Genomic DNA, 141,901 nt, shown 5'->3' on the forward strand with positions numbered 1-141,901 from the left:
GTCTTCAACGTATTCACCTTTAATCCAATATTTTCTACATCACGTTTCAGTTTGGTATACTGCTCTGCCACTGCCTGGAACGTTCTTCCAACAATGTCCACGTCGTCAGCGAAGCAGATGAACTGGCTGGATTTGTTATCTTCCATTTAATTCCACTTAAAAAAATTTGGTATCCATAACAGATACGTATTTCGACTACAATGTGTAGTCTTCATCAGTGTCATTCCCACTAAAGACTTATCAAAAGCCTAACCCCCTTAAAAACTCATCCCCTAGGTAAAAATGTCAAGTTCACAGGTATAAAAAATTAAACTACAATATGTAGAATTTTTACCTTTTTTTTTTTTTACAACAAAAATATAATTGAAATCTTCTTTTATTAATAAACATGATTTAAACATTGATGGAGTTAAAAGTATACATTTTACCTTAAAAAAATTATTGAAAAACAGTTTGAAAACGGCCGAAAGGTTGGTAACACCCAGGGGACTGGCAACCCCATATCAATCCTATACGTTTGACAGTAGGCAAGATCACGGGCCTTATTTAAATACGGCCCACCTGACGTATACATGAAGGAAAGGGACGCAAAATCGTGTTGAAAGCAGAAAGACAAGAGCAGATGAAAGCATCAAAAACATGGCCGCCAGCCAGGCCACTGGTAACACCCCCTTAAGCATCACTATTAATAATTAATTGAAACAGTAATAACAAAAAAATAGGAAAATATTTTCTTTAATTGGTCAAAAATCAAATAATTGGTCAAATCTATCTCCACTACCCCTAAATTTTCGAATAAAATTATATAAAAATGTCAAAGAAAAATCTTCGTTGTGCATTCGGTAAACTTGTTTTCACCAAATTTGACAGAATAAGCTACACAAAATATCACCAACATTAGTTTTCATTTGTTTTCATTGGTAAATATTGTTTATTTGTTATGTATTGAATAATATTGTAAAATTCAGTGCATTAGTTTAATTGGGTACGCAATAACAGCTGTTGCTAGCATGATTAATAATCAAAAGGCTATGTTTATACACAAGCATTAATTTACATCACTCCATTTTAGATGCATGGCCCTTTTGCCCCATAGGGGTTGGCACATGGGAGTTTCAAAACAAAATTTGAGATGACATTTTTAAACAATCATAACAAGTTTTGACGGGATTTAATTGGCATTACATTGCTGATTTATGAAGTCAATGTTATGAACTTGCAATACGATGTACAAGCAACTATAAATATCCACTATTTGGTATATATAGAACGAACAATTATTAGGGTGACACTCTCGCCCCACCAGACCCTACCTATTTTCATTGCATGTGTGCTAGAATTATAAAATGCATATCAAATCATATGGGCCCGCGATAAAAAAATAGGGGCCCGTACAGAAGGCCGCAATACAAAAGGTCGAAAACCAAAAAGGCCGAAAGCCAGAAAGGCGAAAACCAAAAAGGCAGAAAATTTTCAATGAATTTGTAGAAAACCGCACCCAAGCAATCTGTTAGCCTTTCTTCTCGCACAACTGACTCGGCTCGTTAAATGATTTGCATGCACAAAAAATGAAGCCAAGATGAAATTAGATATAGAGGTGTTCTCACTTGCTGACTTTTTGGGAGAAACCAGTAAGTGGTAAGCTGCGGGTAAGAGAAGGGTAAGAAATTGAGAGATGCGATAGAGGTGAACGGTTTATTTACGCATTAACAACATTCTGATTGGGTAGCGAGTTGCGCAAGCAGTTGAATGTGTGTAACTAGAACGTTCATTAAAACGGACCAAGAGCAATATTGCTGTTAATGACGATTTTCGATTTTAGAATACCTCCCATATTGAATTTCATCTTGAACGAAGCCATCATCGTCATTGAATACTCAACATCTGGAAAAAAAATAAAGCTAACTACCTATCACTTTCTCTCTCATTCAGCATCTGAAGACTTTCTGCTCTTACAACTGAGTCACCTTGCAAACCGCATTCACAAAAAACGAAGCCATCTTGTAATTGAATCGTCGTTAAACACTCAAACAAACATAAAAATAAAGCTACCCAAATTTTAAGTTTATTTTTTTATTTTCATTACTGACATCGAATGGCTATTAAGTAGCTTCCATTATATTTTATTTCGAAGATGCAGAATAATAATTATTGTAACTTTACTTTAATAAATTTAATTTGTTAAAATCAAATTAACAAAAGCCCGAATCGGGATAGCAACCGGTCCACTTTGTCGCTTTCCCGACCTTTTTCGGTTTTTCGTGATTCGGCCTTTTTTTATTCGGCCTTTTGTGTACTTCGGCCTTCTGCGTATTTCGGCCTTTTGTGATTCGGCCTTCTGTGATTCGGCCTTTCGTAATACTTCCAAAAATAGACCAGAAACCCCATCAAGAATGGTTAAGACGACCCTGCGTATATGAGAGCAGCGAGCTTGCAATTCGGGTTGAAAAACACTGCTCTTAACTACAATAACATTCCCTGTTTCGCTGAATTTCATAAACATCTTAGAAATCTACTGATCTTCTTTGATACTCAGAATTTCTCTGGAGATCACAAAACTGCTCTGAGAACCAACGAGCGAATGAAAATATATGAAGCTTGGAGGACTTCTGATGGGTTCGACGAACTCAGCGAATTTATAATACAGTCAACTCTCCACAAATCGATGTCCATTAACTCGATTTTGAGTTATAGAACCATAATAAAAATTAATGTCATGGCTACTGTGACAGTGATTTTGTATAACAGAGTGCGAACTTCAGACTTTGGAGAGCTTATTCAGATATTTCCAACGAATTTCGGACCAATACATACATCTTGATATTATTATTATTATTATTATTATTATTATAATTATTTATTAGCGACACTTTACCATCATCGTGGCATTCGTGTCGGGACATCTTGATAGGTGTAAAAGTTCTGAGAAGTTTTAGAGCGTTTATAGTTTTGAAGGTTTCAATTACGATCTGCGAACTACAGAAACGTCCTGAAAATACCTATTTAAAATCTTATACATAATGTAACACGGTTGCAAAACATTGGGGAAACAATACAACTTTTTACATATGTGTTATAGTTGAATTTGAATTCAAGCTGGAAAAAGTTTACCAAAACAAAGTAGATTTTGCTCAGGTTTGCATCCCTCGATGGCTCGATGTAAACAAGTTTAATGGAGTTTCTTTTATTTTTATTATTCAAACTAGGTTAAATAATTTTTCACTTTTATTTTTATTATATACTTTATAAAATAAACAATTCAATACAGTGTTTGTTTTTTTTTCTCGTTTTTTCTTCTTTGATCAATTTTTGCTTCAATATGAAAACAAAACTGAATTTCAATATTTTCATTCCTTTTTAAGCGTTTCGCGTATATCAGCATATTTGTTTTTGTCTGCAATATTTAATTTTAAGTGTACTATGCTTATACTTCTAAACAGTTATTTTTCAAACCTAGGGTCCCCCCTAAATGTACTACATTCCACTCGTTACAATTTTCAGTGCCACAATCCTATTCCTGTTGTTACTACCTAGTCCAATATTTATATATTTACAACCGACTACTTAGATCAGCATTAGTACGTATCGGTGCTTCGTCAACTGAGATTTTCTGCACTATTTCCCTTCGTTATGGCAGCCAAAAACGAAAACAAAAGTCGAGGCCATCGACATGTCGCGCCCGAGAACGACGTTCATAGCTTTGGCTGCCCGTCAATAACATAGACACTTGGGATAGGTCAGACGATTGTTTTCCCCCTGTGTTGCTAATTGGATGGCGTGACATTTGCATTTCAAAAGGTTTAAAACGTTCATTGGCACAACTTGTTCGTTAATTTTTTTTTCAAATTGTAATATTAATAGTTTGTGTTTGTGGCGTTGTACTTTTTTTTTAATTACAGTGTGTTGGTTTACCGACCGGTAGTTGTGCTCGCTAATATAGGCAATAATTAGATTTGAGCGCTCTCGAAATAACAAGTAGGAGTTGCTATGTTCATAAACGTCTGATATTTCTCAGTGTTCCGAAGAATAAAGTACTTCTCGACAACAAATCACCTAATGCTGTTTTAGTGCTGGGTAGTTATTTATATGCTCATTTGTTTACTTAGCAGAACCCACGAATATTACGCTAAAAGTCAATAGTAATATAAATCACAGCATCTAAAAGTCATCTAATCGATGAAAACTGGTCGCTTTTGTAAACGAGTTTCCTCTGTAAGGTAAGGTCGATGAATAAGACTCCAGCCACGATATGGATTATCTCAAATGAGTGAAGGCATTTTTGTTTTGCTAGTTTGATCCTATTGATTCATAATAAAGGAAACGGCTTTCAACATCGGAAAAACGACCGATTTTCGCTCGATTAAATCACTTTGACTAAATATATCGTTTGCAGTAAGTGCGATCAGCCCATCGACTCGTTTCACCATATTGTCTATCAAATACCAATAAGTGAGCCTTTCGGTAGACTAATTTACTAAGGATGATGAAACCAAACAAATGCCTCAGCTAAGGGCTAGGAGGAGGGAAATACAATTACTTTTTGTAATTAATTTTGCCATCCCCTTTCGCGTGGCATCCAGTTCAAATATTGTGCGTGCGTGTAGCTCTCAATCAAATCGGAAACCTTAGAAATTCCTAAAGTTCATCAAAACACGTATGCTCATGACGTAATTATCATGTTATTGCTAGTGGAAGATGATGTTCCCTATTCAAATTTATTCCCTAGATTCTAGATTTGGTTGAGTTTGGCTTAACGGGGGCCCATAAAATAGGCTCCACGATTGGACTACACCTATATTTGTACTAGAAGCTGTTTAAAGCATGGTAAATTAGGATACATTAGGGGAGAAGTTTAAATAAAAAATTAATATAATTTTTTACTAACTTCATTTTTTTTAAATCTAAAACAGCTTACAAATAAAACAAATTTTGCCAAAAGGATTATCAGTATTGAAGTTTTGTATTCTTCTTTTTGTTGAAACCAATTGTAGACTAATAAAAACAAATTGGCAATTCAAAGAATAATAACAAAACCAAAAACAAAAGCTTTCTTCCGTAGAACCGAAAAATAATAACGAAAAAACGATTACCAAAAACAAACGGTCAGTCTCACGGTCATTCAAGATTTGTAATCTTCGTAGGAAAATTTCCAAAGCACTCAAAATCGCATTCTCTATCCTCGCATGGAATCACTCTTCCGTTCATAAAGCAATTATCCAGTGCTTCCAAAGGTTCTTAAAGTCTAATTGTGTTCGCCTTGAAAAAATATAATCAATGTTCTCTCTGTATAAATATCCCCTAACAGTGTGTGGGTGTGTATATAAACAACGGTGTACAGTAAAAAAAAAAAAAGAAAAATCATTACTCTCCTGACTTTTACACCCCCCGAGTTGACTGCTCGCCCGTTTCCAAACCGCAGATATAGACCTTAGAGGTCTACGTAAAAATCACAAATACAATGTACAACGAAGGCAGGTTGTTCCAACTTGAGGAAGTCGAAGGCTCCTGCTTCGACACTTTCTCCAACGGCTCCGTCACTACTGCCACTGCTGCTGGTATTGCTGCTGTTCTCCCGAAATAGTAACGCTGCCAGGGCTGGAAAACAGTGACCATCGTTGTTGACTTGCACTGCTTCCGTCGCCAACCGGCAGAACTCCTGCTCTCAGTTGCCGACGATCATATCTGCCGGATTGATCTGGTTCGTTAGGACGTACACAACCGCCTCGTAGGTGGCCATCATGATGGCCGTGTTCGGGATTTGGCGGACTAGCTGCGTTCCAAGGCCACTGCAAATGAATGGTGAAAAATTCGTATTGCACGTTAGAATTGATGTGATTCGGAAGAAAATCATGATGATAGGGTGTGGCCGGTCGGTTGATTCTTGCTTTGAGAGGTCAGATTTTTTTTCGTAGATTTTTTCCTAGCAGTTAAACAGTTTTTCTTTCTAGCAGTGTAAGGGCAGTAACATATTTTTCAATACAAAATTGTGGAAAAACAAAATTAATACAACCCGGCAAACTGCAGCGGACTTCGCAATACTAGAGGATGCCGAAAAAAATTAGTCGGATTTAGTTTCCAAGAATTCATAGATGGAAGCAAGTAAGAAGATTATACCTATACTAAGGAATGTAGGTCAAAACTGATAAAAAATACATCGAGCTCCAATTTCCATTCAGAAATCTGTGACAAGCAATGTATAAGGTATAGGAAAAACGTGACGAAAGTGGAGAGGGGGGTTGATTTAAATGTATGCTTCTTGCGAATGAGGGTGATGGTCTCGGTGACCTGAGAGCGACCGTTTTTGCTTATTGAGCAGAAGATCGTTTAATCTCAGGCCCCTTCACATTCAAGAGTCGTTAGTCGCTTTCTTTCATAACATTATTACATCACTTCAATACCGCTTACTTAAACGAACCCATCTGCAAACCCAACCCTTTTATCTAACATTCCAATGATTGCTCGTTAGAATTTGCAGGACGTTGAACCATAGAGAAATGTAGTAAAGCTAATGCACAAGTCTTGTCTTCCCGACTGAATGGCCACACCCTTTCGACGATGATGATTATTTCAACTTACCGGTATAATCCGGCCTTGCCTTCCTCCTTCCACACGGTGAGGATCGTCTGCCAGAAGCTGCGATACTTGTTGCCCTCCTCGCGCAACCTTGTACGGGCTACTTCGTGCGGGTAGGCCACAATCGAGGCAATGGTCTTGGAAGTAGCGCCCGCTGCCATAAATTCGAGGAAATCTCGGGACGTCTTGTTGTCCGTTGGGTGGGCTTGACGTAGCTCATTCTATATATGCACGATTCGCATAGGGGGGAGCAAGCAGAACCAGAGAATGGCGCATTAGTACGTTCCGATGATCCGAGTGATACCCGGTGTTGTTTCTAGCATTCGCCCAAGTGACGACACACGCAACAAGGGACAAACCGCTCCCACCTGCCTACCGCCCAGTGAGCGAGAGGTTGTGGCGTTTGTCCGATGTCGACGAAGGATGATTTGTTTCGATTCGAATGGAATAGAAAAAGCAGATGATTGTATCGATATTGGGACTCTAGAAAATGAACTTAGTGTAAGAATTATAAAATGGTTTCTCATACTATGTAGTTTTTTGCTTGCTTTTTTTTTCGGACAACTCCCCCTACACATAACACATACTTATGGAGAAGGGCGAGAGGGCACGAGCGAGCGAGCGATGCACGGTAGTAGTAGTAGTGGTAGTAGATTTCGTGTGAAATGCGTGTGTCTTAGACTAAAATATACGGAGAAAAAAATACACAAACGAGAAATTTAGCGATTCAGATTGCGGCATGTGCAGTTTCGTTTGGGACATAGAAGGGTTTCGGTGTTTGGCCTTTTTCCTTCGAATTGGGTTGTAAGAGTGTTATCAAAATGCGTGTAATCTTTTGCCAAAATTGGTTAAGTAAGGTTCGATCAATTTATGGAACAATTTTTTATATCATTTGAAGTTCTGTTATTGAAATGAAACCGCGATTGGTATGAACAACTTTTAAAGGAAAAAGGCCAAGCCAAACACAACGATTGAACCTCTTCCAGGCTGCTGGTTAACTCACATATAGTAGAGCCTGCCTGTCCAAACGCCTGCAACATGCGTTTCTTTTCAGTTCGTTAGATCAATGTAGGACATACACGGAACACGGGGATGTTGATCCCGAACAGACACATATACATGAGAGTTACACACACACAGATGGACTCGCGTGATTCGTTCGGCAGGGGTACCACAGGAACCACAGGCACAGAACTCCTCCTCCTCCTCAGTTCTCCCGCACTCTCCGCACACGCGCCAGAACACAGAATTCAGCGGCGGGCAGACCGACCGGTGGTGGACATGCAGATATGAGACCTACAAAACTATGACTGTGTATACGAGAATTTTATGTTGAGCAAATTACCATCGTCTCTTACGACTGAATCCATTACGACCAATCGCACAGCGACAGTTGTTGTTGGCACCCTGGACGGCTCAGGAGACCAAGCAAGGAAAAAACAGAGTTCCACGGCTCAGAATTTGCTTTTTTGCGGCAAAAACCCTGATCTTATCAAGCAGTCTTTCGCACTGCTCTCTGAGGTGATCATTTTTGATTGATTGGATGTTGATGTTTCAGAAAGTGGGTGGCGAACGGATGTGATTGTGACGACGGACACAAACCCACCCACACACATAGGTGCAGAACGCACAATGTTAGGATTAGCAAAGAAGCGAACACATACAACTATAAATAAATGAGGGAAGAAAAAGATGTTCGTTAAAATATGCCAGCGCGCTCCGAGGATACATACCAGTTTCTTTTTGAGCGCCTCGTAGATGACGAAATGGATCACCGTTTCCGAAATGCCAAAGTAGCTGGCGGTGATGCCCTTGTAGAATCCTCGGATGCCCTGGTTGGCGTAGATTCGCTTCACACACTCCGAAACGGTCATCTTGCCGGTGGACTGGTAGTCCAACTGAATGCGGGTCTTGACGAACCAGATTGGATTGGTTAGGGTGGCTGATACGAAGCCGGCACACGATGCACTCATGATGTGCACCAGCGGCGAGTTGGCTGGAATGATGCTGTAAGTGGAACCAACGCAATTACAAGTTATTCTTCACTGTTGGAAACCTACACTGGAACGGATTGCACTTACCCAACTGCGTTCAATGTATCCTTCGTCTTAGAGTAAGCACAGAAGTAGAACGCACGGGATGGTGCGACACCGACGATGTTCGGACCGAGACCCTTGAACAGGGCCCGGGAACCCTCGGTTTGACAGATGTGCTTCAGACATTGCCAAATCGAGATCGACTGGACCGATGTCGACAGGCCGCACTGGGGAATCGCGAGGATCTGCCGGGGAGTAAAAAAATGCGATTAATAGCAAATGCAACACCGACGATGCGTGATACATCGATGAATGATGTGGTTTTGAGAAGCCTATCTGCGCGTTGAAACAGTTACCGTTTTTCCATGAAATGAATGAACAATGATGAATGTCGGTCGAGGGTTTGGTACTTTTCCACCGTGATAACCCGCCGACTCAAGTTCAGCGTGAATCTAATCCGGATTGACGCAAACGTCATCTAATCTATACCGCTAGCTGCGAGCTGTAACTGGATTGAGTTACAAACAACACTGCGCTGTAACTCGGATTCTAGAACAATGCAACAATCACCGTGAACATCGTGTGCCGATAATCCGGTTCGATCCACGCTCGAACCGGCTTCAGTGACCGGATTAAATCCAACCCAGCACTAAAAGGTTATCGTTGTTTACATGGGTGGGGTATATGTTATTGGTCAAACGTGGGGTATATGTCATAGACGCGCATCGCGGCGCGTGAAACCAGAAATACAAAACAACTTGGTCGTCTTTGTTCCGATTCTCAGTAAATAAATTGCTTCATCATTCTCAACTCTGATTATACTGGGATTTTAATGTGAAAGAAAAAGTCCCGGGACACGGCACGAGTGCTACTTATCAGCAATTGCAGTTACTGTTACTACTAGCAACAGAGCATGATACTTTGAAACCGCTTGAAACCTGCTTTTCCAATCCGGTTCACGTGTTTGTGGTACATTTTTACATCAGAATTAACAACATGAAGGCGTACTTTGCTCGCACCTATTAAATGACCGATGTGTTTTGGAGTTGAAAATCTTACGTCTAGCTTATTTCGAGATTACCAATAGATGAATGCTAAAACTTATGTCGACAATGACCATATGGTATAACATGATATATTTGTAAGGTCGCTGCCATGCTGACGCGGAACGCGAAGCGAAGCATCAAATTGAATGTAAGGAATAATATCAATAATAAAAATTCCCTTGAACGCGCGACGCAACGCGTCAGCATGGCAGTGGCCTAAGAACAGTAACTGTTTCTAGCCCCAACTTTGCCATGCTGGGGCGCAAAGCAACGGTAGGACTTCATCGCAACGAACACGACAAAGACAAACAAATCCCACTCACCGATGGACGCCGTCGACTGAGAAGCGAACTAGGACATACTCGCTGTCTGGAATGGTTATGATGGTGGTCCGAAGTGTTGGAATTGATACTGGTGCGCAGCTGATGGTGATGTTCGTTCTGGCCGATCAATTTACCACGCTCGTCGGATGCGGACGAAGCAATACGGGGTGGTATACTATGAATAAACGATGCGGACGAACTTTGCAAACGCGTTTTTACCACTTCCAGCGGGCATGTTACTACGGCGCCAGCAGTACCTGCGATACTGGGGGGAGAGAGAACAATTGAACGATCAATTAGTTGTCATTGATGCAGTTTTAAAAATAAATTTCAGTTATATTAACATGTGTGTTAGTTCTAATTGCGATGATTGTAAGCTACCTGCCAGTTACTTGTCGTATTATGACGCTGTGAAAAGAACAATTATTATTTTACCATTGTCACGTATGCATATTAAACCTGCTTCCAGTAATTAAAAAAAAAAACACTCAACGAGTGATAAGATATGGCTTCCCGAAGAAAAATACTGAAACATAAAAACTAAAGTCGGTTATCGCTATCGATGTAGCTTAACATTTCGTTACTCTGCCAAAATACATCTTAGTTGAGACGTTTCCCTTATTAATTACCTCAAAATGGCATTGAATTTCAATGCTGTTGTAGACATATAAAAAAAAAACAACTACACACGAATGCAAAGTTTTATTCGGGCTAACGACGAATAGCATTGTCGTTCCGCACCTTCTCGAAAATATCCCCGACTGAACTAATTATAGTTTGCCGGTAATAGCTCGAGTTACACAATCTGGCAAGTCTTTTTTGGGAAATACACGTTCCGCGGACTTCCCCCATGCATACCAGTTGAATGCAATCCCTCCTCATCAGAACCGCTGACTGCCAAGGGTTATCTTCGATGACCTGGTTGTTAGTCTAGTTCATCAACGCAACCGTGAGTGACATGGCGCTTGTTCAGAACAGTAAAGATGACGTTTTGATGAATGACTGGTTAGTTACCGGGTCGACGAATGCCGCAAACATCCCGCACGTCATGTACTCTTATAACTATAGCAAAAAGGGGGAGATAGTTGTTTTGATTTACCACTCGGACCGGTTTAATCCTAGAATAAACTGGTGCCTGCTATCATCACGCTACTACTTACTACTATTGAAATAGTGAAGGATTTTAGTCGGCTCTGTGCGCCAATTTCAAACATGAGTTGATATTTGTTTAGAGTAAACAATCCGCGGTGCAAACGAAAGTTGAAGATGATCAAGTGGATTCGATTTCTTCTGAATTCGCTCGTATTTGATGTTGTTTACCCTACTTATGGCGCTTCATTTTCCGTCGAATGACGCTCACAGTTAATGTCCTTTGAAACGTAAATATGCATAGAAAAATTAAAAGCACCGAGGTATTTCAGAATGATTGACAGCCCGGCCCAAAAATCGTGCAGTGTCAAATTTTGACAAATATCGCTTGGTCATAGTTAGACAAACGCACATTTGCTGACAAGTATGTGACAGCTTGGATTACGTGCCCGAATAAAAACATTTATGTAATTCTATGTCAAGATTTTTACTCGGGCACGACCCACGTAGGCCATTAATGAAATACACGCATATTGCGCCACATACTCGCAACGTACAGTGTAGAAGTGAGCGATTCTCAATCATCCTCCGTCGGCGTCGCGGAGGTCGCGTCTGCTTCTCCTCTCAAGATCCTCGTCGTGTGCTGATCACGCTCCAATCACATGTTGATTCACACTTCTTTTTTTTTCGCCTCGTGTTCGCATCTGCGATCGCATTATTTTGGCGAATGCGACTGTGATCATTGGACTTTGCACTGTCAATAACAACGAACACTGATCCTTCGAGACATTTTGCACCGTTCGGTGCGAGAATTTCGCATTGGATTGCGGACTTGCACAACCCGTTTTGATACCGTGGCTTTCTAAAATTAAACCACAGACAAGTAGAGGTAACCTTCCTTTCCTTAGGCGAGACACGACAAAGAGGACAATTTGCACCTTCTTTCGAAATCTCGCACTTGCATCCGAGCGTACGTGCGTGATCGAATGGTTAAAAACCAAAACCGATGCGCGGCACATTTTTTGTCCCATTATTTTGACATTTAATGCATAAAGCTCGGGTCGTGTTCGGGATTGTTTACGTTTCGCTTCTACTTTTAGCAAATGGAAAAATATTGCGAAGACTGAGATGGTTGTCTGTTTTCATACATCATCTTCGCGGAGGAGGCTCGTTCTCAGGGGAAGATGTCCGCCGCTCATTTGGCTTGTGCGTGGAAGAAATATCTTTCCAAAATCCTTGATGGGGTGCGAAAATAAGTGACAGTTTTTATCATTTAAATTTGAAACTGGTCAGAATTTCAAGAAGTGCAAGCGTCACTTAAACGATAGTAGCACCGTTTCTTATCTGACTGCACAAGCAGTTGAAATGCGAGGCGTAATTTCTTACGATATTGTCTTAGTTAATTGCAAACAGAGAGACCTTAACTGTTAGGATAATGGTGACAAGTTAGATAAAAGGTTGATAAGATTTCATTTCTTTTGCAAGCCATCAGTGCAGTACAATTCAAACAATCAGAGGACATAAAGATAAAGCAATCTCCTTTACTCGGAGGGCGATAAGTAGGTGGGTACCTTTACCTCTGTCTGTCTAGCTGAAGCATTGTTTTCGAATCGTCGGTGCAATGTGGTTTTGATTTTATTATGATCAATGTTTCTTGAAATTTGAATTCATTTCTCTATTGCAGGAACCTTGTAAAATCCAATTTGGAGCAAATTTGATTATTTTTCCAGATTTCCTTCAATTCATGGTACTTTTCCATTGCCACGCACTCTTTGTCTTGTAACCGACGATTAACTGACGTCAATGCACGAGCTCCGGAGATAACCAAAATACTACCACGAGGCAGGCCGGTATTAAGCAGTCTCGGAATCTGCCACGGGTCGCTCGCCTGATCTTTCCCGAATTAAAAATAGGTTGTTTGTTTTCCTTTCATTGGAATCGGGTGATTTCTTTGCGGCAGACTTACAGCAACACTATCTCTCTTTTATTAGCGCGAGAAGAGAAGGCCGGAAAAAACAAGCCTCCATCCATCAATCAGAGTGTTGGGACGAGAATCGAAAGGCAAAAAAATCCAACCCCGGACTTGTTTGTCCGAACTTATCACCGACCGCCATTGCTGGTGCTGCTGCGAGTACACACTCATTATAATGCGAAAATGATGATGAGTGAACCGTGCGGGTCAACCGCGGTGATAGCTCTAGTTCTAACCGGCTTTGCTCGTGATCCGGTGTGGAAGCATCTCATTGGCAATATCATCGAGCGATCGTTCGATAACTGTTTGACTAAACATGTCGCCGAACGGCGCCATTCGATCACCGAAATGTTTGCCCAAGCTTATCCAGTGGGGAAAATAGGTAAAGATGAGCAACTTAAGTTAAACTAGCTGTGATGCGTACACACTAATCCAGGCCTCCGTCGTTCGGTAAATTTTGAACTACAAAACTGTTCGGTAAAAGTTTCAAAATCAGTGAAAAATCCAATTATTAAAAAAAATTATCCCGAACATTTACAGAGTTTGTTCAGTTTACCCCATTTATTGATGAAAAATAAAATTTATAAATGTTCTTGATTTCTCACGTGTAACGGTCATTTGAAAATTTTACCGAATTATTCTGCCGTTCAAAAACCCGGTAAATTCCTACCGACTTCGGTGATCTGAATTAAGTGTGTACCATCGTTAAATAGAAGAAATAGGGTATACGTCCCTAACCTCGGTCTAATATGCAGCCATCGATTACGTTTTTAATCATAACTCATCAATGAATTTACCTGCAAACGATATTCTACTGCTAAATGGTATGCTTAGATATGCTTATCATGTCGTTTGCTATCAGAAACCACGAAAAGTTGAAAAACTTACTTTTTTTAAGACAATAACTCACGAGGGAAATGTATGTAATATGGGTCTATTGTCCCCAAATTGGGTCTATTTATGGATGCAACTTCGTCCTATCTTGTTTGATCCTCAAAAAAACGCTCTTGGTAACGTTTTCTGATGTATTTTTTTTATCACTATCACTGTTAACTTAATGCTCTTCATTCCTCAAAACATTTCTTAGAGAAAATTTTACGAAAACTACATTAAATCACTCAATTTAAAAATTAAAAATTAAAAATTTCGCTTATCGTCTTTTGACCGCAGAATATCTAAATCAGAACATTGTGATGTTCATTATACAGGTTTGGCAGAAAAAATCTCCCTTCCTGTTCGTTCCTTATCATCCAAATGCAAAACAACATTGTTGACGTTACTCTTATTGCTATATGCTGTCAAATGAATTTCATGGGCCATAGTTAGGAACATAGAAAAGAAATGTGTCCCTAAAGTTGGGTCCATGTTTTACTTGTGAAAACGTTGTTAAACAATTAAAATAAACATAAAATATTCAAACAGCAACTGTAAGTTTTACGTCTAGTGTGTATTATCAGGTAATTCCAATCAATAAATGCCATAATCAGGCCATTTGATGATCGTCAGTCAACCTTCCCATCTTAACCTTATAAGTCATGGCGGCTAAAAACTCCGAACATTGTGATATTCTCAACCAGTTTTATTACTTACGAGAGCTGAAAATGTATTGAAATGTTGTGATATAAATTGATTTGTGTGTGGTACACATTTATCAACCATCAGTGATCAATATTTTCCTTATTTTTTGTGTAATATTCCTTAATTAATTATTTATTTGCGTGATAGGCCGAATGAAAGGACTAGACCCACATTACATACCGTAACCCTATAAGCAAAATGTTAATTTAACCGAACATTAATTCAAAACGAAATTTTCCGGCGCTGTTATAATCACTGATATTGATTTCCAGTTCATCATTTGTTAACTAGATTAACCATAACATAACACTTCACACCAACCAAACGGCATTGACAGACGATGTCAGCATGAGTTTCAGATAAAAGATTGCCCTTATTTGAAACATGCAACCGACTGACCTATGGGGCCTCCCTTAGCTCAGTCGGTAAAGGCGCAGCTACAAAGCAAGACCATGCTGGAGGTGGCTGGGTTCGATTCCCGGTTCGGTCTAGGAATTTTTCGGGTTTTAAAATTTCTCGACTTCCCTGGGCATAGACGTATGATTGGACTTGCCACACAATCATATCAATGCAAAAATGGTACAGGCATCGAAAGCTCTCAATTAATAACTGTGGAAGTGCATCTAGAACACTAAGTTGAGAGCACGCAATAAGCTAATATGCGATATGCAATAAGCTTGAAATGCGAAGAAGAAGAAGAAACCGAATGACCTTTAACGAAAATCCTGATGGAAATCTGCACCGGAAGAATCTTTGCTGGATATCTATACTGTCCATAAGCGCATATCAGTCCCACCTTTGCTCGATTTTCACGTGCAATTGTAGGTAGAGTTTCTGGAAACCATGATTCCACCCGAAACGCAAAATGTTTTCCCAGCAAAAAAATTTATGCTACTTAGGGGAAATGGATGTAATGTCGGCCTAAATGCCCCTAATTTGGGTTCATACATAAATTCAGCAATCGACTAAATTTTCAATAGCGACAAAAAATATTCATTAGTGCCGTCCCAATGACGCGTTCATCTCGATAAAATTGATAAATAGCAGATTTTTAGCGATGGGCCCAATCTTAGATCCATAGACCAACATTAGAGCCATTTCCCCGATTTATGAAAAGATATTGGATCAAACAAGCCAAAATATCAGTCAATGTTATTATTCATAAACCTTTCTCTCTCTTACATGATATTGTGTAGTGATGTATGTACACACTAAGATTTTGTTTCCGTGTTCGGTAAATTTTACCGAAATCAGAACTGCTGAACGTTCGGTAAAACTTCGACCTTCATTTTAAAGGCGATTGAATTTGAAAATAATATCAAAACATGTTCAACCTTGTTTAAATGATCAAATCTTGTCATTTTAGTGGAGATTTAGTTTCAAAGTAGCTGAAAAGCAATTGAATTGAATTGCATAAATTTTACCGAAAAGTTCAGCTGTTCAGATTTCGGTAAAAATTACCGAAGTCGGCGATAATTTCTAAGTGTGTATATCTAAATATCGTCTGATCGCTTTTATATAAGTTTTTCGTGCGTTCTTTTGTGTTAACTTCGTGTATTCTTTGTTGACAATTCCATCAGTATTTTTTAGCTTTTTGTACTCTGTACTTGTACTGTACTCTGAAATAAATCGCACATTGTAATAGTTACCAGATTGTCCATCTTTCCCACATTTCCCCTACAGGTTTGAAGATAGCGATAGAAAAAGTGCGCATCAAAATCCCCCAGCAATGTTGCCCTTTCCCATTAGATAACATTCTTTATCAAAACGAGCGCAAGACGACAAAGTACGGTTCATTCTCACATATCCTCTATGTCGACGACCAGACTTTTACAAGAAAGCGGAGGCTAAGAAATTTATCTTGTTCATTCCGTCGGGTTCCTTGTTACCGATGCATTGTATCGGAAGACATAAATCACGAGCTTTTGTGTAACACTACTCGCATAGCACCATACAATGGTGTAATTAGCGCCATGCACCGGGGCTTCATCACTGTTGTTGTCCGCGAAAGTTAACAACAAGGGGCTAACTTTGTCAGCCATTCCGTGTTCCAGCAATGAGATCGATTAGCAGGACATGACTCTCAAGTGATAATTGCAAAAGATGATACATCTGGTGGGTGAGAAGTCGTCGTCTTTTAGCATCGCAATCATGAAATTTGCAGAACCGGTCAAACTTCGGTCAAATATGGAGATTTACACTGCGCACAATTCTTCGGATATTGGTTATGATTTGTGTAAACAGGATTTCCGAACCATCAATGCAGGCACAGTTTACACGAGGTGTAATACAACATGAATCTCAGGCAAAATAGCAAAACATTTTCATTACATCGTAAACATTTAATTAAAGACTGTAATTTTAAAAATATCTTTTAAAAGGTCTACTATAAACTGGAGACAATATTTACCATCATTTACGGTCGGAAATTCCAGAAAGAATCGCCCCCCATTCTGGTTTACTAGTTTGTTTTTCGCAGTCGGCTAAATTTAGATCCAAGCTGATAACAATATTTTCGACACTTTTGCCGAAGAATAAAAACAAGTTCAGCAAACTTATTTTGTAGCGCTCCAACAACACCAATTCATTCCGGGTGAGTCAAAGTAAACAAATGTTGGACTGTCCGGTTACATCCGGAACAATTCCGTCTCATCATTATTGAGGCTTTTATTATTTGCTAAATTTAGTTCGGGAACTGCGTAATGACTTTTCAGATGTTTGACTGTTGTTGTTGGTAAACAAAACTGGAAATAGCGGAAGGGTTCTTACACATCTGTTTACATTCAGATTACTTAATGATATATCATTTCGGAACAGTATTGTATCTCGTACTAGTAAAGATACCTCAAATCTAGGGGACCTAGTGGTAGTGGTTAACGTCCATACATCTCACGCCAAAGTCACTAGTTCAAATCTCGTCCCGGACAAGTCACGAATGACCCAAGAGTGTTAGAAGTGACTATAATAAAAAAAAAACTCAATTCTAGGAATTACTTCCGAAAGTCCCTCTGAATTCTGGCTAAGCGCAAGCCGGAGGCGTGCTCGCTTAATTTCCGGTCTGATCGAGGAAATCTTTCAGGTCGGAAATGTTCTCGAGTTCCCTCGGCACCCATTTCCATACAATATACAAATTCATGCATTAGTGTTCGCATAAAAAACTCAATTAATAACTGCGAAAGTGCATCTAGTACACTAAGTTGAGAGCCGACCATACGCTCGCTACAGTAGTAATACACATCTCGGAAAGCTTTGTTAACCAAGCCGAAATTATACATCTAACACCGCATGCATCTAAATTTAGAGACATCGGCGAAACACTTCCCTGATCTTATAGCAAAAGCAAATGAGGTCAGCGCTCTTCAATCGTTCATAGAGACGCTTAGACACGCGCTTCTTCTCCCGCGAGAGACACAGAAGCCGTTGCAAGGTTCACTGTCCGGTGGTGAAATATCACAAACCAGTTACCTTGAAGAAGAAAATGTTTCCCCATCCTCTTGGCTGCCTCTAACTACACAATGTTTTTCATGTCCCGGCGAGTACACACAGTTGGTACAAGCATTAATTATTATTCCCACACTCTGTGATTGTTTACAACAAAGTGTGATCCACTTTCGAGGCCGGCTTCCCTCAGGGATCCGATGAAAATAGACTGAATCATCAAAATCGCAAGGGATTGCTTCCAATCCGGGGATGATTCAACATTGGATTTAATTTTAAACACCATGCAACGATAACCGAACATTGCACAGGTAGCAGAGATAAAATGGAACCACCAAAAGTGGGACCTTCTCCCGTTTTAATTGGACTTTGATAGCACGCTCTTATCGCAAATGCGAATGCGCTCTCCCGCGCCTAATCTGTCAACACTGCCGCTACTGATGGTGATCGATTGTGACCAGTGGGAAATATACAGCAAAACAAATCGGGAAAAAATTCCATCACAAAACAATAAACCACCTCGGGGCTGAAATTGCAATTTACGGCCAAATCCCGTTGGTCGTGGTTGCACACCGACAAGGTCGTCTGATTGTCATGGAATTTCGCAGCAGAAAGGCGAAGATACATTGAATGTCAACCCGACAAGTTTATTTCATCGGCAGTAGTGCGCCACCCTCGCTATTAGTTATGCAGTTATCGATTCAACAAAGTGGCACTTAGCCCATTTATGAAGAATGGCTTCCGTCGGAAACGTGACAGCATGAGCCAACATTGTTTGTGCGCTTCACGGTTCGATGGATTACCATGGGATGGGCAGGCAAAGAAACAAAGAATCTGATTATTGCAGTTAATTCTGCAAACAATGTAAATTGGATAAAGTCACGAAATGTTTGATCAATAGCCAGTTATTACAACCTCAACCCTAACAAGCTGTCAACAGCCGGGCTTGTTTATCCGATTTCGAGAACTTTGCGTGTACCTAACATGTCAAAAAAGTTATCATGTTTACATCAGTCGGTAGTTAAATAATATTCGAAAACGTCGCAAAAAGGTACTCTTGCGAAGGGAACAACATGTTGACAACTTCCATTTTACCGGTTCCGTAGAACGGGAAATGTGAAATGCAATCCTATTAATAATTCCTAGATGACTGGTGCGGTTAGCCCTGATGCCATTAGGACGAATTACCGTACGTAGGCACCATCGCGTGATCCTTCTCGAATAAGACCAATCAGGAGGAGATACTGGTTTTTTCCACCCATCATCCATGAACAATCGGATTGATAGGGCTGGACTCTTATCAGGCGTTGTTGGATTGGAGCGGATTTTACAACTACCGGGAATAAACTGGTTTTGGGAGGGAAACAAGAACTACCTGCGACTAAATATAACCGCGGGTGAGATTATTTTGAATTTTCCGCTTCAGGTCCCGCTTGATCACCAATACCGAATCAGCTCTGTCAATTTGCGGGTAGCCGCTAAATATGGTTACCATGCACCGAAGGCGTGGTCGGCACAAACTCGATTGCTCTGCCAAAACAATTCGCATCAATTATTGAACCTCGCTCGAGAGAGAAGATAAGATACTCTCTCCGTTGACTGATTGGGGAGACAATTATTTAGAAGAACGCATGGCGAAAGGTTCAAACTTTAACTAAGGTCAATAAGCGCTGATTGGGACTAGAGAGTTTGGACAAACTTATCAAATCATCCGAGGCAAGAGAATTGAGTCTACTGCATCGATGCAACATCGATAACTAATGTAGGCATGTCATGTAAACCAGTTTTCGTTCGCAATCCACGTACTTGTTCCGTTAGTTTTGAACAAGATTTTTTTTTTAATAAAAATTACTAACATCATAGCGATCATATTCCTGCACTGTGTGGATCGGAATGGAAATTTCCATTCACCATAGCCTGGGAGCGATCGTTTGGAATGTGATAACAGACAGTCTTGTTCAACTTATTGCTTTTTAAGGCACGAGCGTATGGACAATCGCTCTGATGACCAGTTTAAGTAGAAGGACATGGCCTCCAGCTTAGCTGGTCAGTTGGCCAGCAACCTGCAGTCTGTACTCTACATAAAATCAGGCATCCACCCACACATACAATTTGACTGATGGATAGAGACAACCGCACCACGCAACACAAACAACAGCTTGCATCACAAGTAGATTGCTCAACCGTTAGAATGACTTCCTCGAACTGTTTGGGCGCCACCCATGAGCACCTAGTCCCGCGCAAATCCAGCCAAAACATCGATGCAACCAAACTGATCGAGTTGAGTACGGTAGTCGTAGACAGGGCCGGTTTTGAGCAGACACATGACGGCGGCGACGACCGACAATAATCGCAAAATACAGAGGAGCTATTTTTAGCTCGCGCTGAGCAAGGCACAGCTTGTTTTTTTGCAATGCAGAAGTGTAAACAGAGTGAATAACATTAACGTGCTCAATATGTTAATGGTGAAATTATAACTTGTACGAAGGGAGTACTATCAACAGCCATTATTTCGTTTCGTTTGGTTGCTGCTCACAGGAAGCGAGATGACAGGGCAGCCGGCAAGCTCTTGAGCCAGATCATTGTGAAATTGAGATGTGAATAACAACTTCGCTAGCTATCAGTAGCCGAAAACTGGTTTGAACAAGTTCTAGTTAAATTTGAGTATTGGCTAGTCTTATCACCGGGAACGAGATTTGCGTTGCACGTGGTGTGTGTCAGGATTAGGAACTTCGATCGTGACTGACTGCTGGCTTGGGTGGGAATAACCATACTAGTTGTTGAAACAGCTGCAATTTTAACTTCACTAAAACTACTAATCCGTTGTCATGACTATGAAATTATCAAAGTTTTAAATAAAATTGTGTAGTGAGTTTTCTTCAATCATCCCTAGAGTTTTAAGAAGTCCTTTAAAGTTATCTAAAGATTCCTAAACGTCTCCGAAGTGTTTGTCTGAGATAACAAAGCTTCACTGAAGTTCATCTAAACTTGTTTAGGTGTCCCGAGTGTTTCTGAAGTTTCTTAGACTACAGAATTTCTCTGGAATCTACTAATCTTCTTTGAAATGTAGGAAGTATTTTCTAAAATGTGTTGGAATTCTCAGAAGTTCGCTAAACTGCTCAGAAAAATTCTGAGAGAATCGAGGATTTAACGCAATTTAAGAATAGTTTTTACAATCTAGACAATATTTTGCAGACATTTCCACAAGCAACAAGCTTGCTGAGATACATTAAACTATTTTTTTGGATCGTAAGTGTAATTTTTGCTGATTTGTTTGCCGAAAGCTCGGTTGTGCAAATTTTGGCAAACAAAACTATGTGTGTGATAATTCGTCGTACTACAGGTAAGTTCAGCGGACTTTGGAAGATCGCTCAAAATAGGATCTGCGAACATCAACGCTGTAAAGAAGACTTCGGAGGAGCTCAAAGCGATTCGGAGGTGTTTAGTGAGTTCCGGACGAGTACATACATCTTAAGTGGTGGTCACGATAAGGTCGTGGTAGATCTGAATGGTCTTAGCGATTTCAGAGTTTTAGAGGGCTTCAAATATGTTGTGGGAATCCGTTTCTGTAGTTAACTTTAGGGACCTATCAAATAACATCATGGATAAATAGGTACAGTCAAAATTCGCTAGTTGGGGTTTTAATACTTGGCCTGCGCTGGTTGGGCCATGGCCCAATTAAAAAGCAATTGGATGTCAAAATCTCATGTCAAATTGGATTTGACATACATAATTTTTCCGTTAAGACTGCGAATCAAATGTATGAATGTTTATATTTTATAGCTCAAAATATTTGAAATTCTAGAAGAAAACGAAAACAAAATTTGAGCTTTTTCCACTCAGCTTGAAGCAATTTGCTTCAATCCGCTGTAATTGAATCCCCTTTTTGTAAAATCATCTCAACCACAACAAAGGATGAGCACACCCCCAACAAATGTTAGCCTTCTGTCAGTTGACCCAACGAATCAAATCCGTTAGTTGAACCGAGGGGTGATTTCATGCCATGTTGCCAAAATTGAGATCTCACTGTATTTTCTTTACATTCTCTGAAACTCACTAAGACTTCGTTAAAGTTATTCAAAACATTCTGATCTCCCCTTAACTACTCTGAATTTCCCGGTGGATGATGAAGTTAAACTTCTCTAGATGTTCTCTGAACTTTTCTATTGAACTCCATTAGATATGTTCTGAACATCTACAGCTGTTTCCTAAATTTAACTAGAGTAATTTCGAGTAATTTCCCAGTACTTTTTTTTAATCCGCCTAAAATGTTTCCTAAATTTCTTTAGATGAAACGTATATATGAATACGCTAAATTTCTCTATATGTGCCTTGTACTTGAATAGAAATTCGTTGAACTTCTCTAGATTTTCCCTGAATATCTTTAGAGATTCTTTGAATTTGTCTATATGTTCCCTGAACTTTTCTAGATGTCAGCTGAATTTCTCTAAAAATTCTTTGAGCTTTTCTAGATGTTTCTGAACCTCTCTATATGTTCTCCGAATTATTCTTGATGTTTCCTAGTTTAATAAACTTGTATAGATATTCTCTGCATTGCTCTTGATAGTCTCTGAATTTATGTAAGTAATTAATAAAAAAAAATGCTGAACTTTTCAACAAATGCGCTGAACTTTTCTAGATGCTCCCTGAGCATCTGTAGAAGTTCCCTGAGCTTATCTAGATGTTATCTGAACTTCTCTAGAAATTTACTGAGCTTCTAAAGATGTTACCTGAATTACTCTATGTGTTCTCTGAAATTCTCCAAAACTTAATTTATCTAGGTGTTCACTGAAAAAATGCTGAACTACAATGAAAATCTCTAAAAAAAATCCTGAGCTTACCTACATGTTATCTGAATTTCTCTAGAAATTTACTGAGCTTCTCAAGATGTTCCCTCAGCACTCTAGATGTTTTCTGAATTTCTCTAATCTCCCGAATTTGTCTAGTTGAATACTGAAAAATTTGCTGAACTTCGTTAGATTCTCCCTCTCTAGAAACTTCCTGAGCTTATTTAGATGTAATCTGAACTTATTTAGAAATTTTCCGAGCTTCTCAATTTTGCTGAACTACTCTAGAAATTAACTGAACTCATCTAGATGTTTTCTGAATGTATCTAGAGGGTTTCTGACAAATTCGCTGAACTCATTTTAAAATGCACTGAACTTCTCTAGATGCTTCCTGAACGTTTCTAGAAATTTCTGTAGTAGCGTCGCGTAACCTCAATTTTTAACACCCTGCTTTCAAAGCCAGATTCAATGCCATATGTATACTCTAATCGGTTGAGATATGCACATAATCTTCTGGTTTACTCAATGTCTATCCATTTCAAGCAATATTTTGATAGTTGCTTATGTTTCAGAGTCTGTACACAGGTATATTGAGATTTAGGCAACGCCACTGAATTTCTGAGCATCTAAGATTCAGATTATCTTCATATTAGCCCTGTAAAGCTATGTTCGAAAAGTTCAAGAATTATCAGACATGTTCAGAGATCTTCAGGGAAGTTCAGATTTTGAAGAAATTTTCAAACCTTAGAAATGTTACGCAAGATACGTTCTTCAAAGGCTTTCGGTTAGATTAAGTTTGTTTATTAGAGAGACTTCAGTCATTATCCGAAGCCTTTCGGATTATTTAACCAAAAATCTAGAGTTTACAGGTATGTTCGGAGTTATGATGTAATTTGTGAATCTTTCCGATAGGTCATGAGACTTTGAAAGAAAAACCTCTGAATTGTGATCAACTAAAGTTCAAGGAATTCGTTTGAGTTCTTATGCATTATCAATTATTGGTGTGGACGATTTTCTTCGTCATGACAAAATTCTTAAGACACTTAGTTTTTATAAGTTGATCCTCCTTAAACATTAACACTTTTTAAAACATGTGCTAAATTAAATATTTTATAAAAAAAAGGTTTAAAAAATTCCTAAAGTCGAGCTCTTAGATTTTAACGAACGTTTCAACTTTTATAAGAGAGTTATTTGGTTTTACATTAATGTACTAAAAATTGCAAAATAGTAATATTTTTTTATGCAATCATGCTTCTAATAAAAAAGGTGTCTGCATCAAAATTTATGATTTTTTAAATTTGTGGCACAACTATTATTAAAGATTTTGAAACCAACTGCTGACTGTGTACTAGCTTCCAAAACGTTAACAAATATCAATATATTGCTGGCAATGGATAGATTTCAGCATTCAGCGAACTAAGGTATTTACCCGATATAAGATTTCCCAACAAACCCTTAGCCTGTTCTTCAGGTCTTCCCTGTTTGTTGGCTGGCATTTACAAGTTCGAGCAAATTCTAATATACTAGCACATGTCATAAGTATATGCAAGATACCAATGCAGTATCGATTAAACATTCCAATAAGGGCTTACATTTACATTTCCTGAACCGAGCAAGGACACTAATCCACCTCTGCACCTAATTTCTCCTAACCTCCACCTAAGAGAATCTCGTTTCCGGTCCGATCAATGCAACCCGCAAAAACTACAACCAAGAGACGCCAAATAGACCCCTCCCTACCCTGTCCTGCCTGTAAGAATCGCAAACAAAACAAAAAACCGACGCCGCCGTTGGTTTTCGATATTCGGAAACGCCATCGAGTCAAGTTCAAGGTCATCATTACATGGATCGAAAAACTACGTCGCAAATTTTATCTTCCCACTGGGCTGTCGCTGTTATTCCAGCAGAGGGTTTCACTTATACGAACTACCTCCATGAAAGTTGCATACGCGATGTGATATTGTTATGCGTGTATTGTATAGAACAACGGTGAGATGGGGCTGTGATATACACCCTGTCCAGCGGTTAGACTATGTTTGTGAGCCTGATCTCATGGAGCCAACTCCCAACTGCAGAGGAAGGTGCATATTCTACTGGGCCGTTGGAATGCTGGAAGTATCAACCGGGTATCGCACCTTAACTACGACGATAGGCAGCTGGTGGTGCGATGAGTGGCAATTAGATATGCACAGTTAGAAAAGTGGCGGTAGGTATGCGTATAAAAAATTCAAAACAAGTTTCTAAAAATAGCTCTACCCCGCATAGCACAATAGTGTTCGCTTTGAGTGAAGCAGTATCGACTACTTCTCCGCTATGTGTGGTATGACAAGTCTCGGTCACGGTTCACGTGTCCATGCAAGTTGTACTTAACTAGGTACCTATAAATAGTTGTTATGCGATAAAATAATGTAGATCCCACCAAATAGAATATTCGATTCCAGAATTGCGTTTCGATACCGTCAACAACGCAGTGCTTGTCCTTGAAGAAGACATGGCAAGAGAAGCAGTGGGATGAGGGCATAAACAACGCTAAAAATAGCGCGGCCTTCGCAGGTGGAGCCTTTTTCGGAAGGAACTTATATCTCGTAGCCCTCGATTGAATTTTCTTGCGTCAATATTTATCTCCGCCTTGTGAGGGTGAAGGGACCGAAGGTGTGCGTACGAGTGGTTCGACACGTACGCACTGTGACTTCTTGGTTGTGTCTGTTTGAGTACTTATGTAGGACGAGTTTCGTTCGACTCGGTGGTGTGTTGTTGTGTTGAGTGAGTTCGGATATTTTCAGCAGAGCTGGGAAATCGTACACTGTTAATTAAGATGTGTTTAGCACTTTTGAATCTTAATTGGACAACGGTCACGTAGTCTGAAACGTCTAGCAGTGCGGTCATTAACCAGTGAGAAAACTGTTTGGTTTGATTATTAGTATCATTAGCAAACTTTGATTGCTCAAAAAAGCTACAGTGTCTAGAAAAATGTTATCGTGAACCCTCTCTAATAAATACTAATTATTTTTAGTTATTTCATCATTAATTTACGAATCTTAAATCACTAAACAAATTGTTGTAAATTAACACACCTATATTCATGCTTTTTTAGAACATGATAATTATTACCAATATACTTGGCTATCCTTCGAAGAAGTCCTGGTCTTTCGTGTTTCGCGACGATTACTCATAGATAGATCAATCAATTTAATCATCATCACAAAATAGCATTAAAAATCCAAATGTTTCCAAATGTTGGAAGACACGTACTGGCAGGATGTCATCTAAATCATTAGTAAAGTCTTTTGAACAAACTTACCCTCCAGCGAATAGATGAATAAATGTATCTCGTTCACGTTGGGACATACTTTTTCCGAAAGCGTCTTGTCGGTCAGTTTTGCTTCACCGTGTATCGTCACAAATAATAGTAGTACACAGTCCTCTCACACAGAGGAAAAACTTGTAACCAGAGTGTTCTTTCTTTAACTTCTCTTATCAAACACACAAGCGTATGTGTTTTGCTCTGTTCGATACCAACCACACAATTGCACCGTGTTACTACCACAATAACAATCCAATCTTTTTTTTTTGTTTCCTTTTATTAGCAGACTGTTATCCTTCTGCAGCGTAGTAGAATCCTGATCGAAAATCCTCGTTCAGAATTTTCAGACTGTTTGTTTACTTTTTGCACTTTTTGATTCCGTCGATGGAAATCTTTCAGTCACATTATTATCCAACTCTCCTAACACGATGAAAGCAACTTTCACAAAACACCCCCGGATCAGAGCTATCTGCGAGTCTTGGGTTGCCGTTCCATAAAAGGGCGAAGCACTAGCGCTCCGGTGGAGCGAACTCTCGCGGACTGCTGTGATGTAATCACACACAGAAGAGCGACGACGATTTTCCCCCCACACACGTTGATTCGATTGAACCGGTTTTCCTGAATTCTACCAGGTTCTATGATGCAAGTCAAATGAAAATAAAAAACGCACCCAAACGAGGACAAATCCGAAAAACCGAAATCCTTGTGCTGTTTTCTTCTCTTCTGTGAGTTGAGGTTTCTTCTTGGAAGGGGAAAAAAGTGAGGTTAAGTCCTCCGAGTAGTTCCAAGTGCAGACTATTTGTTGTAACTGAGATCACTTTTTCGCTGAACAGTAGAATTTATATCAACGGGATGTAAGAACTGTGACGCAGTGACGCCACACACAAGACGATCAATGTTCTGATTAGCTAATATTCTTCAATCACTTTCAATTTTGTGAATCTTCCTCTCTTTACTCTTCTGCTCACTAACACAATGACGATTATTTTATTTTTTTGATTCCACTGAATCACGAAAGCGCACTCCAAATTTCTACGTCAAAACGTTATGGTGGTTGGTCGATGACTGAAAACACGAAGCGACCGCACGAAGGTTTTGATCTTCGTTTCCTCCACGCACGGACGTTTCAAAGCACGAAGTAGGTAACAAAAGAGGAAAGAAAAATGCATCGCATGGCCAGGGTTGCCAGATTCTAAGCGACTAGTGCGATGTTTTCACTTTATTATATCAGTCCCAACATATCAAAATGGAGAAATTGCTATTCTAAACAGAGGTTGTCGACTTCTCACGAATAAAAGCTCACACATTCAAAACAACGACACCAACAGGAGGGGAATGTTTCCTCTACTAGAGTCGGTGTATAATGAGTCACGCCAAGAGAAAAACAGTTGAACTCGCATCACGGTTTCCGAAGGATTCCCTTTCTTTTCACTTGGCAACAGAGGACTTCTACATCAACTTTAAATGACTTCTAGCGAGAACCAAAAATAACAGCTGTAGTGAATCATAATATCAGTGATTTTGTCAAATTATCTTATCAAAAAATAGTAGAAATTCTCATCACTGATCAAAACCAAACGTATCCCATGACCATTTAATGCTCGCTGCGTGTTTATGATGATTTCTTCAATTTTATTTTATATTTCATTGCAATACCTTTCGTAGACCTTTCATAGCATCGTAATGTTTATTTACTTTGCACGATAGGTAGCCGATTTGACAGTTCAATAGGTAGACTTGGCTTCACTCTTGGCGTGACTCATTATACACCGACTCTATCCTCTACCAGCTGCAGTTGTTAATGTGCAGGAGTGAGCTTTTATTTGCGAGAAATCGGTGGTTTAAGATATATGCTTACAATCACGCAGCACACACAAAATAATCATTGATAAAATTAAAAATAACATTGGTAGAATTGAAAGTTTGCGTTGGTTCTTTTTGGTAGAAAGCGGATAGCTTTCAAATGGAAAGTCTGCCAACTGTCAATTCAAAAGTTGCCCGCGCCCTACTTTTAAAAGCTGATACTTTCAAAATAAATTGTAGAACAGTCAGATGAAAAACGGGGCAGTGTTGAAATTGAAAGCGGATTATTTTAAATTCAAAATTAATATTTTCAAAACAACATCGTAGTTTTATTTTAAATTTAAAAAAAAAATATTTAATTTAAAGTTTCTATTTTTAAATAAAAAGGTTCAAAAATATGTTTAATATTATTATTATATTTTTTACTATAATGATCGAACTGAAAAGGAAAATAAGCAGTCAAGTTGCGCGCAGTTCACCGTTTAACGTTGCAACTGAATAATCTTGGAGTTTAGTTAGAAGTTGACCTCTTTCGCCCGGAGGTAATATTCGCTTGGCAAAAGCGTGTGGAACAATGGTGCCGTCTTCTCCTGTGACCAGATTCTTGCAGTAGTTCTCTGCTCCAAACAGGGGAAGCAACACCCCAAGAAACCGACTTCCAGGGACATCATTCACGGATAATCTCGCAGTTTCCGAGGACAAATTGTTCATTCCTAATCGGAGCTCACTTTTCTCGTGTACTATTCGCCAGTGGAATTTTCCTTTCTCGTTACCTCGACGTGAAAGGTTGAAGCATTTTGTGTGACAATTCTACCGAAATCTCCTTGTTTCCCGTGGTTACCATCACCCTACTTCCGTAATTTTGTATATTGAACAGCATAATCGTAGTCGATGAAGTGGTAGGCGGTGGTAGGTACATAACATCAGCGATTCCGGCAGGGGATCATCTTCGATGTGAATGCCAGAGTATCACCCATAATCACCTGTCCGCTGGTGTATGATCTACTGGAATGAAATGAAAGTTAGTTATGATATTTATTGTCGAAGTGAGATAAGAAAGCACATACCAATGTAAAGATTAACGCCAATTTTTTTTTTGAACAGAACGGTGCTTTCTTGCATTGAAGAATTCATAGCGTTGCTGTTTTTTTGCCAGCAAGGCTAAGGTGATAGCTATGGTATCCTGTGAGTAATGACGGCCGCTCAAACGGGTAACTGAAAATGGATTTAGAAGCATTCCTTGCCGGTCAGTGGACGGCCCCCACTTACCTATCTGTGACTGTATTTATCTTTGTGAGGATGGTGAGTTATTTACGGGCGTGGGAATATCATCTCTTCCTCCGGAAGTTTGCTCATGCATTCAGTGCAAATTGCCGGTAATCGAAGCCACTGGAATGATGGACGGGTGTTATAGCTTATCTAATTCATTTGTTATTTTCAATACTTACATCGATTTCTCAATCATCTGGACACAAAGATTTTCCACTGCTATTGAGATTATTCAACTTGATTTATTTTTTCAAAAAAAGCGGCAAAAGAGGGTTCCGTGCTGCCAGTAAAAACATCGATATTTTGACAGTTGTACAACTTTTCAGTTAAAAGAAACACTTTTATTTATTTATTTATTTATTTATTTAATTACATCAACAGGCTGGATGAAGCCCCAATGATTTAAACCTTATCAACTATGGTAAAAAAAAAATACATTCAAGCATGGTCATAACATAAAAAACATTAAAAAACGTATATCTTATAGTCAATATCTTAACTCCTGCCGGCGAAAAACAGAAGAAAACTTTCGACGAAGCGCATCACGGGAGAGATGAAAGTCGAAAACGGATGCAACTCTGTTGAATGTTCTCTGCAGTCCGCAAATCGCACCGTACGCTCCATAATTTGTGCGACGTAGAGGCAGTCTTAGCATAAGGTTATTACGAAGCGGTCGGGGTTGAACATTCAGGTCAATTTGCCTCAGGATAGCCTCACAATCTGTCCTTCCTTGTAGAATATCGGCCACGGTAAGGGCTCTGTTTGTGTCTCTTCTAGTCCGGAGAAGTTCTAGGTCGATAAGTTGACAACGGCTTTCGTAGCTTGGTAATCGAAACGGATCGTTCCAAGGCAATCTACGCAACGCAAAACGAAGAAAGCGACGTTGAACAGATTCAATTCTCTCGGCACCGTTGTTGTAGTTTGGGTTCCAAACCGCTGAACAATACTCAAGCGTCGATCGAACAAGCGAACAATAGAGAGATTTTAAACAGTAGATATCAGTGAAGTTTTTAGATTTACGAATCGAAAGTGAAAGAAACACTTTCAATAAAAAAAAAATAATTTAATTTTGAATGTTTTCGTAGTTGAAACTATGAGTTTTGGGAAACTTTTAATTTAAAAATGCTTTATTTTTGTTAATACAATTTTAGTTTTTTGTGTGGACAAATTTATCGTTGGAACAAAAACATTTGAGGTAAATTTAAACGTAAACTCAGTTTGTTCTGACCACAAAAATAAACAAGGTTTATTTCAAACGCATTTCATGCTCGAACCCGAATAGAAATTTACATTAGCCCAACGTTTGATTCTGATGTCTACATCAGCATCGAAATCAAATGTATGCCTGATGTCAAACATTAGAAAACATTATGATTTAGTTGTATTTAAGCAACGTAACATGGTGTATACATCAGAAATTTTGGAACAAAATTTTGCCATTCTAATGTCGGTCTGACGTCAAAAATTTCAATCTATTGACATTAGAACCAAACGTTTTAAGGATGTTTTCGGATGTACAAAACGTTAGAACTAAACGTTGTTCGGATGTTTTTAAATGTAAACGTTTTCTGATGTTTTCTAATGTAGATGTTTCCTGATGTTAGAAACAAACGTTTTTGGATGTTTTCAGATGTAAAAAACGTTAGAACTAAACGTTTTTCGGATGTTTTTATATGTAAACGTTTTCTGATGTTTTCTAATGTAGAGGTTTCCTGATGTTAGAATCAAACGTTTTTCGGTTGTTTTCGGATGTAAAAAACGTTAGAACTAAACGTTGTTCGAATGTTTTTATATGTAAATGTATTCTGATGTTTTCTAACGTAGATGCCTCCCGATGCTGGAACCAAACTTTTTTTTGGATGTTTTCGGATGTACACAACGTTAGAACTAAACGTTGTTCGGATGTTTTTAATTGTACTTCGTGTTTGTTGTTCTCTGATGTTTTCAGATGTACAAAACGTTTAAAGTAAACGTTGTTTGAATGTTTTCAAATGTTGATGTTTACTAATGTTTTTAGATATACAAAACACTAGAATCTTACTTTTCAAATGCTTTCAATTATATTTACAACACATTAGAATTAGAAACATGATCGTGTAAACACTACACACCATTGTTGTTAGATAACATAATAAAAATGCGTACATAACTGTCAATGCTGAAGCTCCCGTTTCCCACCAGTCAGTTAACTGACCTTAGCTAACCTAATATCATTGCGGCAACTCTCTATGCGGCAGGGGAACTATGCCATTAGCGCGCTAAGAGTTATTAGACCACTGAAATAGGCGCCAATTTGTAGGTGACGAGGCACTTGGTGACATTACAGCGAGCTTGACGATTGTTGCAGCATTTTTTTTAGCAAACTACCAGTTAAGGTGTGTAGTGTTTACAAGATCATGTTTCTAGCTCTAATGCTTTGTACAATTGAAAGCATTGGAAAAGTTAAAACTCATGTTTTGCAACCAAAACCATCAGAAAACATAAAATTGTACAAAAAAAAGTCATCCATTCTGGTAGACTATCTCTTAAATGCATAAAGAATAGCCATTGCTTAAGCTCCCGTTTCCCACCAGTCAGTTAACTGACCTTAGCTAACCTAATATCATTGTGGCAACTCTCTATGCGGCAGGGGAACTATGCCATTAGCGCGCTAAGAGTTGTTAGACCACTGACATAGGCGCCTATTCATGGGTGACGAGGCACTTGGTGACATTACAGCAAGCTTGGCGATTGTTATAGCATTTTTGAGTGAACTACCAGACAATCATGACAATGTGATCGCTGCGCCTCCAGATCTCTGCCTGTTCTACAGATGATCCAAAAATGCGGAAAGTTTTGGGCTGCCAGTCTTCTACCTTATTGACGAACTGCAAATACCTATATAATAAACAAAATTATTGTGCATGAAAAATATGACAATGGACAATGCTTGAGGAGCACTGGGAGTTTTCGAACGATGCGTGCTTAGGACCATCTTTGGCAGGGTATATGAAAATGGTGTGTAGAGGAGAAGAATGAACCACGAACTGGCGTAACTTTATGGCGAACCCAATATCAAGAAAGTCGCTAAAGGTGGAAGGGTACAATGGGCGGGACACGTTGTAAGAATGCCGGACAACAATACCGCAAAAATGGTGTTTTTCCTCAAATCCGGCCGGTACAAGACGCAGAGAAGCACAGCGTGCTAGGTGGTTAGACCAAGTGGAGCAAGATGTAGGAAGTGTGGGACGCTCGAGAAATTGGAGATAAGCAGCCAGGGACCGAGTTAGTTGGCGCAACTTTGTTATACAAAACCAGATTTAATGCTTATTCATACTCGAATCGGTTGAAAAATACACTTAATCTTCTCGATACTTACGGATACGGTTACTCGATATCCATCCATTGCAAACAATATTTTGATAATTGTTTTTTTTGAGAGCTGGTGCGCAGGTAGATTGAGGTTAAGGAAACGCCACTGCTTGTGGCCAATCTTGGGTACCATCATAAGGCTTGATGAAACTTATTCCACCCGGAAACATGTTTTTTTTCGGAATTATGAAGTCATTATACGTTATGATGACATTTTGTATTTTTAAGTTACAAGAGGACGTTGCAAAGGATGAGTTTGACGTATAAAACCTGTGGATTTAATTTTCAGAGAGTCGCAATCAGCGTATTCATTAAATCACTTATGGCTAAGCTCCAATCGGTATTATCCTCGGATTAAATAACGATCAAGAATGTCCGGCTGCTTTGATGTCGACATCAGTTATTCGCTATACAAACAATTCTCAGATCATCCAAATAGGGGCGGTATTAAAAGTTAATCCGAGTTGGAGCTTACCGCCGCTTACTCTCTGAATCCAATATTGATAGGCTGAAAAAATGGTTTAAAAATGGAACCTAAATCCAAAATTTCATAAATTTTGGTTCACATGAACCACAGAGAACAGACATGGAGGCTCGAACAAAATTTCTCTAAAAACTTGTGTAAAGATTCCTATTCGACTTAAGCGCCACTAACAGCGACTTCCCCACTTAAAAAAATCTCTTTGAAAACATGATGGCGCATGCGTTGCACAAATTACACTAGACACTAAGTGCTAGTAGCGCCAAGTGGCTATTTTCAACAGAAAATTTATAGATACTAGCGCCAAATTGGTCGAAAGTGGAAAATTTATAGAGAAAATCAGGAGATGCTAACACCACGTAACGGCGTCCGACACATAGATATAATTTGTATTGCAAAAGTAGGACATATAGAAACAATCTTTGAAATTCTATCAGTGTACAGGAATCCCCATCAAGACCCGTATTCGGTTTCCCCATCGGGACCCGTATTCGGTTTTCCCATCGGGATCCGTCTACGGAATCCCCATCAAGACCCGTATTCGGTTTCCCCATCGGGATCCGTACTCGGTTTCCCCATCGGGATCCGTCTACGGAATCCCCATCAAGACCCGTATTCGGTTTCCCTATCAAGACCCGTATTCGGTTTCCCCATCGGGATACGTATTCGGTTTCCCCATCGGGATCCGTCTACGGTATCCCAATCGGAATCCGTATTCGGTTTCCCCATTGGGACCCGTATTCGGTTTCCCCATCGGGATCCGTATTCGGTTTCCCCATCGGGATCTGTCTACAAAATCCCCATCAAGACCCGTATTCGGTTTCCCCATCAAGACCCGTATTCGGTTTCCCCATCGGGATCCGTATTTGGTTTCTCATCAGGATACGTATTCGGTTTCCCCATCGGGATCCATCTACAGAATCCCAATCGGGATCCATATTCGGTTTCCCCATCAGGATACGTATTCAGTTTCCCCATCGGGATCCGTCTACGGAATCCCCATCAAGACCCGTATTCGGTTTCCCTATCAGGATACGTATTCAGTTTCCCCATCAAGATCGGTATTCGGTTTCCCCATCGGGATCCGTATTCGGTTTCCCCATCGGGATCCGTCTACAGAATCCCCATCGGGATCCGTATTTGGTTTCCCCATCGGGATCCGTATTCGGTTTCCCCATCGGGATTCATATTCGGTTTCCCCATAGGGATCCGACTACGGAATACCCATCAAGACCCGTATTAGGTTTCCCCATCGGGATCCGTATTCGGTTTCCCCATCGGGATCCGTCTACAGAATCCCCATCGGGATCCGTATTTGGTTTCCCCATCGGGATCCGTATTTGGTTTCCCCATCGGGATTCATATTCGGTTTCCCCATAGGGATCCGACTACGGAATACCCATCAAGACCCGTATTAGGTTTCCCCATCGGGATCCGTATTCGGTTTCCCCATCGGGATCCGTCTACGGAATCCCCATCAAGACCCGTATTCGGTTTCCCCATCAGGATACGTATTCAGTTTCCCAATCAAGATCCGTATTCGGTTTCCCCAACGGGATTCGTATTCGGTTTCCCCATCGGGATCCGTCTACGGAATCCCCATCGGGATCCGTCTACGGAATCCCCATCGGGATCCGTCTACGGAATCCCCATCGGGATCCGTCTACGGAATCCCCATCGGGATCCGTCTACGGAATCCCCATCGGGATCCGTCTACGGAATCCCCATCGGGATCCGTATGCGGTTTCCCCATTGGGACCCGTATTCGGTTTTCTTATTGGGATCCGTATTCGGTTTCCCCATCAGGATACGTATTCGGTTTCCCCATCGGGATCCGTATTCGGTTTCCCCATCGGGATCCGTATTCGGTTTCCCCATTGGGACCCGTATTCGGTTTTCCCATTGGGATCCGTATTCGGTTTCCCCATCGGGATCCGTCTACGGAATCCCCATCGGGATCCGTATTCGGTTTTCCCATTGGGACCCATATTCGGTTTTCCTATTGGGATCCGTATTCGGTTTCCCCATCAGGATACGTATTCGGTTTCCCCATCGGTATACGTATTCGGTTTCCCCATTGGGACCCGTATTCGGTTTTCCCATTGGGATTAGTATTCGGTTTCCCCATCAGGATCCGTATTCAGTTTCCCCATCAGGATACGTATTCGGTTTCCCCATCGGGATCCGTATTCGGTTTCCCCATCGGGATCCGTATTCGGTTTCCCCATCGGGATCCGCCTACGAAATCCCCATCGGGATCCGTATTCGGTTTCCCCATTGGGACCCGTATTCGGTTTTCCTATTGGGATCCGTATTCGGTTTCCCCATCAGGATCCGTATTCGGTTTCCCCATCAGGATACGTATTCGGTTTCCCCATCGGGATACGTATTCGGTTTCCCCATAGGGATCCGTATGCCGTTTCCCCATTGGGACCCGTATTCGGTTTTCCCATCGGGATCCGTATTCGGTTTCCCCATCAGGATACGTATTCGGTTTCCCCATCGGGATACGTATTCGGTTTCCCCATAGGGATCCGTATGCCGTTTCCCCATTGGGACCCGTATTCGGTTTTCCCATCGGGATCCGTATTCGGTTTCCCCATCGGGATCCGTATGCGGTTTCCCCATTGGGACCCGTATTCGGTTTTCCCATCGGGATCCGTCTACGGAATCCCCATCGGGATCCGTATGCGGTTATCCCATTGGGACCCGTATTCGGTTTTCCCATCGGGATCCGTATTCGGTTTCCCCATCGGGATCCGTATGCGGTTTCCCCATTGGGACCCGTATTCGGTTTTCCCATCGGGATCCGTCTACGGAATCCCCATCGGGATCCGTATGCGGTTATCCCATTGGGACCCGTATTCGGTTTTCCCATCGGGATCCGTATTCGGTTTCCCCATCGGGATCCGTATGCGGTTTCCCCATTGGGACCCGTATTCGGTTTTCCCATCGGGATCCGTCTACGGAATCCCCATCGGGATCCGTATGCGGTTATCCCATTGGGACCCGTATTCGGTTTTCCCATCGGGATCCGTATTCGGTTTCCCCATCGGGATCCGTATGCGGTTTCCCCATTGGGACCCGTATTCGGTTTTCCCATCGGGATCCGTATTCGGTTTCCCCATCAGGATACGTATTCGGTTTCCCCATCGGGATCCGTCTACGGAATCCCCATCGGGATCCGTCTACGGAATCCCCATCGGGATCCGTCTACGGAATCCCCATCGGGATCCGTATGCGGTTATCCCATTGGGACCCGTATTCGGTTTTCCCATCGGGATCCGTATTCGGTTTCCCCATCGGGATCCGTATGCGGTTTCCCCATTGGGACCCGTATTCGGTTTTCCCATCGGGATCCGTCTACGGAATCCCCATCGGGATCCGTATGCGGTTATCCCATTGGGACCCATATTCGGTTTTCCCATCGGGATCCGTATTCGGTTTCCCCATCGGGATCCGTATGCGGTTTCCCCATTGGGACCCGTATTCGGTTTTCCCATCGGGATCCGTATTCGGTTTCCCCATCGGGATCCGTATTCGGTTTCCCCATCGGGAGGATCCGTATTCGGTTTCCCCATCGGGATCCCTTTACGGAATCCCGTCATCAGGATCCGTCAACGGAACCCGTCATCGGGATCTGTCTACGAAACCCGTCATCGGGATCCGTCTACGGAACCCGTCACCGGGATCCGTCTACGGAACCCGTCATCGGGATCCGTCTACGGAACCCGTCATCGGGATCCGTCTACGGAACCCTTCATCGGGCTCCGTTTATGGAATCCGTCATCGGATTTCCATCGGGGTCCACTTATATTTAATTGTAGCTTTTAGTAAAAACACTCACTAACCTGCAAAAGAGATCCGGCTGCAAACTTCCCGCCGGGATCCAGCTTCAGACTCCCTACCGGGAGTCGGCTTGGGACTGGTACACTTTCCTAAAAAATAAAACAAAATTATATTACATTACATTAATAAGTTCACATTTACTTACCAGAAAAACATTGAAACTCGCGACGGACACATTATCGGCACCATGGTGGGTATATAAATGGTGATACAGCTTTGTCACTATATTAGCGTGGAGGTCGCGGGGGGAAAAGTGCGGTTTTAGAGCAAATTGTAAACAAACTCGGTAGCTCCCTTTTTATGGCACAGAAACAAACTCGGTAGCTGTTCCATACAAAAATCCAACATAGCTGAATCGTGAATTTGACACATTAGAACACCTATATGTAGTCACCTTGATCGGCACTTTCCCGCGGGCTAATTTATTCGTCGAAAAACCAAACTTCTGGATCAACAATAGAAAAAGGCCCATCAGCATTTGCAAACAAACCGTTCCAAAGCCCATTCCTCACAAAGCGAAGGCCACCCACGCAAACCAGCACCATCATCGGATAGGGGAAACTTCCACCTACACGATGATGGTGTTGGTTTGTGTGGGCGGCCTTCGATTTGTGAGGAATGGGCTTTGGAACGGTTTGTTTACAAATGCTGATGGGCCCTTTTCTATTGTTGATCCAGATTTTTCCCACTGATGCGAAAACAAACTGTACACGGCTAATGAGATCAACGCAAATTTGAGGACAGTGTACTCAATATCGAAAAAAGTGCAGGATGAGTAAATTTGCCGCATGTTTTCCTGTGGAAAACCTCAAAAATCTGCCCTAAAATTAGGAAAATTGACGAGAATCCAGAGAATCCAATCTTTGCTTTTCTCATATTCGGAAAAATTTTCCTGGAAAAAAATCAAAACTGAGTTCCTGCACTTTTTGCAATTTATGAGTGAACTAAACTCAAATTTGGGTCGTTCTCATTCGCCGTGTGGTGCTGACTCAGGACAAAACAAACCTCGAAACAAACTTTGCATGCGGCGAGGGACCGAGGGACAACAATTTACATCGTGATGAACTTTGATTCTAATGTAACGTTTGGTTCTGTTGTAATTGGATGTATTCTGATGCTTTATGCGTGCAACAAATTACATCGTGATGAAGTTTGATTCTAATGTAACGTTTGGTTATGCTGTCATTGGATGTATTCTGATGCTTTATGCGTGCAACAAATTACATCGTGATGAAGTTTGATTCTAATGTAACGTTAGGTTCTGTTGTCATTGGATGTATTCTGATGTCAAATTTGACATCGTCAAGACGTTTGATTCTGATGTAACGTTTGAGGCTAATGTATTTTTATGTACTTGGACGTCACACTGAAGTCTGAATACATTAAGGGTACAGCAATACACGTTAAAATTTAATGTATTGAAGATGTCTGCTGATGTTTCCTACATTACAATTTCTATTCGGGAAGTCATGTGATATTAATGTTTAAAATAAAAATAATGTTACGTTTATTTTAAAAATATTCGCGTTGAAAATAAACATGAATATTTTTGGTTGGTTTGACTGCTATTCGAACTAAAATAAATATGTTTATTTTAAACATGCTTTTTATGTTTGAAAAAAAAACAAACTTAATTTTAAATTATATTAGCATTTGAATAAAACCAGTGAAACTTTGTGATATTAGCGGCGTTTTGTCGTTTCTAACACTGGTCCTAATACCGGCCTCTTTCTACGTTCAGTGTTGTAGGAGGGGGGGGGGCTGGAGGATCCGGAATAGATTCAAAATCCATTTCGGATTTTCGTTTTTCTTCCGACGTCACTTGTGGAGGAGGATGATACAGGGATCGGCATCAGAAACGACAGAGTGGGTTCAGGGTATCTTCAAAAAACTGTCGCATTAATGGCCCTTCGCTCATTTTCAACTTCTATTCAATTTTCATACTGCCGTACTCTAACGGAACTATCCACCTACCCTCTTCTAAAGATCATTCTCTAGCTAATAAATCATCACACTAAACCTTCATGTTAGCATTTCCAACCAACTCTGAAAATCGCTAACTTCACGTATGAAGTAACATAAAAACACTTTGAATGCTTTCAATTATATTTACAACACATTAGAATTAGAAACATGATCGTGTAAACACTACACATTATTGTTGTTAGATAACATCTTAAATATGTGTACATAATAGTCAATGCTGAAGCTCCCGTTTCCCACCAGTCAGTTACTGACCTTAGCTAACCTAATATCATTGCGGCAACTCTCTATGCGGCAGGGGAACTATACCATCCCTAATAAAAATTGTATGGTTAATTTGCTTAACGACGTGTTCTGGGTATCATCCAAACCATTTGTGGAATAGTTCAATGATTTGGGTTATCGTTCGTTTATGGTTATTTTTTATTAGGGATTATGTACTTGGACGTCACACTGAAGTCTGAATACATTAAGGGTACAGCAATACACGTTAAAATTTAATGTATTGAAGATGTCTGCTGATGTTTCCTACATTACAATTTCTATTCGGGAAGACACTTACCTCACAAAGAAAAGTCGTTGCCAAAATTAATAAAACCATTGGTAGAATTAAAAGTTTGCATTGGTTCTTTTTGGTAGAAAGCGGTTGGCTTTCAAAACAAAAGTCAGCCAACTGTTAAAGCAAAAGTTGAGCGCTCACTACTTTCAAAAGTTAAAACTTTCAAAATAAATTGTACTACTGTCAAATTAAAAGCTCGGGAGTGGTGGAATTAAAATTGGCATCTTTTCAATTCAAAACAAAGTTTCGGTTTGAAAATGTGATATAGTTGAAACAATAAATAACATTTTAAATAGAAAAACAAAATTTTGAAATTAAAAACATGCATTTTCATTGTAATATCATCTTTTTTTCATTTTAAATTCTAAATAATATTTAATTTATGCAAAACAGATCAAAAATGTATTTATTTTCATTTCCTTTTCAACTAATTAACAATTATGTAACGAAATTCACAGAGAGACACAGATAGACATCTTGGTAAGTGAGGGTTGATACGAGGAACACAGAATCCAGACACTGACAAGGCAAGCTTGGTATTGTTTTCCATTTGCAGAAAGTACCAACTGGTGACGGATTCTACGGGCAGCTGGTTTTCGTCCTTCTCCCAATCAAAGCTGAATTTTCGTTTTTCCGAGGCTTGTAGTAGGGTTTGATCCTTCTCCGACAGGAATTTTATAAGGTCGATACCGAAAACTGGCGTGATGTCGTCCTGGCAGATTTCATAATCTGATATAAAAAAGAATCCAAAATCCAATAACAATGAAAATAGTTTACTTACCATTTGGAATGTCAATTTCACATGAGTCTCCACGAGGGTCTCTAGCAGCGAATAATTTCGGAATATCTAACTAATAACAGTTCAGTTTCTGGTATCCCACAAAAGAACATCCCGAAAAGAAATTGTAATGTAGGAAACATCAGCAGACATCTTCAATACATTAAATTTTAACGTGTATTGCTGTACCCTTAATGTATTCAGACTTCAGTGTGACGTCCAAGTACATAAAAATACATTAGCCTCAAACGTTACATCAGAATCAAACGTCTTGACGATGTAAAATTTGACATCAGAATACATCCAATGACAACAGAACCTAACGTTACATTAGAATCAAAGTTCATCACGATGTAATTTGTTGCACGCATAAAGCATCAGAATACATCCAATGACAACAGAACCAAACGTTACATTAGAATCAAAGTTCATCACGATGTAAATTGTTGTCCCTCGGTCCCTCGCCGCATGCAAAGTTTGTTTCGAGGTTTGTTTTGTCCTGAGTCAGCACCACGCGGCGAATGAGAACGACCCAAATTTGAGTTTAGTTCACTCATAAATTGCAAAAAGTGCAGGAACTCAGTTTTGAATTAATTTCCCTCATGTTTTCAAGGTTTTTTTCCAGGAAACTTTTTCCGAATATGAGAAAAGCAAAGATTGGATTCTCTGGATTCTCGTCAATTTTCCTAATTTTAGGGCAGATTTTTGAGGTTTTCCACAGGAAAACATGCGGCAAATTTACTCATCCTGCACTTTTTTCGATATTGAGTACACTGTACTCAAATTTGCGTTGATCTCATTAGCCGTGTACAGTTTGTTTTCGCATCAGTGGGAAAAGTCTGGATCAACAATAGAAAAGGGCCCATCAGCATTTGTAAACAAACCGTTCCAAAGCCCATTCCTCACAAATCGAAGGCCGCCCACACAAACCAACACCATCATCGTGTAGGTGGAAGTTTCCCCTATCCGATGATGGTGCTGGTTTGCGTGGGTGGCCTTCGCTTTGTGAGGAATGGGCTTTGGAACGGTTTGCTTGCAAATGCTGATGGGCCCTTTTCTATTGTGCAAACATCCAGCTTTCCATGCTCGGTAATGGCGGCCTGTTGGTTTGAATAAATGTATCCTTCACTGTGCGTTTTGACACTATCTGGATGTTCGGATTTTGACCCCTCCCTTTCCCTCTCCCAGGAACAGAAGAAAATGGAACAACATACGCCCTCCAGTTAGCGTTAGCGTTAGCGTTAGCGTTGTTATGATATACTTCGTAGATTGGATACTAGCGACACTCACGTCTCTTCTAAACAACATACGCCCTACAGTTAGTGTCAAAAAGCACAGTGAAGGATACATTTATTCAAACAAACAGACCGCCATTACCGAGCATGGAAAGCTGGATATATGAAAAATCTAAATTTGGCCAATATCCACCAAGCTCCAATGATGTTAACCTTATCATCTATAGTAAGAAAAAAAAGCTATCATTTGGACACAGACAAACAGACATAACACATTGAATATTTCTCAATGTAAAACATTACTGCCATCTGTTGAGTACACTGTGGTGGGTAGTTCGCTGATTAGATGGCGGTAGTGTGTACACGCAGAGAAATGGTTTTTAAGTTCAAATGGATATATTTTTGACTCAGGGCCTAATATATTTTAGACATTGTTTCAAATATATTATTCGGTTAGTTCAAAGAAAAATATTTTTGAATCAACAAACCGGTTGTAGAGTCAATAATCTGTTTGTTGATTCTAAAAACCATTTTGTTGATTCAAAAACATGTTTTGTTGAAATAGTGATACAATATGTTTGAATCAATAACAAAATACATTAGGCCCTGAAACAAACCTGCGTGTAAACATCAAACGCAAGGAAATTGACTATGTGCGCCACAGGTGACGGTACTACCACCTACGATACTTTTAAATTGATCGTTAAATGCTTATTCGATGAACAACTTTCGAGTGTTATGTCTGTTTGTCTGTGACTTGGGTATGGCATTTTTTACTAGCGACCCTCATTCTATGCAGCGCTTTGGCGATGTTGAATGTGTATGTGTATGTATGTATGTGTGTTACATCATTTTGGGCGACGTGATTCTCAGCAACCACTGGACCGAAGTACACTCAACAACCACTAAATGAAAGGTATTGTGGTCCCACAGAACCGGTCAATATTGTCGGAACATGTTCCTTCATAAAGGTGATTTTTAGCCAAAGGCTATAGTTCATCACATCCGGACATCATGTGACACCTCAAATCACATGAGAATTTAAAAAAAAAAAGTGGCCAGATTCTGACTTGTGCCAAACTCCATCATACGACATCTCAAATCACATGAGAATTCAAAAACAAGTGCAATGGTGTTTATATCAATTACCCAGCATCCTCGTCAGCATCACAGTAGACACATCCGAAAATGTTCCGGGTACACATGAAGTCAATACGTAAGAAGGGTCATTAGTGGGTGGAATAATTCAGCTATTTTTTATAGATGAAATTGGAATTGTAACCTTTAAGAATTGGACATACATCAGTTTCCCAGGAAGTGTACTATTTCTCACCCATTTCGGATTAACTAAGAGTCTATCGCATTAGGGGGCGTGTGAACTACATATATTTCAAATGATGATTTTTGTTTCGCGTTCGTTACATATGAATCTAGTTTGTTTGTCACCACCTATACGATTATTTGTAGTAGCTTACTGCTAATATGTTTTTTATCCTTCAATAGACGAACAGTGCTGTCCGTTTTTTTATCTGCAATATTCACTAAAAAAAATAACGTAAAAACAAAACAATATTTACCAATTTACATTAATGTACTCCGAAGCAGAAAAGGGCTTTTTTCGGCTAGGACAATGTTTTATACAGAAAATATAATACAACGGCTTCATAGATGTTGAGTGTAGTCTTTGCATACAGAGATATTAAGTTGATTTGGAATGGCCCTTGATTAATCTGTTTTGGTACTTAGACAACTGACTGTATCTGCTCGTTCTTGTTTGCAAGTAATACTTTCCTGAAAAGGAGGAGGAACATCAAATTGAAGTTTGAGTGCGATGGTGTGCAGGAAGACTTACTAATGTTGGATCGAACATCTTGTTAAGTCCAAATGTTTGAATGAATCTGCTTTCCAGCTTACTCCTTGTCTCCCATCTTAACCTTCGAGGTCATGTAGATGCCAACAATCAGTCCAAACAAACCGATGGCCGAGCCGAAGATTTCCACGATCAGGATCTTGACGAACAAAGCCGAGTTGGCAGCATCGGCCAGGGCCGCACCGGATCCGACGATGCCGACAGCGATACCGCAGAACAGATTAACCAAGCCGACGGCCAGACCAGCGCCGAACATTACATAACCGGAGAACCAGTTGTTGTACCGGATGTTATCGTTGGCCACAACCATGCTCCAGGAAAAGCTCTCCAACATACCGGACAAAACGATGGCCGTAATTAGACCGTAGATGGCGACCGCTTCGCAGAAGATAACCGAGATCAAGTTCTTGGTCTTAATCCTGGGAGCCTTGACACCACCGCCGACGATGCTGACTCCGGTCGTGTGGATTCCCATGGCCGCTCCGACGACGGACAACGCTACGGCGAAACCAATGCCCAGGGTGGCCCACATGTAGGGCGACGTTTCCTCCAGGAACCATCCAACGCTGACGCGTTCGCCCTTGCCCGTGAGGACATGGTACAGGATCAACACTGTTGACACCGAGAGCAGAGCGCCCGTGAATGAGTAACCGAGTGTGTAGCGCATCTTGGCTGTTGTTGGCTGCAACGAAAATACCGTTCCGACGTTTTGCTTAGTTAGGGAGGCACTTTTTCGATATTTTTGTGGGCGCAACTTACCTGCTGGTGGAGATTTTCCGAGTTTTTTCCTCGAAGATAACACAGTCAGTCAGTCACTTGATCCCTTGATGTCATATGACCCACAAAGAGAAAACACGAAGAAAAGCAGACTGACAGCTTGGTGGGCTGTCACTGATATTTTTGCAGTTCGATCGATTTTTCTCTCGGGCAGGGGTGTTAAACATAAGAAATTTTTGACGCGGTCGATGAAATTTTATGGCATCACGTTTTCTGGCAGGGCATTACTACTGTGACTAAAAGCTTCTCTTGAATCAATGATTACAGAGAGAGGGAAAGCAGATCGTGAAATATGGTTGTTTAGTAAACCAAAAAATCAGTAAACGCAAGTAGTGGCGTCACTAATTGCTTGTATCGTACAGGGGTTTTACTCACACAACTTAACCGATTGCTTTACCTCGGTAATCTAGCTCATTGCTCTTGAATAACAGACTGGAATGCCAAGCACAGTGCAGATCAGGGTTGCTTCCAATGAGCTGGATTACCGAGGTGAAGCAATCACTCACACAACCACTGTACGATACAGGCAAGTACACGCAAGTAGTGACGTCACTACTTGCGTTTACGTTGATTTTTTGGTTTACTAATACAACCCTATTTCACGATCTGCGCCACCTCTCTCTGTACCTCATTGGGTTGCTTCCACTAACTTCACCATAAAAAACGTTTTCAGGAATTAGATTTATTTGTATGCTATAATGACAGTTTGTACTTCTTGTAAGCTACATCCCGCATAAACAATTACCATAAGAAGCGCCTAACCACCAATTCGGAATATCATCCCAACTTTATGTTGTATGGTCGTACCATCTATGATATAGTTAGTGTATGGTAACGGTTTATTAGGGATACAAGAAGAGGTTGAAAAGAGTATTAAATTTATATATTTTAAGTGCGGAAACGCTAATAAAAACGCGCTATTACGTAAAATCATTTTGGCGCATTTATTCCTTGGCTCATAACTTAAACAAAGGCGCAGACGATACAACTTAAAAACGCACTATTATTAGCGATTCTACACTTTTGAGGAGTCCAGTTATAAATAATGCAAAATAAAATATATGTTTGACAAATATTTAACTTTCAGAGAGTCACAATCAGCAATGTTGTGATTCGTGATCGCTCACTCTGAGTGAACGCTGACGAATCGTAAAATCGGTGATTGTGTCGCTCTAAAAGCTAATAATTGACAGGTTTTATGTTCCAAACACATAAATTACAACCTCTTTTTGTAACTTACAAATACAAAACAACATCTTATGACTTCATAATTCCAAAAAAACATTACCTGATGGTATAGCCTGAATGTTAGCTAATGCCATAATGTTTAGAAAAGCAATTTCGCCCTTTTGAAATGTAGACGCCGAATGTTTGTTTTTTTCGCTTGAATAAAATACAAAATTAAAATTTGTGTCGTAGTATTTTGCTCTTGTGCTAGAATTTTCTAGTTTTTCCTGCTTGGAGGTCAGGAAAAGTCAGTACAAACCCTAACAGGCCAGCGCGGATCATCGAGTAGTTCTGCCAATGGCAGAAGACAACCAGCAGGATGAGACTTCCGACATAACGTTGTTCGACATCGCCTGGGATGATGTTCTGTACACCAAAGTATTGCCCCTGCTGTCCCTGCGGGATCTGTTCAACTTTCGTTGCTGTTCCCGTTTGAGCAAACAGTTCGTGGACGGTGGCTTCCGTCGAATGAAGGAAATAAATCTGTCCGGAAACAATCATCGCCACATTGAACGAGCATTCCAAGTGCTAGCCCACAACTCGGGCAATATCCGGACAGTTAATTTGGCCAAGTGCAACTGGTTGCAAGATGCGCTGCTGTGGAACTTCCTGAGGAGCAACACCAAGATCTCCAAAATTAATCTAAGTGAATGTGCAAACATAACTTCCGCTTCCCTCCAGCCGATCATTATCGAGTGCAAACAGCTGACGGTGCTGAAATTGGCTCACTGCGGCTGGCTCACCATCGGAGCAATGGAAGCCCTCACTCTACATCACTCCAAAATTCAAGAACTGGACATCTCCTACTGTGGCACGTTGAACGAGCGGTGCATTCTAGTGTTTTTGCTAAATTGCCGCCGACTACATACGCTGTCGCTGGCTTACCTTCCCAGTGTAACGGACAACCTGCTGTATTCCATTGCTAAAAATTCCAAAGAAATTAAACATTTGAACGTCATCGGATGTCAAATGATAACCGACCGGGGCGTGGGGTGAGCTGGCTGATTGTTAATTAGAATGTACCTTTTATAAACTACCTGAATTGCAGGGCACTATCTCTCTACTGCAAGGGTCTGGAATCGCTGATGGTTCGAGACTGTCCATACATCACAGAGCGCAGCTTAACCCTTCTACGGGGACGAATTTTCATCGACAGGCCTCGGAACTACCAGCAACAGTTGCACGTCGCACCAAATGTGGCTTTTCCCAGGCTTTTTCTGCAGGTGTAACTGACGAATACGAACAGGATCACGATATTTTTCATGGGAACATACATACATAATAGAACATACAACAGTGTGGTATCGATCTGTGTTGATAGTAATCTTCAAATACCAATATTTATTGTACACTTTTTTGTAAATGTATATCTTATGCTAGGTAAGGATATTGAAAATTAAATTATTAATAATCTTCAAGCCGTAGGCTTCACGAATTTTCCTGCTGCTGGTTTGTTCGGCTTCTTACTCGAATGTGGCTTCTGTTCAGTTTTCGGTTTGCCTTTCCCAGCGGGGCCCTTTCCTTCCTTCGGGGGGAAGAACTTTTTCGGCTTGACTGTTTTGTCGTCCAATTTGGCCTTCTTGGCGCCCTTTTCGTTTTGATCCTTGTTGGACTTGCGTTTCATCTCTTGCCTCTTCTGGTTATCGGACCTTTTAGATTTGACCCGTTCCACGTGCACCGGCTTACCGGAAAGGACCTGTTTGTCCAATTTCAATGCTTCAACAACGGAAGCTCCTTCCTTGTACGTAACAAATGCATATCCCCTCTTCGGGATGATTCTGCTGGATTCGATTTCACCGGCTTTACCGAAAAAGTCATTCAGTTCTTTCTGCGTAAGCTGATAGTTGATGTGACCGACAAAAATCGTAGTCTGCATGGATTCATCTTCATCTGAGTCTTTGGCAGCCTCCTTCTTTTCTTCTCCTTCTACTTTTTCCTCAGCATCATCATCCTCGTCCTCTTCATCGTCTTTTTCGTCCTCGTCATCTTCCTCCTCGTCTGATTCATCATCATCATCCTCATCCTCCTCTTTCTCAGCAACATCTTCGTCCGATTGTTCCTCCAACTCTTCGTCCTCTACATCATCATCCTCCTCCAACTCCTCCTCTTCTTCCTCCTTCGATGGCTTTACCAATTTCGGCACCGGTTTCTGCTGTTGCTTCTGAACTTTCTTACCTTTGACGGCCATTTCTAAAAAGAAAAAAATCGATACCAATTGAACCTTCTGTAGGTACATCCGGTGAAGTATATCTTTTTTTTACCGGAAACTTACCTCTGAAACTACTTTCGCTGGTAATTGAAATCAAATTACAAGTGAATATATCAATTTCAATTGATTTTTGCTTCTTTCTCACGCTAATGCCTCCAAAAAAGCAAGCTTTTCACGAGTAGATCTTGATTGAACTGTAATGCGTTCGTTCACAGCCGGGAATACAAAGTAAGCGTGCCCGACACGAGGTGCGTCTTGTTTACTTCCAACAAATTTGAAGTTTGAAGTCGACAATGATGTCTCACAAAATGGACACTTTTGTCGAGCCGACAAAGGTTTTGCCATAAAACGTCATCTCAAAGGCGAAGAAATATTTCACCATGTGCGCCCTTGCAGCAAAACCTGGATCAAAACGAGTTTTGATATCTTGACGTTTCATGCGTTCGCCTTAAAAAGATTATTATTTTTTGTGTGAAAGAAAGAAGAAGATTACTATTATTTTGATCTGATACGTGGTGTATTGCGTGAACATTTTACCCAGTTCTTCGATTTTTATCCAGATTTTAGTTGGAACACCGGATCCGCGGTATGTCCAACAGTGACCAGATCGAGGACGATGAGGTGCAGGAAATTCTCCAGACGGGGACTGACCTGCGTCAGTACTCGGCCCAGATCGAGAAGGAGTTCAAGGAGGTGGAAAATCGATCCATCGAAGATTACATCAAGGAAAGCCAAAACATTGCCAACCTGCACAACCAGATTGGGAACACATCCAACATTCTAGAACGGATGGAATCGATGCTGATGGACATACAGGACGCGTTGAACAACATCAGCACCGAAATCACGACGCTGCAGAAAAAATCGGTTTCGATGTCTGTTCAGCTGACCAATCGCCAGTCGGTTCGGGCACAGCTGTCGCAGTTCATTGAGGATATGGCCGTACCGGAAGAAATGATTGCGTATGATGGGAAATTTATCTGTTGAGCTAAGTTGCATTTAAGCGGGTACTTTTTTGTTTCAGGGCAATCATGGACACACCCGTGACGGAGAAGGATTTCATGACTCATCTTAACGAGCTGAACCACAAGCTTAACCTGATGAAAGAGCTCAACTTCAAGGAGTCGAAATCATCACAGGACGTTAGTGACGTCCTTCATAAATTGAAAATCAAATCAATGACCAAGCTGAGAGTCTATCTGATGGAGCAGATATACAAATTCCGGAAACCCATGACCAACTATCAGATCCCGCAGAATGCGATGCTCAAGTTCAAGTTTTTCTTCGAATTCATCTTGTCGAACGAGCGGATGGTGGCGCAGGAGATTTGCAACGAGTACATCGATACGATGGGTAAAATCTACTACAGCTACTTCAAGAGCTATTCCACCCGGCTGGGCGCGTTGAAATTCGAAGAAGCTGTCTCCAAAGACGACCTGATGGGTCTGGAGGATACGGTCACGAGAAGTATATTCTCGAAAACAAGTTCCCTCAAGAATAAGAGTACGGTTTTCTCGATCGGAGACCGGGGCGATGTACTTAACCAGCAGCTGGAGGCACCGATCATTGTACCACATGCACAGCAAAAGATCCGATATCCGTACGAATCACTGTTTCGATCGGAGCAGTACGCCCTAGTGGACAACGCTTGCCGGGAGTATCTGTTCGTGACAGAGTTCTTTATCGTTCGGGGGGCCCAGGCGCAGGAGCTGTTCAACCAAATCATGGGAAAAACGATGGCTCTGTTGATTGTAAGTAGCATCATTTTTGGGTTTTTATTTACCAGCCTGAGTAGATACCTAACTAGAAAGCAAGTAATCATATAGTCGAGTTATATAGCTTTGGGCCGACCTTCTACCAGAAATTTTAAGAAAATAAGGTAATATATTTAAGATTTTTTGGTCCTATCATGTTGTGTTTGTCGAATTAGATGCAAGGTAAAAGCTTCTTTTATAGATCAGTGTGCTGAAAATACCTGGGAATGTCTACATGGCCGTGGGAATACAAAGAGAAAGTCGATGAAGAGAATCTTTTTTTTTTTTGCTTTATTAGAGAGATTTTTAGCCTTGGGCTGGTTCATCTCTTAAAAACGAGGGGTGGGGACTTCAGATGGGAGTCCCCCTAATTACAGAGCTAATATAAAGGGGAGATGAGGTTCCAGAAGAGGAAGAGAATCTGTCAATGTTACTTAGGACCTAATGCAATGTTCAGCTTGAAATAAAACGCATTTTCTCGCGTTCTAGAAGAAACATTTCCATGAAAATTCTACTCAAAGCACACTTCTGACATCTGTATGTTTCGCGGAAAACATTAAATTTTAGCGGAGACAACATATCAAGAATACTGGCAACTCTTCCATTTTCTCGTACGACCGCTATGAGACAGGTACAATTGCGTCAAAGCCTAACCAGCCTCAGGCTGAAAGCCTCCTTAATAAAGATACATCAATCAATCAATCAATTGCGTCATCTGCCGCTCAAAGGTAAATGCTTCGAACGAATTTGATAGCAAATATTACATCCTCCGAAGAAGGGTTTGTGTATTTGCTCATTTTTCTATGCGTTGCTTCCACCTTCGCTCAAGTGCAGCGCTACTGTATCTGTCGCTTGAATTCTGGCAAAGTTGCCAGTCTTCTTGATATGATGTCTTTGATTTTAGGTAAGTTACGATAACGCATGCAAAATTAATGAGCTGGTTCGTGTCTGATCTATTTTTGACAAAATCATGTCGAACATTGAATTAGGTCCTAAGTAAAAATGACAGATTCTCTTCGTCGATTTTCTCTTTGCATTCCATCGGCCATATTTTTTTTATCTAGTTTGTTTATTTGGAAGGCTCAATCGTTCCCCATGACCATTAAAAGACGTTTTAAACTATTTCCAAAACACAGTTCGCAGGAAGAAACTATTATCTAGCATCGGGTACGACAAAAAACGTTTTTTTAGCCAAGTTATGAACGAAAGAGAAAGTATATGAAGAAAATTGACCAATGTTACTTAGGACCTAATGCATTGTTCGGCTTGAAATTATTTCTATCTAAATAAAAAAAAAAGTAAGAGACAGCCTTGTAAGCGGCCACCGTAGTCGACATATTTTTTGTGATAATCGACTGCCTTTGCTTGAAACAGTTGCAAAACAAGCTATCAAATTACTAAAATGTCATACGACACTGTCGCCGAAGACCGTCGCAAATGTATATACAGCTAGTTTTTCTCATAACAAGAGCTGCTGATGTTGTGCTTGTGTGAATTTTGAAAATAGCCAATAGTGTCCTAGTAATAACATTTCTGATCAGAAATGGTTTAATTTATACCAAATTGAGGAATTATAACGAAATCACACATGTCATATATGATAGTTATTTGAAATTTTTCTTTTTGTTCTACCGTTTGTGTTGTGTAAGAGAGACGACGGTAGAGCATGAGAGTACGAATACAAACAGACTGTCGCGCACGACAACGAAGCGAGTGTAGTAAAAAATGTCAACGGTTTACATCCCTGGTAAGACCGGTAAGAGACATCAGTGTTCACTCGGCTGTCGATAGAAGCAGACCACTCTCAATGTGTGTCACGCAATTGTCTGTTTACTCGGCAGCAACCAATGTGTGGTCCTCATTGTTCTTCATCAGCAGATCTTTCAGTCGATGCGTCGTCGACTTTGGAAAGCAACCGTTTCGTGATTTTTTTTTTCTTTGATTTGTTTTCCGTCGATCTTGTTTTCCGTGCTGAGCACCAATGCTACCGACGCCAGGGAGGCAGCTCCCACACCTGGACCCTACCTATCGACTCATCAACTCATGAGCCGGGGACCAACGGCTTTACTTCCCTTCCGAAGGCGTGATCACAGATGTTATGCCTCAGAACATCCCGGCGACGCTGACTGGGATTGAACCCAGGCCTGCTGGGGTGAGAGGTAATCACACTTACCACTACACCACCGGCGCCGCTCCGTTTCGTGATGAATGTGTGAGTACTGACCACATTTTGCGTGGAAGTGCTCTGAACCCCGTTGGCGAATCTGCCATACAATGAAACCACTGGAAGCGGCTTCCGTTCTGATAAAGAAGGCTTTTTGCGAGGCTTTTTGGATAGCGGAAGATAAAATGTTTATTGTGTTGTACCTTTTGACTGTAGTTTTAAGATGTATTGTATAATGAACAAGAATCCTCGGTTCTGTAAAGCTAATTCGGTTGAGTCTTATCAAATAAATTATTAAACAAAAAAAAAAGTAAGAGGTTGTATCAACAATCAATACGAAACTATCGATTTTAAATTGGCTCACTACTTGACTAGCCTATTGGTCCCAAGCAAATCGATTAACGTACCCCATTCTAGTATAAATTCCAGTACTACACTATGTTTGTTTTGATTCGCTATGAAAGTTTGACAGATAAAATGAGGGGTTCGTTGATTTTCATATGATTCGAGGGGTGCATCGATTAGCTTGGGACCGAAGATAGTACCAGAGCTGAGCCAAAAAGTTGAGCTCGTTTCTTCGGGACCTTCTGGTCTTAGAGTTACCTCTATGGTTTTGTGTCCAAGACACGACCGTAGATTTGACGTAGGATTACGTGCTCGGTATCAATATTCGGCGAATCAAGAACATTATCCAGAATGCACCATTCCCCAGAAAAGATGATGAAATTAGTAATTTTCAGTTCTTTTTTTTTACTATTGATGATACACTACGTTTACTTTTATGGAACTATGTATTTATCAATTCCAAACCATTTTATAACTCTTTAGAAAATGACAACCTTCAAGTTTTCGAGCACTTCGTTCATCATTTAAAAAGTCAAAGGGTCTATATGCAATCCAATTCAAGCAGTCGGAAACTGTTAAACCTTATCAAAGAATTGTTTGACCAGAGTTAAAGAATTTCTCATGATGGATTAAAAAATCGGTGCATGGAACGTTTTACTACCGATTACAAATTTATAGCATTATTCCACACGTTATTATCCCAAATGGTCATTACCCCGAATTCCTTGCGAAAACCTATTGATTATATATTTTCCTTATAGGGGAAATGTATTTAATGTCGGCCTAAGTGTCCCTAATTTGGGCCCATACATAAATTCAGCAATCGACTAAATTTTCAATAGCAACCAAAAATATCCATTAGTACCGTCCCAATGACGCGTTCATCTAGATACAATTCTAGATAGAGCTGGAATTAGGGCGTAACAGCCTTTGTAAACAATGACTTGTCTTGTTGATTTCTCGAAATTCAAGGCACGCCTACACAAACCAACATATCCATCAGGTAGGAGAAGTCTTCCTCTACTCGATGGTGGTGTCGATTTGCCAGGGAGAGCAATGACTTCCGAGAAATCATCGAGAGAAGTCATTGTTTACAAAAGCTGTTACGCCCTAATTCCAGCTCTATCTAGAATTGATAAATAGCAGATTTTTAGCAATGGGCCCAATCTTAGATGCATAAGCCAACATTAGAGCCATTTCCCCTATATTGAAAGAAGAGAATATTCCCTTCTTTATCGTATATCCAAAGAATTAATTATTTTCTTTTCTCATATTTTTAAAGAAGGGAAAACCCCTTGATCCATTAAGTATAGTCGCTATATTCATAGTCTGGCGGATAGAATTTCGATCGATCAAAAAGCGGAACCAATTCAATATATTATAGATCAACAATTGAAAGGGGAACTATAAACTTTTATAAACAAAACGTTGATTATTCTTTCCTCGCCAATCGAACGCAAATTACCGGCACCATCGGATAGCGGAAACTTTCCTCAACCTAAGTTTGGTGTCAGTTGTCCCACAGCTGTCTACAGCAGCAGTCGAATTTTTATTTCGGTGTGAACCACGCGATAGCCTGTTTTTGAGGCTCGCTATTATATAGTTGCTCTTTGTTCGTTGCTATCAGTTTGTGCCTTTTGTTGCTACGGTGCAAGATGTGTGAAGTAAAAAACACCATCAAGTTTAGCTTCAGCCATTATGATGCTAAACCAAACATCGGAGAGATTGTAAATTTCGCCAAAGCACTCGACGCGGATCCGGCTGAAATGGAAGCTGTTTATCGCATTGGTGAGAAAAGGGGAGTCTTCATAAAGTTCAAATCAGAGGAAGCGATGCTCCATGCTCTGACATACAATTCGGAGGATTTAATCTTCCATTATGCGAATGGAACGACGGCAAAGGTACGCATGTCGCATGCTGGTGAATTTATCCAGTATGTGCGTGTGTATGACTTGCCACCAGAGGTACCGGACAACGAGCTGGATAAAGTGCTGGGGAAATATGGAAAAATTAAACGTATCATCCGGGAGAAATTTCCATCTGATCTGTGCTTTGAGGTTTATACAGGGATACGCGGTATATATATATGGATGTGAAGAAGGAAATCCCCACGTCATTGTATTTCTTCAACCGCAAAGGAAATATATTTTATGATGGCAACAAAGATAAATGTTTTCTGTGCAAGGCGGACGGACACCGGAAGCTTTCCTGTCCCAAGCGGAAGGCTCGGAAGGAACCGGAGAAGCAACTAAAGGAAAAAGGAAAGCAAAGTGAAAGAAAACAAAACAGCAGCAGTACGTATGCTGGTGTAGTGGTGGCAGGTGCGTCGTTTGTCATTAGCGACCAGGAAACGGACACGGGGTTGGAGATGTTGAATGAAGATAACGAAATGAACGAGACGACCCCGACGACCGACGAGAGTAGCGGAGAGCATGCAACGGGAAACGATGTTCAGATGCAGCAGCCAGGCATGGAAAATCATTTGCATTCATTTCGTGCATTTGCATTAAATGAATGTAAATGATTTTCCATGCCTGGCAGCAGCAACGATCACGTTTCGGGTTCAACGAAAATGAGGAACAAATTCGGGAAAGAAAGAAGTTGCGTGCACGGGAGAAGATCCCTTTGTCGCCGCGTCGATCGCCACCAAGGAAAATCCTTTAATAATATGCATTTGTATATCTTTTGTTTGTATTTTGAGTACCAAAATTGGTATTCCATGTTACTCGGCTCCGCTAAGTTATTTTTTTAACATTTGAGCCTGCCAAATAAACAAAATGAAAAAAAAAAATAATAATAAGTTTGGTGTTAGTTTGCGTAGGCGAGCCTTGAGTCACGTGAAAAGGGTTTCCGAAGTTTTGTTCGCAATTGCTGATGTGCTCTTTTCTGTTGTTGGTCGTGATTTGCTCGATTGGTTCCGCTATTTGACAGCTCAATTGGTTCCCGAGATTCTATCCGCCAGACTACACAGCAAAAAAATGTAATATCGATCAACGTAAATCAAGCTGATGTATGAAATAAAGATGTAATAGCAAAAAGCAGATACAATATTATATCAATGGATGTAATTTAGTTCGCAAAATCGATGTACATCGCGTGAATCGACGTGATAGTTGCGTAATGCTGAGCTATTAAGGCCCCCGCGCACATTAGATCCGGATCGGACGCGTTGCGGCAAAGTGACAGCTAAATCTATTGTCTAACTGTCAAATTTACGTCAACGCAACGCGAACGGATCTAAGGCCACGGCCAGGGTAGACGCGACACGCGACGCGACTCACGCAAGGAATAATAATAAATAATAAGATTCTTTTGAATTGGTCGCGTCGCGTCGCGAATCGCGTCTACCCTGGCCGTACCCTAATGTGGGTGGCCCTTTAGGGTGTTCAACACGGATGAGGCTGGCGAGCTGTAGAACGTTCCCAGTTTTTTTGTGCACACAGATCGATAAAAGAAGTTTTTATCTAGTATCGAATACGACAAATCCGGAGAACTTCGAGATTAGGGCGTAATTGCTTTTGTAAACAAACACTTCATTTGACGATTTCTCGCGAATTAAAGCTCAATCTCCAAAACTAACTACACAAACAGGTAGATAAATGGTTCCTCTATCATTTGGTATACACACTTAGATTTTTTTTTGCAGAGATGGGCAGCACCGAGCAGCTCGGCAATCTATTTTGCTGGATCTCAGTGAAAAATTTGCCGAGATTCAGTTAACAAACGGGAATTTTGCCGAAATCTCGGCTAACAAACATAAATTTTGCTGAGATATCAGTAAAAATAAATGCCGAGCCTGCTCGGTGGTGCCAATCTAGGCAAAAAAATCTAAGTGTGTAGTTTGTTCACGAGATTGTTCTTTTATTCGCGAGAAATCAGTGATTGACATGTTTGTTTACAAAAGCAATTACGCCCAAATCTTAAAGTTCTCCGGAAATACAACAAATCGACGAAGAGAATCGATCAATGTCACTTAGAACCTAATGCAGTGTTCAGCTTGACTTGTTAGGTGGGAAATGCGGGAAATGACCGAATATCATTTACCATTTTGGTGTAATGGCTGAATAGCAGTATTATGTGCATTTATAATTTATATGATAAACTCATTTCAGAAAAATCTCGAGACGTACGTTCAGGATTGTTATGACACCATTGCACTGTTCCTGTGTATACAGCTCAGCTTGCGGTACCAGCTGATGTGTCACAAACGTTGCGTTCCAGCTTTAGATAAGTATGACATTCAAAATGCCTTTGAATCTTAAACCACAGATAACATACGTACAACTTCCGCCAGAAACTTGTGTGAAGATAAGTGGGAACATCGCCGTTACGTGTCGCTAGCATCTACTGATTTCCTCTATAAAGTTTCCACTTTCTAGTGTATGTTCGGCATCATGTTGTCAAAGGTTTTTAAGAAGGGAAGTCGGCGTTGGTGGCACTTAAGTCGAATATGAATCTTTGCACTAGTTTTTACGGAAATGTTGTTCGAGCTTCAACGTCTGTTCTCTGTGCTTAAACTTGGAACTACATCGATCGTTTATTCCCCAGGTACTGGGACAATCTACAGGCAGTCATCTGGCCCCGCTTCGAGCAGGTCTTTCGGATGAACATTCAAAGCATCCAAGAATGTGATCCTACTAAATTCCCCAAGGAAACTGGACCGCACTATGTAAGTATCGTTGCTGCTACGGAAATTTCCGCAATTTAACCTGGAGTGTCTCGTAGATTACTCGACGGTATGCCGAATTTTCCGCTGCCATCGTCGGAATCTCGGAAAACTTCCCCAACGAGCTGGTTAGTCATCTGTTGTTGGAATTGCAAGAGGAAGTCAAATGCTTTATGCTTCGTATGGCAGCGATTTTCACGACCCGTAAGGAACAACTAATCTACCTGATCAACAACTACGATCTGGTGCTGGGCGTCCTGATGGAACGCACCCGGGACAACTCGAAAGAGGCTGAAGCATTCCGCGAGTTGCTGAGCACTCGCAGTTCCGAATATGTTGAGGAAATTTTGGCCCCCCATCTGGGAGGTATCATCCAATACGTCAAGGACTGTGAGCAAATGCTCGAAAAGGAACAAACCGAGGAGTTCAAGCGTCAGGAGCGACGATCGCTGCAGTTAGTGGCAAATTTTTCGACCAACTGGAAAAAGTCCCTGGAAGAACTGAATCGCGAGGTTTTCCTATCATTCCCATCGCTGGTGACCGGATCGCAACTGCTGCAACTAGCACTGGCACAGTTGGTGCAGTATTATCACAAGTTTTACAAGCTACTTACCCCCAGCGCTCGTGCCCAGCTGGTCAACATTCACGTAATTATGATCGAAATCAAAAAATATAAGAGTAATTACTAGACCACTTGAAGAAGGAGGTGATACTTAGAATACTTATTAACAATAGAACAGTAGTAAACTTCGGTGATGAAAAATAGAAGCCTGTGACCGTTTATTACACTATCTATATGATAGCAAAAAGAGAAATGACACCGGTGTATTATTAGCCACACTTGTGCAACACTTTTCCACTTAAAATCTGAAGAGACTCGTGTTCGTTGAGGTTACCGAGGATACCTTTTAATCCTCATCGGAAAGAAGCATCTCGACCAAATCCTTATTGGAAACTTGGTCGCCATCCAGGCGCTGGGGCGACTTCCATCGGAGCAACGTGGGCAAGAACACCAGATGCGTTCGGTGATCCTTGCGGAATGGATTGTTCAGATCCCTCCAGCTGAAAACATAGGGTAATACAACGTTATCAAAAGCTCATGATGACGATTCAAATAGGTAGGTCAAGAACACTTCAGGTGTATAGATATAAAATCCTGCTGTGTCACTCGTTCTTATCTTTCTCGGAAAACGAATTTCATCGTTCTGCGCGATGTCCGATAAAACTCGGAAAATGGGTCAAGTTAGATTAGCAGAATAAATGAAATTTCTTCGAAAAATCTCCTATATTGTGTTGTCGAGACGTTAATGAATAGTCAAAACTATAATACTTACAACGGACGATCGATTACGACGGTAATGAAATAGCTATTCTCTGGGGCAATCTTCAAAGCTTCCTCCACAACTGGTGCCGCTAGAAAATGAGAGAGACAAAAATGCTATTTCGTTAATTACAGTTTATGTACCTACACGTGGGGAATCCGGACGATAATGGGAGTAACTAAGGCATGCAAAAATCGTTAATATGCATTAAGGGACCAATAATACAACGAGTCATTTTATCGAAGCCGCCTTATCTTATCACACGAGGTTGTAATTTATCTTCATCCGTAGAGTATTGGAAACCCCGAGCGTAATGCAAGCGGATGTATCAATGTTTTTTTTTTAATTCTGAACCAACAGAATATTCTTTGATGATTAAATTTGCCCTCCTAATTATATAATTAGCAAAGCATGACACAGCGTCTGTAATTGCTTTCTAAATCTTTCAGTAAGTAATGATAATGAGCTAAACCGACCTTTCACGCAGTACGGACACCAGCTGTCTCCCTTCTCATCCTTGTCGCCCTTGAACAGGACGTGCACCGGTTCACCCTTTCCTTCGAGACTTTCGGCCAGCTTGATGAACTCATCCCAGCCACTGGCATTGTGTCGGATCACCATTCTGACAATACGGCTCAGGTGCATGCACTGTTAATCTACACACTATTCTCGACGGATGCGAGCACTCTGGCGTTAGTGGCAATGGATCTTGTTTTATAAAGGCAAGCGGCAGACAACACTACTTGAATCCTTTCCCGACAAGAAACACACGATGACTAATTCGTCACTGGTCACTGCGCCGCGAGGTGGTTGACAAAAGTTTAATTTGATGAAAAGTAAACAGTCATTGATGACGATGATGGCTGAACCGTCAATAAGGAGTGAAATATTTCACTTCATTTCACGCCAAGTTTAAAGTCCCATTAATGAGTACATAAGACCCATTTTGAATATAAAAATAGGTATTTTGTTTTTTTTTCTACACTTGAGTAAAAAGTACCCATTTTTTCAATGCTGCATGGGCCGCCTATCATTAAATAATAAAAAATTTAAACTAATGAAAATGCGAGCTTTTATTTGCGAGAAATCGACAGCTAAAGCCATTGTTTACAAACACAATTACGCTCCTTTGAAATGTTGGCACTGAATTGACGTTTGCTGGGCTTCTACATAAACGCATAGTTTATTCCTCGGTTTACACATTTTATGAGTAGGCTCCTTTTGAAATTTGTGAAAGTTTTTTATTGACCAATGCACGGAATGAACTGCATGAACAAATTTGACGTTTGAAATTTGAAGTTTGATTTGTGTACACAAAATTTGTTAGGCATTTTTCCCGCGAACCGAAGTACGCTCATGCAAACCAACAACACCATCGGGTAGGATGAGTTCTCCCCTACTGAATAGTGGTTTGGTTTGCGTGGATGTTCTTCGGTTCGCGAGGAAAGGGCCTAACAATTTGTTTATAAAAGTTGATAGGATCTTTTCTAAAGTTACGCGAGCATTACATCATGTGTTCATTTTTAGTAAACACGGCACCGCTCAAACGTCAAATTTGTTCATGCAGTTCATTCCGTGCATTAGGTTCTGCAGCGTGACGTCACGAATGAACTCAGTGTTAATCGGCTGAACCTTTTTGACAGTTCAGTGGTACTGTTTACAAGCACTTAGTCGTTTTTTCGAAAAAAAAAATTTTAAAATTTCCGAATTTTAACTTGAAAATTGTCGAGGAACAGCGCATTGCAAGGATGTTGCTCGTGAACATAGCAGAAATGTGGTTTACATCTCACTGCAGTCTGAAAAATTATCGAGAAAATCCACCCAAGAAAAAATCGACTAAGTCCACGTAAACAGTACCACTAAACTGTCATCAGATTGAGGTTAACCCCGATGGTGCAAAACCTAATTGGTCAATTGAGTTCTCTAACACCGTTAGTAACGGGTGTTCAATAAAAAATGAGAATGATTTCAGTGCTGTGCAGCGCTCTTGTGAGAGCATCGCGACTAAGTTGCGTCGTACGGCTGACCACACAGCAAAAAAAAATGTAATATCGATCAACGTAATTCAAGCTGATGTATGAAATAATGATGTAAAAGCAAAAAGCAGATACAATATTACATCAATGGCTGTAATTTTGTTCGCAAAATCGATGTACATCGTACAATGTGATATTACACAACCGATGGATTGACCTGGTTGCAGCAGTTTCGATGTAATATTCAACAACTTTTTTTGCTGTGCAGGGCCCCTTCTAACAATATTTATTAACGTTTTTTGGGCTAAACCCCGGAATTGAGGGAAAAGTACTTAATTTTGGGTCGTTTTTGATCTCCGTGAGGATAACAAAGCTCACACTTGAAAAGGGGATTCCCGCATAATCGCGAACCATAAATTCAGTGCCAACATTTCAAAGGGGCGCAATTGCTTTTGTAAACAATGACTTTAGCCGTCAATTTCTCGTGAATGAAATCTTACCTCTCCGAAATAACAATGCTAGCTGGTAGAGGAGACATTCCTCTACCTGCTGGTGTCATTATTTTTCATGAGTGAGCTTTTATTCGCGAGAAATCGACGGCTAAATCCATTGTTTACAAATGCAATTACGCCCCTTTGAAATGTTGACACTGAATTGACCTTACCTAAAATGGTTAAAAATGGTTTATAATCCCTGCCAAACTTTTACTGAAATGGTTATGGAACTTTACATGAACGTTTAATGATAAAGTTTCAACCTTATTTATTATGGTTTTTTTGGAACTGGACCTTACAAATAATGGGTTGTTAAGAACCATTACCATTCCAAATTCTTGTTTTCTCCATACATTTTCAGAAAGAGAACTATATAAGAACGTTTTTACTTATGATTTGAGAACATTAATGGTAATGGTTATGGTAGTCAGTAAAGTCCATTAATGGTTTTGTATTATCGCTCAACTTTACGTGGAATATATCGTGAATTGGTAATCAGTAAATTACAGGCAACCAAGGTGACTACATATAGGTGTTCTAATGTGTCAAATTCAAGATTCAGCCATGTTGGATTTTTGTATGGGACAGCGACCGAGTTTGTTTACAATTTGCTCTAAAACCGCACTTTTCCCCCCCGCGACCTCCTCGCCTATATAGTGACAAAGCTGTATCACCATTTATATACCCACCATGCAGGCAACCAATTCGCGATATATTCCACATAAAGTTGATCGATGTTTCAAAACCATTCGTGGACCTTACTGACTACCATAACCATTACCATTAAAGTTCTCAAACCATAAGTTAAAAGGTTCTAATATAGTTCTCTTTCCGAAAATGTATGCAGAAAACAAGAATTTGGAACGGTAATGGTTCTTAACAACCCATTATTTGTAAGGTCCAGTTCCAAAAAACCATAATACATAAGGTTGAAACTTTATCATTAAACGTTCATGTAAAGTTCCATAACCATTTCAGTTAAAGTTTAGCAGGGATTATAAACAATTTTTAACCATTTTAGGTAAGGTCAATTTATGGTTCGCGTTTATGCGGGTTACGCAAGTGTGCGTGTGATAAACGTCAGAAAGCTCAATTTCGTCCATTTCGTCTAAGCATTGTTGTCAAAATCTGAGTAAACGAGAAATGTTAAATTGAGTAAAAGCCATACTCAATCAGCCAAATCTGGGACTTAAAAAATGCCAGTTGTGTCGGTGCAAACGCCGAGGCAAACGCTCTAAGAAACTGCGAAATTATTGTATAACAACGGCCGAAATGTATTAATGTAAGTATAGGAGTTGCATGCGGAGACGGTTTTCAGTCGTCTTCAGCTCCAGTTAAATCTCGCCTAACTTTTCAAAAGGTCCTAAGTAACAAATGTAAACAAATCAAGTTTATAAATGCACATTGTAACATTTGTATCTAAGAACATTATGCACACACACACATTCAGATTAATGTCAATTGAATTGAGAAAATTCTCGCCTAACTTTTCAAAAGGTCCTATCTAACATTTCACTCTTTTCGAGAAAAACGAGGTTGAAGATTGACAAAATCTTCTTTGATACTATTTAAAACCAAATCAACTTTTGACATTTTTAAGACCTTTAATAGTAAAATGCGATAGTAAAATTGAAATTGAAATTATAATCTACCCGTTTCATACATTTTTTTCTATTAAAACGTGAAAAATGTTACATAGGACATTTTGCTCTTGTCAGGTGTACATTGGACATGTTAGGACGTTTTGTTATAATCACAGTTACATAGGTCATTTATGCTTTGAACATTATTTTTTGTTTGTTTTTAAGCATTATGAGTGCATAATTTAAGTTATACGAGCTAAACGAACAATATGAGTATTGGACAATGCATCAACTTTTTTTTTTTAACGGTATATCACAGACAAACAGACATAACACATTGAATATTTCTCACTGTAAAACATCGTCGCTAAAACATTACCGCCATCTGTTGAGTAGACTGTGGTGGGTAGTACCATAGAGGTAACTCTAAGACCACTGGGTCCCGAAGAAAATCATTATTATTTTTGGCTCACTCAGTACCAGAACAACGGTCCCAAGCAGTCCCAAGCTATTTCACTCACCCCTGCATGTTCTGCATGAATCCACACACCCCTGATGTTATCTGTCAAACTTTCATAGCGAATCAAAACAAACATAGTGTAGTAATAGAATTTCAACTAGAATAGGGTACGTTAATCGTTTGCTTGGGACCAATAGGCTACTAAAGTGGTGAGCCAATTTAAAATCGTTAGTTTCGTATTGATTGTTGGTAGTACGCTGAACAGATGGCGGTAGTGTGTAAACGTCAAACCCAAGGGAATTGACTATGCGCGCCACAGGTGGTGGTACTACCAACAATCAATACGAAACTAACGATTTTAAATTGGCTCACCACTTTAGTAGCCTATTGGTCCCAAGCAAACGATTAACGTACCCTATTCTAGTTGAAATTCTATTACTACACTATGTTTGTTTTGATTCGCTATGAAAGTTTGACAGATAACATCAGGGGTGTGTGGATTCATGCAGAACATGCAGGGGTGAGTGAAATAGCTTTTGGACTGCTTGGGACCGTTGTTCTGGTACTGAGTGAGCCAAAAATAATAATGATTTTCTTCGGGACCCAGTGGTCTTAGAGTTACCTCTATGGTACTACCAACTACGATACTTTTAAATTGACCGTTAAATGCTTGTTCGATGAACAATTTGCGAGTGTTATGTCTGTTTGTCTGTGGGTATATCGCAACACTGCCCACAGATTGTTTTGGTCGATCGTTGGTGGTCGCGTGAGCTGCTTTTTATTTGATAACAGTGTTATTTTAGGGGCTGTTCACTACGTAGACAGCTTTTCGGTATGCTTGACCCCCCCCCCTCCCCATGCGTAGACAATTGTCCATATAAAATTTTTAAAACTTGTATGGGCCGTGGATAATTGTCAACCCCCCACCTACCCCCCCCCCCCGCGGAAATAGTAGAAAAATGCTTGACATAAAATTCCGATGTGCACAATCACATTGTTTTGGTTTGTTTGAACATCTTAGACGTTTTACTCGTATAAACAGATCTGCACTGTTTTGGTCTTTCTGATACTTCAGACGTTTGTCTTGATGAACATAGTCAAACGTCTTATGTAACATTGAAACATCGTTAATGAAAATTTTGACTTCAGACGTTTTGTTAATTTAGAATTTTCTCAATTCCATTGACATTAATCTGAATGTTTGTGTGTGCATAATGTTCTTAGATACAAATGTTACAATGTGCATTTATAAACTCGATTTGTTTACATTTGTTACTTAGGACCTTTTGAAAAGTTAGGCGAGTAATTCCATTAATTTTGTTTATGGATGAAAATCATTTGCGTTTCCATGCAATGGAAACTACATGAAAACTATTTTCGGTGTATACTTCCCGCTGAAATTAATAAGCATGTTCGACTCAATTTTGAGTTGCTGACGTTTATCGTACTCACACTACGTCACGTATACGTATACGCAAAATGTTTTCATCAGGAAAAAAAAACTTCGCTATAGACCTTTTTGATGTTTAATAGTCTTTCTCTATCTAGTACACAGGGAAGAATAATTCTTCCCTGTGTACTAGATAGAGAAATTAATGGTTTGTTTTCCCACTAATCTGTTTCCCTCTTGCTCGCACTCCTTTCATTTAAATGATGCATTAGTGTGCGCCGATTAAACGTCGAAAAAATTTCCTGATGAAAACATATCACTGACACTATCACACTTTAGCAATCTCTACACGCTAACTTGAAAGTACCCATTAATGGTTGAAAAAGACCCATTTTGAAGAAAAGTGGCTTAACTCATTAAATGAGTAAATTTTTTACCCATTAATGAGTATCTGTTACCCATTAATGAGTAATTGTTAATCATTAATGGGTAACAGATACTCATTAATGGGTAAAATTGTTTAATCATTAATGAGTTAAGCCACTTTTCTTCAAAATGGGTCTTTTTTTACTCATTAATGAGTACTTTCAAGTTAGCGTGTAGCGCAATCAGTAATCACAATCGAAGTGATCATCGATGTTTTTTTTCTTCTCTGGTTGTGAATTTGACGTAGCAATAAAAAATTGTGTTTTTTTAAGTTTTTCATCAACGTATGACATAATCTTCAAAAACTGCTACAGCATGGCATCGCTAACAGCGAAAACAGTAAGTTGTATTGACGTAGTAAGAAATTTATACCACAAAAAACATAATTTTTCAGAAATCAAAACATGGACTAATCCTGAGCAGTTCCTCTAACAGTAGCGCTGGCACTCAGTACCAGCAGCTGTTAGAGTTGGAAAAGCAGGCATTGGTCCACAATAGCGAATCATGCCTTTGCCACCTTTGCAGTAAGATGACATCTGCCGGAATGGGAGTGGTGCTGGTAAATTGTTTACATACCTTCTGTACCGTATGTCTCAAGGCGTTTCTCCTTGAAGCCAATACGGCTCGTTGTCCTTTTCCCAATGGTCGGTATGAGTGTGAAGGAAATCTGGAAGAGCGGGAACTCGATGCATTGTTGAGTCAGCAAGAGTACCGCGATTTGATGGAACGTCAATTCGCAACGATCAAGGACGACTCGTTGAAGAAGCAAGTGTTGAACACTGCTTCAGCAGCAGGACCAAAAGAACTGGATTTGCTGATGACACTGACTGATGCTAGTGTTGTTCCAAATCCGGAACCGTTTGAATGTCCGATTTGTTTCGTACCGTACGAGGCTTACGAGGGGGTGATTCTACGTGACTGTTTCCATACCTTTTGCCGTGAATGCCTCAGCAGTTCTATTAAACACGCCGAGGACGTAGTCGTACAATGCCCATACAAGGATAATAATAATTCCTGTGAAACCATAATTCAAGACCGAGAGATCAAGTGTCTGCTAACCGTCGAAGATTACAACGCGCATTTGGGACGATCGCTGAAGAAAGCCGAGAGTTTGGCGGAGAATGCCTTCCACTGCAAGACACCGGATTGCACCGGATGGTGTATGGTTGAGGACAATGTCAGTTTGTTCTCTTGTCCCGTTTGCTATGCGCAGAATTGTTTGAGATGCAAGGTAGGTAGCATTTGTAATTGATTGTCTGTATCCTAAAGATTACACATCTCTGAACAGGCCTTACATGCCGATATGAGCTGCGAGGATTACCAGGATAGGCTGAGCGGTAATTACGAAACTCGTCGCTCGGAACGGGCAATGGAAAACATGTTAGCTTCTGGTGAGGCAATGCGTTGTCCGAAGTGCAACGTGCTCCTCGCGAAGATCACCGGATGTGACTTCATAATCTGCAGTATGTGCAAGACCGCCGTGTGCTGGGTTACACGGGGCCCTCGTTGGGGCCCACTCGGTCAGGGCGATAACAGTGGGGGTTGTCGCTGTAATGTCAATGGGAAAAAATGCCACCCAAACTGCCGCAACTGTCATTGATGGTACTTTTTAGCCGCGCACAGCCATATGTGAGTAACATATGCTAACGTCTCTACATGCTAAATAATAATTTGAATTGTTGCAGATAACTTGTTCTCATTTGGATTTCTTAATATTATTGCTAATAAACCAGTGCTGATAACTAAATTCAAAATTAATCTGTAGTCTTTAGTAGATTTTTTTTAAATATACATAAATTTGTTGATTGTTAAATTTTTACCCCTAAAAAAACGTGGACCTTCGCGGCCATCATGAAAAACGGTCATAATGATGCAGATTTCTGGAGTCCTTTTTGATTGGGTCGTATGTAACATTTATGTCAATTAGAGAGCCGGGGTGTTTTGTTTTGGTGAACAAAAAATTGTTTCTATTTTCAATGAGAAGGATAATTCTTTCAAAATTCCCATTAACTAACATCTCAGGAGTGTTGCTATCAACTGAGTAAGGTATTGATAGCGTTTCTGTTGAAAATCAAACGTTTTTTAACCAATCAATATTATACGACCTTTTGCATATCCGTTTTTACATTCGACCGTGCGCTTTTTAGCGGCTTAAAAATGTATTATTATGAGTAATTACTCACAAAAAACGTAGTTATCTTTTTATAGACCACCCACAACCGTTAAACATTGAATATTTGCAAAATTTGCACTTTTATTAGGAAAAAAGAACAGGTCTTATGTACAGTTTTTACGCTTCTGGCAGATTTGTTACAAACGACGATTGACACCCCCATAGAAGTTAGGTGTCGTATGTAAAATTGAGCTATGTTTTGGTCAGTTGGCACATACGACGAATAGTTTTTTGACGATAAAATGAAACAGAAATGAGGTAGCGGGAGCAAATTTTACCTATAGTAAAGGGCCACCCACATTAGATCCGTTTGCGTTGCGTTGACGTAAATTTGACAGTTAGACAATAGAGATTGCTAAAGTATGATTGTGTAAGTGATTTGTATTCATCGGGAAAATTTTCCGCTATGAAGTTTTTTTTTCCCGATGAAAACATTTTGCGTATACGTATACGTGACGCACACTACGTACGACAAACGTCAGCAATCTCTATAGATTTAGCTGTCAGTTTGCCGAAACGCGTCCGATCCGGATCTAATGTGCGTGGGCCTTAAGAGTAAACAGAGTAGTGTCTTTTAGCATTCAAATGTCAATTTGTTTACATTTGTTACATACGACCCAATCAAAAAGGACTCCAGTTCAAAATGTTGCACGTCGAGGTATGTGTCCAATATGTTCTATGGGAGTTCTAACATGGTAGATGAAAATATACGGTTCAAGTGAGTTGATCAGCGTTAAAGCGACTTGAATGTGAATACATTGAGGTTTTTTTTCGCTGCCCATAAAAGCATTTCTGTCCCATATGAATAGAAAATCAAACTGGATGGACTGTTATGCTTATATGGGCAGTGCGTGCCTTGTCAATAAAACAACGTAGAAAACTGCCTTATTATGCATTGATGGAAAAAAGGTGATTCTGGAGTAAAAAAATTGTTTGGAGGCTGTAATATTTTGAAACTTCTTGCAACAGTTAACTGTGGCGAAAAGTTCCCATATAGTTTCCTTGCTCATTCGGGGTTGGTATATATTTTGTTGGGATTGATTAAAATCCAGCATAGGAGTCACTTTTGCTAGATTGCTCAAAAAATACCTATATATAATGAGAGAGAGAAGGATTAGTATTTTCCATTTAATTCCACTACTTTATTTGCTTATCCTTGACAGATACGCGTATTTCGTCTACAATGTGCAGACGAAATACGCGTATCTGTCAAGGATAAGCAAATAAAGTAGTGGAATTAAATGAAAATACTAATCCTTCTCTATCTCATTATACAGGTATTCCACTAAGACGCCCACATTCATCAGGAATACCTATATGTTTGCAGCTCTGAATAGTTGCGAACAGCCAACAGACGGGAACATTAGGTAACTGTCCAATTGGTATTGATCACGCAGAAAAAATGGTTTTTGTTTCAGGGTCTAACTGCCAGTGGAAGCATAACTGTCCCATGTAACATTTTGACTTATTTGAGGTTATGATGCTTAACGTTATAAATCAATACATATTTTTAAAATATTATATTAAAACATGCTGTTTATTCTAGAAAAAATTAAAAAAAAAATGTGAAGTCGTTTTGTCCCATTGCAAAAATGGACGCATATCTGTCCCACTGCTTCAAATTTTAATATGTATAAGAAATTCTTCAAAAGTATAGTCTGTTATCCAAATAATACATCGTAAACATATCCAACCAGCAAACTAGGAAGATCAATTACTTCTCATCCTATTAATCTGTAGTGTTGTTGAATAAATGTATAGTCTATAGAGTTAATAAAAGTTTAATTGTAGAGTGTAATAAATGTAGTATCCGTGAAATAAAGTGTTTTACAGTAAAAATCTGTGAATTCATCTGGAGTGCCTGGAAAATAGACATTTATATTCCGGAACACGTACACTTACTGGGGAGCCTGCAGACTACTGGAAATTCTCAACCTACCGGAAACAGCGATACGATCACAGGAATCTCTGGTGGAACACTTAGTAAAGGTCAGTTCTGTTGCTATTTACAAACAAATAAATTATATAATGTACTAATCAACTTGCAATGCCTTGCCCTATTTGTACCTTTTCGTGACCTATATGATAATTTGGTATTGAAAAACTATAGAGTAAAATGATGAGATTTTTTTTTAAATAAAAGAAATGCATACAACGGTTAACCTTAAATAACTATCATTCCGATGTATGTTGCTTGGTCGGAAGACCAACTAAAAATGATGTTTCGTCTTCTCCAATAGCAGGTACGACAACTGTCAACAGAGAGGCCTTCCTATCTACTTCAATTCAACGAGAAGACCTTTACCAGAGTACGTTAGCTTCAGTAGAGAACGTATCGTTGGCGATCAGCTGGAGTTGTTTCTTGGAAAACAGTTTGGAGTATTTAAGGTCATCACTGTTGATGTTGCTTGCGTATCCTAGCTCAGAGGTGAGCCAAAAAGTTGAGCACGTTTCTTCGGGACCTACTTGTCTTAGAGTTATCTCTATGCTAATAGCTATCACTACCACTGGAACCACCGTACTGCTTTAAATTTTCTATGGCAGACGTTTCCGGCCCACATTCAAATCAGTGTCAACATTTCAAAGGTGCGTATTTTCGATTTTATACTATGGCACGCATAAATCATTTTTATACTAAGTTTGCATTCTCTCCCTTTATACCGACCTTTGTGTCAGTACGGAGGTAAAAAAAGTCAAGATCACAGGTATAAAAATGAAACTACAATGTGTTGAATCGGAACCTACCTAACTAATAAAAACCAAAGATTTAAGTAAACTAAAGGAGAAAAATCTATACAACTCTCTAATAAGGAAAATCCCAAAGGCTTGGTAGCCATCATAATGAAGTAATGAAATTGGGTTGTTAGCGGAATGCTTAAATAAAACAGCAAACAAAGGAGGAGATGAGTACTTCCCAACAAACAATTCAAAGTCACAAATAAGCATACACATTGAATAAATGCTGTATAATAGTGTACAATGCTGAATAAAACAGGATGTCGAATTATGTGCTGAAAAAAGCTCATTGAGATCGATAGAGGCGCTTTTATTCCGCCGTTTGCTCTGATACGATTAATTTCCTTAAAAACGTTGACTGTCTTCCTTATTCAGAACCAGAAGGTTGATCTAATAACAAACTGAATAAGTGTAATTTGCACATACATTGTCGCTTTTATTCGACTGTTTTCAATTGATTGAATAAAATGCTTTTTTAAACGTCTTATAAATGTTTTCTAGCTCCATTATTAGATTTCTTTGCATTGTTTTACAATATTGCTGTATAAAGGTGAATACACTCAGCAAAATAGCTCTTATACCACCCAACAAAAAATTCAAAGTCACAAATAAGCATATATATTGAATAAATGCCTGATAACAGTGTACAATGCTGAATAAAAAGAGTTGTCGAATTATGTGCTGAAAAAGCTCATTGTTCCACTCTGATCTGATTAATTTACTTATTAAAAGCTGTAAAAGTGTTAAATGTCTTCCCAATTCAACGCCAGAAGTTCGATCTAATAACAAACTGAATAAGTGTAATTTGTACATACATTGACACTTTAATTCGACTGTTTTCAATTGATTTAATAACATGCTTTATTAGATGTCTAATAAATGTTCTCTAGTTCCTTTATTAGACTTCATTGCATTACTTTACAATATTGCTTAATAAAGGTGAATACAGTCAGCATAATAGCTCTTATACAACTATGCGTCCATGTTGTAATCACATGATTTGTAAATGCTTTATAAACGACGTATAAGATTCATTATTCGACAACACTGATTCAGTCTTACAACAAGGCGAAATCAGTAGAGTAGTGGTTATCGTTTCCGCTTTCCAATTAGAAGGTCGTGAGTTCAATCCCAAGCTCAACCTTTTTTTTTATTTGTGTAGAACATAATTAATTTAAATAGTAATATCGATCACATGACTCACGATAATGAAAGCATTGATCTAGTTTAAAATATAACCGAGCATCCATTCTTTCGACTTGGAGATGTGAAGAGGCAACATTGGTCTCATTTAAAACAACGACGAATGAATTAATTATTCCCACAGGGCCTCCTTCAAGCTAGAGTTGCGATCGGGAGTGCTGATAGGTATTTACTTTCATGCAAGCTTTTATAGATTATTGAGTTGCCCATATGATGAATTCTAGGATAGCTCAGATGACAAGGCAAGCGGCTGGTGATCGGAAGGTACATGGTTCGAATCCCATACAATGGCATGTATAAGTATTTAATAAATTTTCTAATATCTGTGTGGTGCGAGCCACGTCAGAAATCTCGCGTAACATTTGAAAAGGGCCTATGATCAAAATGTAAACAAACCGATTTTTGATACCATTCTGTAGCACTGGTAATTAGCTACCAGTCGTATAGGAATGTTCCGCATTATCGATAAAAATCATTAAAAATAACTTGATTTTAAAAACGGCCGATCCACGAAATTTTTCCAATCATTCATGCTAAAACGGCCTAACCTCGGGCCTAACATATATTTTTTTTTTCGTTCGATGAGGTTCCATTCATAAGCCTAGCGACGTAGAAGGGCCGATGATTGAAAAATTTCAAATCAAAGCTAGGCCCTACTGCTTGAGGCAGGGCCGATGATTTATTTGACGTTAAGAAAAGGCTTAGCAAAGGGCCTATAATTTATGATGACAAGCACAACGGCTTAACAAAAAGGGCCTAACCATTTAAGGATTCACAAAAAGGCTTATTACTGTGATATTAAATTTTTATCGATTTTCATGTATTTTTGAAAACGTTTCGCATGTTTTGGATGTTGTGTACTGAGATATAGTTACTATTGTTATTGTGAACAATATAAATGCCTAAAATACTTCAATTTATTTATATAGGAATTAAATACTGGCGGAAAAATTTACAATTCATTTTCTGGATTGTTTACATTTTGGACATAGGCCCTTTTCAAATGTTACGCGAGAAATATTGAATTACATACAATACACTTAAGAAACACACAACACCCTGTCCCCTGTCCCCCTGTCCTCTTATTTTCGGGTTAATTTTCCCATAGTTGAATAATCGTTTAATAAATGTATAATAATGTCTAATTAAACGTTACTTCACATGATAAACAAGTGTATACACAGAGCATCACTGTTTTAAAGAAGCAGTGATGTCTAATAAACACTGAATAATCAAAAATGTTATCGTATAAACTCTGTTACAACTCATATAAGTCGAATAAAAGCTTCTCGAGATACCTTATAACACCACCAGCAGTTCAATGTTGAGGTTGAATAAATTCTCCAGATTTGTGTGAACAAAGCCTGAACAGAAGTTATTATTAAAAATAGTACAAGTACTATTAAGCATGCAGTTGAATAAAATGGCCAAGAAGTCGTTTCTTCAATAGACGATTGTTTGTTGGGTTAAGAGGGTTAGATTTTGATAAGTTCTTTAGTGTGAATGACACTAATGAAGACTGCACATTGTAGTCGAAATACGTATCTGTCATGGATACCAAAATTTATTAAGTGGAATTAAATGGAAGATAACATTTTTTTTGCTGTTTTATTTAAGCATTCCAACATTCATTTAGACAATAGATTTAGCTGTCACTTTGCCGCAACGTGTCAGATCTGGATCTAATGTGAGTGGCCTTTAAGAATTCACGGGAAGAAAAAATCTTTGAGAAAAACAATGTTTATACAGATCAGTGGTATTGCGAATTTCACACCTGATTAGACTCCTGCGCTAAAAATAAGTACACAGTAATATTTTCGCACTGGTCATAAAAGTTAAATATTGAGCTTCTTAATGTTTTCTAGAGCTTTAATTCAACAGTGTAGCTTGCTAGTAATGTTCTAAAGCTGTTACTGCTTTCAAATAAGTTGATTTTTAAATTGTCTGGCCTGTGCGAAACTATTACTGTGCAATTACTTTTTGCACAGGAGTCTAATTTGGTGCAAAATGCGCAATAATTTTCATCAATTTTTTTTTTCATTCGCCATGTTTTTTTTTCTCGTTCGGAATGCGACCGACCCAAATTTGAGTTTAGTTTACTCATAAATCACATTAAGTGCAGGAACTCAGCGATGAGTAAATTTTCCTCATCGTTTTCCAGGAAAAAAATCCCGAATATGAGTAATATAAAAATTGGATTCACTATTGGTACTACTACTCGACTGAGTAAAATTTACGTAAATTTTCCTCACTTTCCGGGAGTTTTTGAGGTTTTCCACAGGAAACCATAAGGTAAATTTACTCATCTCTGAGTTCCTGCACTTTCTGCGTTTATGAGTAAACTAAACTCAAATTTAGGTCGTTCTCATTCGCCGTGCAGTGTAATCGCTTATCCTCGGCTTTGGATTGATTTGAGCTCCCATAGCCCCAATGAACTGGACTACCGAGGTGAAGCAACCGGTTAAGTTGTATGAGTGAAACCACTTGAAGGTTGTTTTAATACTCGCTATCCAAACTACTTGATACTGACACCACGCTACTACACCGAATTCCAAGATCGTTCGCACTAAAGAGTAGGTATATTGCTTCCCAGGAAGACATAATGCATTCTCAGCGGAATAATATCAAACGAGTTGGCATTGATTACTAATTTTAGTGTTTTATTCTTATCCTCTGTAGGAATCAAAATGGTATTCAATACGATTAGATTATGCATTACTTATTGACGAATTTTCATTCGTAAAAAAAACTCTTTCGGTGCGCTACACTTCACTCACCGCCAAGAACGCTACGTGTTGTGTGTTCAAGCTTACGGTTTTACAAAAAACAGAAAGATGACATTTTACTCACTACAAATTATAGTTTGCATTCATTCAGGTTGTCTATGTTTAATTCATTTAGTATCCACACGAAAAGAAACTTCCAACGATGTTCAATGATGCCGACGATGTGCGGCGACTTCATCAGCACAGCGACGCGTCTTACTACACAGAGACAGAAGACATTTCCGAGTTTGTTCCAGTGATGATTTGCGCTCAAGAGTGATGAGTTAGTCACCGTCTGCTAATGTTTGTGGATGTTTGAGTTGTATTCCGATCCAGCGTTGGTTTCCAATCGTTTCCGAGTAATCTTCTTAAGTTGTTTGTTGGTTGTTTTTAGTGACACGATCACGATCAACAGTATCCATCTAGCGGAAAAAGTCGCCAACGTCAACGAATGGTTTCGATTGGAATGATGGTTGCATGTGCTTCTGATAGCTTCCGTTCTCCTCTCAAATTGATTTCGCCTTCATTTTGAACATAGACCCAGATCAGATTCAGTAGATTGGACATCGCTCACCGGTGGCAGTAGTGAAATAGGTACCACGGGTATCCCAGAGAATATGTGCGTGCCTTCTCGAGTGAGTTCAGCTTCTGATAGAAATACACAATATACAGAAGAGAAGGTTGCTTATTGAGCTGTCATTTTTGGTGCTGGGTTGGTGATAAGGGTCTTGTTTTGCTGTCTCGGTCAATGTGTAACTGCAACTCCGTTTCCTCTAGTTATCAAATCGGATTCCTGTCCCGGGATTGGGTGAACTGCTGAACTATTCAAATTACTGCGCGGGCTGTACTATTCCTATCTATGTACTTATAATTTCTTCATAAATTATAAAAAGTATCTTATTTCGTAGAAAAGTAATTAGTAAATTGTGAAATAGGTTCAGTTAATAAGAATGACGATGCGTAGCAAATACTGTTTTGCTTCCAAAAACGAAACAATTGTTTGCTACATTGGAAAAAAATCATCCTCAAGGCTAACGTCCTGCAATAAACTTAAAAATCAATAATTTTTGGAAGTCACATTAAACTCTAGATAGAATTTAAAAACTGATAGCGAACTTTAAAAACTCGCATGAAAAAAAGATGTTCAATTGACTGCAAAATAAAAAGAAGCATAGAACCAGAAAAAAAAACTGGGATCAAGGACCGGGAAACGCTAAAATTCTGGGAGTAAGAGGCAAAGGTTAAATGAAACAATAACATTCTGCACAGACCCTATTCGGATTCGTCGCTGGTCACATGAAATGACGAACGGGATCTCCCAAAACATGTTTCTCTCTGTCTCTCTCACCGCTCGTATCGGCAACATCCTTGATCCGTTCACGATCTCTGCTGGGTTAGGTATAAATTAGATGAATCTTTCTGATCTGACTTCCTTTTAGGAGTAAGTACCAGCAGTAGTTGGTTGGTTCTCTTACTCGCTTCGCTTGCGCGGCGGTGGCGGTCGGACGTTTATCTGTGCCGACGCCGACCATCGTCCCGAGATCGCGAACGACGGCGATGATCACGCGAGTTCGAACGGGGTCGCTCGCGCCGCTCCCGATCACGTCGTTCGCGCTCTTTGCGGCGTTCTTCCTCTTGCTTGCGTGCCTCCTCTTGCCGGCGTTGATTCTCAGCCATATCCTTGCGACGCTGCTCTTCCTTTGCAGCCATCTGAAAATTGTAGGAAGAAAATGAAATGTTGTAATACGCAAAACAGACACGGTACGCACAAGAGAGTTTCCGATCGGTTGGTACGATGTAGGTGGTAGAATACAGTCATACATTATGAAATCAAAATTGTCCAGGTTCATAAGTCATACCGTATGGAATTCTGTTTGTCTCATTGAAGGTCGCACGTCTTAAAACTAATATTATATTTTATTTAGAAATAAGAAGCCTATATTCATTTGAAATGTTACGAAAATGACTTAAATGAACCAGAAAAATTCAAGTTCGGTTTAAGTAAAGGCCAGAAGTCATAAAAACTCCCCAGCTTTTGATTTCCAACTTCTTAATAGAAACTTACCTGTTCAACAGTCAGCGGCAGCCAATAGATGCAAGGTGTCGTTTTGGTTTTCCTGAAAAGATCATCCAACAGTCTGATGGGAGGTTCATTCTCCTTTTTCTTAAACTTCCTCGCTGTAAGAATGATCAGAAAAGTGTTTCATTAGTGCAACCCTAAACTCACTCAATAAATGCGTATGTTCGCAAAAAAAAAAAACAAAAACTCACCTGGTGATACACTGGTACTGCCACGTCTCCGCTCCCTGTCTCCCCGTCCAAATTCCCGCTCCGCCGAACGCCGTCTGCCACGATCCCCGCGTCCCTCGTCGCCGCGACCACTGCGATCCCGTTCCCTGTCCCGGTCGCGGTCCCGTTCACGCTCTCGTTCCCTATCGCGGCCAATCCTATCCCCTTCTGCTCCTCTATCGCGATCTTCGCGGTCGAAGGTATCCTTCTTTCCAAGATCCCACTCACGCACCGGTCGGACCTGCGCAGACAGAGCATAGAGATGTTAAAAATTAAAACAACCCAACGTCACCTTCCATCCGCGGTCCTATACCTCATCCTGCTTCACTGTATCCCGACTCCATCCGAAGTCCTTGGCGTCCTTCGAATTGTCGATCGTAATTCGGGTAGTTCCGGCATCATCCAGCGTCGAAATGATTGCCTTCTCCATGGCAGTTTCAGTTCCGAAATCGACGTGCAAACTTTTAGGATTCGATGCCGGCCACCGGACGCCATGTAGTGCGTGACGGGTTTCGACCGCTTCACTGAGTAAAATTAAATTATTAAACGATAATACTAATAGGCATCACATGCATCAGTAGCGAATACTTACTCTTCCGTTTCGTACTTTACGTAACACTTCGACTTGATCTTATCGATCCAGAAGCCATTTTCAACTATTTTACCGGTACGAGCCAACAAGCTTTTCAGTTGCAGCACCGTGAACGGTCGTACCAGATTCGTTATGTACAATATGTTGCTGGAATGATGCTTCGCTGGACTTGGGGGTCTAGCTATCGCCGTATTTCCATCATCACTGACAATGCTTATCTTACGATTGCCCAGCAGTTTGTCCAACGGTTTCGCTTTATAATCCGATTCCTCGATGTGTTCTTTTTCGGAGGATTTGATTGCTAGCTTGTCCTTGGAGCGGCGTCGTTCACCGGGCGCTTGCTCTTCGTTGCTGTCAACTATTTCCTCCGGTTCTGGAGAGGATTCCAGCTTAACGTCCGACAGTGGAACCGGTTTGACCGGTTCGGAAATGATGTTTTTCAATGAGTCAGTAGAAATTGTTATAACCGACGCTTTCGTGTCTGTTTTCGACGATAACCAGCGTCTTTTTCGCTGCAATGGCCTTCGTAAAGGTTTTTCTTCAGTGGGTTTCTCAGGACTGCGCTTCGGAACTTCGTCATCCTTAATTTCTCCAGCTTCCAATTCGTCGTCATTTTTATCATCACCATCATTCTGTTTTATTTCCAAGATGTGGGTGATCGTCTCGATGCGTACAGGAGACTTAGAACGTGATCGGAAACGAGATTTGCGCACCGGTTTCGGTTTTGGTTTCGGTGATTCTGATTTACGATTATCTTTCTCTGACGAGGATTCCTCCTCAGAAGCTTCCTTTTCAGGGGAAGCTTCTTTGGGGGGTTCCTCTGTCTTCGAAGGTGCCTGTTGACTTTCATCTTCCTGAACACTCTCCGAATCCACTTCACCGGACTCACGAGACTGTTCACAAATATCGGCTTTAGTACGTTCAACCTCTTGTTGTTCTTCAGGTTCAACTTCTGCTTGATTGTTAGGCTCGGTTTCCACTTCACGGTCCTCGTCTTCATGATTATTTTCGTCTACAATATCCGGCTCTGCATCAGCTTTAGTTTTTTCCTCTTTCGGTTCGTCAAGTGGCACTGGTTCTATCGTTCCAGCAACAACCGTTTCCTGAACCTCTTCGGGTTTCTCCTCCGGAATGGTGTCCATTACAGCAGTGTCTTTTTCACCTGCATGTTCACCATTTTCCTCTCTCTCGCTTTCTTCCTTATCAGACGGTTCAACCGATTGCGACTTACGTCTGGAACTCCTTCTAGGTCGAGAAGCCGTCTTCTCTTCGGATGCCTTCGCTCTAGTACCCCTGCGAGCACGACTCCTTTTTCGCACTTCCTCCTCCTCCTGCTCTGAGCCACTATCGTCCGATTTGTGCTCCTCAGCTTCCCGCTGGCAGTCTGGCTGTTCTTTACCTGATGCATCATCTCGTTCGGGACTTGCTGTCGGCGATTTCCGACCACGCCTTGAAGATCGTCGAGACACCTTTTCCGGTGAGCTTTTCGCCTTTTCCGAAGCCTTTCGCCGTGTCATCCTACGTACAACACAAAAATCCATTATTTCTACATCTTTAGTAAATCTAACGAGGAAATAATAGTTTCACTGAAAGCAACAACAAAACTTTTTTCTGCTTCTTTCCAGTGCTACCGGCGGTAGTTGCTATCTTATTACCCCCACTAGTTATGGAAGCCGGTTTCAGCCGCACTAGCGCTCCCCTTCTTATACATTACTTTTTCTCTACCCTCCTTGAAGACCTGCTGCCACATTCGGCGACGTCCCTACATAGCCAAACTTACCTCGCAAAATTTATCCTTTTATCGTGAAGAACAGCAACTACCGGCACACTATTTCAAGACAACCACTGGGAACGAAGCGAATGCACTATAATTGAATCGATTTCGATGCGATTAAATTTGAAAATTTAGCGAAAATCTATACCACAAATCAAAAGCGCGACGTTTTGACCACCATCGAGAAAAGTTTTCTTCGGTCGCTGTTAAATTTTTACGCTTGCTCTGAACTGCACGAAAACAGTAGGGGCCTAAACAGGGATGCCAGGATATGTTTTCATAAATCTGTACACAGAGAAAAAAATTACCCTAAATTTAAGTTCTTTTGATTTAATTTTGGGTAATTTTGAGTTTTGTATCCCACACTCACTTTTAGTTCTTGTCAAAAACGGAACGAGAGATTCGATTTTCTCATAGACCTTTGTGACGTTTAATTGTCTTTATCTAGCACTCAGGGATAAATGGATGTTTTGTTTTCCCACTAATCTGTTTCCCTCTTGCTCGCACTCCTTCAATTTAAATGCTGCGCATTAGTGTGCGCCGATTAAGCGTTAAAAAGCTCTATGACTACATACACACACATACATACTCATAGAGAAAACAATACTCTAAATTTAAGTGCTTTTTACCTAATTTTGGGTAATTTTGAGTTTTGCATTCTATTGAGATTTTTACGTCCGGTTGTATTGGTGCGATATGTGAAAGCGTGTTGGTGAATATCCGAGGAAAATACATAACAAATCGATGTCAAACTCATTTTGACAGATCTACTCTCATACATTTTTTAGGTTAGCCAGAGGAAAATAATAAACAACTTTACACGGCGTTGCTCCCGCTAGTGTGCATGCGTTAAACGTCACTAATCTCTATAGGTATATACTCTCACTATTGGTTGTTGTCAAAAACGGAACGAGAGATTCGATTTTCTCATGACTATCGTTCAATAAGCTACTAGTGAGTATATGAGATGTTCTCAAATTTTAGTCAAGTGAACTTAATTTTGGGTAGAAAATACTCACGAGCAAGTAATTATTTTTGCCGTAGTCAAATAATGTAAACTACTATAAGCGATTTACTGAAAATTAACTTATTGAACGGAACATGGGGGATGGGAGATGAGTGAAAAGAACTTAATTTTGGGTAATTTTTCGGTTCCGTGTAGTGGGAGCTCAAACGCTCTAAAAAACTACCCAAATTTGGGTAGAATTCACCCAGATCGATAAAACTGAGCTTCCCAAAAATGGGTAAACTGTGTTAGGAGTGACAAGTTGACAAATGAGCAACATTGACATGAATTCGTTCGATATTGTTTCATTTGTCAACTCATGCGTAACATTTGTTAACGGCACAAAAAAATTTGTAAACAAATTTTGTATGCTGTAATGTGAACGGGGTAACGCGAACCGAAGTACGCTCACGCAAACCAATGCAATTATCGGATGATGCTGTTGGTTTACGTGAGTGTTCTTCGGTTCGTGTTTAAGGGGCGTTACAACTTTTGTTTACAAAAGCTTTTGTGCCGTTATCAAAGGTTACGCCTGAACTTGTCACTCCCGACACAGTTTACCCATTTTTGGGTAGGTTCAGTTTTGACCGATCCACGAATTTCTCATTTTATCGGTCAAACAAATGAAGCATAGTGTAGTACTAGAATTTCGACTAGAATGGGATACGATTATAGATTTACTTGGGACCAATAGGCTAGTCGAGTAGTGACCCAATTTAAAATCGTTCGTTTCCACCGGTTGATAGAACCATAGAGGTAACTCTAAGACTAGAAGGTCCCGAAATAACGTGCTCTACTTTTTGACTCAGCTCTGGTACCAACAATCAATACGAAACTAACGATTTTAAATTGGCTCACTACTTTAGTAGCCTATTGGTCCCAAGCAAACGATTAACGTACCCTATTTCAGTCGAAATTCTAGTACTACGCAATGTTTGTTTTGATTCGCTATGAAAGTTTGACAGATAAAATGAGGGGTTATTGGTTTTTCCTATGTTTCGAGGGGTGATTCGACAAGCTTGGGACCGAAGATAGTACCAGAGGTGAGCCAAAAAGTTGAGCACGTTTCTTCGGGACCTACTTGTCTTAGAGTTACCTCTACGCTGGTACCAACAATCAATACGAAACTAACGATTTTAAATTGGCTCACCACTTTAGTAGCCTATTGGTCCCAAGCAAACGATTAACGTACCCTATTCTAGTTGAAATTCTATTACTACACTATGTTTGTTTTGATTCGCTATGAAAGTTTGACAGATAACATCAGGGGTGTGTGGATTCATGCAGAACATGCAGGGGTGAGTGAAATAGCTTGGGACTGCTTGGGACCGTTGTTCTGGTACTGAGTGAGCCAAAAATAATAATGATTTTCTTCGGGACCCAGTGGTCTTAGAGTTACCTCTATGGTAGAACCATAGAGCTAACTCTAAGACTAGAAGGTCCCGAAATAACGTGTTCAACTTTTTGGCTCAGCTCTGGTACTCTCTTCGGTCCCAAGCTAATCGATTAACCCCTCGAAACATAAGAAAAAACAATAACCCCTCATTTTATCTGTCAAAATTTAATAGCGATCAAAACAAGCATTGCGTAGTACTAAAATTTCGACTAGAATGGGGTACGTTAATCGTTTGCTTGGGACCAATAGGCTAGTCAAGTAGTGAGCCAATTTAAAATCGTTAGTTTCGTATTGATTGTTGATAGAACTCTACACTGATAAAATTTCAAAGATTGTTTTATGTGCCCCACACATGAATTTTTGCAATGTGATCAACAAATGATATCTATGTGTCGAGCCGAAAATTGTGTATTTAAAAATTATTCGTTTTCAAATTGAAAGTTTTCCTTATTTCGTAGTTTTAACCGAGGTTTTAACCATGAAAATATTCAAAATGAAGCAATGTAATTGGTTGGAAAGTGTTTCTTTCATTATCGACTCGTAATGTTAAAAGCGCATATTTTCAAAACCAAATTGTTTTACTGTCAAAAATACCTCTTGGCAGCAAATCCAAAAAAAAGCCAACAGGGCATATAGTGTTATCTACAGGCCTAAATTTTTGAGTTTTCAAAATGTGCGGAAAAAAAAATTGGAATTCAATGCAACGGAAGCCCCCACCCTCAGCCAGATCCTTGAAAGGAACCTTGACGGGATTCGATTCCAGTATCTCTCCTTGAGTCAATATGAAAAAAAAAACTAATTTGACAAAGAATGAAAGTTGCAAGATTGCTTTCGTTGGTGACTTCATAAAAGGTAAGATTGATAATAGTGTAGAATAACTAAATAATCGATTACTTTTCAGGTCACCTATAGTGTTTGTCTCGGTGCCACGACACCGTCGGGATCAATACCAACACGGCGAAGATCATTCCAAAAATGAAACCGGGATTGAACCGTTACCTATTATTTAATTCATCGTTGTAATCTAAGTAGCAGGAAATCATCGAAATTTTCGCTGGTATCGGACACTACCGTAGCCACATACACAGCCTTTCTATCTCCAACGAGGTACTGAACGCTGAAATGACCTGGTGCGGGATTACGATACAGACTTTTACCTGTTTTCCCTCGGTTTTTCCAAGATTATCTGGTCACCGGTCAAAAGATGTGATTGGAGGAAATCAAATTTCACTATCGTAGCGTAAAGATCGACGATAAATGTCTCTCGAAACTTCAGGATTATCCCATTTTTACCAAAACCTCTCATAAAATTTTCAACGTGCACAAAATTTCAATCCATCCTATCTATTCTTTCTATTCCCAACTTATCCCTTCTGCATGCACATAAATTGTCAAGCAAGCCATGCAGTTTCTCGAAGTTTTCAGGTCGACCGCGAAGCACTCTGCCATTATCACTGTCATTTTTCAACAATCTTCACAACAAACACCATGTATGTCAGCTGACTATGCCGGTTAAAAATCGGAAAACTTAAAAAAGTTGACGGACCACTCGTCTAAAATCGTTCGCGGGACAACATCAAGTGCATCACGGAGAAGACGGTAACGAACATCCATTTCCCGGACTTAAACCGATCGAATTCGACGGATAAGAGCCCAGGTGTCTGTGTGTTGTAGCATGGAAGTTTCGACAAGCAGGTGGAGAAGGAATTCAGGTCATTTTTCCAACCGGCCCAAGTTTTACTAGTTGCTGCTGCTGGTCAAGGATCCGGAGAAGAAAGAGCTAATAGTGAAGGAAGACACCCACCGGCTGATGGCAAATCATGATGAATCAAATTCCCGTCCAAATATAGCTGGGAATATTAACCGGAACCTATAGTGATCCATCGCCACCACCCGTTCCTCATACTGTGCAGTTTCGACCTATTTGGTACGGAACCGTTTTCTGCACTGGAGCTGTGATCTTTGGTTAATATTGTTGGGCGGTGTCCACTAATTACGTTACGCTAAAAATCAAAATTTTCGACCCCCCCCCCCCATCAGAACAAAACGTAACGCTGGAAATGATCCCCCTCTATTTATTACGTAACGCTCTAAAATACACCCTCCTCCCGTCTCATTTAATTAATTTTTCATTCCGGTATGTCTTTTTTTATTTCTAGGTAATTGTATTATTATCAAAATAAAAACAAAAGATCAGCGTAACATCGAGTACCTGATTTTCAAAAGTTTAAGCAGAGCAAAAATCACAAGATATAAAATTAAAAAATATCCATTTTGCAAGCAAGATTTAGTTATGGCATTTTTTGAGCTGAATTTTCAAACTTTACATCAAGAAACAATTGAACGGCGCCGGTGGTGTAGTGGTAAGCGTGATTACCTCTCACCCCAGCAGGCCTGGGTTCAATCCCAGTCGACGCCGCCGGGATGTTCTGAGGCAAACAAGATCGACGGAAAAAACAAACCAAAGGAAAAAAAATCAAGGAACAAAAAAAAAACAAAATGTTCTCGTGGTTAAGTAACGGAAAGCTTTACTCATCCTCTCTTATGTAATAATTCGTAACGATATAGGTGACCCCCCTCCCCCTATAAGCGTCACGTTATTTATGGACGCTGCATTGCAGTAGATTTTTCTTCTTTTTACACCTATCCTCTTCGCGTTCGGACTTGTATTCCTCTGAAACTTTTTAACACCCCTCACATCACATCCATTCCCTGATCTATCCCATCTATTTTTTCTATCCGTGCTCTATTTTCGTCAACAGGACACACTCAAAAAAATCCCATCAATTATGTTTTTCCCGGAAAATCCCAAGTAATTACTAGACTGAAAAAATACATCCAAATGAGTGTCGTTCCCCCTGCTCCCAGCTGGAACCGCATCACATACAGAGATTGGATATCCACCGGTGGAGGAGTCATTGGTCAAAAGGTCCATCGAGAAGATAAAGAAACGGGTAGCTTCATAGTTACAAAGGAACGACTAGACCGCATCAGATGACGGGATGTGATGGATGAGGTGATGGTGTTCAGGACCAGGACGTTCTTTTGAGGCAGATATTTTTGTGGATCGCACGTAAACGGTTGTTCTATTATTGTTCAAAATATATAATAAATATAGTTTACAAATTTTTAATTTAATATTCAATAAAATTGAAAGTAAAAATACTTGTTTTTAAATTGAAAATATTCGATTCTTCAGTTCAAAATGACACCTATTATGTCAACTGTACAACACTTTCATTTCAAGAGTTTGATTTGAAGTACAATTATTTCAGTACAATTCATTTTAAAAGTTTTATATTTTTAAAGTTGTGGCTGCGAAACTTTTGACTTGACAGTTGGCTGACTTTTATTTTGAAAGCAAAACGCTTTCTACCAAAAAGAACCAACGCAAACTTTTAATTCCACCAATTTTTTTTATTTTTTTTTATTTTAGCAACGGTTTTTTTTTGTGCACTTAATATGTGTACACATAAAAGCCATTTGTAACGACGCATACTATTTATTTGACTCATACATTTTATGTGTGCTTCTGGGTGGATTCTGTTTATGTGTGGTCACATGAAAATCATGTGGAATTTAACATGGAAATTCGTCAATAAAAATGTTTGGAATTCTACTAGCATAGAGGTAACTCTAAGACCACTAGGTCCCGAAGAAAATCATTATTATTTTTGGCTCACTCAGTACCAGAACAACGGTCCCAAGCAGTCCCAAGCTATTTCACTCACCCCTGCATGTTCTGCATGAATCCACACACCCCTGATGTTATCTGTCAAACTTTCATAGCGAATCAAAACAAACATAGTGTAGTAATAGAATTTCAACTAGAATAGGGTACGTTAATCGTTTGCTTGGGACCAATAGGCTACTAAAGTGGTGAGCCAATTTAAAATCGTTAGTTTCGTATTGATTGTTGCTACTAGTGTATCCAAAACAGTACACACCAAAAATTGGAATCGAGCTCCAGCAAAATGAATTTATTGCTGAACTGCTTCCAGTAAAAGCAGTGCTTACTGAACAATCAGCAATCCTGAAAATGTTGCTGAATGATCAGTTAACTGCATAATCTGTCAAACTGTTGATCATTTTGCGTTTCACATTCCTGTGTTCTTTATTTATTCAAGATATATATAGTGTTAGGGGAAAACTTATTTTTAAGTATTTTCTATATGTCAATTTGAGTTCGTTCGTTTCTCCGTGCGCATCGAACTAAACGAAAAAGGATCCCTGTCGGAAACTGAGGTCACCTCAAAAATGTTGCGCCAGCCCGCCAGCGGCTTGTCACTCGGCTGCATGCACGGTAATCACAACAAACACTCTTATGACTATAAAGTACGCTCTTTCTTTGGAAAATGGGACTACCCAATAAAGGAGTATACTGTTTTTACTCTCTTTTGCGTAAATTGAATGTACGTCAGAATCTGCATACTTTTTACACCATATAGTAAACTTAAAAATGCGTAGTTTTGACACCCCGAGCAAAGTATAAATGCGTAATTTATACTCCCACATGCAAAGTTAAATGCATAGTTTTTACATTGAAAACAAAATATACCTACGATAAAACAAATTTTGTATTTCAAGATCGTTTCAAATATTGAATAAAAATGCATAATAATTTTAACAGTAATATTTATTTATTTTATTAAATGGAATAAATCCTTTCTAGATTTTATTCGTATCAATCGTCAAAACACTTACACCAATCCATCGAATCAGCGGTGCTGCCAACTCCTCCTCGACTCCCAATGTCCCAATGGCATCACGTTTGGCGGTTTTTTAACGCCTTTGCTGGACAGTTGTCCCATGATTCGGAGGCATCCGCGGACATGATCTACATTTAGATGAAAATTTAATTTAACACGTCATGAATACTCGATGTCCTTTTTATTCGGTTGAATTTTTATATTTGGGTAACAATAAAAGTAAATGCTTTAATTACCTACTAGTGTCGTGAATACGTCCTGTTCCAAAGTGGACAATTCCTCCATTTTCCGCTAACCCACCGCTGAAATAATCCGGGACCCGGAACTGAATTAAAACGCTGCTTTTCCAATGAACGCTGTTTTGAATATGGCGGCACGTCGCGGCATAAATTTTCTTTTCTCAGCGGGGACTACTTTTTACACATTTTTGTTCGTCGTTGACATACTCGGAAATGCATAAAAAGTACTCTTCATTTGTAACTAAAATCTAAACATTTTTTGACGTATAAACCGTATTCTCGAAAATGTGTAAAACATAGTCATAAAAGGAGTATTCTAGAGTTACCGTGTGCTTGCGACCGCGAGCTCTTCAGCTGTCACACACGTGCTTGTTCTGTCGGTTCTTTCTGCACGCTATTTCAAAACTACCCAAATTTGGGTAGAATCCATCCAGATCTGTCAAAACTGAACCTACCCAAAATTGGGTAAACTGTGTTGGGAGTGACAAGTTGACAAATTAACAACGTCGATCGGATTCATGTCGATGTTGTTCATTTGTCAACTTGTAACTCCCAACACAGTTTACCCATTTTTGGGTAGGTTCAGTTTTGACCGATATGGGTGGATTCTACCCAAATTTGGGTAGTTTTGAAATAGCGTGTGATGATGCGATCTGTTTGTAAACAGCAAGGCAGTAAGTCTACCAAGAGAAGGACCTTGCATTTTCAATTTGTATCTCAGAAATAAAATAAATAATAATTATTAGGTAGGTTAACTTGATAACAAATAAAACAATATTTGACTGATGAAACTATAAAATCACTCCCTAGTTTTGCAATCGTTTTGGAAATCCACCAGATCCCCACAGTGAACGTTACATAATTTTTGATGTCGGAAAGAACATACTCTAAATATTTTTTTTCTAAATTGGAATTAAAAGAAAAGTAATGAATACCATCACAAGCAGATTTCAAGAGCATTTGGCAAATACTAGCTGAATTGTTAGCTGAATAATAAAACAAGTGCTCTCGCTGATAAGATAACGACGAGCGCTTTACTGTCAGTGACAAGCAAAAACTAGCATTCAACGGTATCAGTTCCTCTTGAGAACAACGCAAAATGATCCGGCTAAGTAAAAATCTGTGTGTCAATCCGTGGGGACAGCGAGAACTGGCTTGTTTTGCTAGACAGTTTTCTTTTAAGGATGAAGGGAAAGATGGTAAAGGCTCGTATAAGCCTGGTCAAGTGGAAGCCAATCGGGAGAACCCGTTGTCACGGACGGTGAAGATTTTGGGTAATGATATGAAAAAGGTCAAAACCTTTATTCTACCCAATAAGAAGGCGTCGGAGGAAGCGGACAACTATCTGGAACGGTACAGGAGGGAAGATTTCCAGAGTCACTGCGATGTACTGATCATAGGCGGTGGCGGCATTGGATCTTCGATTGCGTACTGGCTAAAGAAGCGAGCCCGAGCAGGACTGAATGTGGTGGTGGCGGAGAAAGATGCTACTTATCAGACGGCCTCGACTTGCTTATCGGTAGGTGGATTGAGACAGCAGTTTTCCATTGTCGAGAATATTCAAATGAGTCTGTATGGAGCGGACTTCATAAGGAATGTTAAGGAGTACTTGGGCGAAGATGTAGCTGTGAATTTTACTCCGTATGGATACTTGATGCTTGCTTCGGAAGCTGGAGCAGAGCAGCTGCAAGAGAATTCTAGGCTACAAAATACGTTAGGAGCTAAGAATGAGATTTTGACGGCTGCCAGATTGAAGGAACGGTTTCCATGGATGAATACCGAAGGGATAGCTCTTGGGTGTCATGGTTTGGAAAAGGAGGGTTGGTTCGATCCGTGGGCGCTACTCACAGGGTTCAAAAAGCGTGCAATCGAGTATGGTGCTCATTATACGGAAGCTGAACTGGTAGGATTCGAGTTCCGTCAGCATCCGGATATCCTCGTCGAAGGCGTTAATCCTGGAGAGTACGAAGGACTGGACAGAGCATACTTGAAAATGAAAAATGGCGAAATACGTGATGTGAAATTTTCTGTCGTAATTATTGCAGCCGGTGCACAGTCGGGAGAGGTGGCGAAACTGGCCCGTATTGGAACGGGGAAGGGAATGCTTTCGATACCCTTGCCGGTGGAACCGAGAAAGCGATACGTTTATGTATTCCAATGTGAAAATGATAATGGTCCGGGAATCAATACTCCCTTGACTATCGATCCCACCGGGACGTATTTCCGACGGGACGGGTTAGGTGGCAACTACCTTGCTGGAAAGAGTCCTTTGCCTTCGGAGGAACCTTCGGTGAATAACTTAGATGTTGATCACACATATTTCGATAGCCACGTGTGGCCGAATCTAGCACATCTGGTGCCCAATTTCGAAGCGATAAAGGTCAAAAATGCTTGGGCAGGGTACTACGAGTACAACACATTTGACGAAAATGGAATCGTCGGACCGCATCCGTACTACAACAACTTGTACATCGCGACAGGATTCAGTGGACACGGTATGTGATCTTAGAATTTACTTATGAAATGGCCTTTGATTAACAACTTTTTCCTTATTCGAAGGTATTCAACAAACTCCAGCCGTTGGCCGAGCCATCTCCGAAATGATCATCGATGGTGAATTCCGAACAATTGACCTCACACGATTCGGATTCGATCGAATTCTGGTGGATCAACCGCTTTTCGAAGCGAATATCGTGTGACACGTGACCAGTAAAACACACCAACATTATCATTAAACTAAAATTGGATTTTATTTTCTATGTCTCTCACGCTGCCGCTACACAATGTACAATTTAATCGATTAGAAGTTCGTTTGCACCTCAGTAGGGAAAACTACGCTTCAAAATGAGAATGATTGTTAACTTTTGATGATTACGCGAACGAGATAAACACGACACAAGTTGGGAAGGGAAAGCTTTTAACTAGTCTAATAAATAATCGGATGAGGTGGTTAGCCCAAGACAAACAAAAATCATAATTTTTCTCTCGCTTTGAGAAACGTCCAACTTTCGATCTGTGGCTTTTGTTTTTGGCAAACTTCTCATATCAAACACAAACGAAATAACAAACTGTAAGCATTTAACTGCATCTTCCATACTTTGCTTGTGTTGGTGACTACTTGAACTGTCCCGGTGTTGGTCCAAATAGTCCGCCAGCCTGTTTACTGGCCGCTCGGGAGGGAGCAAAGCCCAGCAACTTCTGAATATTCTGACGAATGGACATCGTGCAGAGAATGTAAAGGAATATGAAGGAACACTCAGTGTAATCGTCTCCAGGTAAATTGCGATGACTGAGTCCTTGGATCCAGGAGATGGGAGTAAACGGTAGCCGAGCCACTATGCGACCATCGAAACTAGAAAAGGAATATTCTTAGTTAGCAACTGATACCTTGGCCAATTATTGAGACATCAACTTACATGCTATTGAACATGCTGAGCAGTGCCGTGAAGGCGAAACCGGTTGCAAACATCGATTTCATCTTAACCAGCGATAGATCCCGGTTGTTGTTTTTCAGCTTTTCCTCATCTCGTTCGATTTTCTTCTTGTGTGACTTGTCCAACGAATCACCGTGGGTTTCCTTGCGTTTTTCCACTGCAGTAGACCAAGCGGGTTACGACTTGTTTAAAAATCTTCATTGTTTAGAACAACTTACATTTCTTGCTTTGCTTCTCCACCTCGCCCTTCAGTTTCTGATATTTTTCTGTCCGGTAGACCATCAACCAGGTTAATCCTATAAATTAAAACCATGAAATTGAGCGAAATCCCCATATCATAACTTACGATGGAAGGTCATACCTTCACCGAGGAACGCGGTGCACACGGATATAAATACGATCAGCAACGTATCTGACCACATTTCGATCGGTGGGTATAGATCGTCGGAAAGTAATCTAATTAATATTGCTAGTCAACAGCGAGCTTAAAATGGAAAAAATCACAGAAAATCTACGTGCAAATTCGTCCTGCTCATGGAATCTGCAGTTTCTCTAATCTCCGCCTGACAGCGCGATTTCACGTCATTCATTCGACGAGACCAGAGCTGATGATTTTTGACAACTCAGTGCCAACATTTCAAAGGGGCGTAATTGCTTTTGTAAACAATGGCTTTAGCCGTCGATTTCTCGCTAATAAAAGCCCACCCCTCCAAATTATCAATGCTAGCTGGGACAAGAAACATTCCTCTACCTGCTGGTGTCATTCATTTTCATGAGTGAGCTTTCATTCGTGAGAAATCGAAGGCGAAAGTCATTGTTTACAAATGCAATTACGCCCCTTTGAAATGTTGGCACTGAACTGTAGACTGCAGGATGTGTTGCAAAAAGCAGCGGTTGGTACTCTTTATTCAAGTAGTTTGTGGACTCGTTTCCAATAGACGAGTGCACGGGTCTGGATCAACAATAGAAAAGGGCCCATCAGTATTTGTAAACAAACCGTTCCAAAGCCATTTACTCACAAAGCGAAGGCCACCTACGCAAACCAACACCATCATCGGATAGGGGAAAGTTCCACTTACACGATGATGTTGTTGGTTTGTCTGAGCGGCCTTCGATTTGTGAGGAATGAGCTTTGGAACGATTTGTTTACAAATGCTGATGGGCCCTTTTCTATTGTTGATCCAGGGGTGAACACTTTTATTCATCTACACTGAACGAAAACACCCGCAATACTTCGAATGATTATTGCATTGCTCGAGCCCTTTAATACCCTGGACAGACTATGGCTTATATCATGTAATATAGGCTGTCTTGCAATGAGCACTCATACATAGGATTTCCAGTCTGTCCAGGGTATAACAATATACTGAAAAAAATATTAACCACTTCATTCGAGCAGATAAAATGACGTTTACTACCACTCGAACTTTGAAATGAAACATTATTTTTAGATTTTTTCTTCTAGAACCTCGAGAAAAGTAGCCAACATTTGTGCGTTTCATAAAAAAATAGAAATTAGTTTGTCCAGTTTTGAGAAAACGCTGGAAGTCACGCCAAAACTGCTTGACAAAGTGGTCAATTGACATAACAGCGGGCCCTGTTTACTAAAAATGAACACACACGCGTAACATTTGAAAAGGGCCTATAAACTTTTGTAAATTATTAGCTAGGTCGTTTTCACGAGAACCGAAGTAGGCCCACGCAAAGCAAGAGCACTATCGGGAAGGGGAGAATTTCCTCTGCCCTATGGTGTTGTTAGTTTGTGTGAGCGTGTTCGGTTCGCGCGAAAAAGGCTTAACAAGTTTTGTGTACATAAGTTGGTAGACCCGTTTCAAATGTTACGTGAGTATTATTCATGTGTTCATTTTTAGTAAACAGGGCCCCGGTGTTGTGTCACTTTTTGTCAAGTGAGTGTACTCAAATCCATTCGTGCATTCGTCTATAGTCGCTATAGAGATTGCTGACGTTTATCGTACGCACCTACACACAAACAACGAAAATTGTATTAATAAAAATAATGCATTTTCAAATTCAAAGTTTCCCAAAATTTGTAGATTCAACAGCAAAAAGATTCAAAATAAAAGTTAGTTTTTTTTAATTGAAAGTTTTTCTTTTACTTTTGATTCGTGGTTTTAAAAGTACATATTTTTAAAACAAAAGTTGTTAAACTGTCAAAAGTACCCCTCTACGATGTTTTTACTGGCTGCACTGACATCTCATATGCCGCCTTTTCTGCTAGTCTGGCCGCTGTGAACATGAAATCCAGCTTTGAAGTTACAACAAGAGTCAGCATTCTTCTGTGGGATACCAGACACTGAAGTTTTCTCAGTTGGATATTCCGACATTATTTGTTGCTATGTAGAGACCCACGTGAAATTGGCATTCCAAATGGTAAGTACACTATTTTCATTGTTATTGTTATTGGATTTTTAGATTCTTTTTTTTTTATCAAACTATGGAATCTACCAGGAAGAAGTCGTGACAGTTTTCGGTATCGACCATATCAAATTCCTGTTGGAGAAGGATCAAGCCCTACTGGATAATAACGAAAAAGGTAAATTAAACTTTGATCGGGAGAAGGACGAGAACCCGCTGCCCGTAAAACCCGTGACCAGTTGGTACTTTATGAAGCTGCGGCATAGGATTTACAGATTACGAAATGGTAAACAATATCAAGCTTGCCTTGCCAGTGTCCGGATTTTGTGTTACTTCACTCGACCTTTACTTGACGGGATGTGAATATGTGTCTTTTCGTGAATCTCATTGCATAACGCTTGTAAAGGAAATGGATAATAAATGTATTTTAATCTTTTTTTCTTATATCTGATAACCTTAAATTATATATTATTTAGAATTTAAAATGAATAAAGATGTTATTACGGTGAAATTGTGTATTTTTTATTTCAAAATGTTACTTATCGTTTTAACTATATCACATTTTCAAATCAAAACATCGTCTTGAATTGAAAAGAACCTGATTTTAATTCTATCACTGCCGTGTTTTCAATTTGACAGTAATACAATTTATTTTGAAAGCTTTAACTTTTAAAAGTATAGAGCGAACAATTTTTGATTTAACAGTTGGCTGACTTTTGTTTTGAAAGTCAACCGCTTTCTACCAAAAAGAACCAATGCGAACTTTTAATTCTATCAATGATTTTTTTAATTTTAGCAACGATTTTTCTTTGTGTGTAGGTACGCACACTACGTAACGTATACGTATACGTATAAAATGTTTCCATCGGGAAAAAAAAAACTTCATAGCGGAAAATTTTCCCGATGAAAACAAATCACTGACACTATCACACTTTAGCAATCTCTATAGATCAGTCCACGACGATTTGCTGCACTTTTCTCTCACCCGTAAATTTTGACAGTTTTGTGTGGTTTGCTTAGGGTCCCATCATATCTTTTACTCATAGCCAAATGATTGAAATCAAAAAGTGAGGTTAGGTTTTTTTTTTTAACTTTATTTAAGAGATTTTTAGAAGTGAGTTTAGGGACCGTGCACTGCTCTATATTCATAGTCTGACGGAGAGAATTTAGATTGATCAAAAATCGGAAGCAATTGACCACTTTGTCAAGCAGTTTTGGCGTGACTTTCTACCAGCGATTTCACAAAACTGGACCAACTAATTTCTATTTTTTTTGTGAAACGCACAAATGTTGGCTACTTTTTTCGAGGTTCTAGAAGAAAAAATCTCAAAATAATGTTTCATTTCAAAGTTCGAGTGGTAGTAAACGTTGTTTTATCTGCTCGAATGAAGTGGTTAATTGACCACTTTGTCAAGCAGTTTTGGCGTGACTTTCTACCAGCGATTTCACAAAACTGGACTAACTAAATTCTATTTTTTTTATGAAACGCATAAATGTTGGCTACTTTTCTCGTGGTTCTAGAAGAAAAAATCTCAAAATAATGTTTTATTCGAGTGGTAGTAAACGTCATTTTAACTGCTCGAATGAAGTGGTTAATTCAATATATTGTAGACGAACAATTAACCACTTCATCCGAGCACTTAAAATGACGTTTGTCGATTTCTCGCAAATAAAAGCTCACTCATGAAAATTAATGACACCTACAGGTAAATGAATGTTTCCTCTACCAGCTAGCATTATTAATTAACCACTTTATTCGAGCACTTAAAATGACGTTTACTACCACTCAAACTTTGAAATAAAACATTATTTTGAATTTTTTTCTTCTAGAACCTCGAGAAAAGTAGCCAACATTTGTGCGTTTCTTACCGTGTAGATGAAGCTGGAATAAGGGCGAATGCCGCAAGTGTAAACAAACTGAGGTTAATGCAGCACCGCCATCACTGTACTCCAATATGATTGACATTTTTTCTTAGTCCAGGATTTTGCAGACTGAGTCGCTTTTACTCCGTTTGACATTTATCATTTACTCAGTTTTTGACAACTCGATACATCGGACGAAAGTGAGTACGATCGACTCACCCGGTGAGTAAGCTGAAGTTAGCGTGTAGGTTTTTTTTTCAATTTGGAAACGAGGCGCAAGGGCGCAAACAGCACCATCGCCGTCTACTTCACTCTACTCGAATTTTCATGACTCGACACAAATCTGTTTGACAGCAGCCATTCGCAAAGTTGAAAACACAAAAGCCACCAGCGAGTGTGGAAAATACGTGCGCAAATTTGGTAAAATCATCCAATTTTCGTAAGTTTAAAAAGGTCTGAAAATGGTTACCCAAACTGCCGACCCAGCTCCGGCCGTTCAGGATGTCGAAATGGAGAGCGCCGAAGATGCGGAAGCAGCGAAAAAGGATGCCGAACTGCTCACGGTGCAGGAGATTCGCGAGCAGGCACGGCAGATTGACAAAGCGGTCACCAGCAAGGAACCACGATTTATTCTGCGTGTATTGCGGTCGCTACCAAACACCCGGAGGAAACTGAGCTTGGTTGTAGTTCGATCGTTAGCAGTGCAACTGTTCCCTGCAGGTGCGGAAAGGGAGGGAATTATGGCGTACATTGAGGATTATCCGGAAGGTATGCAAGAACCGGAGTTGCCTAGACCGCGAGCCGCAATCAAAAGTCCTCTGCCGGAAGTGGATGCCTATTTCCACTTGTTGCTACTGGTGAGGCTGTTGGACAAGAATGAGCTAGCAAAGGCCGTCAAGTGCTCCCAAGATTTGATGGCAAAAATCGTCGGGCAAAATCGAAGGTCTTTGGATCTGATTGCTGCTAAGAGTTATTTCTATCACTCGAGAGTTGCAGAATTGAATGGAGATTTGGAGAGTATCAGGGGATATCTGCATTCGAGACTAAGAACTGCAACGCTGAGAAACGATTTCGAGGGTCAGGCGGTTTTGATTAACTGTCTGCTCAGGAACTATTTGCATTACTCACTGTACGATCAAGCGGACAAGTTGGTCAATAAGTCAGTTTTCCCGGAAACGGCTAGCAATAATGAATGGGCACGTTTCCTGTACTATTTGGGTCGCATCAAAGCAGCTAAGTTGGATTACAGTGCAGCCCATAAGCACCTGGTCCAAGCTTTGCGTAAAGCTCCCCAGCAAGCAGCCGTTGGATTCCGTCAAACCGTTCAGAAGTTAGTAATCGTTGTGGAGTTGCTTCTGGGAGATATCCCGGAACGACAGGTCTTCCGACAGGCTGCTCTTCGTAGATCTTTGGGTCCATATTTTCAGCTTACTCAAGCAGTTCGTCTCGGAAATCTTCAACGCTTTGGCGAGGTATTGGAGAACTTTGGCGATCAATTTCGTCAAGATCATACTTTCACTTTGATTATCCGTCTTCGTCACAACGTTATCAAGACTGCTATCCGTTCCATTGGACTGTCCTACAGTCGCATCAGTCCTCAGGATATCGCTCGCAAGCTGGGATTGGATTCGCACGAAGACGCAGAATTCATCGTAGCTAAAGCTATTCGAGATGGAGTTATCGAGGCCACCCTGGACCCGGAGAAGGGCTACATGCGTAGCAAGGAAAGCACCGACGTCTACTCGACTCGTGAACCCCAGCTGGCATTCCACCAGCGTATTAGCTTCTGTCTGGATCTGCATAACCAGAGCGTCAAGGCCATGCGATATCCACCGAAGTCGTACGGTAAAGAGCTGGAGAGTGCCGAGGAGCGACGTGAACGCGAACAGCAAGATCTTGAGCTTGCCAAGGAGATGGCCGAAGAAGATGACGATGGTTTCTAAACACCTTGGGGCTTGGGCCGCTGAATTGTATTGCCGGCAAATTGCGCTTCGTGTAAGCAGAATCATACTTATTGATACTTTGAATTTACCTAATATTATACCTACCTAAATTGATGATTCATAATAAAACTGGTTGTCATCGTAGGCAGTATTGTTTTCAGATAAAGAATGTATCACAATGCATATCGAATAAGAGGTTTCAAATATCGCGTAGGATTAAATCAAATTATTCTAAGTGACGAACCATCCACTGGCTGTCACTCTAAAAAAGAAAAATAAAAAATAGGGGAAATTGCTCTAATGTTGGCCTATGGATCTAAGATTGGGCCCATAGCTAAAAATCTACTATTTATCAATTGTATCTAGATGAACGCGTCATTGGGACGGTACTAATGGATATTTTTGGTAGCTATTGAAAATTTAGTCGATTGCTGAATTTATGTATGGGCCCAAATTAGGGACACTTAGGTCGACATTACATACATTTCTGCTTCCCATATTTTCCGTGATTACGATTAACAATCATATTCCAAACGAAAAAAAATAAATAAATTAGGAATGATTGCGATACGAGTTTAAATAACTCATAGGTATTATAACGAATCATATTTTCCATAAACTAACTTTAAAGTTATGGTCACAATTCTCTATAGAAACTCAAAATTAATTAAAGGACCTTTAATTTCAAGCAATAAGCGAGGCAATAAGTTAATTTAAAAAAAATGAGCTGAGGAAAGTGTTGCAATGTGGCCACTGTAACATGTGAAATTTTTGCTCCACAGTGCTTAAAGCGTTCCAAATCGGGTCTTAACGGCCAACCATATTAGAACCGGATCTGACGCGTTGGGGCAAAGTGTTGTTTAACTGTTAAACACAACGCAAATAGATCTAATGTGGTCCTTTAAACATTCTCCCAAAATTTGAACTCATTTAGTTAAAAACTGCCTTGCACAAACCATTTAAAATTTACATGGATATTGGTCATGTGTAGGGCTACCATATCAAAAACTAGAAAAGGAGGACATTTCATTTGAAGTTTGGTGATTAAGGAGGACAATGATTACTTTTCTTAACATTAAAAGTAGACAATGAGTTTTTATCAAACGTTTTAATAATATGTGCGCTATCACACAATTCATGATTTGCGAAGGTTCAATTGATATTGTTCACAACTTGTGGTCGTTATCAATTCAATTCATCTTCTCTTTGTACTTCTGAAAAATGCATCAAACTAGCCTTCACAATTCATGTTTGATACTTGGAAATGATCTAGTCCAGCTGATTTGCATGAAAACTGCAGCTTAACAGCCTTAAAGCCATCCCAACTTTTATCATGGTCAAAATCAGTATACATGTCATCGCTGATTGAAACGAACATGGAACACCTAAGCAACCTGTTAATTTTACCATTGATTCAGCATAGGACTCTAATACCCCGTACAGACTATGGATTATATAATGTAATATAGGCTGTCTTGCAATGTGCACTCATACATAGGATTTCCAGTGAAAACTAAATGTATGAGTGCTCATTTCAAGACAGCCTATAGCTATAGCTTAGCGTTATGTACAAAATAATTCCTATCATTCCTTACATTCGACTTCACGCTTCACGTGCCTCTTCGCTCTCAGTATGGCAGCGGCCAAATCAAGCATAAGTATTCAAATCGACGAAAAATGCTTTTGTAAACAATCTCTTCAATCGACGGATTTTTCTTAACTGCTAACTCACCCACGCAAACAAAGACCATCATCAGGTAGAAAAATCTTTCCCCTACTAGCTGGTGTTGTTAGTTTCTGTCAGTGAGCTTGCAGTTGCCACAAATCGTCGATTGAAGTGATTGTTTACAAAATAAGATACGTCGATTTGTATAGTTCTGCTTGAAATACCCATAGAACCAGAACGTCAAAATCGAACGCATGTTGGATTCAATCTGTGTGGCTGTGTTTCATTTGGTGATTTTTTAACTTAAATTTGACAGATATAAAATTTTCAAACCTGTTATTGTACCAGACTTATTTCTGCCAGACCAGGAATCAATTTTGACAAATTTCTTCTAAAAAATCACACGATCAACAACAGAGAGATTTTCAAACATTATAATTTATTTTTGAAATGTTAAATTTAAGTAAAAATTCAGAAAAATGGAACACAGCCTGAGGTTGAGTTCCATTTAATGAATTTTCACTGACTATTCGAAAATAATACATAATTTTCGAAAATTCCTCTGTTGTTTATCGTCTAATTTTCGAGAAATTGTTTGTCAAAATTGATTCCTGGTTTGTCTGAAATAAGTCTGGTAGAATTAAAGTTTAAATTTACGAAATGGACGGCAGCCTTGACCGCAGTCTAATAGCTAATTCGTTTATTATCGGAGTTGGAACCAGTTCCAACCCATAGTGCGAAACCGAACTTTTTGTCAGTGCGAACCTCAACCTGAGCTAGGTTTTAAAAACAAACGAACAAACTGACGTTTGTCAGAAAACAAGCAGACCCAATCTTGATACCCGATCCAGGTTGGAACTGAATAATAAACGAATTCGCTATAAATGTAGCGGAGTTGGCAGCTGTAGTATACATCAAATGGCATTTGCTAGATTAGATGAAGTTGCGACATAATTAAACAAATAAGCTCTGCAAACAACGCTCTTTGAAAAGAAATTTATGAATATGTTATTGGAAAAACTGCAAGGATTGAAAAGGAGGATATTTTCGGGCAAAAGGAGGACGTAGAAAAATTGTTGAAAAAGGAGGACATGTCCTCCTTAGGATACCATATGGTAACCCTAGTCATGTGTTAATTTGCTTAAATCAGCGTAAAATAAATAAATAAAAAAAAAAAACATCACATGTTCGCACTAAATGTCAAATTCTACAATTGTCATCCCTAACTTTAAAATATCAGGGCTAATTTTATTGTAGCCGGGAAAAGTTATAATCTTCAAGAGGAAGCCACGAGAAACTCCCATCAGAAGAAGTTAGAATAATTTCTGTGTCTGTGTTTTTGTTCAAAAAAATCTTTTCCAGAAAATCTGTGATGATGATATTGGGAGTCGAGTTTCGAACGCCTTTGGAAACGGTTGTGTCTTAAGTTTCTTCTCTGTTTTGTACGTTCATTATCTTTCATAGTTTTCGACTGCATTTGCCGGATTAGCGCTGGCACTCTGCCTCCCGGACGGTTATACGTGTGTGAGTGGTGGTTTTCTCGCTTTCCGAGAAGTTTTAGAATCGAGAAAGAAAACATGATTCATCATGTTTGCAAGCAACAGAAGATTTAACGCTATCTGCGTTGTTTGATTTTTTCTCCCTGTCCAGAAATTTGTGGCATCGCGAGCGATAATTTTAATTTTAGTTTAGGTGGTTCGTCGGTTACGTTGGTTCACTCGCAACTATTTTTGAAAAAAATTAAGTGTTTTCGAACGAAAGTGTACCAAAAGTGCTTCTGAACGTGTTTCGTAGTTGGGTGCATTCCCGGTTGATTTTGGAAATCCGTATCACAAAATTGCCCACCGATTCCTTTTTTTTGCCGTTCGACGACGACGGGTGTGCTTTTGCGAGAGTGACGTTTATTTGATCCGTTTCTTTGCACGGGTGTGTTTTTTTGTAACTAGCGTAAGTGTGCCTGCGATTTGCATTGAGTGTCGGAGATTGTAAGTAATCTGAAGGATGCCTCGCTGGATACGCCCAAGACTGGACGGGCAGTAGCTGGTGGCCGTGAACGGTTCCTGGGGAAAGCACTAGATGCGACCCTCCTCCCAGATGACCATGGCAATACAGGAAGTATTGGTATTGGAAGGTAATTGCTATTAGATATTTTGCAAACAGTGACAGATAGCGGACATGAAGAACCAGTGGAGGTGCCGGGCAAAGGTGTTTATCCTAGACAAATGGTAAGTTACAAATTCGCTGTTGTCGTTGTCGTAGGCGCCGTCGTAGTCGCTGTCGTAATCGCCGTCGTAGTCGTAGGCAGTACCGTTAGTATATTTAAAATTAACCACCAACCGCTGAAAATATATCGCGTATTTCTGTTGTTCATTACATACCAAGTAAAATTCGAGAACGTAATTTTATTTGAATAGCTTGTTCAACCAGGTCTTATACCAACAATCAATACGAAACTAACGATTTTAAATTGGCTCACCACTTTAGTAGCCTATTGGTCCCAAGCAAACGATTAACGTACCCTATTCTAGTTGAAATTCTATTACTACACTATGTTTGTTTTGATTCGCTATGAAAGTTTGACAGATAACATCAGGGGTGTGTGGATTCATGCAGAACATGCAGGGGTGAGTGAAATAGCTTGGGACTGCTTGGGACCGTTGTTCTGGTACTGAGTGAGCCAAAAATAATAATGATTTTCTTCGGGACCGAGTGGTCTTATACCCCGTTCACATTACAGCGTATATCACGTGATATACGGTGTCTTGCAATGAGCACTCATACATCTAGTTTTCACTGGAAATCCTATGTATGAGTGCTCATTGCAAGACAGCCTATATTACGTGATATAGACTGTAATGTGAACGGGGTATTAGAGTTACCTCTATACCTCTATTACACAATCGTCACGTCGGTCATAGCTTGTCATGATTACCTGAACCATGCGCAAAGAGAAAATCGAAACATTTAACGTCGCGTGAAAATAGATCTTAATGAAGGCCTCTTTCATAGCTTTTAGTTTAAGGATTTCAAAGATCGTCGGTTGCAGTGGCTTGCTTACTGAGCAGAAAAATGCGGTCCCAGATCCTTTCATATTAAAAATGTATGCTTAGATCACTTGTTTATCGTGTATTTCGTAAAACTTTTCGTTGTCGTCGGTGCCAGGTCTGAATAGTCATAAAAACTTGAGTAACGCTATAATGTGATATGAGGGGCTCGGTGGCCTTAGCACAACCGGTTTTGCTTACTGAGCAGAACATCATGAGTCTAATCTCAAGCCATCCACATTTAAGATTCGTCAATCGTTTTATTTGTTAACATGACTACATGGTAATAACAGGACATCAATTCAGCTTATCGTTTACCAAAACGCAAACCCAACCCTATTACCCAATATCCCAGTGATTCCTCGTGGAAGTGCAGAGGTGTTCTCGGGTTCCATCAAAGCGAGTGTCACGTCAACACATTCCTACCCCTTCCTTTCTTGACCTGTGTTCGGGCGCGGCCGGCGCTGGTATTGTCTAGTTTGAGATCACCAGTTTTTACACATTGAGGATGATTGCTAGTCCCAAGCATCGTCTATTGGTTCTCTGTGTAATTACAGCTGGTCTGGCAATAACAGAGTAGCTACCGTGGGCGGTCAATCATGCTCATGCTCATGCTCAGAAAATCTGTGATGATGATATTATCTGTGTTGATAATTTATTAATTGAATCCTTAAAAAATGTCATTTGAAAAGATATTGAGCAATTTTTCTGGAGAGACAAAAAATGTGTATCATAAATTGACAGTTCTCATTTTCCTTTTTCATTCCGCAAAAAAGCATGCATAGATATAAAAGTTTGTGATGATAAAATTACACTGAAGTGAAAATAATGTTTTGTTATTTAACATATCATTTAATTTATTAAATGTTTGATCATATTTTAAAAATCTGTGTAATCTGTTAAAATCCTAGGAATCTGTTATCTGTGACTACAGAACCTTGGTTTTAAAAACTCTGAAAAATCTGTAGAGGGACAGATTTATCTGTAATTTTGGTAACCTTGGTTCTTGGATTTTCCTATGTTTCGAGGGATGCCAAAAAGCACATTTCTTCGTGACCTACTTGTCTTACAGGCAAAAAAAAAATGTAATATCGATCATCGTAATTCAAGTTGATGTATGCAATAATGATGTAATAGCAAAAAGCAGATACAATATTACATCAATGGATGTAATTTTGTTCGCAAAATCGATGTACATCGTACAACGTTATATTACACAACCGATGGATTGCCCTGGTTGCAGCCTCGGATGCAGCAGTTTGGATGTAATATTCGACAATTTTTTTTTCTGTGTTACTGCTCTGTAGCTGGTAGAAGAATCATGCCTTTATCTGTTGATGTCATTAATTTTCATGTGTAAGCTTTTATTCGCGAGAAATCGACGGCTAAAGTCATCGTTTACAAAAGCCCTTGAAATGTTGACACAAAGTTTTTGTTTTCGTAATAAATTTCGTATTTTTTATTATGATATTTTGCGTCTACACAGCAAAAAAAATGTAATATCGATCAACGTAATTCAAGCTGATGTATGAAATAATGATGTAATAGCAAAAAGCAGATACAATATTACATCAATGGATGTAATTTTGTTCGCAAAATCGATGTACATCGTACAACGTGATATTACACAACCGATGGATTGACCTGGTTGCATCAGTTTCGATGTAATATTCAACAACTTTTTTTGCTGTGTAGGATAACATTTCCATACACATTCGGTATCACAGTAGTCATGAAATTAATTTGTATTTATGGAACATCTGAAAACTCTAGAATATATACCAAAAGCATCTATCGTAAAATCAATCGATGGTTTACATCTATTTTCATTCTACAGAAATTATTTAGTAATTGTTTACGTTTGGGACTCCGGTCTTGATGAAAGATCGCTGTCGAATTTGAAAAAAAAATCAGTGCTCCACCTCGCTGGGCACAAGCTACCAACCGTTACGAATGATTAACACTATAACGTCACATGCATGTAACGTTCGGACGCCAAATTCTGTCAAGGCTGCTAGTCTGCATAATTATTTTATAAATAAATTTATTAGACCTGTTCATTTGAATAGAAATGTTTCGTGGATTTTCCTATGTTTCGAGGGATGCATCGATTAGTTTGGGACCGAAGACTGCCCTAATAAAAAATAACCATAAACGAACGATAACCCAAATCATTGAAATATTCCATAAATGGTTTGGATGATACCCAGAACACGTCGTTAAGCAAATTAACCATACAATTTTTATTAGGGTGCCTAACCCGAGGCCTAACCAGAGTTAAGCCAAAAAGCTGAGCACGTTTCTTCGTGACCTACTTGTCTTAGAGTTACCTCTAAGCTCGCCTCTATGGTACCAGAGCTGAGCCTAAAAGTTGAGCACGTTTCTTCGGGATCTTCTTGTCTTAGAGCTACCTCTGTACTGGTACTCTCTTCGGTCCCAAGCTAATCGATGTACCCCTCGAAACATAGGAAAATCCATGAACCCCTCATTTTATCTGTCAAACTCTCATAGCGAATCAAAACAAACATAGTGTAATGCTAGAATTTCGACTAGAATGGGGTACGTTAAACGATTTCATTGGGTCCAATAGGCTATTCAAGTAGTGAGCCAATTTAAAATCGTTAGTTTCCACCGTTTCGTTACCGCTGTCCCTGGAAGACAACATTTTCACAATTTTTGGCATCACTGGTAGAGCCGCGCATCGTATTTTGACAGCCACTGTCACGCAACCTGTCATACGGACTGTCAACGAAGCGTCACGCAGCAATGACGTTTATATAAGGTCTGGGCCAAAGGGCTTATTGGTGTTAGTGAAATGTGCAAATGGTTAGTGGTGTTTGTATTTTATTGCAATGTTTATCTTTTTACACGAAACAGCTGTTGGCAGTGACGTATTTCTATCTGTTCTCAGTATGTCGGCAGTGACGTATATTTATCTGTTCGCAGATGTTCAGCAATGTTTACAACATTTTTGCTTCTAACACCAGCAAGCTGCCTGTTGGCCCAGACCTTATATAAATGTCATTGGTCACGCAGAGAGTGCCGTCGCGCGCGCGTTACCTGTCAAGCAGGAAAATTTCTTGCAAGTAGTATTCGGTCAAGCGCACATAATGGGGCTACCTTTGACGCTTACTGCCTTGACACAGAGTACCGAACTCCGAAGAGGAGGACTTCAAATAGAGAGGAGGAGGAAGAAGAAGAAGAACGTAAGAGAGCAGCCAGCAGAAGCAAAAGGAAGAAAAATTATATTGCCCTAGACATTTCTTGGTGCGATTCGTCGTCGTCGTCGCTTTTTTATCCAAATGTGTGGTGAAAAATCGGATCGCGGATCCCGGAATTAGCCCAAGTCGGAATACGTCGGAGCGAAGCTTTTCCTGGCTATCTGATCGTTCGTGTCGCAGTTTCCAGTGCGTGTGTGCCAGCGGAGAGTGTTTTCCCGTTTTTTCTACCATCTTCCTCTTTCTCTTTTTGGTGTATGATGGTGGCGCAGGAAGTGTAAATCTCTTGCCAGCACCAGCTCAGAATACGAAAAAGCGCCGCGGCTGGAAGGAATTGTCCGGATCACTTGCGAATGTAGCCGGAAAACGGGAAATTTCGGGTGTGGAATCATACTTGAAGTGGTCCGCTAATGGAGAAGAAAAAAAATTCGTGAACGAGAGCTTGTGTGAAAATTTTTCTTTTTCCTCTTGCTGGCGGTCAGCAGCAGTAGTAGCGGCAGCAGGCGGAGGAGGAGGAAGTAGCAGAAATTTTCTGACTGACAGTAGAGAAAGACAGCGAGTAGAAAAAGAGTTCGCGGAGCACCCCTTATAAAACGGCAGCGAAGAATAAGTTGCCAAGAAGAAATAGCAAGACAGAACAAGAAGAAAACCTCAAGAAAAACGCGATCTCTAGAGGACCCAGAAAGCAAGACAAGACAGAAGAAAGAGAATTTTTACGTTTTTATTTTGTACGGTTTTCGGCTTCTTTTTTCACAACACGGTTCGGTTGGTTTGGGAGAGTGGATCGATCTCCAGGTTGGCGTTTGTTCCTTGGCCGAATTTCAAAAAAAAAGTTGAAAACCTCAACAACAAGAACACAACACGATAAAGGTGTTTGTGTTGATGTGCGCGTGTGTGTGAAATTGTGCCTGGTGCTCGAATGTGTTTGCATGGATCGTTCGTCCGTATGCGGAAGTCAACAATAATAAAGACAGCGAATAAACGCTGAATTTTAGAACCTGACGACCTGATCATCGATCGATTGATCACAACAAGCAACATTGCAAACTTGTCAGCATTCTGGTACGACGAGAGCATCGGCATCTTCAGCAATCGTCACACCGCGTACAACATCGACAGCATCAGCAGAAACAAGCCCCTCTGGCCCCGGTTGACATCAAATGTGCTGCTGGAAATGATTAATACAAAGGACGAAGTCGTAAACTGGTTCAAAGAGTTACAGAGCTACAACCGGATAGATACGATGTGCACCTTGCTCAATATGTGCCTTCCATTCGAGCTGCGCTTCCTGGGGACGTGTCTAGAGGAGCTCGGTCGGCGCGATGCCCAGGAATTACGGGGCATCGAGCTGCGGGTAAACAATCCTCAGGAGTTCATCTCGGATATCGCATCCTGCCAAAGCGGAGAACCCACGGATCGGAAAAATCGCCGCAAAATGGCAATGTTCCTTGCGCTGATTCGGGCTTGCAATCATACCTGCGTAAACGAACTGTTCAAGACGCTCGAGGGTTGGGGCAATCGGGATTTTGCGAGACTCTTTGACGAGGACGTACTACAGGAGCTGCTGTTGGTTTACACGATGGCCACCAATCATCCGGTGTTCTCGTTTGAACAGCGCATGAAATGTGGAGACATATTCAACAAGCTGAAAAGCTGCGAACTGAAACCAAGCACTGGCGGTCACCTCTACCAGCAGCAGCAAGACACGGATAGTTTGTCCAATTCAACTCCCCCGCCTCCCAGTGTGGGAACTCCATTGGGGATGCCACCGTCGGGGGTACAACCTCAGCCTCTTCAGGGGCAACCACAGCAGCATCCCCTAACATCCCAGCAGCAGCAGCAGCAAATTCCGATGCAAATCCCATTGCCACCTCAGCAGACGGTGCCACCTCCGCAGCAGCAGCAGGCGCCCATTCCGATCCCGGGTTTTCCGCAGTCGCCTCTGGCTCAGGTATGTTGGATTTCATTTCCTAGATTACCACATTGTATCTTGGGTATCAATGCTTTCAAATTGGATATGATCTTTGTCTTCTTTGATTGCTGTCCCTATTTCCAGACCTACAGTAAATCACTACTATTTATTTCAAATATGCAATGTCGGTAGTATAAACGTAACAATAGTTTCGAAAGTTTCAAAACGCTCGCTCATTGTCCAATTCTCAAGAAGTACAATTTCCCAGCACTTCTATCGGTAGGACCTTGTAGGACATCAGTTATTTTTGGATTCTCATTTGAATGATCCACTTTTCCCCGAAATTCTTCGACATTCCCTTACGATGCCCCTGGAATCCACACAAAACTTATCAAATTTATAAAAAAAAACTTTTTGCAATACATTTTCGACTTTTTAGTTAATTGCTTCTATGATTGTGCAATAAATCAGGTCGTCGAGAATTTCTAATGATTTCGGCTTCTGATGACAACGATGAAGTTCGGCATTAGAGATCAAATTATGAGACCACCAAGCACACATTATTTATAAATCAAGACCTGCAGCTTTTGAGCTACAACTGGGGTATAGATCTTGATCCAGTCGCTGTTTGGTTGATTTTGAAGTCTAAGATTGTTTTTGTTTAATGTGAACAACATTACCGCCACTTTTATCTGTTTTCCGATTTCAGGCTAGCCTTAAATGGTCGGGAAACGCGCCATGCTTTGCTGACTTATAACAGCAAAGATTTAACGTACGAATTGAAAATTCTGGTTTTGGTACATTGACTAATGGAAAAGTTTCGCAATCTCGCAAAGGCAGCCCAAGTCTTCGCGATTCGTCCACGTATTTGGCTCTTGGTCCTGCCGCTTGTCGCTATCTGGCTGTGGAGATATTGGAAACCTTTGATTTTTTTTCTCCATTGCTTGCCTTACTACCACCGAAGAATTACTACCGTAAATATGGAATGGTTTTCCGTATTAACAATTTTGTCGTGTTTACTATGATGATGAGACTCGCCGCAGAGGATTGTTTGGCTGGGTTATGGAGTTTCTCGAGAGGTCGTTGAAATGCTCCTTAGTAGTGAGCTGTCAAATCGACTATCTAGAGAATATCGGATAAGGCTTTGTTATGCAGTACATACTCTGCACGTCAGGGCGGGCGTGCCACACATACAGATTCTCGTGATTGAGTCGGCCAGTTGAGTTGACCTGCTCCAGGATGATACGGATATGGTCTACACAAGATCATCCGGTACGGAATGCTGCCTGCTGCCACCGGAGAGTAGCGTCGATCTTCTCATGGATCTGATTCAGGGTAATTTTGTACAGAACTTTAAGAACATCCTTGGCGGATCATGCCGAGTTGTTGATGACTTATTCGCCGTTCATCCATGCTTCACTTTGGCGTGGTCAGATGTCGTAAAGGAGACATATATCACAGATAGTTGCAGCTTTTTCCCCTTTGTCGGCAAGTTAGTCTACCCTAAATTCCTCTAAGTAAAAGTGTGAAACGTCAAAATGCCCTTGATTGGAACAACTTTTTTCAGTTTTGTGGTGAAAGTTGTCCGTACTTTTACTTGAATGCTTTAGTCTACCCTCGTCCGCTTGTTGCCTGCAAGAGTGCTTGATTTCCTTTTCTGGAACCGAATACCATCGGAGGCCTTAGTTATTGTCTCCTCTATTTCTCACCAGCTATATCATGGCCTTAGTAAATCTTCCGCCAGGTTTCATTCGTGATCCACGCTTTTCTCTCAACGTAAATAAAGGCATTCTTGATGGCCGTCTATTGTTCTTCTACGCTGCCACCTTCTGGAACATCCGCTGCTCGGTTCTTAAATTCTTCAACGAAAAACTTTTTCACTGTTGAATCTTCTAGTCGGCGTGTGTTGCACCGAGTATCTCCTCCCGCTGTGTGTTTATTTCGGACATTAAGAAGGTTTCGTCTTCATTGTCGGCTGATGCTGATGTGGGTGATTTGATTTTCGGAATGCCACCAAATTCTGTTACCGTTCTCGCTCCTTTCACGAAGCCCATGGTCGTGCAGTTAGTGGTGTTGGAATGAGGATTCATATGACTAGATGTTGATTTTTTGGTACAGTGTATGTGTTGTATGTTCGTCTAGTCCAGATCTGTCCAGCTAGAAGACCCTAACTGGTCAGATCTTGATTCTAGTATAAAGTGTAAGTGGGAAATTTTGTTAACCAATGCCTCAGAACATCCCGGCGGCGCCGACTGGGATTGAACCCAGGCCTGCTGGGGTGAGAGGTAATCACGCTTACCACTACACCACCGGCGCCGTTACGATAGGTTTATTGGAATGTTCATTTTGTATATTCTGTTGAACGATCCATGAAGAATTCCGGTTTCTCCAAGAGTTATTTCCTAGGAAGTGTTTTCCCACCTCTTTCGGGAGCTTCTTCTTACATCGCCTGGAAGTTTTTGACTTCTCTAGTCCCGGAAGATTCTTCCGGTTACCAGTCGGAAGATTCTTCCGGTTACTCTTGGCAGATTCCTCTGAACTAGCCCAGGAGTTTTTTTAGTTTCTGTCTTTTCCAAAAGCTTTTCCAACTGCCACTGGAAGTTTATTTCGACTTCTTCTGGATGTTTCTTCCGTGGTTTTTCTGTTTACCCTCGAAATGTATTCCTTCCTACTTCCTAGGAAGTAGTGATCAATTTCTACTGGAAGTTTATTTTCATTTCCCTCGGAAGATTCTTCCAACTCCTGGAACTGTATTCCACAGAGGCGTGGCCTTCCAATTTCAATGTAGATGCACTAGCTATCCCAAAGTTAACAAATCTCAAAATATTTCTTGCAATGAATAAATATCGGTTCCTTCCGAATTTTTTATCGGATTGTTTTTGATTGCCTCTGGAAGTTTCTTCCTGTGTCTCCCAGATGCTTCTTCTAACTTCCCCTGAAGTTTTTTTTTTCGAATTCCCTTGGAAACACAAAAAGCAACTTCCTTAAAAATGTTTTCCCTGGGTGATGTGATCTGAAATAATAGTTGTTTTTCGGGAAACCGAAGCAGATTACCGAGAATACTAATTCATTTGAAACATTTTTGGCCTGTGAATAGGATTGCAAAAATTCTACACATCTATATTTTGCTTCTTGAAATCAAGGTGTATTTTTTTGGCACATTCAGGCCATGTATTGTTTTTCCTAGAAGCGAAATACCCTAAGAATCGGGATGCATGGGCTGGATAGAACAGTCCGCAAGCCTGGTAAGAGTATCGTGTCAAGGCCTCGGGTCGTACTTTGAGCAGGCCTTGTGTGAATTGTCTCTCTCATAGTCCGTGTTTTCGAAGCCGATCTTCGCATCGAAGTCACCAGTGTTAGATCTTGATGTCACCCTTTGGTACCTTCTCCTTGTCTTGTAGTCCGGCAGCATCGGTTGGCGCCTCACATCGGATTATGGTAAGGTTTTTCAAGCCGTGTTCTTAATCTGGAAACAATTATCTTTTCAAGATGATTTCAAAAATAGATCATTTTACTGAAGATGCTAGTTACCCTGACAGAACTGATGATATTGATGTTATTTCTCAAAATAGTTAGGTTACTTACTACCTTCCGTCATTCTTGTAACTGAAAAATCAGTTCGTCAAGCGTTTTGTAAAATGATGAGCTCATCAAACGGCCATCATAACTTAGCAATAAATGTCAACAGACGGGATCAAACTGCAATTTAAACTGTTTCGATAATTATAAGAAAAGAAGTTGATGATAAAAGTTCAATCCAGCACTATTTAGATTGTGATAACGATGAAATCGAATTACAAAATAGATCACTTTCACGAGCTTTTAACATGAATATCATCGATGGTATGCAATACAATGTTCAGACCAGGGTGACCACTAGATTTGAATTAAATTTCCAGTAACATAGGATTGTCGAGATCTCAAGGATAGAAATTCATTGGACTTTGAATTCTGGACTTCGACACAATTTCAAGATTCTAGATGTTCCAGATCTTTACCAATTTAGACTTGAATTGTAGATCCAGGATAAAGAAACAAATTACATGATCCCGAATAAAAAAAAAGTGAAGATTTTCAGGATTCTTTGGCTAAGTTGAATATTGAAGCCAACACATATACAAAAATAAAAAGATTAGAAAAGTTTTAAAATAATCCTTAACTTCAACTTGCAGATCTCGGGCTTTCAAATAATCAAGATTCTAAACATAGAATTTATTTTTATAGATCCCAGTATCAAAAATTCCAATTTTCAGATCCTGGAATGACTTAAACATTTCAAGATTCTGCCATTTCAAAACATCGTCAAGATCTATTTATAACTATGGCAACAATCCAACAATATTTAAAATCCAAGACCTAGATACATTTTCAAAATAAATTAGGACTATAATAGTTAGATGCATTCAAATTCCCAATTATTTACCGGTTGTTCTCGATTCCCGGCTAGTTAAAATTTAAATTACTCACGGTTTGCCCGGTTCAGCCCCAACAAACTATTTGTGCTGAATTATTAATTTTTTAACGGAAGAAGCATGTTTTTGCCTGAATAAGCTTCTGCTTCGAATGTTTTTTTGGGTGTCCATCATTTTAGACGAAATGTTCAACAATTCAATTTAAATTGACAGTTGGATTGAAATTTTACATTAGAGTAGTAGCTTTTTTGGACCGGTTTAAATTTTTAATCATGAAAAATTTGCCGAAATTCAAGTAAATTTAAAATAAAATTTATAGAATCATAAAAAGCAGCAAATGTTTAATCGTTAGTTACAAACAAATTTTTAAATCCAGGAAACTTTCGAACCATTCTGGAAAACCCGGAGGAATTTTTAAAATGCAAATTCAGTTGCCACCCTGACCCGTCGAAGTTTGGCCATCGGATTCACCTCCTCAGTTTGCTTTTTGTCGTATTAACAACATTCCACCACCCATACTTATCTTACCATTCAGGCTAAAGCCTAGGTGTCCTTGGCTATATACAGAAGTCTCCATTTCACTCGATCCATAGCTGCACGTCGCCAGCCCCGCAGGTCGCATTTCAACTGGTCGATCCACCATGCCAGTTGAGTGCCCCTTCGTCTTGTTCCAGTCGTTGACATTATTACGACGTATCCCAATTTTTGCGGTGTGGGCATTGGTTGGTTCTCCTGGCTGGTGTCTCCTCCACGTTGCATTTTCCATCTGCACTCCACCGTAGATACCCAAGTAACCAAAAAAAAAACCCGATAAGCGCCCTTGTTGCAATAGCTGATATACGGCTGATATAAAACTTGTAAGCCCTATTAGCGGGTCTCGTGGTTACTTGGGTAGTACGCAACACCTTTCGTTCAAACATATATGTTGGTCCTCAGTGAGGTTAGTCCATGCCTTGTGGCCGTACAGGACTACCTGTATTATCATCTTTTTGTAGATAGTCAACTTCGTGGTGCAGTGAACTTAATTCGATATGACTAGTCCAAAATTGCACGGTTCTCTGTCACAATGCGCCTTTCAATTTCTCTGTTGATTTCGCTATCGACGGTCACCAGTGAGCCCAAATAAACCTCGATGTCATTGTCGTCATCGCCAAGAAGCTGGTCGGACTTCCTGAAGATCATAGATCGTTCTGATCACATCTTTCAAAGAGATATTCAATAGCAGGAACGAAAGCCGTAACCCTCTTCGAAATTCAAAGGGACTTGGAGCGTGTCCCCGATAATCGAACAACGCACATCATTCGATCCACTGTCGCCTTGACCAATCCCGTCAGTTTATCCGGAGATCCGTATTCGTGCATACCCTGCCATAGCTGGTCTACGTCGCCCAGCTGTTTCCATACATCAGTTGGTAGTCGTTTGTTATTATATGACACGATGTACTCTAGCTAGGTATTAGGCACCTTGCAGGTTTTTTTCCTTGATTTGTTTTCCGTCTATCTAGTTTTCCGTGTTGAGCACCAATGCTACCGAAGCCAGGGAGGCAGCTCCCATACCTGAACCCTACCTATCGACCCATCAACTCATAAACCGGGGACCAACGGCTTTACTTTCCAGAACATCCCTGCGGCGCCGACTGGGATTAAACTCAGGCCTGCTGGGGTGAGATGTAATCACGCTTACCACTACACCACCGGCGCCGCTACCTTCCAGGTTGTCGAATCACCATTTTGTTCTGTCATAAATTACAAGCCCCTAACATTGTTCATTAACAAATCAGAGTTCGGATTGATGTTCTTCTTGCTGTCTCTCATCAATAATTTGAAACCCAGTGTTTCTTCGTATCTTCTCATCTTCCAAGCTAGGTGCATCATCATGAACTTTAATCTACAAATCAGACTTCTGATATTGTGAATAAATTCAAAGGACATCGAAAAGAAGCAAAATGAACATAGTCAATCCATGAGTAATTCCGTGAATGAAAACGGAATAGCTATTTATGCAACAAGTTTAAAACAGATTTTGGATTTTTTTTAGTTAGGTTGGTTCCTATTGTACACATTGTAGTTTCATTTTTATACCTGTTATCTTGATTTTTTTACGTAGGGGATGAGTACTTAAGGGGATAAATTTTGGTATTAGGTGAAAAAACTACTCTCTGAAAATTTCAGCTCATTCAGATGTAACACGAGCTGGCACTTTTGGTTTAAAACATATATGGGGATATTGGTTGAACTGTATGGAGAAATAACATTGCTTCACTATTTCGTGAATAGAACTGGTTCAGCATACTCGATGTCAGCACACTAGCTTAAACTGTAAGGAACAACTTTGCTGAAGACAGCATCACGATTGAAGTTAGTATTATGGAGATATTAATTAATTATGTGCATTCTAATCGTATGTTGCATCAAAATACAGGCAGCTTATGTAATGTATCGACTAGATTACCACTAAAACTAAAAGTTCATATTTTCCACAGGCCAACATCCAGGCTCGTGTCTTTTGGTGCGATAACCACTCTCTGAATGTTTCAGCTCTTTTTGACCTTACAATTTAGGAGATTTGGTTGAAATTTTCATACACATTCAAAAGTGAAAATCTCAACAAAACTAACTGGATTCATGATGCAAACTTCAGCAAAGTGGTTACTCATTAATTGAACTACAAGTTTTGAAAATCTAATAAAATCGAGAATAAGTAATCTTTTTATGATAGAGTGTACGAGTGTCATTTTTTCATGTATTTTATCCAATTTCCCCAAACAAAATTCAAACTAATAGCACAAATCTAGGGGTTGGCCCGTGGAAAATTAGAACTATTCCGCTAACAACCCAATTTCATTTCTTCATCGTGATACATATGTTGAGACAAAAGTGACGTACGCTTGAGCCGGTTCGGAAGACATTGTTAACTGCTTTCGGGGATGTCATTTCATTTTTAATAGCTTCTTGTAACCGATTATGAACGATCGTCGGTCGTAGCTTGTTGTGATGTAAGGGGCACGTTGGCCTTAGAGCGAACGTTTTTGTTTACTGAGCAGAAGATCGTGGGTTAGAACCCAAGCCCCTTTATATTACTTCGTTGATAGGGTCGCGTGATTTGCTTACCATGCTGTAAAAGATCATATCATTTCCCAATGTGAATCCAGTTCATATCATTTCCCAATGTGAATCTAATTCACCCTTTCCACTAACAAAAACGTCCTTCCCGTGACAACTGTGAAGATGCAGAGGTATACTCGGTCTCTAGTAACAACGGGTGTCGAAGTAGCAATGCTGATCAGGGCTACAGTAAAACTTAAATTTTTTGTTATCTACGTCTTGATTAGGGTTCTAAATGGAGTCACTGGATCAAATTCAGGCAATGTTGTCATTTAGATATGCCTCAGTTATAATCCATGATTCATTCGTGTTTGTGGAACTGTCGAACCCTTCTGTCATTGATAGTATGATACCTAACTATTGTACTAAGTGATGCGAGGATATTGAAGATCAAAGGAAAATTTCGATTTCATCTCAAATCTCAATCATCAAGATGCTTTACAGCTAGTATGATTCGAAGATTGAAGTCTATTACCATTATCGCCCATATTCGGTTAATAATCTCTTCCCGTTACATGATTAGGCAATTCCTAAATCCTAAAAAAAATGAGAGATTGCATAATTTTTGCATGTATCGTATTACACAGAGGTGCAAACTATACACATACCACAGTGAGCAGAGGTAAATATCTACCATTCATTGATTAGAACAACACAGCTGACGATTTGCGTCCCATTTCTCGTTGGGGAAGCTGCTGAAGCGCAAATTTTTACTTTCCGCAATTGAAGCGTACTCAGGCAGCGACAGAGGCAACGACGGGGATGAATGAACCAACAGAGAAGTCTCCGCTCTGAATCAGGTTGAATTTCATTATTGCTTGCATGTGAGTGTTGACATTGGTGAGTGTTTGTGTGCGCATATTTTTATGAATTATTGTTGTCTGGTCGTGGTCGTCATTTTTGCACACTCCTCGTTGTGTCAGAGAAATGGGAATGTGGCCGCCGGGCCACGTGTGTGCCTACATGGTCAGTAGGTTGCCTGCGAAGTTCTCTGTTAGTTGATGCTTAGAGATGAGCGACAGGGCTGATAAAGGTTGAATGAGCTAGAAAGGCAATGAATAGCAAGAGTCGGTTGATTCTCTGTTATCAGTGTGCTATGTATAGCTTGACGATGACGGTTAATTTGAATATTGCTCTAATAGTTGCTTCTGAATCACCAAATTCTCGGAAGTAGTGCTAATTACTTCTTTACTAGTCACCTGATTCGTCTATTTGCTATTGATTGCCATTGTCTGTTGAATTATTCAACAGGTGCTGCAGCCCTAGTTCGCCAGCTAAACACGTTGCAACTATGTATGTTGTAGTCTTCCGATGGTGGTCAATGACAGTATTAAAAATACCGTTCAAGTCGTCACAAATAAAGTTGGCGAAAGTTTTTCTCTCGCGTGCGTGTGTGTGGGGTGATTGGATGCGTGATGCAGTAAACAAGTGTAGTCTCAGTCTCCAATCTGCTGATCGGGCTTCAATTGTGGAAACAAAAATTACAGATTCAAATGGAAATATCGTAAGAAGCCACTCAGATCGATTTTTGATTCCTTTTACTATTTGATGAGCATGACTTTTTTTTTTCTTGCGTCCCAAAGCACTACTATTGTTACGTTTCGATGCCTATACTTCATGACGTAAATTTGGATGCAAAACCAATAACCATCATCACCGGAGAGTATCGTCACGGAATCGATGAGGAGCGCAACATGGTTGATTATAGAGATGTTTATTCTTTCTTACCGATGGCTACCTTCGAAACCGAATTCTTCTACACTCTACTACAGGAGTAGTTCGGTGGGTGTGCCATGCCAAACCACATTGCCATCATCATCGTTTCGAATCCATCATATGCATATCAACCTACGACGGTCCTCCTAAATCGCACACATATGAGAGTACATTGAGCGATTGACTCAGTTTTCTGCACTCTCTTGCCCTGTGTCTTGTTTGGGTAACCGACAGGCATTATCCGAGATTCGTTTATTTGCACTATTCGTATAGTGTTTTCCCCTCCTTTCTTATGACCATCGAAAGATCTGCTTCTTCGGATAGAAGTGGAGTTAAATGTGTTTGAATGACAATTTATTGAACAATTTTGACGCACTTGGTAGTATTTTAATTACTAAACCGACCGAGAACGAGAAATAAAAACCGATGATTTTTTCGGAATAATTCGATTAGTATCTTAATGACACATGGAAAAGCCAGATCAAATAACAAAATAAAATGTCATGCAAAATCAAATTGGTTTAGTCCTACGATGGAAGGTACATATTAAACGCATGATGTGTCAGAAGCTTTGGCGTAAGCCAAGCAACAAAAAAATAAAATGAGCCAAGTGGCCTCGTATCATTGAACAAAAAAAAATAAAGCTGACGGAAAAGTGCAGCCAAAGAGAAAGAAATGGATAAAAGTCGCATAAAAAGGAAGGTGCAACAGAGGAGAAACGATTCGATTCAAAGCGTATACATATAACGATAACACGTCTACGACGACGGAACGGTGCGCGCGGTGGTGGTGGGGATAAAGCATTGCTCTTTCGTGGGTTCGGCAGGTCCGGTTCAGCCCGGATCGGTTGCGTGGTGTGATACTAGCCTGCACAGCGTTAATCAAGGTCGTTTCCAATCATTTTGCTGCCACGATTCCCAGGTATTGCACCTTTCAGTCGAAAATTGCGATAGGATGTCCGGCTGTTGTAAAATCGTAACCATCGACGAACGCTTTGTTCTCATGGTAGACGTAGTGTCCTTTTCATTCATCTGCTTCGTTGGTATCTGTGTGGTTGCGAAGCGGATGAGTCATTATTGCATGTAGTTTTGCGTATAGTATGAATTTTTAATTCCAGTCACTACCAACTTGTATCGACACCGGCCACCGACACCACTACTAGAACACAATTGTATTGAGGTTTCTACGACAAGTGATAGCAATGTTCTAGTCGGTGCAAGACCCACACTGCTGGTCGATGGCGCCCATAGAGGGTTATTATTGGATGCATCCGTCGTGACGGGAAGAAGTAGGTAGTCGTCTATTTTGCTGCATCGACCAACCGACCGACCGACGACGCGACACCTCAGTTTAAAAATTGCAGCGGCTACCTTCCAATTTTGTCGCTGCACGCTTTGTGTTGTGAGCGAATTGAATTCCTTTCTTGTTGTTGTTGTCGTCTGAGCGTGCGTACGGTGTCTAGGTCGAGGACGTTCACTGGATGATACTGACATACGGGACATGCGTTTCAAACTCAAACTTACAAAGATACAATGGCGCACTCGGATCGGTATATGCTTGTTGAGGGTAATGAAGTCTTTCGTGGAAGCAGTTATGAATTGCCTACCATTGACTTAGTCTACATTATACATATAGACATCTTTTGAATTTTAAACTTGAACTCGCTATGACTGTTTGTGCTCTTGAAATTATCAGGATTGGAGTGTTAACGCCTACATCCGGAATTGAAAATTTTACAACAGTTTATGATCGCTTTGGCCACAATCTAAAAAAAAAACGGCAACGGAAATTTCGTTCTTGCGTTTCAAATCCTTTAACAAGCTATCAAAAAGTGAGGTTAAATCTTTCCGCTTGCAGTCATATAATTTAAAACAAAATAAAGAGGTGTCTCAAAAACTGTGCTTTCCTGGAAAAACCTGGAATTTTCGCATCAAAAAGCAATCAATCAGTCCTTAAAAATTAGAATAGAATAAATTAAAGTACGCCAAGGAACCTTCTCAAGAATTTTAAAACATTTTAAAATACAACCAACTTTATCTTCATCAGAGGCGTCGCCTGCTTATATTTTTTTACCTGTGCACCAATTTTTATTCGTTACAATTTACTACCACATATTAGTTTTTTTTCAATGCTCCTTGAATTCGGGGGATATATTTTTAATTACTATATTAATCACCACCTCGTGTAAAATTGGGCAATTATCTTGTGTAAACAACGCAAACCAAGAATACTATCAGGAAGGGGAGAATTACAAAACTTAACTTAAATTTATTCTCGTTTTTATCACAAGGCGACAAGTAAGTGTAAGTAGAAATATCCGTCAAACACTTTCGAAAACATTTTTGATGCAATACAAGGTAGCAAACTTGAATTAATCAACTCTTCATTTATCAGAACATCACTATCTGAATGAACCACAGGAAGCGTTTAAGTTTTGTCAGGCGCAACTGGCGCAACCATCAGTAATGTGGTGTTTACATCTATGCGCATTTGCTAGCGCTAGTGTACTAGCACTGTGCAAAAAGTTGCCAGCATAATGTAAATATTGCATCATGGAGTGTTTACAATTATGCAGTGGCGTCGCCTTAACCTTAATCTACCTGTGCACCAACTCTCAAAACATGTTGTCTAGTACACTAGCGTTAGCAAATCCGCACAGATGTAAACACATATCCAAGTGCACAGCGAGAAGTGCACGCTTTAGGCACCCATACGTCACAAATGTTCTTCTAATTTAAACTCACACATTCCCGGTCTGCAAGTATGATACACGTCCAAAGCGTACCAGACTGTTGTTTCCGTGTTGCTCCCGTTTAGTGCGTGCTTGCTTAAGGGGAGGTTTACTTGGATTTGGCTGAAAAACAGTTGAACTTTGGAATTTTTTTCAGGAGAATGAAAAGACATACGAACTTCCGGTTTCGATAATTATATTTGTCCACTATTCCTGAATACTTGGAAATTTTTTGAAAGTAAAAAAACAAAATGGCGGCTCAAAATGGCGGCTCAAAATGGCGGCTCAAAATGGCGGCTCGCGTGGAGGAGTGTCAGTCAGGTTTTGCTGCAGAACTTCGAGTGCACACCCTCTGGTGGTGAATTGAAATGAAATTTTTTTTATTGTGGTTAAAGTTGATAATATTCCCTATGGCTTATACCTAACTAGAACGAAATCCGACAAAAATTGACCAAATTATGGACATTTGAAAATTTAGTGCTTTTTTTACCCCTTTTTTTTTCTCACTTTGACCTTGCTTAAAAAATAGTAACTAACAATTTTTTTTTCATTTTAGGTATAAGCCATACAAAAAATAGTATCCTTCAAAGCGCAATTTTCCTATTGTAAATCGGATCATTTGTTCAAGCCCTACACACTTAATCTAGCTCGGTAAAATCTCCAACAGCCGATTACTTCGGCATTCACTTTTGCTGATATCTCTGCAAAATATCTGTTTGTTAGCTGATATCTCAGCAAAATGTTATTTGTTAGCTGAGACTCAGCAATTGTTTGACTGAATCTCAGCAAAATAAATTGCAGAATTACTCGGCTGTTGGAATCTCGGCGAAAAAATTTAAGTGTGTATGCTCTAAGTTGTTATAAAAAATATGGTTTCGAGAAAAACGCGTTTAAAGTTTTTGTAGCGTCCCTCAGCGCGCATGACAAAGGTTCACTCAAAGCGCCATAACTCGCTAAATATGTTTCGGATCGTAAAATCCTTTTGGCCACATATTCTACACACTTGTAGCTTTCATTTTATGCAAAAAAATCATTTTTTTTTTTAAAAAATCCAAGTAAACCTCCCCTTAAGGTGATTCCCTGTAGAATCCACAAATGGCCACCACGCAGGCTATACATGCACTTCCACTTCGAATTTTCAATTGCACACATCTCAATTAATGCCCCATTTCACCTGAAATTGCTACTTCATGTATGCTGCAGTTTAGCAAACGTGGAGTAACAGTTTCATTGTGGTACGTATCTTAGAAGCTGATATTTGTAGTCTCAAAGTTTCGAAGTGGCTACGAGAATAAGGATCTCACAGCGAAACACCTTAAAAGTTTCAGCTATTGGCGCAAACCGCCATGTATTGTGGACAATTTGTGGTATGTTTAAATCATGATTTAATTTTATCTCTAGTTGATACTGGCAATCACTTTGCTTACATCAGGCATTTGACCATTCACAAACTTGCCACCAGCCACCAAAAAAAAAGCTTGCTCTTAGGTACACTATTTATCGAGGTCATGGTAGTGATATCGCCATGTTTAGAAATCAATGCATTAGGGATTAGGTCCGAACTAAATTTAATGCTTCAATTGTTAAAGGCCGAAAATTTAATTAAGCCATTCTATAAAATAGTGTATACATGGTCACTAGACTGATGCATAATTTGAAATTGTCGCTCCACAGTGCTCAAACGGTTCCAAATTGGGCCCTGATTAGCCTCCCAAAATTTGAACTCATTTAGTAAGAAACTGACTTGGCACAAACCATTTGAAGTTTATATGGGAATTACTATTATTATTATTTAGCTTTATTTAGGAGGCTTTCAGCCTTAGGCTGGTTCGCCTCCACGACTGGGAATTACTATGGAGAAACCATAATTTCGGTTCATATCGATCTCAAAATTCACCAGTTCAATCTACTTTAAAAAATGATAGCTGAGTTTGTTGAAAATTTTCTCAGCTACAACTTTGTTAAAGGCCACTTTTTGATCAAATGTAAGGAACAAAAATTATTAATGATTCAAGTCACTGATGTCTTATAATTATGCTCAATCAACTGTTCAGCAGGCAACAGTGGTGATTATGGCACGTAGAATAGAGGACAAAATTCATGGCTCAATATCACACTGCAGAATACAGTGTTGCCTACAAAGCAGCTGCTTGATCTTGTCATAAGTTTACCAATCTCTTAAATAATTAATAACTTTTTCCTATTTCGTTTTACATAGAAACAATCTTCAGCAAAGTTGTAGCTGAGAAAATTTTCTTTAAGAATGGCAATTTGTTAGCAATACAATATGTAAAAAGAGTAGAAGACAATGAACAAAAAGTTTTGTTTTCCCATAGTAATTTCCATATCAACTTCAAATGGTTTGTGCCAAGTCAGTTTCTTATCAAATGAGTTTAAACTTTCGGAGGCAAATAAGGACCCAATTTGAAACCGTTTGAATACTGTGGAGCAAAAAATTCAAATTTTGCATCAGTTTAATAGTCACTTGTGGTATGAAAGTATAGCTATAATGTGACCAAAAAATCTATAAAATCTAAACGTATAATTTTATATTATTTACATCTGTGTCGTGCACAGATTACACATGTGAACGCGATGCCACTGATCTTCCTCCTTATTCATTTTAACTAATTCTGGAGTGGATTTATCTTCAGTAACCGATGGAGATGAACTAGCCAGTTGGTTAAAAATCTTCTTAATAAAGCTTTTAAAAAATCCAGTAACAACATAAACTCTAAAACTTGAATTGTTGTTTTAGAGGTCTGAATCATTTTTAGGCAGCCACATTTTTGAAACTCTGGAGCTAATAAAATCAACAAAAAAAAAATTTCAAGAATCTGCAACGAACTGAATATAAAAGACGTCGGAATGTTTTCCAAGAACCCATATTTAAAAAAAAATAAGGGCCTTGCAAAAGTTTCTCAGTTTATGAACTTTAATTGATGAATGTCTATTGAACTCCAGGGATAATTTCAAGGGAATTCAGAGGAGAATTTCAAGGGAAGAATTGTTAGGAAAACTTGAGGTGAAATCTAAGGATTCCTTTCATGTTAGTTCTGTTGAATTCCAGATGAAACGTAAGTTGAAACCTAAAGAAATTTGCTGAGTACTATTCATAGGATACTTCCAACAGAATTCTGATTAGGTCATGATTTTTTGATTTAAAAAAAAAAAATACCCGACACTTGAAATTTAAATTTTTCGAAGTCTGAAATCTCGGAAAGTTTATAAACATCTTGAAAGTTTGATGATGTTAATCTTCTCAAAATTGCGTAGTCCGAAATCTCAAATGTTATTCCGTAAATATCATTGTTTTCTAAAAGAACTTCCAAGTCAATCTATAACTTTGTAACATTCAGTCCAGCGGCAGACTCGGCCCAGTAGCATTCGGCCTAGTTCTAAGGGCACAATTTTCATGTAGGTATCTTAGAATAATTTAAAAATGCTGTGACTTTTTAAAAGCATTTCAAATTTAAGATTTAAAAAAATATCATAATTATGCGAGGGGGGGCGACACATCTAAATCTCAAGTTTAGATGCTCAATAAATCTCACACTAGTGAATCAATCTTCGAAAAATCTTCTTTCATTTATCGCGTCTACTTGCATCGCGCATCATCTTTTTGCAGGAAATCTTCAGAATCTTCATCAATCTTCTTTCTATCTACTCTGCGTGCGCGCAGCTAGCCACAGCAAAACACAATCTTTTCTACATCGTAGATAGAGTCGTCCCCCTCGTAATTATGGAACAATAATTTTCAAAATACTGAAAATTTATGTTGTTTCTCAAGTTAAGGGGGTTTTCAGTGATATCTATTGCTGTAATCAACCATGAGGATTATTCTTTTTTTTTATCATATTTAGCTTTTTTGCTTTTTATATGAAACCGGAATAAACTGAGATTTTAACTTGCTAAATCCAGTGACCGACCACCCTAAAGCTGCAAAATGTGAATGCACGTAGCTGAAATTACTACTTGTGGTTTGCTGCGGAGAGCAAATGTCTGAAATTTACAGATTTATAAACCTCGTAAATAAAGATATTTGAGCTCTTGAAGTTGCGAAGTGTGATAAGAAAAAGGACTCTGCAAGGAAACACCATAACTCGTTCCCGTCCATGGTTACTCTGGAGCACCATGCCTTTTTTGACATTGTGAGCTATAATTTTCTGAAATTTCAACCGATTTTTGTAAAAATATTATTCCAAAATCTGTACTAGTTTTTCTATTATCGGAATAAAATTCAGGCCAATATCTCAAGGCATTCCAGCAGTGGCGTCGCCTTAACCTCAATCTACCTTTGCACCAACTCTCAAAACATACACAATTGCTTCCAATGGATAGATTTCGAGTAAACTAGAAGAGTCTTTTTCAACCGATTCGAGTATGAATATGGTAATAAATCTTTCAATGGCGCACAGGTAAAAAGTGAGGTTACGCGCCGCCACTGCATTCCAGAGATAGTGGTTTTTAATATTGATTATGCCAAAACACTCTGAGTGGGAAAGGATTTATGAAGGATTTATTAAGGAAAATCGATCACCCTGGGTTCAAATTCGGAGAATCTAGAAGCAAGAACAGAGGCTCTTATGCCTAGAACTTAGAAATATCCTAATAAAACTAGAACTTGCTTCCGTGGAAAGTCCATGGGAAATCAGAAAAATCTCCCAAGAGAAGTCAGAAGTATCTTACAGGGAAACCTGAAGAATTATTCAAAGGAAAACGGAAGATTCCGGAGTAAGTCAGAATAAACCGGGAAAAGTTGTATTATTGAACCTGGAGAAGTCGGATGACACTTCCTGGAGTAGTTGGATGCAACTTCTTGAACAAGTTGAATTAAAACTGATGAAAAAAAATCATAGGGTATTGAGCATACATTTTTTATAGATATTTTTTTTATACATACAGAAAAATTGAGCGTGAGCGTGAAAGTGACCCATAGCAACAATCGCTTAAATTGACTCTAATTTTGTGAAACAGTGTTAATGTTTACTCATATTGTGTATAAAGACTATTTTATGTTTGCCCCAAAGCTCTGGTGGAGGGGAAGGGGTTGAACCCTAATTCCTCGCTGCGCCACTGAAACAGACAAAATCGGATGTCATGACAATCAACAACAAGAGATTATAATCAGAGTTCGATAGATCTTACACCGGAACACACCTCCGAGCGATGATCTACCCGAATTACGGGATTCCGTTAACACAAGCTGTGCCATCTGAAATGTCAAAAATATATAGGCAGCTCATTGCAAATAAGGCCCTTTTATGCCAATTTGGTAAATTAATGAAATGTATCTAATGTTTAGATGAAAAAGTTCGATGATCTCTATATATAATGCATATTAAGAAACACGAATGCACCGGCGCTTACCGGTCTTACTAATGACTGAATAAAAAAAAAAACGAAACATGTGCACAGAGCATCTACTCATTAGTGGGAAACGGCGGCGTAGTGAAGATGAAGATCAAAGATTGCATGCTTGTTATGGTTATCGGTTCAATGAATGGAAACATTGATAAGAATCTAAAACTACCCAAATTCCCCTACCATGGAGCATCATAGCCATAAATAATAAATGAATTCCTCTCTCTCAAATTGCAGATGATGACTGGTGATGGTAGCATGCCGGCGCACATGACAGTCGAAGGCCTCCAGCAGATGCAGATGCAGATACCTCAGGACTTCACGATGCCCCCGCCAACGACTGTTCCGCCCCATTGGGCGCTCCGAAATCCCGTGTTCCAGGTGGGACTAGATGTGAGTGCACCCCATGCTACTTACTCTTCTAGGTCTCCCCGTACTTCTCCTTCACCAATGATCCAAACCTCTCCCGTCTTCATGAACACCACCACCACCAACAGCAACCCCACCAACATCCTACCACCACCAAACAGTTCCATCCCTTTGCTGAGTCTCAGTCTCGGTCGGATGGGCTTCTGAAATACGCTACCCGCTGATATTCTTTTTCAGACTTCATTTCCTCCGCCATCTTCGTCGCCGCATCTGAGCAATCCATCGTCGCCGATCCACAGCCGTACGGCCAGTCCAACACGGATCCCGACTAGCAGTGTACAGCATCGTATCAGTCGGAATCAGCAACCGACACCGAGCGAGCAACAGCAAACCCAGCGCCAGCATCAGCCTCAGCAGCATTCGCATCCCCAAGACCATCGGGATCAGCGGGAGAACCAGCAGCAAGCGCAGCAGCAGCAGCAGTCGATGAAATCAGTTGAAGAGGTAAGTTTGACTTGGGATTTCCCATCTTGAATTGATGCTAACCTTTGACTTTTATTATTGTTTTAGTCATTACTGTTGGACCAAACAACGGCACTGACTCAGCTGCAGCAGTTGCGCAATGGTTATCGGCCGAGCCATAACACGCTGCCCCGCCAATCGAATAAGCAGAGCTATGTCAATCAGATTCAGTACCATCACCAGCAGCAACAACAACAACAGCAACAGGCGCATCAGCAGCAACAGCAGCAACAGCAACAACAGCAGTCGAGCTTCCATGGCACTAATACTGGACTGGGGATGGCGTACCCGATGAACAATCTTAGTCTGATTGACCTAACGCAAAAATCTAGCAGTGATTCTGGCAGTTCGGCTGGGGACATGTCTCCTCCGGAAACTCCCGGCTTGAATACGGCACCATCGAACAACATTGGTGGATTGATTCGAAGTAGGTCGTCCAACCTGGGTAGGATTAACGGGCGTCCGGACAAGCTACAGCAATTAGGTAGTTCTGTGATATATACTCAGACAGCAGCGCAGCAACAAGCGGCGCTTCAGTCCCAGCAGCCACAGTTCGTCGGCGGTAGTAACGATATAATGGTAACATCAGCTACACAAAATTTAATTAGTAATAGTAATAATAATAACAATACTATGAATATTAGCAATGGAAATAACAGTAGCATAGTGTCAAACGCTCTGTTGATAGGAGCCCCGACGCCAACGGCCGGAGGCGTGAACCTAGTTCTGGGCTCACAGCCACAGTTCACCGCTCCCTATCCACCATATCATACCCATACGGCGCATTTGGCAACGCGACCTGCACTCATTTCGGCTCATGCAGCAACAGCCCATCCTCCAGGTGCTGCCTTCAGAACACCAGCGGCTGCTTATCACACGATGCAACACAATGGAGAGATTCTCTATCCCTACCCGACACAGGTTGCAACCGTCGGTGGAGGTGCCCCGTTGACCTTTCTACCAACTGCTACAGCGCCGGTAGCTGTAAGTACCCAAACTTTGCAAACAATTCGGTCGGCTGGCACTTCACAGCCACCACCACAAGCACCACAGCAGCAGCAGGTTCAACCTGTCCAACAACCCCCGCTAATACAGCAAAAAGTGCCCACAGCGTATACGCCTCCTGCCGTCGTTGCTGCTGTTCCTCCCCCGCATCCACCGAGTGCAACCACGCCAACAGGGATGTACTCTGCTCAGTCTTGCTTCAATTGCGGTTCCCAGAAACACACCGGACTAGACTGCCAGGAATCTTCCATGGAGGATGCGACGCGAAATTCAGTCTACAAACTCGACTACAATGCCGCGAATGCTACCGCTCAGCAGTTGGCCGCTGCAATTGCCGCTGGTACGGTGTCGGGGACAACCCAACCTAACAGCATGGCGCTAGTAGCAGCCATGAGTGTACCATCGTCTTCGTCACCTCCCTCATCCGTTTCGGTAGCATCTCTACCATTGTCGGCGGTGTCATCTGCCGCTTCATCGGCCTCGTCCTCGTCGTCTTCGTCGTCTTCTTCTTCATCGTCTTCATCCTCTTCATCGCTAACATCCTCTTCAGTCTCGTCCTCGACGACGACACTGCCACTACAGCCACCACCACACCAACCACAACAGCACGGACCCAACCTTCTTAGCAGTAGTAGTAGTAACAATAGCCCGCTAGACGCCTCCACATCTGTATCAACACAAACAATAAATAATCAAACGGATAGCAGTAGTAGTAGCACTATTAGTAAGTGATCATCAATCTAAACTAATCTTATAAAAAGAATGAAAAAAAAACATATTCTATAAGAAGAAAAACTAATTAAAAGTAAATAGTGTACTCTGCAAAAAGGATTAAAAAAGTCTAAAAAGGTATAGGAAACAAAAATCAACATACATCCACATACACACATGCAGCAAGAGCCAGTCAGTTTAAAAGGGACACAACATATAGGCAAATAGCAGACAACAAATTGGAAAAATTTACTATTATGGTTATTGCAAACAAACAAAAACAAAAGAGAACTGACAGAGTGTGATGTTTAGTAAATGATTTAGTTTTGGCTTTCAGAACGTGCTCCTACCGGCAAATGTCTGGAATGGTTGTCTAATAATTGTAACTACACAGGAGAGAGAGAGAGAGAGAGAGAGAAAGAGTTAGAGAAAAAACGGAAACCCAATCCATTAGCGCAGGCTTTTGAGGAGATGTGTGCCATTTTTTTAATACTGTATTTTAACCCTAGACACGGAAGTATGACAAAAAAAAACACAGTTGAACAGGTGATAGTGTATGCATCAACATATGGAATAGTGGAAATTCAAACAAACCTATAACACATATTACTTGATGAAAGTGCGCAAGGATTTCTGGAGCTGAACTTTTGATAGGTAGGGGCACGAAATAGCGAAAAAAAAATCTTATTGATTAAGATCGAGCACCAACTGAGAAAGAAGCAGTCGTCAGGTTTTTCCTTGTTTCGTGTAAGACAAATCCAATAACCTTGTACTCAGAATATTTATTTTTTTTTATATATTTTCCCTTATTATTTGTATATTGCCACATTTTATACTACCAACCTGAGCTTTTTTGTTTCGTGCAGTTTTTGAGTTACTAGGGGTAACCTACTTATCATTATTATGCTATAAGGACTCTGCTCTGCGGGCAGGTAAAAAAAAAGAAGATTATAAACAGGATCACGATCAACTTTTAAAATGTTTATTTAAACTTAGTTCTGATCTAATGTAATACTGTGTAAATGTACTTGTTGATACGGTTAAGATATATGTCTTTTGTTTTATTTTGTTCCCCAGGATTTTCCCTCTTCGTCCGGATTCTGTTTTGTTTTTCGTTTCGTCGTTTACCTAACTTCTGTCGGTATGTTTTCAAAGCTAGGCTTTAAGAAATCATGAATAGGGCGTTAGCTTATTGAGGCTATACCCTGAATGAGCGATGAGTTCAATACATTTATTAATAACTTCGACATTCTCTACCTCGTACCTACGCATATGTTGATGTTGATTAGACACTTCATCCAGTGCTGCAAAGTATCATTATAAATAACATCAAAACGCTGGTTTTCACCTGATGTCAGTATCAGTTTACATAGTGCGCAAATAATATCGACATCAGAATGGAAACTTCTGAAATTGATGGTTCTGTAGCCAACATTTCTCATTTACGCCAGATAATCGCGTACTGATCTTTAAAAACTTATCAGTACTATTGAAACAATGCATTATGGGTCATACAAAATAGTTCATTTAATCACATGAAAGTAAGATTTCAAATGTCCCCCAGCGATATTCATATGGAGTGCTATATCAAAGCCGTAACGCCCGAAATCATGCTCGCTCCGAATATCAGTGTCGGAAGTGAAATTCAGTCGTTACTTTTTTTTTATCTAGTTCGCCTTACAATTAATCGCGATAGCTTCACGGAGCCGATAATTCATTGTTCATTGGTTGTAACAAAATTAACTTATTTCTATGTCTAGTAGGAGTTGGGCCGAATACTCGCGGCTTACCCGAGGTTAGAGGGGTACATTGTCGGTGGATAGGATCAGGGGATGAACTTGGGGGTGGGGTTTCGTTGTCTCATCAGAGCGTTGTCGCCTGTATGAACGGTAGTGCGGTTCTAGCTTCGTCTGGAGTTCGACCGTTTATGGGACCAGTAGGCGACGATGAGACAAACAAAAACTAATAAAGAGAAGCAAAAGACAAAGGAATTACATTCTTATACTAGACATTTGCAGAAACACATAAATCGACTGCATATAGCAGAGATCGCGGGTTGCCAACACGTCTCTGATAGGAACATAGGGTAGTCTTCCTTGGGCCTAGAGGGTATTCAAAAGTCGCTCTATGGCGGCGTCATTATCCGTTCATTGTCAAACTGCGTGATCGATGTCATCGTAACCGTTTCCACACCGACAGATGTTGCCGTCCACGAGATTTATTCTATGGAGATGTGCATCTAGCGAGTCATTCGTTACTTGACTGGGATAAGATTTGAACTCATGGCCATCAGTGTCCCATTCCCATTCCTCCCATTGTCAGTAGGTATTACCCGTTCCGTTTTATTATTTAGCAGGCCGTTAAAAATTAATCATTGATTAATGATTAACTGTTAATCATAAGCTTTTAGCATGAATTTTAAGACATTTATCACTAATCACAATGAGGTGATTGATTAAAAAGAATTATGATTAACAATTAATGTCTTGAAAATTCATATTTAATTAATCATTAAAAACCATTGTCATGTTATTTACACGAAAACGGATTATTTTAGGCATAGTGCACTTGATTTAGCTCGTTCTTTTGAACTTATCTTTTTCACGATTATGCTAAAAAAAATTACAGTCACGAGATAGCAAAATGGTGTCTTGAGCAAAGTTTTAGATAATATTAAAACAATAATTATACATAGTTGGAGACAGGCTTGCTTCCACTCACTTGCTATAAAAACATGATTTTCTGAATTTTTAAATCATTAGATGTTATTATCATATTTTGTACTTGTTAGATACAAGAAGAGGTTGAAAGGCAAGTGCTTGACACATGAAACCTGTCAAATTCGCTTTCATATAGTCACAATCAGCGATTTTACGACTCGCGAGCGATCACTGAGTGAACGCTCACGAATCATAAAATCGCTGATTGTAACACTCTGATAGCGAAATTGACAGGTTTTATGAGTCAAACACTTGCCTTACAACCTCTTCTTGTATCTAACAAGCAGCGTTACTTCCACTCACTTGCTATAAAAAATTGTTTTTCAGAATTATGAAATCATTAGATGTTATAATGATAATTCTTATTTGTAAGTTACAATAACTGGTCGCGAAGTATGTGTTTGACACATAAAATCTGTCAAAATTGCTTTCAGTGCGTCACAATCAGCGATTTTACGATTCGTGAGCGCTCACTCTAATAGCGAATTCGTTTATTATCGGGGTTGGAACCAGTTCCAACGCAGTGCGAAACCGAACTTTTTGTCAGTGCGAACCTCAACCTGAGCTGGGTTTTAGAAACAAACGATCGAACTGACGTTTGTCAGAAAACAAGCCGGCCCAATCTTGATACCCGATCCAGGTTGGAACTGAATAATAAACGAATTCGCTATAATTGAATGCTCAAGAATCATAAGATCGCTGATTGTGATGATCTGAAACCAAAATTGACAGGTTTTATGAGTCAAACACATACTTTACACCCTCTTCTTGTTACTTACAAGTAGAACATACCATTATATTAGCTAATGATTTCATTATTCCGAAAAGCAATGTTTATAGCAAGTGAGTGGAAGCAACCCTGAATAGTAGGAAGCGAGCAAAGGACAATTTTGAGGAATGCACGAGTCGGGTTGATCATCTTTATCAAACTCCCCTGTTGGGAAGGAATGGTGAGGGGTATCTCCCCCGCCACCACTGGCAAAAGGGATGATCGCCGATTTGCTCACGTACCTTCGATGTGCGGAAACAGTTCTATCGATTATTTCACATTCAAATCGTCCCATGTCGTAAGCATCTAGTCGATAGGTTTGGTTTGATCACAGACAAACAGACGTAACTCTTTGAAAACGTTTTTCTTGAAAACATAGTATCTCAAAACATAGGACCTCAGTAACGACATCTCTCTGGCTTATCGCGGAAAACAAGCTTGCTCGCTAACTCGCAAACAATATTGCATAAAAGTTCTATAGAATGTATAGAAACGTCAAAGTGATCCGATGCCAGCGCTGCGACGAGTAGTTCGCGGAACTGATAATATTTAAATCAACCGTTAAATGCGTGAACGAAGATACACAACGAAGTGTTACGTCTGTTTGTCTGTGGTTTGATCATTTTTGCAAGATAGTTAAACCATAGATATAACTTTAAGACCAGAACGTCCCAAAGAAACGTGCTCAACTTTTTGGCTCAGCTCTGGTACTATCTTCGGTCCCAAGCTAATCGATTCACCCCTCGAAACATAGGAAAATTCACGAACCCCTCATTTTATCTGTCAAACTTTCATAGCGAATCAAAACAAACATAGTGTAGTACTAGAATTTCGTCTAGAATGGGGTACGTTAATCTATTTGCTTGGAACCAATAGGCTGGTCAAGTAGTGAGCAAATTTAAAATCGATAGTTTTGTATTTATTGTTGGTTAAACTCTCTATCTCCTACAGTTTTTGAGATATATATGATTTTTGTATGGTGACTTCTAAAAATCTATGCTTTTCAATAACTTAAATTTTAAAGATTCGTCATTATCTCTTTGGAAGTAAGTTTCTATCTTTTGTATTTTATGAGCTATTATTGGGTTTAACCCGAAAATAGCACTTTTTCTAATACCAAAACTCGTAGTCGGGCAAAATCGGGCAGACCAAACTTATTGCATTTTAAAGAAGTACTAAAGTGCTGCCAATCCACAAAAAAATATTAATTTTCAATAGTTGTCTCCACCGATATGCTTATTGTAAAACTAAAAGAATATTGCATTGGAAACCATTAGTTTTGTTTGACCGGTTTTACCCGACTTCGAGTTGTTGGTCGCAGAAAAATTTGCTATTTTTGGGACAAAATTATAAATAGTTCATTAAATATAAACGATGGAAACTTACTTCTTATGACATAATAACGTATCTTTATAATACAAAAAAGTTGTAGAACATTTCGAAGACGGGAAATTGCTACAAGAAAAGTTATTAACAAAACATTGATTTTTAGAAGTCTTCTTCCAAAATTCTTACATATCTAAAATCTGTAAGAATTGATGTCTTCTGCATAAATGCTATTTTTAATAATATCTAAAACTTTGCTCTAGACTCCATTTTGCTCTCACGACTTACATAAACAAAAAGTTTTTTTACATCTCCCTGCTGAGTGGATTAATCATGAAAATGTTAAGTTCAAAAGAACGAGCTGATCATGCACACAAACTTCTCCAAAGACAATGTGTGTTTAAAATAATCCGTTTTCTCGTAAATAATAAAAAGTAAGTTTCAGCGCCAGTAATCCACTGTGTGGCGGGGCGGGGCGGGTTCGATTCCCGGTTCAATCTTTCGCGTTGGTAATTTGGTCATCTTCCCAAGACATAAAGTATCGTTATGTTTGCCACACAATATACAAACATAAATGTAGGCACTGGTTGGCATCCAATTTGGTTTTCATACATTGGTGCTTATTACGGATGTCACTTGTGGTGAAAACTTGTCACTTGTCGTCAAGGTGAAGTGATTCCCATTTGATTTGTACGGCAATCACGGCTTTTATTATGAGTATCACTTCCTTATCACCGTGTAGTGACACCCGTAATAAGGCCCATCATCTGAAAAAGCTTCGTTTGCTGAGCACAACGATATTTTTTTCAAACCCATAAACTTCCATCTCGATTTTTAATTCAAGATTTAAAGCAAAATCATAACTTCACTGTTTGACACTAAACTAATAAACTGACAGCTCGCTTCCATACAAAGTAATTACATTTATTTAAAATAGTTCCAGTGTGCCAAAATTGATAAAATTTGGAATTTTGGTTCCGCAGATTATGAATATGCATTTACTTCGAAACCTTAAACATCTCAATTAATAACTGGAAGTGCTCAAAGTCAAATGTTCAAGAAAATGATCATCCAATATAATTTATTTGTCAAAACATCTGGAATTTGACTTCATAGTTACGAGATTTTGAGGATCGAGCATAAATCGGCAGGTCCATAAGTCCGGAAAATTTAAGTAAATTTGTTCATTTTGCCGGATTTGCCCCACATACTGGAAAAAAAACTGGATACAATGCAGTGCAATTTTATTCATTATTTGGCGCCAATTTTGAAAACCACATGATATATGTAAACATGTTTGAAAAATCGAGTGGAGAAAATAACATCTTGTGCAAATCAAGTTATTAGGATCTTAATTTGTGAAAAATGTATCGTTTTTTATACATCATCTGTAAGAGCTTCGTTTTCTGAGCACAGTGATATTTTTTTCGAACCCACACACTTTCATCTTGATTTTTAAATCAAGATTTAAAGCAAAATAAGAACTTCACCGTTTGACACTAAACTAACAAACAGACAGCTCGCTCCCATACACCAATGTACCATGTACCAAAATTGATGAAATTTTGGGTTTGGGTTCCATTTAAATGCAAATTACGAATATGCATTTACCTCAATACCCTTAAAGAACCCAATTGACAGCTCGCTCCAACTGGAACTATTTTAAATATATAAATGCGATTAAATTAGCAACAATCATCATCATAGCGCCCCTCGGCGGGACTTTGTATGGTAGCGAGCTGTCAATTTGTTAGTTTAATGTCAAAAAGCGAAGTTATTATTTTGCATTAAATTTTGATTTAAAAATCGAGATAAAGGTCTTTTTTTTTTTTTTTTTTTTATTATAGTCATTTTAACACTCTTGGGTTATTCGTGACTTGTCCGGGGGTGAGATTTGAACTCGTGACTTTGGCGTGAGAGGTATGGATGGTAACCACTACGCCGGGGTCGCCCCCAGATAAAGGTCTATGGGATCAAATAAAATATCGTTTCGCTCAGAAAACGAAGCTCTTTCAGATGATGCATTGATCTCAATATTCATAAAGAACCCAATTGTCCCTTTTGAACGATTTTCTTACCATCTATCTATCTACAGGGGAAATGGTTCTAATGTTGGCCTATGGATCTAAGATTGGGCCCATGGGTAAAAATCTGCTATTTATCAATTTTAGCTAGATGAACGCGTCATTGGTTCGGTACTAATGGATATTTTTGATCGCTATTGAAAATTTGGTCGATTTCTGAATTTATGTATGGGCCCAAATTAGGGGCATTTAGGCCGACATTAAATCAATTTCCCCTATATATATATATAAAAAAAATAATTTCTGTCTGTCTGTCTGACCTTTATAGACTCGGAAACTACTGAACCGATCGGCGTGAAAAATTTTATGCAGAAGTTTTTGGGGCAGGGAAAGGTTCTTATGATGGTTTGAGCACCGACAAACCGACATGACACTTAATTCTGACTTATGCCCGAAAATCGTTAACGGCCGATATAAATGTGCAGTGATCCGAACTGTCAAAACCATACGATTTTTTGAACTAGATAAAAATAATTTCTCTATCATAGATCTGACACGAACCAATTCATAACTTTTGCAAGCGGGTTCAAGGCTTAGCTAAATATAACCCGCGAGCACGGAGCCAGATGTCAGTAGTGTGCTTTGGACAGAAATGTTATTGTTTTTGCTATGGTCATTCATGTCGGTTTGTCGGTGGTTTGAGACCCCTCCCACCTCTGTAAGGGGGGGCTTCCATACAAATGAAACATAAATTTCTGCAGAACTCGAGAACTAATCAAGCAAATGGAATCAAATTTGGCATGTTGAGGTCATAGGAGGTAGCCCCTTAGAAGGGAGGGGGGTACTACGTACAATATAGCACTCTTTTTTTTAAATTGGCGATTAATCTCAAGCTAATGTTGAATCCCGAGTAAGGCCGGGCACACTCAGCTATGAAATGAATTTCTGTCTGTCTGTCTGACCTTTATAGACTTGGAAACTCGGAAGACTGAACCGATCGGCGTGAAAATTTGTATGCAAGGGTTTTTGGGGCCGGGAAAGGTTCTTATGATGGTTAGAGACCCCTCCCCCTATGTCAGGGGGGCTCCCATACAAATGAAACAGAAAAATATAGCATGCTTTTTTTAATCGGCGCATAAACTCAAGCTAAAACGCTGTCCAGACTGGAGAGTTATAACATGTTATAACGGTTGTCAACTAATTCCAACACAGAAACCACCATCAAGATAGCGCTATAACATGTTATAACTCTGTAGTCTGAACGTACTATAATATTGAATCCCGAGCAAGGCCGGGCACACTGAACTAGTATTACTTTAAAAGATAGGAGGAAGGCTGCTGTATATGTATCTCATTTTTTCCAGTATGTGGATAAAATCAGGCAGACCGGGTCGTTTTCGATGCCTAAGACGTTTTTACAATAGCTCAGTGCATTTGCGTCCTACGTTTTTATTGACGGCTACTTTGAAAATAGCTTGATATAGTTTTATCCAGGATGTGGGGAATATAGGGTAAAATGGACAGTTACTGAGATATGCACATACGATGGTATCCTCACCATTCGGTAACCCAGACATTTCCACAATAGGGCAGTGCATTTGAGCTCAGGCGTCTAGTTTAGCGCTTGGCACTTGGCTCAGGTGCTGTGGTCTATATGATATCCTCCATTCGATGCCTCAGACATGTTTACAACAATAGAGTGCATTTGACTTATTTTGAAATCCGCATGATATATCTAATTATTTCAGTATGTGGGGAAAACCGGGCAAAACAGACTGCACTCGCTCCAGATTACACTTAGACTTGTAAAATCCATGTATATCAATGTATGGTGCTTCAAAGGCCCAAAAACAGCTATCAAATGAGCAAAATAACTAACGAGATCAGCATGACAGTTGTTTGCTACCCCTGCTGTGCACACTAGTGGTTCAGACTGGGGAGTTATAACATGTTATAAGGCTATCTTGATGACTTTTTTCATGACAATAATTATTACAACATGTTATAACTCTGTGGTGTGTGTATTGTGAACATAGTATAAGTTGAGAGCCAGCACAAGCTCGTATAAGAGTGTCAAAGCCAGAGAGAAGAAGAAGATGATGAGTGCCATTTACTCACATTCGAGAAACATTTTACTTAATCTTTGAAAGAAGGTAAAACTCTCACATTTGAGCAGATTCAACTGCCGTGTAGAATCATAAGGCTTCGCCTATAACTACAATGCTCGATTCTCTTCATCATCGAATCTCTTCATCAATAACAATCAATTCAACGGTAATATTAAGTGATCAACATTTCCGATTTTTTTTCCAGTAAAGTGCTCTAAAAGGTTGTAATAACTAGCAAAAGTAACAACAAACGATTCGAGAAATGTTATGCTATGTGCAGACTCGAGAGACAGACAGACAGACAGGCAAACAGACGTAACTCTTTAAGTAAATTTTACTTCAATATATCGTCACGGAACTCACTAGCGACATCTCGCGAGCGGTTCACGGAAACAAAGCTTGCTTGCTAAATCTCAAACAATGTTGCGTACAAGTTCGATAGAATATATAGGGATTCGCGCAACTAATAATATTTAAATTGATCGTTAAATACGTGTACGACGATTCAAGAGAAAGAATTAGGTCTGTTTGTCTGTGTGTATAACATGTTATAAGGCTATCTTGATGTGTTTCTTTAGCAATTATTATATCGTCTTATAAATTTGCAGTCTGAACTTAGTAATATATAGCAATAGTTTAATATAGCAATAAAACAACCGAGTTACTAACAAGAGGGTCCATTGCAGTTTGGCCGTTATGAATCTTCATTTCTCATAAAATATTTTTTTTCGGAATAATGAATAATGATTTCTAAGAGTCACAATCAGCGATTGAAATGGTTCATGATAGCGACCCGACTGGAACAAGAAGAGGCGCGCAGCGGGCAAGGTGATCGAAAATGGTGAAAGGCGACCTGCAGCTATAGATCGAGGGGAATGGAGAAGACTTCTTCGTAAAGCACAGGACATCCCGTCCTTAGCTTGAATGTACTAGTTCTAGTCAGTGATTGAGTAGAAGTGTATTGTCCTCTATTTTACCCTCACGGAAATTTGACTCAGTTGCAGTTTAAAAGGGAGTTTCCCGAGTGACTGAGTAAACTTCCTTTTGAACTGCAACTAAGTAAAATTTCCATAAAAGGGAAAAAGGAGATAAATACTCAGTCACTGAGTAGAATTAAAATAGAGTGTAATGTTTTGAAAAAATGTGAAACACAAAGGATAGAAGAAAAACATTAAAACTGAAACAGAAGAATAAAATAGAACGGAAAGACTGAAAACTGAAGAATAATTGCTCTAACGTGATCAAACAAAGAGCTAGTTTAATTTTGTCTTCAGCAAAGTAGCTTGAAATCATATAGCTTCTTCAGTTGCAAAAAAAAAACAATTCAAAACAAAAACAAAAACAATTAGAATTAAAAACTGTTTTTTTTTTAAATTACGAGCTGAAAAATTGCTAGAATAGTCAAATAAAGAGATAATTGATGTCTGTATAAAAGTTGCATGAACATTATTTTCTACAACTTAGCTGAAGAAAGTAACTACCTGTAATCAGGGTTCCTTCCATTCATTTCGACTAAAAATGTTAAATGGAATAATAAGATATTATGATAATAATTGGTTTGCGTAAGCAACAAGACAAGATTGTAAAGTTTGTGTTTGACACATAATACTTGCAAATTTAGCTTTGACAGAGCCACAATGAGTGGTTTTCTGATCGCCTTTTCGCGAACAGTGAAGAGTGAAAAGTGGGTGAGATAGGGTAGAGAACTACTTCGGCCTAATCGCCCATTTTGGGCCTATCGATCAGAAAACTTCAAATAAATCCATGATTTCAGTGTTAACAAGTCTATTGCATTTGGTACGATACTTTAGTTAAAAAGCTACCGAACGAAGTCAATGAGAACGCGTGATATGAATTGCACCCATTTTTCCCAAAAACAAAACAAGCGCTCCGACCGAATCAATTTTTATCTTCATCCGATAGGCCGAAGTGAATTCATTAGCGTTTCAATTGCGTTTCAATGCGTTAGGCCGAGTTTAGAATCCGTAGGCCGAGTTTAAAATCCGTAGGCCGAGTTTGGCGTCAAGAAGCAGTGTTAGACTTTTGACAATATCTCAACGGTTGGTTTCTCTTTATCAAATCTTACGGTACGTACGGAAAGGTAAATAAATTTGGAAGCCATCAGTAATAATGACATTCCGTTTGGTGCTAAACTGCTCTAGATTAAGAAAGACTAAGTGCGGGTTGTGCTTAATAGGCCGGAAATGGGGTAGTTAACCATAAAGGACAAAATCGCTTATTGCGACTCTCATGTAGCAAAATTGGCAGGTATTATGTGTTAAACACAAACTTTACAATATTTTCTTGTTACTTACGCAAACAAAATATTATCATAATATTTTATTACTCCATAATTTAATAAAACATTTTTTTTGCCGAAATGAATGGAAGGAACCCTGTCTGTAATAACCTCTATTTAAACAGGATTCTGAATTTTAAATTAAATGGGGTCACCTTAATCAGCTTTTTGATAAAAAGATGAATCATTTAATTTCAAGCAACTTCTAGAAAGACACCAACTACCAAAAACAGGGAGGTATGTGGCTGCCAAATAGGAACAATCTTCGCCTACCTAGCATTAAAATGATTCCAAACGACAATAAACCATAAACAACCTGCTTGGTTATTGTCGTTTGGGACCAAATCTCAACCAAAATCGTATATGAATGATCGGTAGGCCGATTTGACAGCACATCCCTCCCCAGTCAAAACCGAATAGAAATGGGGTACACCAGTGCCAAGATTTCATTAAGGCGAAACTCCCTTTGTAAACAATAACTTCAACCACAGATTTCTCGCAAATAACAGCTCACTCCTGCAAATTAACAATGCCAGCTGGTAGAGGAAACATTCCCCCTGCCTGGTGGTGTCGTTAATTGGCATGTGTGAGCATTTATTCGCGAGAAATCGATGGCCATTGTTTACAACACCAATTTAGCCCTTTTGAAATGCTGGCACTACAATATTTTTCCCTGCTCAATAATTATCGTTTCGAACCACAGTGCACTGTCTATTTGTATTGTCATGATTTTATTTCAGTGCATGTCACGGTTAATCGTAACAAAATGGTGTCATGCAAAATGTATAATCACAGGCGATTGTCACCACAGTTCAACACACACAGCGTCGTTTATTCGTCTGTTTGGATAAAATTATCTTACTTTCATAACTTTTGCCCAATAACCATAATAGTCGAATTTTCAAAACTGTAAACTAACACACAGCCGATACAAAACTACCTACAGTATAACCAGCAAAGCTACATTTATTCTTGAGTGTAGTTGGTTGTTGCTGATAAGGTCAACGATTGTAACACATATTAATAAAAGATTTGAAGAAGCATTTAATTATAAAGTCCCCAGGAAATAATTCACTGAAAGCCAATTCAAGTCAAACGGAGAGTTTTATGTTGTAAAAGAAGACTGAGCTTCAAAAGCTCGAACAGAGTTTAGGTTTTTGTAGAGTATAACGTTGGTAAGACGAGAGAGCAGTGCTTTTGAATCAAAGTTCTTACAAGGAAAATCATTTGCGCTATTCTAGGGTTTTGGGTTTCCAATCATCCGGGTTTTATGTTTCATTACAGCACCAAATGCTGTATCTATCCAGTTTGGCGTCGGGGCATGGCATTCTGAATCTAGCCAAAGGTGATCTAGCCGGCTATTGCAGATATTTGTTGTAGGAGGATCGTGTGAATACGAAAAGAAAGGGGCGAGGAGAGAAGCCACCCCAACTGCAAGGTAAATTGTTATGTGTGCATTGTGACAGCATTTTGGCGTACATAAAAACAAAACTAGATATCCTAGATAGTTTATGGACTAAGACTTTTAAGCGAAATATACGTTCAGTGGTATAAGCCAACTTCACCAATCAGTAAGGCTAGTCATCCTTAATATCTAAATTGTGATGAAAATATGGGAATGCAAGTATAACATGCAGGTGAAGCAAGAAGCATTCGCACAAACGTTAATTGTACATTTTTAAAATGTGAAGAGTGATGTGGAGGCCAGCAGGATACGATGAACCGTGGAATTTGTTTTAATGCCGAGTGAAATGTCTTTCAAGCTTGGAAGGATACGTAAGAAAAGTCAAGAATGTCGTTAACATGAAACGTTTCCAGTAGAAAAAAAGGAACTTATTCTCCGTTAACTTGACATCGTCTCGCGCAGAACATTAAGAAGGATCATTTGAAAAAATAGATATCTTGTTCTTTTTAATTTTCACTAACGATGATCGTTGGTCTGTAGAGAAAACCTGTATAAATGGAAAAAAAAAAAATCTGTTTTTCGTAGATCTATGTTAATAGAGGGAATAAGGAAAAAAAGCTACTAGTAAGAACAATGAGTCAAGTGAAACGAATGGGCCGTGATTTTGTTTTATATAGTAATAAATATGTTTTGTACGGAAGTTGTAAATATTGGACTAGAAATGTAAGCAGGTGAACGGTTTTGAATAAGAGGAAATTTACCTTAATATTGACTTAAGTCATTCACTTTTATTATTTAAATTGTAATCAAAATCAAGTCAAAAATTGTTTAGAATGGAATGGAAACTAAACAGGAGAGGAGACAGTAAAACCAAAAAAGAAAAAGAAAAAAGAAAAACGATGTGAATCGTAAGTAAAGCAACTAAGAAAAATCGAAAAGGGATAGTCTATTATATAAAAAGCTGTATTTATATATAAAAACTAACAAATAAAATAAAACGATAATTTAAACAAGTTAAACTATCGTTACAGAAGAGTGTTTACGTATCACAGTGTGGTCCTACGATGGTCATGGATATTTGTCTGGTGGGTGGGAGGTCATGTACCACTGTCCATTTCTAAAAGGAAGTGTTTTAAAAATAGTTTTGTAAGAAATTTAGATATCATAGTATGAGTCATTATGCAGCCATTCCATAGCAAAACGATATAGTGGTTCTCAGAATTTCGTAAACATTGTAGTTTTGTTTCTTATTGCAAAACATTGGACCCGTATTTTTTTTATTTTGTCATTAGGGTCCAAAAAATCGGTTTTTTTTAATGACTTTTTTTGATAAATTCTTAACTTTTGAACCACTGGGAAAATTTTAAAGATCAAATTATCAAATGAAAGGTAATTAAAAATACTTTTTAGAAAAATATATAATGATATTGAGAAGTTGAGATTTTTTATTGAAAAACATTGATTGTATTTTTTCTGGTTTTATGGTTTGTAGACAGAGGGTGCAATATGTTTTTATATTTTTCCTTGAAACATTACGCTTCTTTTGCACATTGTATCACAAAATCAACGATTCGTTTTTTTTTTTCGATTTTGAGTTATATTTTTTTGAAGTTATCAAGTATTGCGTGTTCGCTCAATACTCCAGCGGTTCAAAAGTTATGATTTTTTGAAAAAAGTCATTTTGGAAACAAATAAATCTTTTTTTTGACCACCCTAAAATATAAATGGTCACCCTAATGACAAACTAAAATAAATATGGGTCTAATATTTTGCGATAGGGAACAAAACTACAATTTTTATCGAAATTCTGAGAGCCACTATATCGTTTTGTTATGGAATGGCTGTATGGCGAACGTCACTAAGTCAAACCCTATCAGAAATAATTGGTCGTACGGATTTGAATTGTTATCCACGTTTCATCATACAGTACCTTCTCATTTTTGGCAACACTGGATTTTTGCTTGATGATTCTGGTTTATATAAAACTCATCAAAAGCTGGGATCAGAAATAAATAATATATGAAAGAGGGTCTTTTCCAAAATATGTGTTTTTTTTTTTCCAAAAATGACTGTTTTTCTTAAATTCATAACTTTTGAACCACTGGGTCAATTTTAGAGATCAAAATATCAAATGAAATGTAATTAAAAATACTTTTTAGAAAAATATATAATGATATTCAAAATTATATATTGAAAAATATTGATTGTATTTTTTTTCTGGTTTTCATGTTACAATATGTTTTTATAGTTTTAATTGAAAAATTAGGCTTTTTTACACATTATATCACACAATCAGCGATGTGTTTTTTTTCGATTTTGCGTTACAATTTAATAAAGTTATCAAGTTTTGGGGTTTCGCTCAATACTCCAGTGGTTCAAAAGTTATGATTTTTTGAAAAAAGTATTTTTTGGAAAAAAATATATGTTTTGGACCACCCTAGCATATAAATGGTCACCCTAATAACAAACTAAAATAAATACGAGTCTAATATTTTGCGATAAAAAAACAAAACTACAATTTTTATCGAAATTCTGAGAGTCACTATATCGTTTTGCTATGGAATGGCTGTATTGCGAACGTCACAAAGTCGAACCCTATCAGAAATAATAGGTCGTACGGGTTTGAATTGTTATCCACGTTTCATCATACAGTACCTTCTCATTTTTGGCAACACTGGATTTGTGCTTGATGATTCTGGTTTATATAAAATCTATCAAAAGCTGAGATCAGAAATAACTAATATATTAAAGAGGGTCATTTCCCGAAAATTCCGAATTTCGGGATTTTTTACCCGAATACATACCAGATGCAAAGTTTTGGCTGGTGGCAATGAAATCTAATAATTGAGCTAGAAAACATTTGTAAGACGTCTAATAAAGCATGTTATTAAATCAATTGCAAAACAGTTGAATTAGAGCGTCATTGTATGTTCAAATTTCTCTTATTCAGTTTGTTATTAGATCAAACTTCTATTGTCGAATCAAGAAGACAGTCAACGTTTATAAAGCTTTTAATAAGTAAATTAATCAGATCAGAGCAACCAGCGGAATATCGGCGCATCATCGCAAATGAGGTGTTTTCAGCACATATATCAACAACCCTCTTTATTCAGCATTGTACACTGCTATACAGCATTTATTCAATATATATGCTTATTTGTGACTCTGAATTGTTTATTGGGAATTGCTTTGTAAATTGGCAATTGCTTTGTAAATAAGCACACGATTGGTGGAGGTCATCTACTTTGCGTTTTCATGGTCTCAGATCTCATCATCCAGAAGTTGTTAAGATCTAATAATTTAATTTTATGCGTATTTTCAAATGCATACATTACGTAGATCTAGAGAATTAAGGATGAGAATATAGTTAAACAAATCGCTTGTGAAAATACATGCATGAATCGTTTACTCAATCATCTTTGTCAAATTTCTATGATGGTGTTTGTGAAAATGTTCAATATCTTTCAACGTTCATTTTCTGCAGCATGATAGTTCACATCATAGAGCAGCTTTTAGAAAGATTTTCGATTAATTTTCTTTAGGAATAGGGCCTCGGGAGGCTAAAGCCGTTATCTATCCTATGTATTTGACAACATGTCAAGTTAGAATCTGGACCCCTATTTCGAGATTGGTTTATGGATAATTCTTTAAAAATTCCAATTTACTAACAACTCAAGAGGGCTTCTATGGACTGAGTAAGGTATTGATAGCATTCATGATAAAAAAATAAGCGTTTTTCAACCAATCTATATTATACAACCTTTTGCATGTTGTGGTGCGATCGTGCGCATGTATTATAATGATAACTTAACGATCGTGCGCATGATCACGGATAACTTAGTTATAATTTTATGGACCAACCGCAACCGTTTTGCATTGAAGATTTGTAAAATTTACACTTTTATTAGGAAAAACAACTGCTTCGCCGGTACGTACAGTTTTTACGCTTCGTATGTAATATTAGCTATGTTTTGTTCGGTTGGCACATACGACAAATCTAGATAGAACTGGAATTAGGGCGTAACAGCCTTTGTAAACAATGACTTCTCTTGTTGATTTCTCGGAGTTCAAGGTACGCCTACACAAACCAACATATCCATCGGGTAGGAGAAGTCTTCCTCTACTCGATGGTGATGTTGACTTGCCAGGGAGAGCCATGACTTCCGAGAAATCATCGAGAGAAGTCATTGTTTACAAAAGCTGTTACGCCCTAATTCCAGCTCTATCTAGAAATATTTTTTTTGATGAGCAAATGAAACAAAAATGAGGTAGCGAATCAAAATGTTGCCTCTAGAAGAGTAAGTAGAGTAGAGTCTGGTAGCATTAAAATATCAAATTGTTTACGTTTGTTATATACGATTCAATCAAAAATTACTCCGGATCTGACTTTTATCTTTGAATAATTTCACATAACCGTTGTAATTCCACATCTTTCTCATTCATCTTCAAGATGGATGTTCAAGGTATACGCTTGATTTGTTTCGTCTCGTCAGTAATGTTTTCAAATTGTGTACTTGTCGGGAAAGTTTCAACGTTCGGTAACTGTGTCTGAAGTTCGCAAACTTTTATTACCTATTTACTTACTCAGAGATCCTGGTAGCGAGGAAAATATTCAACTGTCAATGCTTATAATTTTTGTTCTTTTTATTCATGTTTCATATTGAGTTTCGGATATGCTGATATGCTACGCCAATGCTGATGAAGCGAAACGCAAGCAAGCAGACTTGAAACATGCACACAAATGAAAACAAACTGATCACAGACTACAATGAACACTGCAGCTCTCACCTCTAGTTTAATCAATCACATCCAATTTAATCATCATTTATCAAAGATTAATGCAATTCATATATGAAACAGT

At 39.5% G+C, this 141,901-nt stretch overlaps 12 protein-coding genes and 1 long non-coding RNA gene across 19 annotated transcripts; 6 read left to right on the top strand and 7 right to left on the bottom strand.

Moving 5' to 3' along the window:
• Positions 1 to 3,215: 3,215 nt before the first annotated feature.
• Rim2 (replication in mitochondria 2) lies at positions 3,216 to 27,187 on the bottom strand. 4 transcript variants are annotated; one of them, XM_065224482.1, is made up of 6 exons: positions 26,144 to 27,187; positions 9,979 to 10,243; positions 8,655 to 8,854; positions 8,307 to 8,580; positions 6,577 to 6,794; positions 3,216 to 5,786 (listed from the first exon to the last, which is right to left on the bottom strand). In XM_065224482.1, exons 1-6 carry the CDS (start codon positions 26,188 to 26,190, stop codon positions 5,663 to 5,665), a joined length of 1,128 nt encoding a protein of 375 aa, XP_065080554.1. In that variant the 5' UTR covers positions 26,191 to 27,187; the 3' UTR covers positions 3,216 to 5,662. The 4 variants fall into 4 exon arrangements, 2 of the variants coding, with proteins under 2 accessions (XP_065080554.1, XP_065080555.1); XR_010517741.1 differs by lacking the exon at positions 3,216 to 5,786 and adding an exon at positions 7,919 to 8,239 and having other exon boundaries at positions 6,731 to 6,794; XR_010517740.1 differs by lacking the exons at positions 3,216 to 5,786; positions 6,577 to 6,794 and adding exons at positions 6,918 to 7,869; positions 7,919 to 8,239.
• A 4,351-nt stretch (positions 27,188 to 31,538) lies between these two features.
• On the bottom strand, positions 31,539 to 37,316 carry LOC135703240 (uncharacterized). The gene is made up of 3 exons (XR_010517736.1): positions 37,045 to 37,316; positions 36,902 to 36,988; positions 31,539 to 32,085 (listed from the first exon to the last, which is right to left on the bottom strand). It is a non-coding gene; the product is annotated as an uncharacterized LOC135703240 (long non-coding RNA).
• Positions 37,317 to 42,817: 5,501 nt separating this feature from the next.
• VhaPPA1-1 (Vacuolar H[+] ATPase PPA1 subunit 1) lies at positions 42,818 to 44,194 on the bottom strand. The gene is made up of 3 exons (XM_065224363.1): positions 44,084 to 44,194; positions 43,307 to 44,006; positions 42,818 to 43,245 (listed from the first exon to the last, which is right to left on the bottom strand). Exon 2 carries the CDS (start codon positions 43,989 to 43,991, stop codon positions 43,365 to 43,367), a length of 627 nt encoding a protein of 208 aa, XP_065080435.1. The 5' UTR covers positions 43,992 to 44,006; positions 44,084 to 44,194; the 3' UTR covers positions 42,818 to 43,245; positions 43,307 to 43,364.
• Positions 44,195 to 45,504: 1,310 nt separating this feature from the next.
• On the top strand, positions 45,505 to 46,559 carry jet (jetlag). The gene is made up of 2 exons (XM_065224364.1): positions 45,505 to 46,320; positions 46,377 to 46,559. Exons 1-2 carry the CDS (start codon positions 45,626 to 45,628, stop codon positions 46,555 to 46,557), a joined length of 876 nt encoding a protein of 291 aa, XP_065080436.1. The 5' UTR covers positions 45,505 to 45,625; the 3' UTR covers positions 46,558 to 46,559.
• Positions 46,560 to 46,645: 86 nt separating this feature from the next.
• On the bottom strand, positions 46,646 to 47,715 carry LOC135703244 (nucleolin-like). The gene is made up of 2 exons (XM_065224365.1): positions 47,601 to 47,715; positions 46,646 to 47,518 (listed from the first exon to the last, which is right to left on the bottom strand). The coding sequence occupies exon 2, from the start codon at positions 47,514 to 47,516 to the stop codon at positions 46,743 to 46,745; it is 774 nt and encodes a 257-aa protein (XP_065080437.1). The 5' UTR covers positions 47,517 to 47,518; positions 47,601 to 47,715; the 3' UTR covers positions 46,646 to 46,742.
• A 342-nt stretch (positions 47,716 to 48,057) lies between these two features.
• Vps52 (vacuolar protein sorting 52) lies at positions 48,058 to 57,464 on the top strand. Its single transcript, XM_065224454.1, has 5 exons — positions 48,058 to 48,499; positions 48,562 to 49,288; positions 55,913 to 56,031; positions 56,349 to 56,469; positions 56,526 to 57,464. The coding sequence occupies exons 1-5, from the start codon at positions 48,126 to 48,128 to the stop codon at positions 57,153 to 57,155; spliced, it is 1,971 nt and encodes a 656-aa protein (XP_065080526.1). The 5' UTR covers positions 48,058 to 48,125; the 3' UTR covers positions 57,156 to 57,464.
• cl (clot) lies at positions 57,375 to 58,535 on the bottom strand. Its single transcript, XM_065224505.1, has 3 exons — positions 58,265 to 58,535; positions 57,801 to 57,879; positions 57,375 to 57,528 (listed from the first exon to the last, which is right to left on the bottom strand). Exons 1-3 carry the CDS (start codon positions 58,431 to 58,433, stop codon positions 57,375 to 57,377), a joined length of 402 nt encoding a protein of 133 aa, XP_065080577.1. The 5' UTR covers positions 58,434 to 58,535.
• Positions 58,536 to 64,324: 5,789 nt separating this feature from the next.
• LOC135703245 (ranBP-type and C3HC4-type zinc finger-containing protein 1-like) lies at positions 64,325 to 65,889 on the top strand. 2 transcript variants are annotated; one of them, XM_065224367.1, is made up of 4 exons: positions 64,325 to 64,456; positions 64,512 to 65,348; positions 65,406 to 65,746; positions 65,803 to 65,889. In XM_065224367.1, exons 1-3 carry the CDS (start codon positions 64,328 to 64,330, stop codon positions 65,715 to 65,717), a joined length of 1,278 nt encoding a protein of 425 aa, XP_065080439.1. In that variant the 5' UTR covers positions 64,325 to 64,327; the 3' UTR covers positions 65,718 to 65,746; positions 65,803 to 65,889. The 2 variants fall into 2 exon arrangements, with proteins under 2 accessions (XP_065080439.1, XP_065080438.1); XM_065224366.1 differs by having other exon boundaries at positions 65,406 to 65,842.
• A 6,988-nt stretch (positions 65,890 to 72,877) lies between these two features.
• Positions 72,878 to 77,841, bottom strand: Acn (Acinus). Of its 2 annotated transcripts, none has more exons than XM_065224448.1 (7): positions 77,656 to 77,841; positions 75,876 to 77,393; positions 75,597 to 75,807; positions 75,266 to 75,524; positions 75,060 to 75,172; positions 74,444 to 74,704; positions 72,878 to 74,380 (listed from the first exon to the last, which is right to left on the bottom strand). In XM_065224448.1, the coding sequence occupies exons 2-6, from the start codon at positions 77,390 to 77,392 to the stop codon at positions 74,504 to 74,506; spliced, it is 2,301 nt and encodes a 766-aa protein (XP_065080520.1). In that variant the 5' UTR covers position 77,393; positions 77,656 to 77,841; the 3' UTR covers positions 72,878 to 74,380; positions 74,444 to 74,503. The 2 variants fall into 2 exon arrangements, with proteins under 2 accessions (XP_065080520.1, XP_065080519.1); XM_065224447.1 differs by having other exon boundaries at positions 72,878 to 74,383.
• Positions 77,842 to 85,671: 7,830 nt separating this feature from the next.
• Positions 85,672 to 87,968, top strand: l(2)37Bb (lethal (2) 37Bb). Its single transcript, XM_065224369.1, has 3 exons — positions 85,672 to 85,745; positions 85,810 to 87,494; positions 87,559 to 87,968. Exons 2-3 carry the CDS (start codon positions 86,099 to 86,101, stop codon positions 87,696 to 87,698), a joined length of 1,536 nt encoding a protein of 511 aa, XP_065080441.1. The 5' UTR covers positions 85,672 to 85,745; positions 85,810 to 86,098; the 3' UTR covers positions 87,699 to 87,968.
• On the bottom strand, positions 87,731 to 88,975 carry LOC135703247 (calcium load-activated calcium channel). Its single transcript, XM_065224370.1, has 4 exons — positions 88,795 to 88,975; positions 88,652 to 88,729; positions 88,416 to 88,590; positions 87,731 to 88,351 (listed from the first exon to the last, which is right to left on the bottom strand). The coding sequence occupies exons 1-4, from the start codon at positions 88,853 to 88,855 to the stop codon at positions 88,114 to 88,116; spliced, it is 552 nt and encodes a 183-aa protein (XP_065080442.1). The 5' UTR covers positions 88,856 to 88,975; the 3' UTR covers positions 87,731 to 88,113.
• A 4,039-nt stretch (positions 88,976 to 93,014) lies between these two features.
• Positions 93,015 to 94,759, top strand: Rpn3 (regulatory particle non-ATPase 3). Its single transcript, XM_065224371.1, has one exon. The coding sequence runs from the start codon at positions 93,134 to 93,136 to the stop codon at positions 94,613 to 94,615; it is 1,482 nt and encodes a 493-aa protein (XP_065080443.1). The 5' UTR covers positions 93,015 to 93,133; the 3' UTR covers positions 94,616 to 94,759.
• Positions 94,760 to 102,536: 7,777 nt separating this feature from the next.
• Positions 102,537 to 125,437, top strand: LOC135703262 (rho GTPase-activating protein gacF). Of its 2 annotated transcripts, none has more exons than XM_065224389.1 (4): positions 102,537 to 104,494; positions 122,020 to 122,175; positions 122,389 to 122,655; positions 122,722 to 125,437. In XM_065224389.1, exons 1-4 carry the CDS (start codon positions 103,718 to 103,720, stop codon positions 124,408 to 124,410), a joined length of 2,889 nt encoding a protein of 962 aa, XP_065080461.1. In that variant the 5' UTR covers positions 102,537 to 103,717; the 3' UTR covers positions 124,411 to 125,437. The 2 variants fall into 2 exon arrangements, with proteins under 2 accessions (XP_065080461.1, XP_065080462.1); XM_065224390.1 differs by having other exon boundaries at positions 122,020 to 122,163.
• Positions 125,438 to 141,901: the final 16,464 nt, after the last annotated feature.

The sequence above is a fragment of the Ochlerotatus camptorhynchus genome, unplaced genomic scaffold, assembly GCF_037179485.1.
Source record: "Ochlerotatus camptorhynchus isolate MF236.1 unplaced genomic scaffold, CSIRO-AGI_Acam_v1.1 ptg000211l, whole genome shotgun sequence".
Lineage (NCBI taxonomy): Eukaryota > Metazoa > Arthropoda > Insecta > Diptera > Culicidae > Ochlerotatus > Ochlerotatus camptorhynchus.

Coding starts and splice junctions, on each gene's coding strand:
- Rim2 (XM_065224482.1), bottom strand. CDS start 26,190: ATGTCCCAACGTGAACGAGATACATTTATTCATCTATTCGCTGGAGG. Junction 8,581..8,654: donor GATACATTGAACGCAGTTGG/GTAAGTGCAATC, acceptor TTCCACTTACAG/CATCATTCCAGCCAACTCGC. Junction 6,795..8,306: donor AGGCGCTCAAAAAGAAACTG/GTATGTATCCTC, acceptor GTGCATATATAG/AATGAGCTACGTCAAGCCCA.
- VhaPPA1-1 (XM_065224363.1), bottom strand. CDS start 43,991: ATGCGCTACACACTCGGTTACTCATTCACGGGCGCTCTGCTCTCGGTG.
- jet (XM_065224364.1), top strand. CDS start 45,626: ATGGCAGAAGACAACCAGCAGGATGAGACTTCCGACATAACGTTGTTC. Junction 46,321..46,376: donor ATAACCGACCGGGGCGTGGG/GTGAGCTGGCTG, acceptor CCTGAATTGCAG/GGCACTATCTCTCTACTGCA.
- LOC135703244 (XM_065224365.1), bottom strand. CDS start 47,516: ATGGCCGTCAAAGGTAAGAAAGTTCAGAAGCAACAGCAGAAACCGGTG.
- Vps52 (XM_065224454.1), top strand. CDS start 48,126: ATGTCCAACAGTGACCAGATCGAGGACGATGAGGTGCAGGAAATTCTC. Junction 49,289..55,912: donor AAACGATGGCTCTGTTGATT/GTAAGTAGCATC, acceptor AACTCATTTCAG/AAAAATCTCGAGACGTACGT. Junction 56,032..56,348: donor TGCGTTCCAGCTTTAGATAA/GTATGACATTCA, acceptor TTTATTCCCCAG/GTACTGGGACAATCTACAGG.
- cl (XM_065224505.1), bottom strand. CDS start 58,433: ATGCACCTGAGCCGTATTGTCAGAATGGTGATCCGACACAATGCCAGT. Junction 57,880..58,264: donor GTGTCCGTACTGCGTGAAAG/GTCGGTTTAGCT, acceptor CTCATTTTCTAG/CGGCACCAGTTGTGGAGGAA. Junction 57,529..57,800: donor GTCGTAATCGATCGTCCGTT/GTAAGTATTATA, acceptor CTATGTTTTCAG/CTGGAGGGATCTGAACAATC.
- LOC135703245 (XM_065224367.1), top strand. CDS start 64,328: ATGTTTTTTTTCTTCTCTGGTTGTGAATTTGACGTAGCAATAAAAAAT. Junction 64,457..64,511: donor CATCGCTAACAGCGAAAACA/GTAAGTTGTATT, acceptor ATAATTTTTCAG/AAATCAAAACATGGACTAAT. Junction 65,349..65,405: donor AGAATTGTTTGAGATGCAAG/GTAGGTAGCATT, acceptor ATCTCTGAACAG/GCCTTACATGCCGATATGAG.
- Acn (XM_065224448.1), bottom strand. CDS start 77,392: ATGACACGGCGAAAGGCTTCGGAAAAGGCGAAAAGCTCACCGGAAAAG. Junction 75,525..75,596: donor ATACAGTGAAGCAGGATGAG/GTATAGGACCGC, acceptor CTGTCTGCGCAG/GTCCGACCGGTGCGTGAGTG. Junction 74,705..75,059: donor TGCCGCTGACTGTTGAACAG/GTAAGTTTCTAT, acceptor TACAATTTTCAG/ATGGCTGCAAAGGAAGAGCA.
- LOC135703247 (XM_065224370.1), bottom strand. CDS start 88,855: ATGTGGTCAGATACGTTGCTGATCGTATTTATATCCGTGTGCACCGCG. Junction 88,591..88,651: donor GGAGAAGCAAAGCAAGAAAT/GTAAGTTGTTCT, acceptor GGTCTACTGCAG/TGGAAAAACGCAAGGAAACC. Junction 88,352..88,415: donor CTCAGCATGTTCAATAGCAT/GTAAGTTGATGT, acceptor TTCCTTTTCTAG/TTTCGATGGTCGCATAGTGG.
- Rpn3 (XM_065224371.1), top strand. CDS start 93,134: ATGGTTACCCAAACTGCCGACCCAGCTCCGGCCGTTCAGGATGTCGAA.
- LOC135703262 (XM_065224389.1), top strand. CDS start 103,718: ATGATTAATACAAAGGACGAAGTCGTAAACTGGTTCAAAGAGTTACAG. Junction 122,176..122,388: donor TGTTCCAGGTGGGACTAGAT/GTGAGTGCACCC, acceptor ATTCTTTTTCAG/ACTTCATTTCCTCCGCCATC. Junction 122,656..122,721: donor CGATGAAATCAGTTGAAGAG/GTAAGTTTGACT, acceptor TTATTGTTTTAG/TCATTACTGTTGGACCAAAC.